Here is a 139,358-nt window from a genome sequence, read left to right as displayed (position 1 = left end):
AGAAGCAGGCTCCCAAGGAGCAGGGAGCCCGATGTGGGACTCGATCCCAGGACCCTGGGATCATGACCTGAGCCGAAGGCAGACGCTTAACCATCTGAGCCACTCAGGCGCCCGAGCATCAGGATTTTTAGATGATCCTCAAGTGATTCGAATTTATAGCCAAGCTGGAGAACCACCGTTCTAGATAACTGCTTCCTGACCACAGTCACATCATGACACCCCTAGAACGAGATAGTATTTGAATAGTACCCTGTTTTTTGTTTTTGTTTTTTTAAGATTTTATTTATTTGACAGAAAGAGAGAGAGAGAGAGAGAGGAGAGCGCGTGCACGAGTGGGGGGGAGGGGCAGAGGGAGAAGCAGGCTCCCCGCTGAGCAAGGAGCCCCACTCAGGGCTTGATCCCAGGACCCCGGGATCATGACCTGAGCCGAAGGCAGACGCATCCCTGCCTGTATTTTTCTCATTGATTTGTAGAAGATGTCTTACTAAATACCAAGACCATGGGATGCCTGGGTTAAGTGTTTGCCTTCAGCTCAGGTCCTGATCTCAGGCCCCTGGGATCCAGGCAGGTGTTGGTGTCATCGGGCTCCCTGTTCAGCGGGGAGTCTGCTTCTCTCTCTCCCTCTGCCCCTCCCCACACTCATGCTCTCTCTTCCGTGCACGCTCTCTCTCTCTCATAAGTATAATTCTTTAAAAAAAACCTTAACATATATATTTAAAGGTAAAAGATCAGGTATCAAAAGATTTGACCATCGTGTCAGGAGGCATGGACCTGCACATGGAGAGAGGGTCATACCCCCTGACTTGGATGACCGTTTGAAAAAAACACCGGAGAAGCCCTGAGTCAGTCTGTGCATCGGCACATGGACCAGAGGCAAGGAGAGGCCTTAACTCCTGTCAGTTCAGGAAGGCTTTTTGGAGGAGTGAAGCATTTCAGGGAGGTTCCTGGGCAAAGGGAGGGAAGAAGGGAACCCGGGGGGAGAAGGACATGTGCAGGGGCTCTAATGGAGCCTGCAACAGGAATACACACTCAGACAATGTCCTTCTTGTCCTTGGCCTATGAATTGGAGAAAGCCCCCAGAGATCACTCTAACACACATGCCTACGCTAGTCCACACCCTTCAGGCTGACCTGGCCCTCAGCCCACCTGCCTAGAGCAGTTGCTGCATAATGGCCTCTCCCTTGCCCTGCCCTTATCTGCCCACCACTGAGTGACTGTCGCAGAGGTCGCTGCTGACCATCCAGGCGGGAGAGCAGTCCAGTTGCCCCAGTGTCCTGGGGGCAAGGTCTGGTCCCCAACCTCGAGAGAGGCCCCCTGAATTAAAGTGTCAGGAGCAGCCTGCGGGGAGGAGGAATGGAGTCACCCCTGTTTCCTCTGTGAAGCCTGCCTAGCAAACTGCTCTTTGCCTGTCTCACTCCCTTCTCCTCTCCAGTGGCATCTAAGACAGTGGGTACAGCCCAAAGAGACCGTTGGACGGGCACTCTTCCCAGTGGTGAGGGCACCACAGGGCCTAAGCCTTGGGTCCTCTGTCTAGTAGCATCGCCATCAGATAGAGGTCATGGGCCCGAGAGCCCACCAGCTTCTCAGCAGAGTGGCTACTCTTTTTCTTTTGTAACTGAGCCAATAATGCCCTGGGGTACTGAACTTCCTCTCCAACCGTGAGGACGACCCTTGCTTCTGTTCACGCAACCTCGGGGAGGTAGCGCAGCATAGTTGTTGACTACGTGGCGTATTTGTGAATTTACTACTTATCCACTATTGTATAATAAGTGTTTAGACAGTGCCTGGCACACAGTAGATATTCAGTAAGTATTTATGGAATAACCAAAAAGAGCCAGACTCTGGGTTTGAATTCTGCATGGTAGACAGCATGGGAACTTTCTTTGCTCTACTTGCTTTGTTCTGCAACATGGGGACAGTGAATAGAACCTACTTCATAGGATTAATATGTATGAGGCCTTGAGACAGTGCCTAGCATATGCTAAGCACTCCATAAATGGTTTGCTGCCATTTTAAATCTCTAACCTTATTTTCTGGCCCCGCCTCCCCCGTGAAAGGCTCTCTCTTGCTCTCTTCTCTTGCTCCCCTGCTGGGGTTACAGCTCATACTAGTGGGGGCTAGCTGGATCCAGCATTGCACATCTTTGGGGCCTAGGGCAGTGTCTGGACCAGCCATGCAGGAGGTCATCACCACTTCCCTTCCCTTAACATGTAAACATGGTTCAAACACATGTAGACAGGGTCCTGTTTGGTATGAAGGGCAGGAGGGGCTTGCAGACCATGACGTTGACCGACAAGGCCCAGAGTTCTCTCCTTCAGATCCTTCTTTGCCCTGCCAGCATGGTCTTTCTAGGCCAGAAAGAAGACCACGTCACTCTCTTGCTTACTATGCCTCTGTGCTTCTCTGGCCCCTGCAGCGTGACCCTGGGGCCTGGCAGGGGCCTGCGTGGTGCCCAGCCTTCTGTCTCCCTCCTCTCTCCATCTCTCAACCACGGCTGTACCTCTTGGACTTCACATGCCAGTCAGCGCAGATGACCGCCCCTCCCCAGCTGGCCTGCAGTCTCCCACAACAGGAAATAATTCTATCCCGGGAGAGGTGGGCTCCGGCCGAGGCCTGGAAAGCTCATGCCTGCCCCTGCCTCCCTGCCCTCATTCAGTTTTCTGTTAAGGTTCTGCACAAACGTTGCCTCTTTTAAGAATCCTTTGCTGACTCCTGCATCAACTGGGCGCATGGATTATTTAATTATTGTGCTTCCTCATTCAGGTGCTGCTTTTCTCCACCAGAAGGGTAACTGCTAAGTGGGCCTGCATCTCTGGTGCCCGGCATGGGGCTTGCGGCTTCGTAAGCTCAGTGAAAGTTTGTGAGATGAGGAATGGATAGATGGATGGATTTGCTGGCCCATGGACTCACTGGTACCTTGTACATGCACAGCTGAGGGTTGTTGCACCCTCAGGGGATGTGGGGGCACCTATGCTTGGGCCAGGACTTCTGTGTGCACACACTTGGGAGCACGGGCAGTGGGGAAGGGGGCTGGGCCCCTTTGGGGTTGGCCCTTTGGGACCTGGAAAGGCCCCGCCTTTTTATGCCCTTTGCCTGCTTCCTGGTAGCCTCACCGGGGGTCTCTGACGGCTAAGCAGGGACCTGGGGTCAGATCAATATTTGTCTTTCTTCAGGAGCTGCCCTGCTCCCTACCTTGAACCTCTGGCATTGGCAGCGGCTCCATGCTGGACCCAGTGAGGGACGCCACACGTAGACTTCTGCTGTTAGGGCTCTTGGCGTAGGTGAGAGCCAGAAGACGGTGAAAATCTTGGAAGGTGATTTGTCCAACTTACTGCTTCCAGGCAGGCCTGGACTGAGAGCAGTCTGCCCTTTCCTTTGAAAGTCTCTGGAGGGGTGCCTTGGGTGGCACAGGCGATTAAGCATCTGACAATTGATTTCATGATCTCAGGGTTGTGAGATGGAGCCCCGAGTTGGGCTCCACACGGCGGGGAGTCTGCTTGAGATTCTCTCTCTGCCTCCCTCTCTTTGCCCCTGCCTCTGTGCTGTCTCTAAAACAAATAAATAAAATCTTAAAAAAAAGTCTCTGGGGGTGTGTGGGTGGTGCAGGCGATTAAGCGTCTGCCTTTGGCTCAGGTCATGATCCCAGCGTCCTGGGATCAAGCCCCTCATGGGGCTCCCTGCTCAGCCAGGAGCCTGCTTCTCCCTCTCCCTCTCCCTCTTGCTGCTCCCCGCCCCGCTTGTGCTCTCTCACTCTTGCTCTCTCTCAAATAAATAAATAAATAAAATCTTAAAAAAAAAGTCTCTGGAGAGGGAGACTCCATAAGGCCTTCCCCCACTTCTCATCCCAAGCTCTGGCTGGGCTCCACCCCCACCCCCCATCTCATTTGTGCAGTGGCTGGGCTGGTTAGTGTGGCTTATACTGTGGCCACGTCAGACAATTTGAATAATTGGGAGCATATATTCTGGGCTCAGACTGGGTTCAAATGTTAGCTGTGATGTCGGGCAAGTCCCTCAATCTTCTGTGTCTCAGTTTTCTTGTCTATACAATGGGAATGATAGTAGGGCTGTCGTTGCGAAGATTGAAGGAGTTAATGCACGAAAAGCGTGTAGAGGAGTACCCAGCACGTAGTAAAATGCTCAAAAAATGTGAGCTGTTCTTATTCCACAGCAGCTGTCTTCCCGGAGATGTGATGTGGTGTGCACGCAAGCACCTGTGATTTGGGGGTTAAGGGTGAACGAGACAGGTGCCTGCCCTCCAGAAACTCACAGTCCAGATGGGAGGCTGGTGCCAAAAGAGATCCGGCAAAGAAACGAAAGGGCTGTTTAATGCAGAAGTGGCTGCTGTTCTTTCTGCTTTCTAGAAACGTGCTATGTTTCATGTTAAGGAAGTGATTCTTTTGTGGGGAACACACAGCAATGGGCCCCTTGGGTGAGAAAGGCATGGCCTGAGTGGGTGAAGATGAGGTGAAGGCAGAGTGAAAGTTTCGCATGACCTGAGGTGTTCAGAGAACTGTCACGTCTGGGGCAGCTGGGAGGAGAGCGCTGGGGATAGGGTCCTCCAAAGAGGCCAGTGCGTGAGGACCAGCAAAGAAATCTCCAGGGAGAAGTCTCATCTCAATTTTTAAAAAACTGTTTTTTGTTAGTAGGGAATATGTTTGCATATTTCAAAAAGTTAAGTGCCCAGGGGCGCCTGGGTGGCTCAGTCGGTTAAGCATCTGCCTTCGGCTCAGGCCATGATCTCAGGGTCCTGGGATGGAGCCCTGGTCTTCCTGCTCAGCGGGGGGTCTGCTTCTCCCTCTGCCCCTCACCCTGCTTGTGTTCTCTCTCTCAAATAAATAAATAAAATCTTAAAAAAAAAAAAAGTTAAGCACACAGAGGTGTATACGTACAATGAAAGGTCTCCCTCCACCCCTGCCCCTGGGCCACTAAGCTTACCGCCAGTTTCTCATGTGGCTTCCGGGAGATCTTCTATGTATATAGGGCAACTGTATGTAAACATATTTTCCTTCCTGCTTTTCCCCCTTTCTTTTGCAAATATGTCATTCACAGGACCCTGCACCTCGCTCTGTATTTACTCAGCATTTGCTTAGCTTTGCATTTCCTTAGTGATCAGCCCGGGAGCAGCAGGGCTTTCTGGTTTTCTGACAGCTGTGCTGTGTTCCACTGGGTTTGTGTACAGAGGTTTATTTATCCAGAATCCTACTGTCCCACCTCCACGGTCAAGTCACTTCCTGCTCTGTGCTGTAATTTCCCCATGTACCCTTGAATCTTCAGGAAAGTCAGCCACACAGACGTGGGCCTGGTGAGGCTTAGGAGCAGATCACCACACGGCAGAGGGCTTCACGAGGAAAGGTGTGAGAGAACGCCCCATTCCCAGCCCTCAAAGATGCTAGGAAGGGCTCTGACTTCCCACAATGTGTGGATGGGGGCTCGAGGCTTCCTCCAGGATGTCATAGGAAAAGGTAAATCAAGGAGGCCCAAGGTCAAGCAAGCATTCGGATTTGAGATGCCTGGGGTACTCAAATAACGGTCACATAATTAGAAACGTAGCGAAATACGATAGTACAGGTTGAATCCCGGAGCTAGAAGGGCCCTTGGAGACCACTGAGCACTCCTCCCTCATGGTCATAATAACACAAATACCTAACATTTATTGAGCCCTTACTCTGTGCCAGGCAGCCTTCCAAATATTTGTGCTGATTAACCCATTAAATCCTCACACTAACCTTTGAGGTGGATGCTACCACTATCCCAGCTTTAGATAAAGGACGTGAGACACAAAGAGATACATAACAGTCCCAGGTTCACCAAGCTAGTAAATGAAGAGCTGGAAATCAAGACCCGGGGGTCTGGTGGGGAGCCCAGGCTCTGAAGCTTCACACATTCTACCTCTTACACAGGTGAGGAGACTGAGCCCAGAGCAGGTGCTACATAGCAAGTTGAGGGCAGAACCTGGGGGTTTAGAATCCACGACCCCTTTTAAGACCCTCTCTCCAGCACACTGCCTCAGTTTGCCTGATGTACTGGGGAGCAGGGTGGTGTAGGGAGAGGGTCAGCAGGGGTGTGGCTCTGTGGGGATGAAGAGAAAGGCTGTGATTAGTTCTGGGTGGTGGTCAGGAGGACGTCCTGGTGCTTGGGGTCATGTTGAATACCTGACATTACAGGTGGGTCCAGGGTGTGTCCCGAAGACCCTTACTGTTGATTCAAGAGATATATCTGACTCTCAGTGCTCTTCCAACTGTGGTTTGTCCATTTGGTGGCTTCTCTGTGGCCCAAACTAGCTCCTTGCCCTGTCTCCAAACCTACCAGGTCCCTCTCTCTGCACCTATCATCACTTTACCACATGAGCAGCCCCTACGGTGGTTTTGGGGGGTGGGAGGCATTCACTCAAGGAAATAAAGAAACCATGTGCAGGTTAGAACAGTGTACACCATGAAGACTCCTGATGTTCTCAGCGCCCCGCCCCCCCATCGAGGTCTAATGGAAGTGACTTGGGGGTTGGAGATGATAGTTTCAGGACTCTCTGACCTCTTCCACAATGGGGCACTTCCAACAACTCTCCCAGTTAGGCTATGGAGCTCCCCACCTTGCTGATCCCTGCTCCCCAGTCACAGCCCAAGCATCTGTCTGTCTGCTGCAGCTCTGAGCTCACCTGCGAGTCTATCTGTGATTGAGAAATCAAGCCCATTCTGGTTGGTGAAGACTGTGATGATAGCAGGTTAGCAGGGCGACTGTCCCGTCTCTGCTTCCGCCTGTTCTTCCTGCTCCCAGCACACTCCGTGTGCCCTTCCATAGCTCTGCTCATGTTGGACTTGCCCAAGCATTGTGAGCACTGAGTCTCCTAGCCCCCACCACAGCGCTTGGCACTTAGAAGGCACTCATTAAGGCCCATGCAAGTGATGAGTGAGTCCTCCAGCCTGCCACTGGGTTTTGGAGGAACCCTGCATCCCCTCTGTTCTCTGAGTCTGTCCCCTGCTGTGCACCCCTCTTCCTGACTCCCAAAGGAGCTCGTGGTTCTATCCATCCTGCCTTCTTCTTTTTTTTAAAGGTCTATTGAGATGTAATTCACATGCCATACAGTTCACCCACTGAAAGTGACAATCCAGTGGTTTTAGTCTAGTTGCAGAGTTGTGCAACCATCTCCACAATCAGTTCTAGAGCATTTTCATCACCAGCCAGCCTGTCTTTTGGCAGCACCCGCCCTCTCAGCTTTCAAACACCCACAGGTCTTCCTCAGCTTAAAAAAAAAAAAAAGGCTCTCTTGACCCTGCTCTGCACTCTGTGGCCATTGTGCAATATGTTTCCCTCTTTTCATGACTAAACTTCTTGAATGAGTGGTTCACACCCACTGCCTTAATTTTCTCAGATTCAATAAACATTTTTAAAAAGCATCTACAAAGTGCTAGGCCAGAGGTTTTCATATATATCATCTCATTTAATCTTCAAATTCTGCATGACCTGGGAATTATCTTATTTTAGAGGTAAGAAATCCAAGACAGTGGGCGCCTGGGTGGCTCAGTTGGTTAAGCAACTGCCTTCGGCTCAGGTCATATCCTGGAGTCCCGGGATCGAGTCCCGCATCGGGCTCCCTGCTCAGCAGGGAGTCTGCTTCTCCCTCTGACCCTCTTCCCTCTCATGCTCTCTCTCATGCTCTCTCTCTCTCAAATAAATAAATAAAATCTTAAAAAAAAAAAAAAAGAAATCCAAGACAGAAAAGTGACTTCTCCAAGGGGCGTGGTCAGGATTTGAACCCAGGTCTGCATGAATGCAGAGTTGGTGCTTTGTCCAGCTCCATACCATCCGTGCTACAAATCCAGCTGCACAGTTGACCTGCTGACCTTCCCATTCATCATTTGGGCGAGGTGCTCCTTGAATCCCACCACCCCTCAAATGACCTTGCTGGTGCAACCAGATTCATGCCCTTTATGCCAGGCTCATTCTTTTCTCTAAGCCTTTGTTCAAGCTGTGCCTTTCACTGGGCATCTTTTCCTTCCTCCCTTCGGTGTTGGAATATCTGAAAATCCTTTTTAAAAAGATCTGGCTCAGATCTACTTTCTCCATGAGAACTTGCTGTATCTTTGATCAAGCCTACCTGCTCTGGGGGGCTATAGCTTGTCCTGTTCCTTATCTAACAGCTTGGTCTTGTTGAAATTGTTGTGGGTGCAGTTCTAAATCTCCTGGGATTCTGGAACCACATGGGCAGCCTACCACCCTACCTTGCTGTGTTATGGAAGGAGCAGGTGCCAAGGAAGTGTTCTGGAAGAAAGGAAAGAGAGAAGGCAGGCAGGCAGGCAAGCAAGATGGAAGGAAGAATGTGGGGGTGATATGGTAGTAGTGATAGTGAGGATCCCAGGAGATATGGATGCAAAGATGTTTTCAATTGTGAAATGTATTTTAAGGGCAAAGTAAAACTTGTTTAAGCCACACAACTGTATGTTGTGTGCTCAATGATTACTATTTGCATTAAGTTGAATGACTGCCCTTCCCCCTGCAACAGCCCATTACTAGATATAGTGGAGGTATACTTGTATCCTCTTCTGGGTAAAGAGTCTCCAGAGCAGGGATTACATCTGTCCTTGATCACTTTCCTAGACTTACTTAGCACAGGACCTGACACATGGCAGCCCTCCAAAAGCATTGACCAAAAGAATCTCCTAAGATGTGCTGTGCCAAAGGTGTCTTGAGGATATATATATATATCAGCTCAGTTGTCTCATTCATTCAAGAAATATTTATTAAGCACCTACTATGTGCCAATCATAGTTCTAGGTACTTGGGATGCAGCAGTGAACAAAACAGATTTGCCTGCCTGCATGGAGCTGACATTCTAGTGGGCAAGAGAGACAATAAAGAAGAAAATATAAAAATAAGTAAATCATAGGGTATATTAGAAAACAATAAAGTCTTTGGACATCAAGTTGAATAGGATAAGAGGAGAAGATTGAGAGTATTGAGGGAGGAGTGGTTACAGAAAAAAATAGCTTGGTCAGAGTTGGCCTAATTGAGGTGAGATTTATGATTAAAGGAGGGAGCCATGGGGAAATTTGGGGGAAGGAAAACAGTTGAAGCAAAGGCCCTGAGGCAGGAGTGTATCCAGAGTGTTTGAGGCCAGTGGGGCTGGAGCGGAGGGAAGAGTTGGGGGGAGAGGGCAGAGGTCAGATGGGGTGGGTCCTGGAACCCATTGTGAGGCCCTGGCTTTTGCTCTGAGTGGGAAATAACACTGGAATGTGTTGAGCAGAGGGATGATGTTGGCTTTAAAAGGTCAACTCTAACTCTGGTTACTGTGTAGACAGTAGGGCCCAATGGCAGAAGAAGGGCGACCTGTGAGAGGCCATTGAAGTAATCCAAGGGGGGATGGCAGGTTGGTGTGAGCAGAGTTTGGGAGTGATGGGGTCTGAATATATTTTGAAGGTAAAGCCAACAAGGCTTTCAGATGATTGAAGGTGAGATCTTGGGGACATGTGTCAGTGGTGGCTCCAAGATTTCTGGCCCAGGGGGTTGGGAGGATGGAGTTGCTATTTGTTGTGGTGGGGGAGCTGTGAGTGAAGGGCCACTGGAGGGCAAGGTCAGAGGTTTGGTTTTGGACCTGTGGGATCTGGGCCGTCCAGTGGGCACCTGGTGGTGCTGATGCATAGGCAGTTGATTATTCAGGCCTAGAATCCTTTGCTATGAATGGACTTGAGTCTGTCCTTCAGCACCTGTGCAGGCCTGCTGCCAGGCACGGAGGGTGCTGTTCCCACAGACTGAGACCCCACAGCAGATGGGGTGGCCCTCTTTCTAAGGCTTGGTTTCCTCCTTGGCAAGATTGGTGCAATAACACTCATTTTGGGGGTTGTTGTGGGGGGTTGGATGAGATAGTAGCCATAAAGCATTTAGCTCTCAGATGGTAGCGAAAATATACTGAAGAACCAACTTGGATCAGCTCCTGCACACCAGTCATCAGATGGGTTGGGGGGGGTGCAGACTGGGGAGCTGGGAGAGGAAAGGCGAAGGAGGAGACTGCAGCCGGGGGCATGGTGTGTGATTTCATTGTCCCAGGGAATTGGAGCTTGTGGGGCAACAGGAAGGGGAACCACTCTGGAAGGGGGTATAGGGTCCATCCAACTGCAGCTGACAACAGCTCCTTGGGTTGGGGACTGAGTGACCGTTCTCTGAGTGTCCCAGCCAGGATGATGAGCGGCAGGCTGTCCGGCTGCCTGGGGGCACTGCCCCTTTGCAGTTTTACCCGTAGGAGCTATTAACCAGTCCTCGGCTTTTGAAGACACATATGTTCTAAGGGGAGGCTGTAGGATTTCCTCGGCTTTTCTTTCAGGCTCAGCACGTGGCCTGGTGTGCAGCAAGCCTTCGATGAATGCTATATCTGTCCTTCCTTCCACATCTGTAAGAGAGTGGTGGCTGAGAAACCTGTCTTCCAGAATTGCTGTGAAGATGGCATGCAAAAGCGTATAAGGAGGCATCTTTGCAGCAGTGATGATATTTAACGCCTGGGATATAGTCTCAGAGAGATGTTCAATAGCTTCCCTAAGGCCACAGGTGCTAGGGGGTAGAGGCAGTCTCCTTTCAGGGGGGCATCTTCCACGAGTTTAGGAAGCGAGGAGGGCAGAGCTGAGCAGAGAGGAGGGAGGGTCAGACTCCACCTGGGGAGGGCGTGTCTTCCAGAGCAGGTCCAGGTGTGGGGTGGAGGCACTAGAGAGTGAGACTTGAGAAAGTGGGGCGGGGAGCGGAGCGAGGGGAAGGTGTCCCGAGCAGCTTACGGCAGCTCTTAGAGAGGTGGGAGGGAGTGCTTGTAAGTGCAGACCAGACCACCGAACTGAACCCTTCTGCCTGCCCGGGAGGTGCCATCCCTCCCTTGCATAGCTGAGGCTGCTCAGGCCTGGAGAGAATAAGGACCTTGCTCAAGATCACATAGACCAACAGTGATGTAGCTGGGCTTGTGACCCAGCTCTGCTCAACCACAAAGGCTGCCTTCTCTCCACCACACCACGTGGACGTCGCGAACCCCAGGCAGCAGGGGGGATGGACACTATCAGATGACCCTTTGGCAATCTCTTCCGGCAGAAACATTCTTGCAGTCTCCGCTCCCTGGTCTCCCTCCACACTTGCCCCTGCCTCCTCCCCGTCTTTCCCTCCTCATTACTCAACCCCTAGTAACCCTACCAGCTGTCCTGCAGGGCCAGGGGAGGAGGAGACCGGCTCTTCTGGGTGACTCACATGAACCCTCTGCGGCCTGCCCACCTCCCTCTCACCCACCAAAACAGTGGTGAGGACCCCCCCTCCTCCCACCCTGTCCTCTACAAGCATCTGCGACCGAGGGGTACTTCCCGGAATTAGCCATCAAGAACAGCTGGAGCAGGGAGGGGGAAGTGGGAGAAGGGATGGGAGCTAACAGCTTCCAGATGTGCCAGGGCATGTGAGCCAAGGGAGCCTCCAGTCCAATGGTCTCCTGCTGTGGCTGGGAGGCTGGGATGGGCTGGCCTCCACGGCCAGGACTTCAGAGTTGCCAAGGCAGCTGGGCAGATCCCCTCCTGGAAAACGGCACGCACACCCATGTGTGCAGCATGAGGGAGCCCTCCGTGCTGCACCTGCAGGGGCCCGTGGGAAAGCCCCTGCGGCCGGCTGCTCCCTGTGGCCTGGTGGTTTTTTTTTGTTTTTGTTTTTTTTTTTTTTAAACATCCAACTATTATTTTATTTATACTGCTATGCTTAAGTTACATGGAAAAGACAACTGAAGCAGCTCTGCCCCATTTCAGGAAAAGTTTCCAATCAACACCAATTAAGCGGTAACAAAGAACCAGGAACGGTGACATCTCTGGGTCCAGACAGACAGGGCAGGGATGCGCTCTGATGTCACGGTTCATCTCCAACGAGACCACAGCACCACGGCCAGCACCAGCCATGCCAACACCGAAACTTCAGCACTCGTCGAACATTCAGATCTCTTCTCTGAAGCTAGCAAATCGAGGGAAATAATTGGGTTAAAAGGTTATTTTTTTTTAATGAAGCCCAAATAAGTGTAAAACGAAGCCCAAATAAGTATAAAACTTCTTGCAGTTGCCATCCGAAACGTACACAAAACACACCTTTTCCCTAACAGTGTTAGTACTAACCCTGTCCACCTTGGCTACCCTGCCCATGGTGGAAGCACAGAGCTCAGCGGCTTGCGGGGCAGTGTCCCTGCTCAGCCACTCACCAATTCTGACTCTCAAGGTAAACCACCCAGCTCCCTTAGCCATGCAGTGGTTCCTACTTCTTGAAGTTATTATTAGGGGTGAAATGTCACAATCTATGCAAAACATGTAAGGCGTTGCCTGGCATGCCGTCCCTTCTTACCGTTTAGAGGACACCTTCCTTGTTTTAGAAGCTATGCCATTTTAGCCTTGCACCTTGCAAGTTAGCTGTGAGTACCCCCGTTTTTATGAGAGGAAATCAAGGCTCAGCGAGGCTAAATTACCTGTCCAGGGTCACGCAGGTGTTAAGTGGCAGGGCTGCGACATCAAGCCTGGCCAGTTAGACCCTAAAACCCAGTCTCAGTGTACTGCGTCCCTCCCTGCCTGTTTCTTTACTATTTTTCCATCAGTGGTTAAAAAAAAAAGGTTGTAGGACCCGCTAGGGGTCGGGGTGGGGGGGGCATCATTTTCGTTCTCGCTTATCTGAAGAGAGGACTGATTTGGAAACATTGGCAAGAGTTTGGGGGTTCAGAGGGGCCCTGGAAGGAGAAAGCAAGTGCCCTAGAAGGGGGCACTAAGAACAGATTTCAGGAACGTGGAAGAAGCAGGGGACAGGGTGTCCCAAGGTTGGAAGGCATCCAGGTTGTCCTAGGGTGGCCTCAAAGAGGACCCGGAGCCCCCCTGAGCAAAGCCCCAGGGTCCATGATTGCTCTTTCCCTGTGTGTGTGTTTCTAGCCTTGCCAGTTGTTGCTTCCCTTCAGCACGTCTTCTCCTTGGCTGGGGCGGGCTGTGGAGGGTCTCCAGAATTCCCCTTTGTCAGATGGGGAGGACTGGAGAGCAGGGAGGAGGAGAACCAGGAGCGAGGGGGCTGGAGCTGGCCAGCAGGGAGGCCCGCGATTGGCCCAGCTCCCAGGGCCTGCCTTCCCCTCACCATTCCCTCCCCCTGCCCCCCAGGACTCCTTGGCTGCACAGCCTGCCAGTTGGGACCCCGCCAAGCCAAACAGCTGCCAGGGGGAGAGGAAGAAGCATTTCCGAGCAGTGAGGCCCCTGCGGACTCCGACTCAAGCCTAGAATCCCCCTTTGTCACCGCCAAGTGAGAAAGAGAGTCTGTAGACATGCATACAGGCATGCACGCGTGGCACCAGGGAGCCCGGGGCACAGGACCTGAGGACCTGGGCCGCTACGGGGGTGGGGGTGGGGCAGGGGTGTCCAGGAGCAGGCTTGGGGAGGGAGAGAGGGACAGGGGCCATGACTGCGCCAGGTGGTAGCAGGGGTGGGGGAATTAGGTTTGGCTCACTCAGAGGTGAGGGGCGTGTGTAGTGGGTTGAATAGTCCCCGCCCCCCGCAAAGTTATATCCACCCGAAACCTTAGAGTCTGATCTTACTTGGAAATAGGGTCTTTGCAGATGTAATGAAGGTAAGGATTGAGGTGAGATCATGCTGGGTTAGGGCGGGCCCTCAATCTGGTGCAAGAATCCTCATAAGAAACAGGAAAAGAGGGGCGCCTGGGTGGCTCAGCTGGTTAAGCGGCTGCCTTCGGCTCAGGTCATGATCCCAGGGTCCTGGGATCGAGCCCCGCATCGGGCTCCCTGCTCCGTGGGGAGCCTGCTTCTCCCTCTCCCTCTGCCTGCCTCTCTGCCTACTTGTTCTCTCTCTCTCTCTCTGTCAAATAAATAAATAAAATCTTTAAAAAAAAAAAAAAAAAGAAACAGGAAAAGAACATACAGAAACCCAGGGGAGAAGGCCATGTGAAGAAGAGCCACATGAAGACAGGCGCTGAGGTTGGAGCTCCAAGCCAGGGAACGCCTTGAGCCACTGGAAGCTGGAAGAGACAAGGAAGGATTCTCCCTCTAGAGCCTTCAGAGGGAGCACCACAGTGTTGACACCTTGATTTCAGACTTCTGGCTTCCAGAAGTACAAGCAGATGGGCGCCTGGGTGGCTCAGTTGGTTAAGCGACTGTCTTCGGCTCAGGTCATGATCCTGGAGTCCCGGGATCGAGTCCCACATGGGGCTCCCTGCTCAGCAGGGTGTCTGCTTCTCCCTTGGACCCTCCCCCCTCTCATGCTCTCTCTTCTCTATCTCATTCTCTCTCTCAAATAAATAAATAAAATCTTTAAAAAAAAAAAGAAGTACAAGCGGATACATTTCTGTTGTTTCAAGCCCCGAGATTTGTGGCAATTTGCTATAGCAGTTCCAGAAAACTAGTATGGCGGGGTGCATAGGGGGAAAAGGGTTGGGGGTGGGTGGGTATACCAGAGCTCTATAAGAAAGACCTGGAAAACAGAATGAAAAAGATTTATTATTTATTGTGCTACTATTCTGTGCCAGGCACTTTTAAAGATGCTTATCTCAGACCTTACAATGATCCTGCCAAGAAGAATTATGATTCCCATTCTTTGGTGAGGTTCAGACCCAAGTTTGTTTTCTAACAGCTGGGATTCCAGCACTGCATCCTCTGTCTCGCAAGCCTGGCCTCGTCCCACTTTCTCTCGGGGGGGGCCTCCGCCGTTTCTGGGTCAGATGATACGTGCTTCAGGTGGCAGGGGATGGCCTCCAGAGGTCCAGGAGGGGAACATAGTAGACCTTACTGTGGAACAGGGCAAAGGGTCATTACCCCATTGTCCTGGGGCCTTCGGTGACCAGACAATCTCTATTCACCGCTGCTGCTATAACCCTCAGGGACACTCATGAGGGTCTGTTCACATCCCTGAGCCTTAGGAAGGGGAGGGAGACACCGGCCCCTACTTGCCTCATTCTCGTTGCTACAACCACCAGCACCATCCCTGCTCCTGCTGCCATCGCCAACCCCTCCATCACCACCACCTCCCCCACCATCATCACTGGTACCATCACCACCATCACCACTACCTCCATCCCCATCACGAACACCGAAACTTCTAGAACCACTGTCAGAGGCAGCACTGTCGCTTCCGGGTCATCACCTCGGTTACTTCCGCTCTACCCTGCCACCACCACCAAGACTGCCTCTGCCGCGTGAAGTAATGGAGAGGCTAGAGGTGGGTCAGGGAACTCCTTGGGGATGTCCTGTGATGGAGCAGCTTGAGCAGCAGTTAGCAGTGGAGCGAAGTCAGAGTCAGGATGTGTCTGGCTGACAGATGTGATCGGGAGTGAAGGACTGCTCTGAGTCCAGGCTTGTTGAGAGAGGAGGAGAGCCTGCCTGGCTGGAGTAAACACTTAGCAGGACAGGCTGTCTTCAGAGGCGTGGGTTCAGCGGGTGGAGGTTGTCTGAGTGACATATCTAGGCCCTGCCTGGCTCATGCGTGTCTCTGGGGACGTGGATTTTGGCGGGTCCCCCGGCTCCTGGCCACCTGCCTGGCCTGGTCATGGCAGTGAGGTCATGCGAGTGGCTGTACTGGGAGCGCGGGGGAGCAGGGTCAGGAGAAGGGGGCCCGCCCTGGCTGGGAAGGGAAGAAGGCCTCTCTCCCCAGGCTGACCCTATCAAAAATGATGAAGTAAGCACGTCTTGATGCTCCTTCCCCCAGATTCCCCTCTCCTCTGCCTGCCTCCTCCTCACAGGCCCCTATGGGCTCTGAGTTTCTCTCTCCAGAGACACCTGGCTATTCAGTTCAGTCACCTGAGGGAGTACCTGGACCAGACAGCTCTGAGCTGGGGGCAGGGAGAGAATGGACTGTGGGAGAGGGATGTCCCATTTCTCTACTCAGCTGTGCAGCCCTTCCTTCCACCTTAGGACAAGTGTGTGTGTGTGTGTGTGTGTGTGTGTGTGTGTGTGTTGGGGGTGTGGCAGAATATTCCAGAAGCTCAGGCCACAGCTGCTCCCCTTGCCCCTTCCCTGCATGCTTAGCCACTTCCACCACCTTTAAGGATGGGAGTGACCGGCTCTGGGAACAGCCTCTCTCCATCCTTCCAAACCCCTGAACTGTCCAAATGCCTGGCTAATCCCACCCTCTAGGATTGCACTTGAGAGCTTCTGGAAGTGAGAAACAATGCTATCGTGGGATGCATTTATCTCTGCATCAGGCGTGAGAGCCCGGCAGACAGGCTGGCGACTGGAGGGGCTGAGGGGCCACTGAGTCCCAGAGACGGGATTGGAGAGTGGGGTCAGTGAACACTGGGGAGGGGCCACGGCTTGCCCCAACCCTGGGTAGTGGGTGTGGCTGAACCACCGCCCGCTTGCCACTGCAAATCACTCCTCAGGGGAAGGCTTTTTGCTGGGTTAGGAAAGACCTTGGCAGATCAGGAGGACCTTTTGAGGTCCACACAATAGTGACAGCAGGTGTTTATTGGGCACTTACTACATATCAGTTCCTCTCCAAGTGCATTTTGACTCATTTAGTCACCCCAATATCTCTGTGAGGTTAGTATAATTCCTGTTATCTGTATTTTACAGTAGAGGAAACTGAGGCACAGATAGGGTCCAATGTTTTCTGAAGTTATAGTGTTGAGAAGTGAGCCTGGGATTTGTGCCTAGTCTGTCTGAACTCCAGAGCTTATGCTCTTCTCTACTCCAGGGTGGGGAGAAGACAATGGCCTGGAAGACCTGTGTGTCTGGACAGCTCTTGTGTGCCCGTGTGGCAGCCGCCTCTTTAATTCTTCTCTGTCAAGAGGGGCAGCAGTGTCTCAGATCAGACAATGGTCAAATTTGCTCACTTATCCAGACCGCATCTGGGTGTGGGGTGGGGGCAGGAAGAGGGTCTGCTGTCTTCCAGTTCCTACCAGCCCTGGACTCCCTCTGGCCTTCCCTGCCTGTGCTCAGCCCCACAAAGGCAGTGCGCGCGATAGGGTCAGACCCTTAGTTCTCACTACCCTTCCATCCCCTCTCCTCCAGTCCTCAGAGCACCTTGTGAACAGCACCTCAAATTGTCCTCCTCATGGACTAAGCCCTTTCTTCCCTTCCAAACCCCACCCTGGAGAGCCTTTATCTATTTATCCAGTAGATGTTCGCTAAGTGTCCGCTATGGGCCAGGTACCTTGCCAGGTGTAAGAAGACAGGGATGGATACAGCCCGAGTTCTGCCCTAAGGAGCTCAAACCAGTTCTTCATTCCTTACTCTCTATACTTTATCACTTAGACGCACCTTCATGCCTTGGGAGGATCACCAAAGGTGGAGAAAAGGACTCTTCGGGGGTCTGGAGATCAGAGAAGATCTGGGGGCACCAGAGCAAGCAGCAAGAGTGGGAGCTGGAGACAGCAGGCCCCACAACAGATGTACCAGGCCCTGGAACCCCTTTCTTTAGACAGCTACTTGGGCCGGTGCCTGAGTGGAAGGAGGATGGTGGGTGCTATCTTCCTCCTCGCTGGAGGAGACCTCTTGCAAGACAATAACCTGTTTGCCAAGCTGGAATCCTGAGACCTGTTAGGGCCAACTTGAACAGATGCTCCCAGATGATCACCTCTTTAAGGGAAAGAGAAGTAGAGTCACAGAGGCTGGGATGGAGGCAAGGGAGGGCAAATTTCTACGTAGGGGAGTAGACTTCATTAGGGAAGCTGGTGAGCCTGAGGAGTTGGATCTGGTTGGGTTAATCTGTTATGGCAAGCAACTCCAGAGACTTGTGAAATGGGTAATAATCTTGTTTATAATATTAAGGTCATTCATCCATTCATTTCATCAGTGACTGCCTTATTCCAGGCATTGTATTAGGAACCAAGGATTTAGTGATAAAAAGATTCAGTTCAGGCCCCCTTGGAAATTGTGTTCAAGTAGAGAGCAAGACAATATACTGATTACTATACAAACAGTTGACTTCGATATAAATTTGGAAAGTATTAGAAAGAACTACAGGATGCTATGCTATGAGAATTTATAACAGTTCATCCTATCTGAGTCTTTGTGACTGGAGAAAACTTCCCTGAGGAATGACATTTAAGCTGAGACTTGTAGAATGAGAATAGTGTGTTAGGGTCAGGTTCAGCTGTGAGTGACAGAAGAATTCCACAGATAATGGTGGGGTAAACAAGATAAAAGTTTATTTATCTCTCACATAAATGAAGCCAGAGCTAGGTACTCCAGGGCTGGTAGGGCATCTCCATAACCATCAGGAACGCAGGTTTCTTCTATCTAACGATGTCACTCTGCCATTCTCAAATACACAGCTTCCATCTCATGGTCCAAAATGGCTGCTCCAACTCCAGTCATTATGCCCACAGTCCAGTCAGTGGGGAGGAGAAAAGAAGAGGGAGAAGGCTGCTCCTTCTTTTAAGGCCATATCTTTGTCAGTAGCACACATCACTTCTACTTATATACCACTGTCCAGAGCTTGGTTATATACTTAGCTAGAAAGGAAGCTGGGGAATTTGTCTTTATGGGCAGCCATGGATCTAGCTACAGATCATCAGTTCTATTAGTAAAGAAGAAGAGGAGTTGATGGATAAAAGTCTATGCCACAAGAAATTAGCTGGGTGAAATATGGGGGTGATAAAGACGAGAGTGTCAGAAAAAGCGTTGCCATGTTAGAAGCCTGTTAAGCAGGTAGGGCATTGAGAATGACTCAGTGACTCCCTGTTCCTAGTGTGGTCAGCTGACCGGTGATTGCATTTGCTGAGCTAAGGGACCTTGAAGAAGGAGCAGATTTGGCGATCAGGACAAGTTCCAGGTTAGACCCATCGAGTTGAAGCTCCTGTGAGCCATCCATGAAGGAAGCTCATCATTACACAGGAGACAGGTCTATATTGGGAATGGTCGGCATATCAGTGGCAACTGCAGCCAATATGCGAGGGAATGAGAAGGCCCAGGGAGCAGTGTAGAGAAGAGAAAACACCTAAGGCACAATCCCAAGAACCCAGGGAAGATGTTCACCCTCATTTTGTGGTCTTCTGGTCTCTGGTTCCCTTTTGGAGCATTGTCTTCCCACCATCTTGTGGAGTGATAAATCAGATGATCTGTTCTCCCACTCCAGAGTTTGGAAGGATCCCTAGAGACCTGTTCCACCAGACCGTCCCTCTCACCTCCATGGGATGGCCCAGGGGAAGCCATGTGACCTAAGCTCAGCTGGACAGACTCTCTCCTGGGAGCGGGCATCTGAGCAACTGATGCTAGCTTGGAAGATGCCTTTGGAGTTCAGCCAAGTAGTTTCTGTCCCATTTCCAAGCGAGGTATTCTAGCCTTCCAGCCAATTCCCTAGCTAGTTCCTCAATATTTTTCCAATAAATTCTTTAAAAATTTTTTTGGCTTGTAAATGCCAGGGGTTGGTTTCTGTTACTTGAAAACAAAGAGGAGCCAGCAAAGGAAAATGAGCCGGACGGGACTTCAGAGGGGCCCGAGAAAAGCCAGGAGAGGGAGGTTTCACAAAAATAAGCAAAAGAGTCTATCTTGAAGGAAGGAGTAGCCAGTGGTGTCAATTTTTATTTAAAAAATGTCCAGTATGTCTAAATAAGCATAGGAGGAAAAGGCAAGAAGGAGACACAGTTGTTACCAATGATTAACAATGGTGGGGAGGTTTTGCTAGATCTCTGTTTCAAAGGAAGGAACCCAACTCATATGTGCTTAAGACAAGAACAACACAAAAGTAATTTATTGGCTCATGATCACTGAAAAGTCCGGGGGTGGACCTGTTTTTGGCACAGTGCGAATAATGTCATCAGGTCTGGTCTCTGCTCTCCTGGTCTCTAAGCTGTCTTCTCAGGCATCACCTCCTTGGGCAGCACTCCCGGGAGATCCTGCTAGACCCATACCCAGTTAGCAACTCCGAGTGGAAAACCAGTGACTCCCCCAGTGAACTCCCAGGATTAGCTCTATTGGCCTGGTTTGGGTCATATGTCCTTCTCGAACCACCCTGTAGCCAGGGCGATTCGGTGCTCTGAGTGGCCGGGCTTGAATCATGTGATTCCCCCTAGAGCTAGGGGGCGGATTCATCTCCCTCTGCGCCACTTTTACTGAAGGCATGTGCTTCGCCTGAAATAAATTGAGACTCAATGATCAGAGGCTCAACAACCAAATTTGCAGTCCAGGTTACCAGGGGGAAGGTTACAGATGGCCATGTTTGGGTCACAGGGTCATACCTGGAGGGCATGGGGCAAGGCCCATTGAGGCACACTTCCTCAAGGCAGTGGGTACTGGGCAGACACTTGCATGCACAGGTAGTCTTGGTGGGCAGATGCAGGAATAGTAAAATAAGCATAGTTGATACGTGGATGGGCTCCGAAGTCAGTGACTGCATTTGAATCCACCTGGATTTGCCACTTACTATTTTATTTCCGAGTCTCGGTTCTTATCTGAAAACTGGGTTAATACAGGAATAATGCCAACCTCTTAAAATTCTTATGAGAATTAAATGGAATAATCTACATAAAGGGTTTAGCTGTGTTCCTAGAAGATAGTAAGTGTTCAATGAATGTTCACTATTTAAAAAAATTTTTTTCAAGTAGTCTCTACACCCAACGTGGGAGTCAAACCTACAACCCAGAGATCAAGAGTCGCATGCTCCACCGACTGAGCCAGTCAGGCGCCCCAGGATATTTGCTAGTATTATAGTGGCCTTGGGGTTTTGTTCTATGCCCTTGGTAGGGGAGCAGGGAGTCCTTGGAGCCCCCCATTCCTCATGCCATCAGAGTTCCCTGGTTCAGGGCCCAGAATTCACTAGTGGGCTCTATCAGTCCAGCCAGATTCCAATTCCAGGGATGAGGAAGAGAGTGGGGACCTGGGTGGGGGGGAAGGGTGTGGTCAGGGTAGATCCCAGTAGGACTGAGTCAAGGCTAGTGGGAAGATGCTGGAAGGCCAGGGATTGAGGAGGAGGGTGAGGAGGATGAGGGAGGCCAGGAAGGTGAGGACTAAAGGGAGGGGCGATTTTGGGCAGAGCCAGCAGGGGTCACTGCAGATCTAAGTAACCTCAGGGAGGCTTCAGGCCACCCAAGGGCCCTCTCACACACTACTCTCTGCCTCTGTCACTGCCATCCCTGGGAGGCAGGGCTCAGGCCAGTTCTGGGCAGTGGGGTTGGGATTTGGCTCATGCGGTTGGAGGTGGCCGCCTAGGGCCGCTGCTCTGTGTCCTCCAGGGCTTGGGCTGTCGTGCCTCAGTGGAGGCCCTCATATCGGGTGTGTGCCTGGATTTCTGCCTCCCTGGGACTTGACTTCTGGCAGCACCTAGAACGTGTCTCTGGAGATGCTTCCCTATAAAGAGCTCTGAGACCAAATGAGTTTCCTCATCTCATCCTCTTCTCAGAGGGTCGTGGCCCCGATTAGCGTGTTGGAGGCTCCGAGGAGTCCCGCAGGCGAGAAAGCCTGTCAGACTTTGTTCGGCCCAGGCTTCCTGGGCTCCTGTGAGCCCTTCCACCACAGGTTGAGGGAAACAGCGGTTTAAGGTGTCGTCGTGGGCAGAGGGCATGTGCCCCGGGAGGTTAATGTGTCAAGCCCGGCCCCCTCCCCCCACCTTTTATTGCAAAGTAATACGTAACACATGTCTGTCGTGGAGAATCGGAAGAAATCAAAAGCGCAAAGAAGAAAATTGCTTCCGCCACCTGCTGTTCCTTAGAGCTACCCCTGAAAGCTCTGGCCGCTGTCCTCCATCTTCCCAGGGAGGAGGAGGGGACCATGGGGTTCCCCTCAAGGCACACCCACTTCTGCTGCAGGGAAGCCCTGTCAGAAGAGGGCCCTTTGAGAGGTCATCCTAGCAAACCCTCTGTCTCCACCCTGTGCCTTTCTTGCCTCCCTTTCTTGGGAACATTCCCAGGGTGCAAGAGGATGGTGGCGGTGGTTTAGCGGCTGTTGAGTGGCGTGGAGGAGAAGCGGGTGTTCGGACCATCCGCGTGGAAGGGGATCTTCCTCTCTAGGTGGGGCAACCTGCCCTGAGAGGGGCCATGGCTTACCGGGGTTTCACAATGAGGCAGTGATAGAGCCAGCAGAATCCTGGGTCCTGGCCAGGGCCCCCCCCCCACCTCTCCCGCAGCTCTCATGCCAGGAGGCTGTACAGAGGGGCCCGTGCCCTCAGAGCGAGGCTGCGGTTTCCTCTGTGGGCCGGCCGGGCCACCCGGGGTGTGTGGGTGCCGGGCGCGCGCCCCACAGTTGTGTAATCAGCTCTGGAGTGTGTGCACGCGCTCGGTAACCTGATGCAACAGGGAAGTTGCGGTCCCGTGAGCTGGGGTGTGGGCGCTTGGCTGGGGCCCAGACCACAAGGAGGATTTGGCTTGTGGCTGCGGAGGCCGGGCACGGGGGTCGCAGAGTTGTCTGCGTCAAGGCTTGTCCATTCCTGGGTGCCCACATCCTGGTCCCTGTGGGCGCAGGGCTTGAAACGGGGCTGCCTGGCCAGCTGATGCTGGAAGGGGGGCGCTGGTGCAGAGAGGGGGGACTTGCCCCACCCTCATCCTGTTTGCCTGGGTGCCTGTTGTCATGGGGGTGGGGGCCGGCCAGGCTTTCTCCCTGTGGGTCCATCTCTTCCATTTCTCCCTAGTTGTAAAATTGACACCAGCCCCGCTTCACCCCCCCCCCCCCCCCCCCCCCCCCCCCGCCAATCCTGGAGCCCTCACCTCAGTTCCAGGTCATTTTGCCTAACAACATTTGTCTTTTGCTCCCTCCATCTTCCTGAATTCCCCAGCCCTCTCCCTGCCATGGCCTTTCCTGCACACTCCCCCTTGAGGAGAAGCAAAACGGAAGAGGCTGAGAAGCAGCCACATTGCAGCCAGGTCAGATTCCCACAGCCTGCCGCTATTTCTGAACAGAGTGAGAATGATCTGTGTTCTTTCCCAGCCTCCATGTGCTTGTCTGAGAGATGGGGCAATGATACATCTGCCACAGGGACCCTAGGATCTCTAAGGAGGGATCCTGTGAATGAGAGTTGCCCTTTCGTTCAATCCCACAAGGATCGAGCATCTCCATCATCAGATGGGGGCAATGGGCACTTTAAAGAGCCAGGGGCCCTGGAAGGTGATGAGCAGTAAGAGCAGGCCCTATCCTGCCTGCCCTGTGCTTGGTGAGGGTCTCAGTGGCCAGCTGTGAACCCTCCCTTGTCCTTGAGGGAGGTGAGGTATGTTTGTTTCTTCTGCTCCCTTCCACCTGCTCCCGTCTCTCAGAGAGGGAACATGCTTCAGGGTCACCAGTGGCTAGGAAAGGGGAAGAAGGGCATCTGTGACCTGCATCCTCACCTCCTTCCCTGGCTGGGCTGCACCTGGCCCCCTGGGGCTCCTCCTCAGTGCTCCCAGAATGCCTCGTGTCTCAATCACTTTATTCTGCACTGACTGCCTGCTGTTTTGATGATCTGTTTACGTATCTACTTAAAAATAATGGTAGAGGGGCGCCTGGGTGGCTCAGTCGTTAAGCATCTGCCTTCGGCTCAGGTCATGATCCCAGGGTCCTGGGATTGAGCCCTGCGTTGGGCTCTCTGCTCCGCAGGAAGCCTGCTTCTCCCTCTCCCACTCCCCCTGCTTGTGTTCCCTCTCTTGCTGTGTCTCTCTCTGTCAAATAAATAAATAAAATCTTAAAAAAAAAATAATGGTAGATACCATAGAGTGCTTGCTGTGTGCTAGGCTTCACATATTAACTCATTTCCTCCTCACAGCAGAGGGACGCACAATTATCTGTGAGGAAGCTGACGCTCAGGGAAGGGAAGTGTCCTGCTTAAAATCAAAAGCTTGTGCTGTCTAACCTCATCACTATCTTATCACCCTGGTTATTTTCTTTAGAACTTTGATCATAGATAGTTGTCTTCTGTTCACATGTTTGTTTGCCCATTTGTTTGTCTCTCTGTCTACACAGCAAGCCCCGTGAGGTCAGGGGCTTTGTCCTTCCTCATTCACATTCCAGAATCTTTCCTTGTGGATGGTTGATGCTCAGTAAATATTTGTGGAAAGAATGAGCCACTGAGCCACTCAGCGGAGACTCCTTGAGGGTATGCTCTGTAGCTCTTCACCATGTTAGCGCCGACTGCCCAGCACAGGTCCTGGCCTAGCACGGGGCTCAGTCAGCACTTTGCTAGATGAATACAAGAGTGCAGGAGAGTCTAGAGAACTCAGTTGTTGCTGTTCTACCTTTCAGACTCCAGGAACTAGGGGAAGATGTTCAGCTACAGGAAATATGGGGGAAGGATTTATTCTTCCTGGGTCTCTGTTTTGGTTTCTCTGTGTGATTTTGTGTGTGGGCACAGAGTGGGCGCACAGGGGGGAAAGTATGAGAAGATTGGAAACATAACAACCCCTGGGAAAAACTCTAATTGCTTCATATCTACAGGCAGGAGATATAAACAGAGCATATGTGTGTGGCCCAGAGGAGGCTTCTAGTAAGTGATGAATACATGAATGAGAGAGGGAGCGAGGGAGTGAGGGAGTGAGTTGAGGCAGCAGCACTGTGAGCTCCTTGAAGACAGGCACATGCCTTACTTTTCTTTGTAGCCCCAGCCACGAGCATAGGCCCACACCAGGGCTTGGCACATGATTGCTGAATGAATGAATAAATGAGTGACTAAAGGAACAAGTTGGTACCAAGGAGCATGGAAAGGAATAGAAAAGAAATGAATAGGGCCCTCTTGCAAAGGACCCTACAGCCCTAGTGAACAAGACCGAGGATGCAAATGCCAGCCTCTGGGTCTTTTCCACTGGAGGTAGGGTCTGGGAAGTAAGGAAGGGGCCTGGTGACTGGCAGGAACATGGTTTCCTCCTATTCATTCCTTCCAGGTGCTCTATGTGGGGTGCTGTGTAGATACTAACACAAAAAATAAGACCACATAATTCCTGAGCGCTCACTATGTGCCAGGCCCTAAGCTCTTTACATGTGTTAAGGAATTCAATCCTTTCAGCAACCATATGAGGTAACTTGTACTACTTTCTCCATTTTAGAAAGGGGAAACTGAGGCACAGGGAGGTCATGCAAAGTGTGCGACCAGAAAGTGTCACACAGTCATTCCTCAGGCTCTGCTGGGAAAAGCAGTGGCTGCCCATGCACGTGCCTAGTAAATGATGTTCTCTGGGTCTTGCTTTGGCTGCATCACCACTCCAGGCCTTTCTTCATCTGTAGAATGGGAACACACATTGTCTTGGGCTGGGAGACCAAAGTCAGAGGGCTTTGCCAGCTGGGACTTTCCTCTTCCTCCCCAGGAATCACCATTATCTTCATCATGATCATGATCATGCTCATCTTTAGATCTGGCCTCCTGCCATTAATATGCCAGCACTGGAGACTCTGGAGACAGACAAATCTACTTCCCATTCAGGGATAATTGCTGTCTGATTTGGCCTCCACTTCTCTCATATTTTCATTTTTATTCTCCACCCTCCAAGCCCTGACTCAGTTTCCGCCCCAACTTCTCTATCCTCAATGATTGCAACAGCCTTCCCCACTGGCCTCTCAGCCCCTGGGCTCTTTCTCACCCCCATTAACTAATTTGCTTAATATGTAAATCAAAACCTGTCACTTTCTTGCCCTCATGCCAAGAACTGACTAAACTTTTTTTTATGGAACGGGAAGCCTTTGGTAATGTGGCCCCTGGAAACACCTTTTTTCCAGCCGCACCCCCACCGCCACCCAGTGCCCGCCAGCCATGCCATATACTGCCAGGTCCTATAATAGAGCATGATTTTCATGCCTCTTTGCCTTTGCTTGTTCTGTTCCCTCTGCCTAGCAGGTCTTTCCCGACTTTGTCTCTACGGTGAATGTCCATTCATTCATTTTACCCTTCAGAACAAAGAAGGCACCGTTGCCTTTTCTGGTTATAAAAGTGACACATGTTTCTTGTAAACAACTCAAGCAATCTAGAATACACTAGGAAAAATAAAAGGAAATGTTGCCTCTTCCCACAGTTCCAACAATTGGAGATAACCACTGTTAAAGTACTATGAGTATAATCATGAATTTTTTTTCTGTGCATATATATACACATATATCTTTAAATGTATATAAATACATACATACTTACAAAAATGAGATCATTTGTGCTATTTGGTAACCTACTTTGTGCCCTAAGTGAAATATTTTGGACATCTTTTCCTGTGAATAAGCAGTTTTACATAGTAATTTTTTTGTTCTTCAAAAGTCAATTTCAATGGGCACCTGGGTGGCACAGCTGGTTAAGCGTCTGACTCTTGATTTTTGCTTAGGTCATAATCTCAGGGTCATGAGATTGAGCACAGTGTGGGGCTCCATGCTCAGCGTGAGGTCTGCTTGAGATTCTCTCCCCCCCTGCTCATGCTCTCTCTCTCTCAAATAAATATTAAAAAGAAACCCACGTCAACTCCAATTCAAATATCTACCGTCTTGGAAGGCTCTCCTGGTTCTTCCCTTCTCCCCTAGCCCCCATCCACAGTGCCCCTTCTTCGAGGACTCATCATACCTTGTACCTCTTTCTTTGAAATCTTTCCTGCTTGTAGGTCATCATATGATATAAAAAGCAAATGCACAAAACAGTAATTATGAATCTATGGTAATGGGCACACAATATACAAAGATATCATCTGAGACAATAACATAAAGGGGGAGAGATGGAGATGTAAAGGAGCAGAGTGTTTGTATATTGAAACTAAGTTGGTATTACTAAAACTAGGTTGTTATAGGGGCGCCTGGGTGGCTCAGTCAGTTGAGCACCTAACTTGTGATTTCAGTTCAGGTCATGATCTCATGGATCATGGGGTTGGGTCCTACATCAGGCTTTGTGCTCAGTGAGGAGTCTGCTTGAGATTCTCTCCCTCTGCCCCTCCCACCCACTCACACATTCTCTCTCCCTCTCTTGCTCTCTCTAAAATAAATAAATAAAACTTAAAAAAAAAAACCTAGGTTGTTGTGAGTTTAAGATGTTAATTGTAGGGTAGGGGCACCTGGGTGGCTCAGTGGGTTAAGCATCTAACTCTTGATTTTGGTTCAGGTCATGATCTCAGGGTCCTGGGATCAAGCCCCACTTTGGGCTCTGCATTCAATGGAGAATCTGCTTCTCTCTCTCTCTCCCTCTGCCCCTCCCCCTGCTTGCACTTTCTCTCTCTCTCTCTCAGATAAATAAATCTTAAAAAATAGATGTTAATCGTAATTCCCAGGTAACCACTAAGTAAATAATAAAACAAAATTAAAAAGGAGAAAAGAAGTGTATCAAAATAGTACACTACAAAAAATCAACTAAGTGAAAGAAAAAGGCAGTAATGAATGACTTGGGGAACAAAAGACACGTAAGATATGCAGAAAACAGCTCAATGGCAAAATAAGTCACTATCAGTATTCACAGTAAATGCAGATGAATTAAACTCTCCTATTAAAAGACAGAGATTAGATTAAAAACATCTTATGATGTCTATAAGAAGCTCAAAGGCACAAAGAGATTGAAAGTGAAAGGATAAAAAAAGATATCCCATGCAAATAGTAACCAAAAGAGAGATGGGGTGGCCTAATATGGTCATATCAAAGAGACTATCAGTCAAAAAAATACTTTAAGACAGAGGGACATCATATATTAATAAAAGGTTCATTTCAGCAGAAGATATAACAATCATAAACCTCTACACACCTAAAAACAGAGGCCCTGAAGCAAAAATTGACACAGTTGAAGGGAGAAAGAAACATTTCTACAATAATAGTTGGAGACTTCAATAACCCACCTTCAACAGCATGTGGAACAATTGGACAGAAAGTCAATAGAGAAATAGTAGTGGACTTGAACAACACTATGAACCAATTAGGCCTAACAGATATACATAGAACACTCCATCTGATAGTAGCAGAGTTCACGTTCTTATCAAGTGCACATGGAATATTCTCTAGCATAGATCATAGATTAGCCACAAAATAAGTCTTAACAGTTTTTTAAAGATTGAAATCATACAAAGTAACTCTTCTGATCACAATGAGATGAGACTAGAAACTAGTATCAGAAAGAAAATGGAAAAATCCACAAATATGTGGAAATCAAACAACACACTCTTGAACAACCATTGGGTCAAAGAAGAAGTGGCAAGGAAAATTAGAAAATACACTGAAATTAATGAAAACGAAAACATAACATACCAAAACTTTATGGGATGCAGAGAAAGCAGTGATGAGAGAGGAATTTAGAGTTATAAATGCCTACATTAAAAGAAAAGAGAAAGATCTCAAATCAATAACCTAAGTGTACACCTTAAGGAACTAGAAAAAGAAGAGCAAAGTAACCTTAAAGCTAACAGAAGAAGGAACAAATAAATATTAGAGATAAATGAAATAGAGAATAGAAAAATAATAACGAAAATAAACAAAACCAAAAATTCTTTGTAAACATCAACAACATTAACTAGACTGACTAAGAAAGAAAGAGAGAAGACTTAAAACTACTAAAATCAGAATGAAAGTGGGGATATTACTACTGACCTTATAGAAATAAAAAGGATTATAAGAGAATACTATGGGGGTGCCTGGCTGGCTCAGTCAGAGGACCATGTGACTCTTGATGTCAGGGTCATGAGTTTGAGCCCCATGTTGGGTGTAGAGATTACTTAAATAAATAAAACTAAAAAAAAAAAAAAGAATACTATGAACTATTCTTTGCCACAAATTGGACAACCTAGATGAAATGGCAAATTTCTAGAAACATATGAACTTCCAAAATTGACTTAAACAGAAATAGAAAGTATAAGAAAAAGGTTGAATCAAGAATCAAACCCCATCCAACCAACCAAAAAAAAAAAAAAAAAAAGTCCAGGACCCGATGGTTTTACTGGTGAATTCTACCAACCATATAAAGGATTAACACCAATCCTTCTCAAACTCTTCCAAAACATTGAAGAGGAGGGAACATTTCCGACTCATTCTATGAGGCCAGCATTACCCCGATACCAAAACCAGACAAAAACAATACAAAAAAAAAAAAAAAAAAAGGAAACTACAGGCCAGTATTCCTTATGCATATAGATGTAAAAATCCTCAATAAAATACTACCAAACTGAATTCAGCAGCATTTTACAAAAAGTTGGACTATAAGTCCAACTAGGACTTATCCCTATAAGGCAAGGATGGCTCAATATAAAAAAACAAACAAACCAGGGGTGCCCGAGTGGCTCAGTTGGTTAAGCATTCAACCCTTGGTTTCAGCTCAGGTCATGATCTCAGGGTCCTGGAATCAAGCCCCGTGTTGGGCTCTGTGCTCAGTGGGGAGTCTGCTTGAGATTCTCTCTCTCCCTTCCCCTCTGCCCACCCCCCCACTTGTGCACACATGCTCTCTTTCTCTCTCTAAAATAAATAAATAAATCTTTTAAAAAAATCAGTCAATGTAATACACCATGTTAATAGAATGAAGGGAAAAAAGACACATGAATATCTCATTTGATGGGGGAAAATGCATTTGACCAAACACAAAAACTTTCATGATTAAAGACACTCAATAAACTAGGAATAGAAGGAAAATTTCTCAACATGACAGAGGCCATGTATGAAGAACGCACAGTTAACATGATACTTAATGGTGAAAGATGGAAAGCTTTTCCCCTGCAGTCCGAAACAAGATGGGGCAAGTGCTTTTTGTCACTTCTTTTCTATACAGTAATGGAAATTCCAGCTAGAGCAATTAGGCAAGAAAAAGAAATAAAAGACATCCAGTTGGAATGGAAGAAGTAAAATTATCTGTTTGCTGATGACCTTACCTTCCTATATATAAAAATCACCTCAAAATGGTAATTAGTCACCCATGTTTAAGAGCTAAAACTTTAAAACTCTTAGAAAACCAAGGGAAAAATTTTAAGACCTTGGATTTGGTAATGATTTCTTTAGTATGATGTCAAAAACACAGGCAACAAAAGAAAAAGATTAATTAGACTTCATCAAAATTAAAAGCTGCCACCAAATTATATACTTAAAATGGTTAAAATGGTAAATTGCATGTTTTGTATATTTTACTATAAAAAAATTTTAAAAAAGTAACTGACCTAGAGAAAACCCTTCAATTCCACTTCAAATGTTTACTGTCCTGGAAGCTCTCCTGGTTCTCCCCTTTCCCTCCTCCCCTCACCCACAGTGCCCCTCCTCTGAGGACTCATTGTACCTTGTGCATCTCTATTTAAAACCTTTCCCAATTATAAGCTCATTATTTGTTTACAAGCTGGTTACAAGTTGGCCCTGTCTCCCCCGCCCCACCATGATTTCCCTGTGGGCAGTGTAGCACTCGGACCCCAAGCCTTGGAGACTGAGTTCACGTCTCCACTCTGCCTCTGACCACTGTGTGACTACTGGCAAGTTCCTTAACCACTCTGGGCCTCTACATCTTCATCTATAACATGGGGGTGATGAGAACACTTACCTCATAGGGCTGTGCACCAAAAGGTCTTACAAGGATACCAGGCACACAAGACCTGCTCAATCAACATTGTTTAGCAAAACACAGATGGCTAGGCTATAAAATGCATGCACCGTAACAATCCTTGCTCTCTTCCCAGCCATCTCCGGAGGACAGATGGATAGGATCTATCTCTCTGTGTGAGCATTTGAATGTATGTGGATACACCCCAGGATGGGGAGAGGAGGGGGCAAGTCCTTTGCCCCTCTTCCCTGGCCCCGTCCTCCTGGGGCCCCAGGGTCCGGCCCCAACTTCCCACCACTGCTGGGCTGGGGCAGGGAAAATGATACCATCCCCCCTCCCTGTCTTTGGGGTATTGTCCCCAGTGGCAGCAGAAGCCCTACTCTTCTTTTCTCCCTGGCTTTTACCTGTCCTTAAAGTGGGCCCCCGGGCGTGCCCAGGTCCAAGAGGATGGGAAGGGCTTAGATTTGGGGGTGATCATCAGTCACTGCTGCCATATCAATCAGGGCCCTTTCATCAGCCGAAACAGCTGCACCCAGTTGCCCCGACAAGTCCAGACGGGGGTTCCCTGCCCCTCCCAGCCTGCCCCTCTTGCCCCCCTTCCCCAGCTGACAGTCACTCTTACCCTTCCCCGGATGCAAGGGACAGGCTGGGGCAAGCCAGGGACACACTCAGTTTCCCTTCCCTTGCTGCCCCTCCCTGGGGTGACACCACCTCCTCCCCTCCCCCACCCCACCTGCCCTAAGTCCCCAGGGCCTGGCTGGGGTGGGAGCTGGAGGGGTTGTGTGGAGAGGGGTCCATGGGAGACTGACAGCAGCAGTCAGGCCTGAGCTCTTTAGGCAAGGTGCTTTAACTGGAACTCTGGAACAGCAAGGTGGTGGGGAGACCCCAGAGCGCAGAGTGGGGAAGGCATGCGCCCAGGGTCATACAATAGCTGAGCTAATGCTAGAACCCATAGCTTCAGAGGCGACTTTTCTGTCCCTTTTCCAGCAGCCAAGGGGTCTCCCGACTCCCTTCTAGCTCTGATATTGTGGACCTGCTCAGACTCACTCCTCTTTCCCTCCTTGTTTTTCCCTGCTGAGGTGCCCAGGTTTGCTGGTGGAGGTGGCTAGGGGTGGGGTGAGGGAAAAGGACCTTTCCAGCAGGTTTAGCCTCTGTTTTCAACAACATAACCACTCCCCCACGCCTCCAATCCTCCTACTCCCCATCCCCCCATCCCTCGCTGTGCACTAAGAGACCAGAGGCAATTGTGTGGGAAGTGCCTGGTTTGGGCAGTGGCCAGATTGGTTCTGTTGGGTTCACAGCTCAGTGCTCTGCCCGCTGGACAATCCAACCTGGAGTCTGACAGATGCCTGATATATTTGATTTCTGCCAGCATACGATTGTTTAAGGCAACCCCAAGGTGTGGGGAGGGTGCGTACAGCTATGGAGGCAGCGACGGGGGCAGGACCCACCGGGCTCAGAAGTCAGGATCCCAACTGGAGCGGGTAGGGGAGCGCTGGCTAAGCCAAACTCAGAACCAGATGTCTGGGGGTCCAGACTGGGGTGTTGCCCGGCCCCAGCCCCCTCTGAGGGTCAGAACCGAGGCTAGAGGGTAGAGGGGTCCCTAAGGTCAGAGAAATGCTTCTCTTCCCGCTCTGACTTCTGTTGTCCTGCTGGGACGAGTGCAGGACCCTCACTACAGTAACAGCCAGTATCTTCCCTTTTGGTCAGCATCACCAGACAGCCGCTGGGGAGTTGTGGGGAGGGAGGCTGTAGGAGCCCTGGGGTGTGCTCCAGGACCCCGGGCTCTTCTCTGGGCTCCACACAGCCCCCCACCCCAGCCTGCATGACTTTAAGTGAGTCACCGGGACTTTTTTTTAAAGATTGATTTATGTATTTGGGGAGGGGGAGGAGAGGGGCAGAGGGAGAGAATCTTCAAGCAGACTGACTCCCTGCTGAGCGCGGAGCCCAATGCGATGCGGGGCTCCATTTCATGACCCCAAGATCATGACCTGAGCTGAAATTGAGAGTCAGACACCTAATGACTGAGCCGCCCAGGCGTCCAGAGTTCCTGGGACTTTGCCTCTCCTTCTGCACCACAGGTCCTTGCCCTGCCTTCTCTCTACCACGGGTGGGCGTGGAAATCTTTAGGAAGGAGAGGGTGGGTCTCTGGGACAAGATGGTTCTTTGGCATTTACCTACCCCTCACCCCAAGGCCTGAGGCGGCTCCTGCCAAAGAAATTGGCCATCAATCCTGAGTCAGAACAGCTCCATCTCCAGAGAACATCTGACACAGCGGTGGGCAGGCTGTGGCCCTGCCTTCTGAGAGTTTACTGTCAGCGCCAGTCAGAAGGTACAGGCTGGGGCAGAGGCCCAGTTTAGAGCTGAGGAGGAGGGAGGAGAAGCCCCCACTGCTACAGCCTGGACACCGTGGCTGGCCAGATAAATCTGCTTCCTAAACCCACAGAAGGCCTTCTGGACCAGCCCCAAAGGTGGCCATGTCCTCTGGCCTGCTCTCATCTCTCTCTGCCCCTTCCTCACGGCCAGGTGAATGTCCTCTGTCCCCCTGCAGGCTGTGAGCACTGTGAGCACCTTGACCACTGCTGTCCTGGGGCCTAGGGCCGTGTCTGCACAAGAGATGCTCATTTGGTGCAGGCAGGGATGGCTGGTGGCACCTGGTCCCTGTCTGCTTCCCTGTACCCTGGACACAGCTCCTGGCCTGGGCTCCAATACTTCAGTAAAGGGGAATAGTACAAGATCATGGGCAAGTCTGTTTTGGGAGGGATGTGGGGTCCAGAAGAAGAGAGGGTAAGAGAAATACTGTTTCAACCAGAGGTGGAGATGGGTAGAAACTCAGAAGAAGGTGTGGAAGGTGGGGTGTTGAAGAGGTCCCCTAGGAGATCCCCTGGAACTGTGGACCTTCCTCCTTCCCACAATTCTTCTAGCTTGAAGCTGAATGCTGTGAAGGTGAGGTGTCCTTAGACATAAACAGTCACTCCCAGGAAACTACACCCCACATCCTTGCTGGCTCCCTGTCTGGCATGGGGGGTTGAGGTCCCAGGACTTTCTCTTTGGGAGAAAGAACCTGGTGCTGGGGACTTAGAAGGTCTGAGAGAGGCCTTGAGGCCAAAAGGAGCACAGTAAGGTCTAGCAGGGGTGCATGTGAGGGGGCGGGGGTGGGGAAGGTCTTGGACAATGGGTGGGCCTGACTGGTTTGGAGTGCCTTGGGTATTCCCTGTCCTCACCCCTGCCCCTCACGAAGAGTTGCCAGATGAAATTCAGTTATATTTGAATTTCAGAATCCTTGGCTCTGGGCCTCACGGGGGCGGTGGGGGAGGTTGCCTTTCCGCATAAAGAAGGAGAGGATAAATAACAAATCATTTTTAGTATATCTCAAACACTGCACGGGACATTAGGTGTCCTGAATTTTTATTCGCTAAGCCTGGCAATCCTACCCCTACACCCACCGGGGCCTTTGTCAGGGACACCTGTCTCCCTAAGGCTGTCTGGAAGTGGGGAAGGCCCAGGTTCCCGTGGGCTGGCCGCAGTGCTCCCAGCCAGGCTGAGAAGGCCCCTCACCGGCTCTGGGGCTGTTGCTGCAGGTACAGACCGTGGCTGTGGTAAGCGGCAAGGCGCGGTGTGTGTGGAATGGGGGAGGGGAACTGGGCAGTGGCCGGGCCAGAGAGACAAGGGAAAATTTTTCTGTGGGTTCCTGTCTTGTCCCCTCCCCAGACTCACCACCACTGGGGCCCTGAGTCACCAGGGCAGGGGCAAAGGGATGCGACAGACCAAATTTTTCCACTCAGCCCCCAGCCCTGTAACAAGGCTCACCTGATCGGCCCCGCCCACACGGAGGGAAATTCCAGTCCTAAATCCTGTCCGGAATTCTCACCCTGGCCAGCCAGCTCTGCACTGGGGGGTGGGGAACTACAGGCCCCGGAGACACCTATGGGACTCCCTTCTGCTTCTAGAAAAGAGCAGCTTGCTTAAGGAGGGCTGGTGCGGGCACAGCTGGACAACTCTTGGGATGGGGGATGCTGGGCATGGGGGCAGCAGGGATGTGAGATCTGAGGCCGAGGCCAGGACAATGTGTATAGAGGCACAGTGAGGCCACTCTGGTTCAGCTGACACCAATTTAGACCGTCCTCAGTCCCAGTCTGTGCGTGTGTGCGTGCGTGCATGCATGCCCTTCTCACCCAGTTGCTGGAGGGGCTGTAATTACAGAGCTGTTGCCAACATAAAGCCCATATTCTTTAGCCTGATGCTCAAGGCCCTTTGTGTTCAGACCTCAAGACACCTTCCCATGGTTGGTTATCCTCTGCTGCTCCTTTCGGTGCCCTGGGCGCTCATCCAGGTGCTCAAACTCAGATGCCTTACAGGGGCCAGACAGGTAACTGGGGACAAGGGAAGTGGACTGGACTGAGGGGGGAGGTGTGCTACTCAGCTTCTCAATGGTTGTTGCGTTTCTGGAATTTAAGACTCCAAAGCCTGTCCTCTCCCACCCCCAGCCTCATTGTTTACCTTCTGGCTTTGGAGATGGACTGCACCTTTTTCAAGGACGCTGTGCAGGCCAGCGCGGGTGGGCCAGACAGAACACGTCTGAGGGCCGGATGTGGTCCACAGGCGCCAGTTGGCAGCCTCTCCTCCGGCCAAATGGCACCTTTCCTGTTTCTTGTATACGCCCCTCCCATTCCTGCCTCTGTGCCTTTGCTTAAGCTGTTCCCTTGGCCTGGAATGCCCTCTGCCATCTCTGGGTGTCTGAATCCCTATCCATCCTTCAAAGTCCAGCTCCTAGGCCACCTCCCCCGTGAAGCCTCTATGGCTCTCGCCTTGCGTTCCCTCCATCCTCTGTACATCTTTTATGACCCAAATCGCTTCCTGCTTTGCATTAAGGTTATTTATATTCCTGTTGAATTACCTGTTGGGGTTGGTTCTGTGGTCAGTTAACTTCTGACTGCCTGGCACAGAGCAGCATTCAGGAAATAATCATTGAATGAATGTCAAATGGGCAAATGGAACCATTCCCCACCCCCCCTCACAACCCGTTTGAGTCAGAATTGGGCTCAAATCATGGCTCTCTGCTCATTTATTATAGCTATGTGACTTAGGGCAACTTACTTTATCTGAGCCTTAATTTCCTCATTTGTAAAATGGGTGTATTAACAGTATGTGCATCTGGTTAGATAGTCTGAAGAATAAATGTGCTAATGTACGGGAAGCACTGAGAAGTGTACCAAACACATCCCTTAGTATAAGCCATTGTCATCATCATCATCATCATCAGTCTTATTATTACAAAGCTCAAATGTTAAAAAAAAAAAACCCAACCCCCCCCTCCAAAAAAACAAAGCTCAAATGCTGCCTCCTCCACAAAGCCTTCCTCAGTCCTGCAGTCAGAATGAGCCCCCCATCCACTGGGTTCCGACTGTACTTTCTCTGCCTTGTGTTATAACTAACAATCTGTATCTGACTCTCCCATCAGACTGTCACCTCTTGGAGGGCAGGTCTATGCCTCACTGATCTTTGTGTTTCTCAGTCATTCATGCGGCACTTACTGAGTGCCTTCAAAAGCCAGCACTGTGCCAGGGGCCTGGAGATACGCTGCTGAAAGATATATCCCTTATATACTACTCAGCCATCAAAAAAAAAAAAAAAAAAAAAAGAAAAGAAATCTTGCCATTTGCAACGACGTGGATGGAACTAGAGGGTATTATGCTAAGTGGAGTAGGTCAATCAGAGAAAGACAATTATCATATGGTCTCACTCATACGTGGAATTTAAGAAACAAAACAAAGGATCAGAGGCGCCTGGGTGGCTCAGTCAGTTAAGCGTCCGCCTTGGCTCAGGTCATGGTCCTGGGATAGATTCAGGCTCTCCGCCCAGCAGGGAGCCTGCTTCTCCCTCTCCCTCTGCCCCTCCCCCTGCTCCTTCTCTCTCTCTCTCTCTCTCTCCCTCTCTCTCAAATAAATAAATAAAATCTAAAAAAAAACTAACCCAACCCAAAACCAAACCAAAACAAAACAAAGGATCATAGGTGAAGAGAGGAAAAAATAAAACAAGATGAAATCAGAGAGGGTGACAAACCATAAGAGACTCTTAATCATAGGAAACAAACTGGGCGTTGCTGGAGGGGAGGGGTTCGGGGGATGGGGTAACTGGGTGATGGGCATTAAGGAGGGCACGTGATGTAATGAGCACTGGGTGTTATATAAGACCGATGAATCACTGACCTCTACCTCGGAAACCGATAATACACTATATGCTAATTAATTGAATTAAAATTAAAAAAAGAAAAAAAAAGAAAGTTATATCCCTTATAGCACTTGGCTCTGTGTCTGGGTTAGTGTTCGCAGTCCCTTCTTCCTGCTACGTGGTGTCTGCTTGCATCGCTGAAAGTGGGGTGGGCTGGAATGGGGTGGGGGTTCAGGGCCCAGCAAAGCCCAGGATCCGCTGACCACGGAGGGACAGCTCTATCCCCAGTGTGGCCCTTCTGTGCTAGGGGAGCAAGGATGAGCTGGTGCTCCGGAAGCAGTGAGCAGGTTGGATCTGGGGTGCCAGGTCTCCCTGCCTGCCTTGGGTCCTCTTGGTGAGGATTGGGATGGTCCTGGCCGGTCTGGTGCTCAAGTTGGCTGGAAACCCCCCAACTCCTGGGTCAGCCCCCAGTTCCTGCACCTCCGCCTCCCCAGGGACATTCAGCTTTGACTTTTGGATTCACTACTTATACCCATGGTGCAACCTGGAGAGGTCATTGTGAACCCAGATATTTACAAGTTTTAGAGCCAGGCTCCTGAGTGTGACTTCAGCAAGATATTTGGCCTCTCTGGGCCTCAATTTTCTCATAAGAGGAATTATGTGAGTTAATAACTATATAGTTGTTTGCATTATTATGGGTTACTTGCACTAGGCTGGGAGTTAGGAGCCCCAGGTTGATTCCTGCCCCATTCCTAATAACCTGTGGGACCTCGGACAAGCCCTTTTCTCTCTCTGGGCCTGAGTCTCCCAGGCTGTGAGATGGGCAGTGTTATATACTCATCTCCCACGCTCCTTCTGCCTCTGAGAGCCTTTGAGCTTAAGATTCTCTTCCTGGGGTCCAGCCCCTGTAAGTGGGGATGGCCCTCTCCCTTCCTAGGAACCAGTTTCTCCCTGACAAATGGGGAGTCATGATCCACTCACATCCCAGGCACTGCAGCCCCAGTTCCCCCGTTCCAGTCATGGGACTTGAGTCCCCAGTCCCTGCCCTTAACCCTGAGCTCCTCTTTCCCCACCTCCATTCGCACATGGGACTAAGCTCAATGTCAACAGAGGCAGCAGTCAGTCCCTGTGCCTGCACACCTCACCCTCCCACCTCTTTGCCAGGGCCACAGCCAGGAGGCAAGGAGAGAAGGGAAGGTACGTCTGAGGCTCACCTGCAGGCATACGAGGTGTGAGATGGGCAGGAGGGACAGCTTTGGCTTCAAGGACCACAGCTGGGAGCGGGGATTCTGAGTGTGTGGCTCTGGCAGGCTCTGTCTGCATCCTGGCAGGCCAGGGACAAGAGGGGCAGCCATTATTCCCCCCACCCCGCTGGCCCCGTACCTCAGCAGGATCAGTCAGTGGGCCTCCACAGACAGGGGAGAGGGGCAGGGATGCTGAGAGAGTGGGCGCCCCTCCCCCACCCAGGCCAGACCGCGAGCTCCCTTCCCTAACCCCATAAGTCCTTGGTCCTCATTAAAGACCCTAATCCTCCCGCCCTCCCCCTGGCTGATTCAGAGGCCTCCACCCCCAGGTGTAGTGGGGAGGGGACAGACATCTACGGATTTGGTCGTTGTCCCTTCCCCCACCCCCACCCCCAAGACTGGGCTTGGGCACCTGATTGAGCGGTCAATGGGCATGTGGGGGTCACTGGCACTCCAGGGTGGCGCTTCTGGGAAGTAGAGGCAGGAGAAGACAGGCCTCTGAGGGGAGGAGTCCTAGGAAAGGAGAGAAAAGACGAGAGGTGGTGGAAATGTTCTGAACAAGTGGGAGAGTCCCTGGCAAACAACACTTCTCCCTTCCCCTCACCCCTCGCCACCCCGGAGATCCCCCACTGAGGCATGCCCCTAGGGCAGTTCACAAGCACCCAGCTCCGCACCTCTGCGACAGCGGAGCAGTGAAGGCCCTGGGGAAGCCAGGCCAGGGGCCCTCGGGCCTCCTTTTCCTTGGGTTACTCCAATGGGGCTGATCACTGCCTTACTTGCTCTTGCCTCCCTTCCTGGGGCCAGGCGTGAGGGCAGAGGGAAAGGCCGAGGGGAACACACGCTCTGGCAGGTAAGCATAGTGGGTGCTGAGCAAGGCTAGGGCCAGCATTTGCAACGGGCTCCCGGTCCTCTGGCCAAGTGCCGGCCTGTACCTACCATTTCCATTGGCCTAGAGCTTCCTGGTGGAGTGTGGAGCAATCTCGCTCCTTCCCTTTTACCTCCATTCCTCCCAGGCTGCTGAGACCAGCTTCCCGGGGCTCTTCTTTCAATAATGCCTCAAACGGGCCTCAAACGGAGGCCCAGGGTTCTCAGCGCCCACCCATCCCCCATGCCTACCGGTTGCTGGGCTAGCTGCTGGGCTAGGGGCTGCTGGGGGCTCCGGGGAGAGAAGACAGCCTATCCTGAGGCAGCTCCCAGGCCGATGGGCTGAGACAAGGGGTTGCAAACAGACACCTGCTCTGTGTGTCATCCACTGTTGACTCAAAGGGGCAGTGGTCAGTTATGTAGACCAAGGACATAATCAACTGTATCTCATCAGAAACAAAACTCATGATTAATTTACGTCCCACCATAAAGAAAGAACACCGCTCATTAAACTTTGACACAGTGCCTTCTTGTTGCTGATTGCAAGGCGCATCCTGATTTCAGTGATGTTAAAATGTCAAAAATGTGTGTCAGAGAACAAAAATAAAAGTTAAAAACATTTCTCTTGGACTCACATCTTTTTCCTGCATCTAATAGTGTTTACTCGGAAGGCTCGTTCTGGGGTTTAGGAGGTTAGGCCTGTACATCAGCGCCTTGCCTGGCACGTAGAAAACAATCACTAGATGTTCACTATTATTGCTATTGCTGTTCTATGTACATGAAGGTCCCTTTTGCTAATTTTGTACTGTTCAGAGGCCAGGATCTCCGAGGATACTGAGTCAGGAAAGCCAAGGAGGCAGCATGGAGGGGGCCCTATTCCATGGGTGAGACCTACAGTGTAGGTTTCTATAACCCCCATCAGAAGGGCTCAGCCCCTGGGCGCCTGGGTGGCTCAGTCGTTGAGCGTCTGCCTTCGGCTCAGTCATGATCCCGGGGGGTCCTGGAATCGAGCCCCGCGTCTGGCTCCCTGCTCCGCAGGAAGCCTGCTTCTCCCTCTCCCACTCCCCCTGCTTGTGTTCCGTCTCTCGCTGTGTCTCTCTCTGTCAAAATAAAATAAAATAAAATAAAATAATAAAATAAAATCTTAAAAAAAACAAAAGGGCTCAGCCCCCTTCTGATGAGCCCAAAGGCCTAAGTTGCCAGCCTCTCTGAAAAGTGCCACCCTGACTCATGACCCCTGTCAATCAATCAACCATTGGGTCAATTCATTCATTAAGACATTTCTTGAGCACCTGTGCCTTGGCCATCATGGCTGGATCCCCCACGTGGCCCCAGCCTGGCCTCTGCCTGTTAGAGGCATCCAGGCCTCAGCTATTTGAACTGGCACATCAAAGGCAGAATGGCCCTGACTCCTCATTAGGGGCTTTTTTTTCCCATGGATCAGCTGAGGAGGTCACTCCTCGCCTCTCTCACCATCCGTAATCTCACCCCCCACCGGGGAGGACATCTTCATTTCCCAGACACTCCTGCGCCTCTGTAGATGCTGCTTTCTCTGCCAAGACACCCTCAGCCCTGTTCTGTGCAAAGCCTCTCCTTGGTTACAAAGAGGTTTTTAAAAAAATTTTTTTAAATTTAAATTCAATTTAATTAATATATACTGCATTATTAGCAAAGAGGGTTTAAGCCCTTTCTTCAGGAAGCTTCTCTGAGAATGCCTGGCCCCCACTCAGCTATTTCTTAGTGCACCCTATTTCTTAGTGCTCTCAGGACCGAGTCTGAACCCTCCTGAGGTGTGGGCTTCTCTTCTGCCTCAGATGGCCGGATGCCGGTGGTGCAAGGCTAGGTTACTGCCACCCCTGACTTGAATCCTGAATTTTTACCCCTCCATGGTGTGCGCATGGGAACTGGGCATTGTGACAGGCAGGGGTGGTCCTGCCCTCAGAGCCCTCTCTACCTACTGGGCAATAATGTCCTCCCCTGTCGTACTATGCTCTTCAAGCCCTGAATCATAGGATCCCAGCCTCGTCTGGTAGGGGCCCATCCTGTGCCCCCCATCAGATTGGGGTATTCCTCTTGAGGGAGAGAGGCTATGTGCCAAGCTCTTCGGGGGACCCTTGACTCCCCCCAGCCAGCCACCAGAACGCTGGCTAAAATCTGTCCCCACTCTCCCTCCCTACCCAAGCAAGCCCTCCTCTGTTGTTTATTGTACAAGCGCAGACCTCAGGGGCCGAAGGCTTTCTCATACTCAGGACTGAGCTGTCCTGTTCTCAGCTTTCCAAGAACAGTCTCCATTGAGTGCGTACAGTTGTGAAATGATCTTGCTGGGCCCTCCAAGAGATGAGGCCATTTGTGGGCTGAGTGGCCCATTGCAGGCTGCCAAGGGTCAGGCTGGGGACCTGTGGGACCCAGGGCTCAGGCCTCAGGCTTACGGAGGGCCCACCTCCTCCCTGCATGCAGCCTCTAGGAGCTCTAAGAGCAGGGAGCCCTGGCGGAGTGGGGAGCCAAGCCTCTCAGGCCTCCTCCCTCCTGCTTTCCTCCCCACTAGGGCTTCTCCAGAGGATAAGACATGGGGAGAAAAATAGACCTTCCTAGCTGGGGGGGCAAGACCGGCCCCCGTGGACCCAGTGCAAAATGAAAATGCAGGTCTCTTGTTCAACTGCGGAACACTAAGCTGAGCAGGGGGGCCCCCCGTCACGCACCCTAGGAGTCCTGTGGCCAAGCCGCTGTGGCCTTGTGCCAAGGAAATGTCTGTGGGCCCGAGAGAGGTAGGGTCTTGGCCATGTCACCTGGGAATGGAGCCTTGGACTCCTGCTCCCTGTCCAGTGCTCCTTCCTGGGCCCCACTGCCCTAGAAGGGCTTCTTTCCACCCTGGGTCTTCCCATTTGCCCTGTCCTCCTCCCTCGCTTCTGAGCCTCCGGAAACGTCCTTTCTCTCCCAGGATCTCCTCCTTCAGGGAGCCTTCCTTTCCTGTTTAGACCAGTTTTACCTTCTGATTATTCCCATGATTCTTGCCCCTTCCAGGTTCATTCACACAGCTTTGCACTTGAACTTCTGACTCTTTGTTTATTTATGTGTTAGTCCATGCGGATGAGAGAGAACAGCCTCCTTCCTCCCTTGTCCAACAGCCTTTCTAGGTCTTTCTCCTCAAGACTAGGAGCCCTCTGAAGACAGGGCAGACCCTTCATTCAGACTGGGGGCTCCCTTGGGGTTGGCTGTTCTGGGCCTCCCTCTAGGCTTGTCTCTGTTTGCCTAACAGAAAAACCTCTTCTTCTTCTTCTTCTTCTTTTTTTTTTTTTTTAAGATTTCATTTATTTGTTTGACAGAGAGAGACACAGCGAGAGAGAGGGAACACAAGCAGGGGGAGTGGGAGAGGGAGCAGCAGGCCTCCCGCCGAGCAGGGAGCCCGATGTGGGGCTCGATGCGGGGCTCGATCCCAGGACCGCAGGATCATGACCTGAGCCGAAGGCAGACGCCTAACAACTGAGCCACCCAGGCGCCCCATGACAGAGAAACTTCTGATGTTGCACTAAGGGGTGACTGTGCCCCCATGTTGGTGCCCCGTTGTCTGTGTGTGTTGTGGGATTCTGCTCCTGGTTGCCTGCCACCTTCTCTGTCCTTTCCCAATCAGGGGCAGCAGACTCTGTGAGGGAGGCCTGTTGGGGGGAGATGGAGCCAGGAGTGAGGGAAGGACGTGGGGGTAGCAGGAGACAGTGTGGCCACATGCCCCCCCCCTAGCAGGGCCCCAAAGGAGAGGGGGCCTCCCCCTCAGGGTGTGAGGGAGGAGGGCTGCTCAAGGGCTGGGGTTAGGGTCGAGGGAGCAGAGGCAGGGTTTGTGGCATTTGGGCCGGCAGGGGAGAAGGGAGGGAATGTGAGGAATATCCTGACTCAGCAATCACACCCGCGGCCCCCCCCCCCCCCCCAGGCTCAGGGATGGGTGCTGGGGAGGACTGATTGCTGAGAACATGCAGATGGCAGAGGCCCGGCTGTCCCTCCCTCCCTTCATTCCCATTCTGCGTCTGCGGGGCTGTGTTTGGGGAGGAGGCTGGGGACAGAAGTCAGAAACACTGGTGTCCCCCCAAAGATACTGGGGAGGCGAGGAAGGAAGCTGAGGGAGGGAGATCTGGATGTGTGTGTGTGTCTGTGTCTTTTGACATTATCATGGCTGTGAATATCAGTGACACGCAAAGGAATATCCTTCTTCCCAAATGAAGAGGATTACTTCTCTGTGGGGACAAGGTGGGGGACAGTATGAAGGAAGGGATTGGCTAGGGAGTAATGTGGGGAAGGGAGGGACATTAAGAGGGAAAAACAGTGGCCCGGACCCTGGGCCCAGCTGAGTGGGAGGTAGATGGAAGCCTGCTTTAGCGCATCCAGATCTCCCTTCCGCAACTTGAATATAAGCTTGGTTAAGGCAGGGACCGTCTCATAACCTCTCTTTAATTATCTGACAACCCCTCCACAGCGCTGGGTGCAGAGTAGGCATTCTGCCCAAGCCTGATTTTGAGTACGCTTAAACTATTTTTAAAGCAGTCTTGCAATATCAGGTACCCCAAATTAAACTCACACCCATAATCCCGGCTATTGACATTTCTCCTTGTACCTTCCAATGTCTTTATAGGTATACGCTTACGCAAGGCTGACTTATGTAAACTCAGCCTGAGTCAAGCTTTTCCAGCAGCCTTGGCGAAGAGAGCGCGCTGGCTGACAGGGTGTAAGCTCGCATGTCACGCTCCTCGCTCCTTCGCTCTGAAGTAACCCTTGTTCATGGGCAAGGAGAGCTGGTGGCACCCTCACTAGGCAGGTTTCTGTCCTCACCCCCCCATGTTTACATTGCTGCCAAGCAGATACCTGCCTTCGATTATCTCCTGATTTGAAAGGATTCTGACTTATGTAAAATGGCCTTACATAAGATTTGCCGGAACAGAATACTAACTTGATTTGGGCACCACATGTGTATAGCACGGTCGGTTGCCTTCGTGTACAGATACCTACGGTACCTGTAACCAGAAAACCTTATTTTAACACTAAAAATTTAACTCCCAAACGTCACAGAGCTCCAGAGGGCAGGTGTTGTCATGACAAGTGTCTATCATTTGGGAAAGTCTGTGAAGGCAGCCAGCTTATGGGGAAGTGAGGAATAATTTGAGATGAAGTCACGTGTCATTAATCTCCCCAGAATCTACGCAAGTTCGAAACAACAGCAAATGTATTGAAGACTGATGTTCATTCCACTATGTGAGCAAAGACATTCATGGTATTATTTCCAGTGGAGGGACTAGGATCCGCAGGGGGAGGTTGTCCCTCCTGAGGCCACATTTAACTGTCCCCGTGGAGAACTGTGGGGGGTGGTGCATGTGAGAAACGCAATGGGGTGATGTTAGAATTTTGCTGGGGAGAATTCAGTGGTTCTTGGGGAAGGAGGGGAGGGGTGGGTGCCCGAGAGGTGCTGCCGGAAAGTCCATTCTTAGAACAAGTACGTTGGTGTCTGGCCTTGAGTTTGGGATGGGGGTGGGGAGAGGAGGCAGGCAGGGGCCAGATCATGCAGACTCCCGCGGTGATGGCTAAGCCAGGCTCCTCATCCTTAGAGAGGAGACTGCTTCTCTGGGTGCGGGTGTGGAGCGAGAGACGGCTGGGGAGGTCTATCCTGTGCTAACCGAGATCCTTCTTGCTGTAGTTTCTGACCCATCCCATCTTCGTTTCTCTCCATTTTATATAATTGCTCACTGTGCCCAGGGCAGCTGAATGTAGATCTTCAATCTGCACTTCTAGGGACCCTATTCCCAAACCCCACATCTGGGCCCGAGGTCTGACAAGCCCCACATGAGCTGTGGGGATTCTGAGGCAGGATATATAAAATAGTCAGGGCAGGTCCGAAACCCAGAGCCCAGAGCAGAGCAGAGTGGAGAAGCTGGGGCCCACTCCCACCTCCCTTCCCTGCTGTGGCCATCAGGGGCCCGGAAGCCGTCAGCTCAGGCGACCGTGTCTCTACAGGATCCTCCGCTGGGTGCTTCTCCGAGGAGCAACGTGCTGAGAGAGCACTTGTGAGGCGTGGGGGCAGGGGTGGGGGCAGGGGTCAGGGTGCTTTTTAATTTCTTGTTAGCGACGACAGCTGTAGAACTCAAGCAATTAAGGAGGAAGACTCCCCCAGGATGCCAGAGGGCCAGCCCCCCAGCTGCGCACATCTTCCTCCCTTCCTCCTTTTCCATTACACTCCCCCACCCCTCCCCACTTGCGCGCGCACACGTGCACACGCACACACACAGGCTTCCCCTCTCTGAGCCCGGGGAGCAGTGGGCTACAGTTATAGGGAGGAAAGCATTGCAAAGGGATCCCTTCCTCTGGGCTTCAGTCGGGTGAACGGGGTAGACAGAGTAGGGAGAGGCTGCTGGATCTAGAAGATGCCTTCTCCATCATCCAGTAGGGGGTGGAAAGTTGGTATTGAGGTGAGGGGCATAAAAAATGACCAAAGCCACAGTAGCCTTCCCTGTGCTTCTAGACTGAGTGACACTCCCCTCCCCACCGTGGGGGTGTAGGAGAAGGGTCTCAGCTGGGGAAGGCAGGTAGGAGCTTTGCTTTTATTCCATTAAGTTCTCCAGGGCACTGGGCATCTCCTTCTCCATCATTTCACTGGGGATTCCTTCCAGCAGCCTACTCAGGATCCTGCCCATTTTGGGGATTCTTGTTCTGTTCCCAGCTGTAGCGGGAGGTACATGTGTTCGAAGCCATTCTTTTATTAACATCAGTCCTGCCACATGGGCGGGGGTGTGTTTTTGGATGCAGGAACAAAGCTCTATATCCCTGTCTAAACATCGCACTCCACCCACCAGCTGATACTTGAAACTCCATCAGTTAACATTTGCTTTCTTTAAGACCGTCTTCTTGTTAAGTTGCAAATACCCTTGGGAAGGGAACCCCTTTAAAAGATCTGATAGCTGATATTGATAAACGGGTAACTGGGATGCGGGGACTGGCTCACCAGAATTCTCAGGTGGTATCAGGTTTATAGAAAAGAATAGATTCGCTTCACAGCTTTCCCTTGCTTCTGCTTAAGTCTTTTTTTTTTAAGATTTTATTTATTTATTTGACAGTGAGATAGAGAGAGCCAGAGAGCACAAACGGGTGTGTGTGTGTGTTGGGGGGGAATGGCAGAGGGAGAGAGAGAAGCAGGCTCCCCGCTGAGCAGGGAGACTGATGCGGAACTTGATTACAGGCCCCTGGGATCATGATCTGAGCCAAAGGCAGACGCTTACCCGACTGAGCTACCCAGGACCCCTGATTAAGTCTTTAGAGTTGGGGAGAATGACAATTCAGGCTGGTCCTCTCTGATCGAAAAAAAAGGAAGCCTCTGAATTCTCATGGTCATGACCATTATCATCGATAGCCTCATACAGGCACGGAACGCCGGTCATTCTACAAAGATGCCCAACATATGGCCCTTGCTCTCAATAGGCTCACAGCCTGGTGTGGGACACCCAGCTCACCTGAGCGACAAATGAGGAGCCTATGGAGGTTTCAGAAAAAGGGCTTACATGTACTAAGGATTCTCTTATGGAGATTAGCCAAGTTGGCAGTGACCAAGGAGGATTTGAGGCAGGAAAGAGGTGATGGTGCAGGTGAGAGTTGAAGAGGCCTCAGTTAGGCTGATAGTGGTGAGACCAAGCTTGGACTTAAGGAGAGGCATTTTGGAAAATGAATCTCCAGGACTCCAGCTATGCAGGAGATGGGAGAGGGAGGAATTGGGTATGAGTCTTGAGGACCTGGGTGATGGTGGTGTTACTGGCAATGGAAGGGAAAGTCTGTTGGAACTCTGTTTGGATAGAAGGTGTGCTCTATTTCAGCATGTTGCATTTGAAGATAAGTCATTTCCCCCAGAAGAGGGCAAGACTGAAGGCAAGCCACGCAGATACAGAGCATGATTTTTTCTTAAAGAACTTCTATAAATATCAGCAGTTCTTCAAAGTGGCCAGTACAAGGGGCTAGACAATTTTCCCAAATAGCTTGCCTTTGATCAAAATGTTTTAGCCATTCGTGGAATAGTTCCTGGGTGTCCACTAGGCACCTGGCCCAATCTTATGTAAGGACATGTAGACTGTTGGGTTTATGCCTTCAGGAAATTTACTCTCTAATTGGGGTGACATTAAAGTAAAACTCATGAAAGAGGCTACATATGCCTATGGCTTCCCACGACACTGGGTATACTAGTTGTCTGTTGTACAACAAATGGCCACACACTTAGCACCTCAAAACAACATGCATTTAGGGGTGCCTGGGTGGCTCAGTCGTTAAACCTCTGCCTTCGGCTCAGGTCATGATCCCAGGGTTCTGGGATGGAGCCCCGTATTGGGCTCCCTGCTCAGTGGGAAGCCTGCTTCTCCCTCTCCCACTCCCCCTGCTTGTGTTTCCTCTCTTGCTGTCTGTCTCTGTCAAATAAATAAATAAAATCTTAAATAAAAACCAACATGCATTTATTAGTCACAGTTCTGAAGGTCAGAAGTCTGTCATGGTAGAGCTGGGTTCTCTGCTTAGGGTATCACAAGGCTGAAACCGAATTGTTGGCTGGACTGATTTTTTATCTGGAGGTTCTGGGGGGGAAAAACCCACTTCTATACTCATTCTTATTATTGGCAGAATTCTGTTCTTTGTGACTGAGGATGGAGCCTTCATTTCCCTGCTGGCTGTCGGCTAGGGCTCCTCATAGCTCCTGAAGGCTGCCTGTACTCCTCGCCACATGGCCCACTCCTTGTTGCAGCAGCAACAGCATGTCAACCCCTTCTCATGCTTTAAATCCTTGACGTCCTCCTCTTTGACCAGCCAAAGAAAACTCTGCTTTTTTTTTATTCTTTTTCAACTTTTTAAATTGTGGTAAAATATACCTAACATAAAATTTGCTATCTTAATCATTTTAAGCGTACAGTTCAGCTGTATTAAATACATTCATCACGTTGTGCAACTGTCACCACCATCCATTCCCAGAACGCTTTTCATCTTGTAGAACTGAAACTCTGTTCCCATTAAACACTAACTCTCCATTGTCCCCTCCCCTGACCCCTGGTAACCACCATAGTACTTTCTGTCTCTATGATTTTGACTACTCTAAGTACTTGTTATAAGTGGAATCACACAGCATTTATCTTTGTGTGCCTGGCTTATTTCATTTAGTACAATGTCCTCAAGTTTCATCTGTATTGTGGCATATTACAGAATTTCCTCTCTTTTTAAGGCTGAATGGTATTTCATTGTATGTGTGGACCACATTTTACTTATCCATTCATCTATTGATTGATTCTTGGGTTGCTTTTATGTTTTAACTACTATGAATAATGCTGCTATGAACATGAGTGTACAAATATCTTTTTGAGACCCTGCTTTCAATTATTTCGCGTATATACCCAGGAATGGGATTGCTGGATCATATGATAATTATTTTTAATTTTTTGAGGAACCTCCATATCATTTTCCACAGCGGCTGCCCATTTTTCATTCCCACCAGCAATGCACACAGGTTCCAATTTCTCTACATCCTTGCCAACACTTATTTTTTGTCACAGAAAAATTTCTTTTTGATAATAGCCATCCTGATGGAAGTGAAGTGGTATCTCATTGTAATTTTGATTTGCATGCCCCTAATAATTAGTGATGTAAAGCATCTTTTCATGTCTTCTTTGGAGAAATGTCTCTTCAAGTCTCTTGCCCATTTTTGAATTGGGTTACTTGTTTTTTCTTGAGAGTTTTCTTGAGAAAACTCTCTAGGGTTCACGTGATTAGGTCAGGCCCATTGGCGTAAACTCCCGTTTCTAGAGTCAACTGTGCCGTATAACATAAGCTAAACACAGGAGTGCAAGCTATCATATTCACAGTCCAGGGATTATACAGAGAGTAGGGGATTGTGGGGAGGCCATCTTAGAATTCTCCCTAGCACACTCAGAATTAAAAAGGAAGCTTCTACAGCAGCCCTATAAGACTAGGTTCTGACTCCTAGCTACCTCTCTCCCCTGCCATTTAGACATTCTTACTTTCCCTTAAAAGGCAAGCATGTTCTAATGACAGGGAGTTTTGCACTTATTGTTCACTCAGTCTAGAGTGCTCTTACTCTGACATTTCCATGGCCTTCTCCCTTATTTCCTTTGAGTTCTGTACAGAGAGGCTTTTGCTGACTCCATCTCAGTCTCTATTTCTTCACCTTGCTTTATTTTTCTGCATAGCATTTATTACCACCTGATGTATTATATATGTCTATTTATTTATTGCCTGTGTCCTCTCATTAGAAGTAACCTCAGTGAGGGCATTAACTTCATTTTAATCACTCTTCTATACACAGTGCCTAGAACAGTGCCCAACACATAGTAGGTGCTCAATAAATATTTGATGAATGACTAATTGGATGTGTTTTTATACCTACTGAGGTCTTTTAAATGGAAAAGCTCTTCCAGAGCACAAAATAGATGAAAAATTGTTCCTGTATTATTTTTGGTTCACAGTTTAAAACTTTTAATACATTTGAAAATCTTTAACTAGAGCAAATTAAGCACAAAGTAAGCAGAAGAAAGATAAAATTAATGAAGCAGAGAGCAGAAAAACATTAATCAGTGAAACTAAAAGCTGTTTTTTTTTCAAGAAGATCAATAAATGGATAAACCTCTAGCTAGACTGATCAGAAAAAAAAAGAAAACACACAGATTACCAATATCAAGAATGAAAATGGTGTCTTCACTATAGATTATACAGATACTGAAAAGATTATAAGGGAATACTACGAACAATTTTACTCCAGTAATTTCCATAACTTAGATAAAATAAACAAATTCCTTAAAAGACACAAACTACAGAAGTTTACTCAAGAAGAAATAGATAACTGGAATAGACCTATATGTATTTTTAAAACTGGATTTGTAGTTAAAGCTTTTCCACAAAGAAAACTCCAGGCCCAGATGGCTTAACTGATGAGCATTGCCAAACATTTAAGGAAGAAATAATAACCAATTCTACACAAACTTTTCTAGAAAATTATGGAGAAGGGAATACTTCCCAATTCATCCTATGAGGCCAACATTACTCTGATACCCAAATTAGAGAAAGATATTACAAGAAAAGAAAACCATAGATCAATATCTCTCATGAGGGGTGCTGGCTGGCTCGTTGGTAGAGCATGCAACTCCTGATCTCAGGGTCATGAGTTCAAGCCCACATTGGGCGTGGAGCCTACTTAAAAAAAACAAAACAAAACAAAACAAAACAACAACAAAAACTCCCATAAACATTGATACAAAAATTCTCAACAAAATATTGTAAACTGAATCTCACTCTTTCCCTCCCTCCATGATAATACACCACGACTAAATGGGATTTATCCTAAGAATGCAAGGTTGGTACCATTAAGAAAAATCAAGCAATGTAATTCATCATATTTAGAAAGAAAAAAAACGATCATCTTAGTAGATGTAGAAAAAGCATTTGACAAAATTCAATATCCATTCCTCATAAAAGAATTTCAGAAGTCAGGAATAGAAAGGATCTTCCACAACCTGAATGAACCTCTACAAAAGAAAACTGATGGTGGTGAAAGATAAGAATGTTTCCCCTCGGGTGCCTGGGTGGCTCAGTCATTAAGCGTCTGCCTTCAGCTCAGGTCATGGTCCCAGGGTCCTGGGATCGAGCCCCACATCAGGCTCCCTGCTCCTTGGGAAGCCTGCTTCTCCCTCTCCTACTCCCCCTGCTTGTGTTCCCTCTCTCACTGTCTCTCTCTCTCTCTCTGTTGAAAAATAAATAAAATCATTAAAAAAAAAAAAAAGAATGTTTCCCCTCTAAGATCAGGGATAAGATAGGGATGCTTATTCTTACTGTGTCTCTTCAACATTGTACCAGAAACTCTAACCCGTGCAGTAAGGCAAGAAAAAGAAATACAGGGCATTCATATAGGAAAGGAAGAAGTAAAATTGTCATTATTTGCTGCTGACATGACCATCTGTGTAGAAAATCTGGTGGAATATACAAAGAAGCTACTAGAACTAATAAACGGATTTAGTAAGTTTGCAAGATACAAGATAGGTATACAAAAACCAATTGTATTTGTATATATTAGTATTGAACAACTGGAAACTGAAATTTAAAAATAATACTTTTAAAAGTGATTATTCATTGCCCTGGGCTCCCAGTTCTTCAGTTCTGGGAAATTTTCTTAGATTATGTCATTAATGATTTCTTTCCCTTAGTTTTTCTGATTCTCCTACTATTTGGATATTTTCCTGGTTACTTGGATATTATTGCCTGAACTGGTTCTCTAATTTTATTGTACATTCATTCATATTTTTACACCCTTTTGTTATTTTCCTTCTATTTAATGGACATTTCCTCAGCTTTCTCTTCCAAACTTCTTATTTTTTTTAAAGATTTTATTTATTTATTTGTTAGAGAGAGAGAGCACAAGCAGAGGGAGAAGCAGACTCTCTGCTGAGTAGGGAGCCCGATGCTAGACTCAGTCCCAGGACCCTGGGATCATGACCTGAGCCGAAGGCAGACGCTTAACTAATTGAGCCACCCAGGGACTCCTCTGGAGTCCCTCCAGTCCCTGAGCCACCCTGTCCCTCTCTTCCAAACTTCTACTGAATTTTTTATTTCTGCTATCACGTTTGATTTTTCAAGATTTCTCTCTTGTTTCCTTTTAGAAAAAGCTATGCTGCTTTTGTTTCATTTTTGCCATATTTTCCCTTATTCTCATAACGATAATCTGTTGTTATTTTTTAAGTTTCTTCCTGCTATGTAGTCTTAACTTCCTCCAAGTCACTTTTTGTTTTATTTTGTTTTGGTCTGTCTTTTGTGTTAAAAGCTTTTCTCAGATGTCTCATAATCCTTGGTTGTTTGGTTGTTTTTAAGTGTGAAGATCTGAAAAGCTGGGTTGGGAGCTCTAAGTGTGTGTGTGTGTGTGTGTGTGTGTGTGTGTGTGTGTGTGTTCTTAGTTTATCATCTGTGAGCCTCACACTCAGATATTCATTTTAAAGCTTCTGATGTTAGTATCTTGGGTCTTTTCTTCCTTTCAGGTGAGTCAGATTCCACAGAGATGCACCTTCCAGTTTCCTGCCAGTTTCCTGGGATTCCCGGGGTACCTGGGTCTCAGAATCCACCATGTGATCATTTTCTGCTCTCAGTGTTTGGTGGGGGGGGGGTGCAAGTGTTCAGGCTGCTACCTTTTCCTGGAAGTCCCTTAATCCATTATTAGAGGCTTTTATTATTGCCAATTCTTTTTTTAAAGATTTTATTTGTTTATTTGAGAGAGAGAGAGTGAGCACAAGCAGGGGGTGGGACAGAGGGAGAGGGAGAAGCAGGGAGCCTGATGTGGGGCTCAATCTCAGGACCCTGAGATCATAACCTGGGCTGAAGGCAGACGCTTAACTGACTGAGCCCCCCAGGCGCCCCCCAATTCTATGTAATCATACTAAAAGAATGGACCAGGTGTGCTTTGCTCAGGAGCTAACCTGTATGTTCCAAGAGGGCAGAACTGTGTCAGTCTGCTTTACTGTGGCATTTCATGCCCCTGCACAGGGCCTGGTATATAAGAAAGTATCAATACATATTTTTAATTAATTAATTAATTTGAGAGAGAGAGTGAGTGAGTGAGAGGGACAGGTAGAAAGAATCTGAAGCAGACTCCGCACTGAGCACAGAGACCGATGTGGGGCTCAATCCCACAACCCTGAGATCATGACCTGAACCCAAAACCAAGAGCTGAACTCTTAGCCCACTGAGCCACCCAGGCACCCCTAAAAGTATCAAGAAATATTTACTAAATGCATGAATCAACAAATAAACAAATGAGCTGCCTTCAGAGCCTTTATTACATTAAAAAATTCCCTCAAGGATGTCAAGACTTTACCTTTGGGAACTGAATAGTATGTGGAAATAGCCAGAGGTTGTTTAGTGCCAAGATGTGTGAAGAGAGTGAGCAAAGTTAAGCAGGTAAAAACAACACCTTTTTTTTTGGGTCCCAAACAAGGTGTGGCACCAAGTTATGAGATTGATTTCCTTGTTTGGTGTACAATGAAATCTGAGGTCAATTCACAAAAGGAAGCAAATGGTGTATGATTTTAGGGCAAGCCATTTAGGTTGCAGAAGATTCTGCCTTCCCTTTCACACACAAAAAAACCCAAAACTAAAGCTGAACCAGATGAGGTATCACTACCTTTTTGGCCATGGGGTTTGATGATTTTACATCTCTGGGGGCTGAGGTATGACTGGAGGGGCAAGAGAAAGCAGAAGGCTGATTCTCTGGGATGTGCATCCTAGTAGGCAAGAAGGAAGGGGTGTTGGGAGAAGCAGCTTCTCTGAAACCAAAGTGGGGTCAGGAATCTGGGCACCTCTCCCCGGCTGGAAATGACACCACCAACAGCCCTAACTGTGTATTATGCACTCACTCCATGCCGGCCCTGAGCTTTAAACACGTTGCCTCATTAGGTCCTTGCCATAGCCCTGTGGGGTCGGTCGTCTTATTATCCTCATTTTCCGGGTAAGGAAATTAAGTCACAGGGAGAGGAATGTAATGTAGACACTTCAAGTCAATTTAGCCCCAGAATGACTAAAGGAAGATGGCAAAGGAGGATGGAGGCTTGAAGGGAATATATTCCCTGTGGCCAGATTTTATTATAAGAGCTGGGGATTGATGAAGCATATGTGAAAACCAGCCAGTGAGTGGTCTTCTGGTGGTTACTCCATGTGATCTTTGCTGACCGACCAGCAAATACTGATAATTAAATATTGTTCATGTTTCACCTATGAACAGTTGAAAGAGCTAGAATCAACTGGAACATTCCAGTGATTGAACAATCAATCAAGGTAAGCAATTTTTCTGACTCACTCTGGGATGAATTGTGTGTGTTTTTTTTTTAGATTTTATTTATTTATTTGAGAGAGAGAGCATGGGCCGGGAGGAGGGGCAGAAAGAGAGAGAGAAGCAGACTCCCTGCTGAGCAGGGAGCCCCAGGTGGGACTCAATCCCAGGACCCTGGGATCATGACCTGACCTGAAGGCTGACACTCAGCTGCCTGAGCTACCCAGGTGCCCTGGGATAGGTTTTATTTTAACCTTATGGGTGCCTCTTTCTGTGATGACTGGGACTCTCTGGCTTCACTCTGAACAGTGTGTGATGGGCCCTGGGCCCAGTGGACTCTGATTTGAAATCCTGAAAGCATTTGATTGAAGTTCTGGTATCACCTTGCTTTCTTGTTATTTCCATCTTTGATCACAGAAAGGAAATTCTGGTTTTTGGTGCATTCTTCTATTGAAACTGTAGTGATTAAAAGTGTAGGCTCTGGAACCAGATAGACCTGAGTTTAAATCCCAGCTTTCTTGTTTATTTGTTGGATGACCTTGGGCAAGTTATTTACATTCTCTAAGCTGTAATTTTACAAGTATAATCTACTCCATGGGGTGAATGTGGGGTTAATGAGGAAATGTAAGGTGCACAGTGGGAATGCAACCAAAGGCAGCATTTACTATTAGTACCATCCATCACCATTCAGAGAAAGTCTACATATGGATGTCTATACCTGCAGGCCTGTGTTAGTCCTTAGGCTGGGGTGTGAGGTGTACAGATCATGGAAAAATATAGTTCTTCCTATACAAGTGCATTTGGAGGAGATAACACACACACACACACACACACACACACACACACACACACCCCACACTCCCTTGCAAAGTTAAATGTATTGATTGGTCAACAATTTGAAGCTGGATTGTGAGGCATAGACAGCAAATGCTATAGGAGTTTTGGGGAGACCACTGAACAGAAGTGGTCCAGGGAGTCTTATGTTAAGAGGTGAAATTTCATGGCTGGTGATACCTAGGTGAGTATGAAGAAATAATTGTGCTTGGGGCTGTCCAGAACCCTCTCTGGCTAGCGTGGGATGGGTGTGTAGGGAGGCAGCAGGAATAAGCCTGCAAAGCTGGGGCCACACACAATAATATTATTGATACCAATGGGAATAGAAATCCACATTTATTTAGTTTTTCCTCTGTGCAGACAATGTGCTCATGCTACACCCTTCCCATATATTACCTCATTTAATCTTTACTCCAACCCTAATGGGTATCATTATAGGTGTAGGTATTATTATCACAAGTTTTCAAGAAAGTGAAGGCTCAGAGAGGTTGGGTAACTCGCCCAAGGACACAGAGCTAGAAATCGGCAGACCCACAGTTTGGGTGCACAAATACACACAGACACTGACACAGACAGACACACACAGGGGCCCAGGCTCAGGTGACAGACAGTTGTCTCTCTCCTCATTCTTTGCTCCCCTCCCCTCTAGCTGAGTTAGGGGCTAGTTCTTTCCTTTGAGGGGTCCCGGGGGAGAAAGTAACCCCTCTGCTCACCTATACCACCTCTGCCTCCAATATTCCTGCAGTTTTAGTCCCCAGCACGGCTCAGAGGGCAGGGCTGGGACGGAGATGAGGGAAGTGGGGCGATGGGCTACGGTGGCTAAGGTCAGGGCTGACTGTGCACTTTGTGTCCTCACTTGCCTTACCCTAGTTCTGACCCTGCCAGGGGTTGGGGGGCTCTGCAGCTTTGCTGTATGGGCCAAGAGGCCCCTCTTTATTCCAAGGTCAGGCAGGAAATCCTAGGGCTCAGGGCACTGCTCTCTTTTCTGTCCCCACATTCGAAAGCAGGATAATCTCAGATTGGTCTCCGATCATCTTTCCACTGTTTCCACTGAACCCACCCTTGTTCAGAGTGCCCCACAGGCCAGCTGGGCCCTGCATCCTCCAAGGAGCCGCCCTCCCAGGCCCGGCCCATACTCTCCCGTGCCAGGCTGTAGTCTCAGGGCAGGGTGCCGCTCCCCCCAGGGGCAGCGGGTAGGGGCAGCTGGTGATCCCAGAGGCCTGTTCAGAGAGCCACTGTGGTCTGCCCCAGGGGCTAGGAAGTCCAGCACTGCTCTCCCACGCCCTCTAGAGGCTTGGGGTGGCACTAGGTGAGGTACCTAGGAGGGGTCCTGATTGAGGAGGGGGCCCTGGGCTTCCAAGAATGTCTGGAAAGCGTCCACAGTCAGACAACAGCTTCATTTGAAGCCCACGGCTGGAAGGGGCCCAGCGAGTTTGTGCTGTCAGCTCAGGAGAAAGGGGTTCAAAGCCCCCCACCTCTCTCTGGGTGTGGAGGGTCCTTCCTTCTATAGGCCAGAGAAGAAGCTCCCTAGTCTCTGCCCAGCCAGCCCAGCAGGATGGCCCCTCTCTACCTCTCACCTTCCCCTTGGGAAGCAGCAAAGGGGCTGGAAGCTAGCCCTGCCAGCCCCAGGAAAGCCGGAAGACCACTCCTCAGATAGCCAGGGGTGACCCGAGGAGTTTTAGGTCAGGAGGGGCAGAGGAATGAGGAGTGTGTCCCAAGGTGGCTTTACGAAGACAGAAAAATGGTGGGAGGAAACTTCAGCTCTTGGTTGGGTAGGACAGACAGGGAAGGGGGAGAGCAGTGACGTGGGGAGAGCCTGGGAGGATGGGAGCCTTTCCAGCCTGGAAGACTGGGTGCTGGGGACCTGGGCCTCCAGAGCGAATGGGGCAGGGCTGGCCCAGCTTCCTTGTAACACACATGCATAAAGCATTTGCAGAGCAGTGCATCTCCTCACCTGGCCCCCCATCAGCGTACCCCAGGCTCACCTCAAGTTGTCCATTATGTGGCTGAGGTCTTTGGAGGGCTTGGCCCTACCCACTGGCTCATCCTTCCCCTTTCCCCAGTCCTCACTGCAGTAAAGAGGAAGGGTCCTCCTTCCTGGGTGGTTTTTCAGCTTCCGTTCCCTTAGGAGACCAAGAGACACCTGGGTGTGGGACAGAGGAGGAATGAGTCACAGAATTGTCCCATCTGCCCAAGTGCCAGGCCAGGAGTAGAGCAAGGGAAGACCCTTTCGGACTTTTCCAGCTGGCCCTAGGTGAGGGGTGGGGGTGACACCCAGAGGAAAAGCAGGCCTGGTCTGAGCATCCCAGCAGGCTTGCGGGGAGGAAGGGCCCTTGTCCTCATAGTCTGCCTTGTGGACACCCCAGTGCCTGCCTGGGCCCAAGCTAAGAGTGTGTCATCTCTACTTCTCAAACTAGGGCTCTGGGTTCCTCTAGCTAAGCTGACATCACAGCAGAGGTGCAGGACCTTCCCCACTGAGGTGGTATGGTGCCTGGATTGGGGCTGGGGGTGCCTAGGGCTCAGAGCCCCGGGGCTGAGGCTCCCTCTCCTCCCCTCCCACCAGGGAAGGGTCTTTCCCATCATTTCCCACAAACACTCTCTTTGCCACTTGACAGCCTTCTCATTCCATTCCCTCACTGCCCTACTCCCGGCCCCACCACACCCCTGACAAATTCCTTCCCCCACTTCAGCTCTCAGATTGGAGGCACAGGTACCCCACCCCTTCCCAAAGGGGGGGCCTAGGAGCTGACACCCTGTCTCTCCTCCTCTCTCTCCCACTCCCCAACATTTCGTCCCAGCTAGGAATGGGCCTAGAAGTCTCAAGATAAACATACCACTGCTAGCATCCCATAAATCCCCCAGAGAAGATGAGCTTGGTGGGCCTCTGCTTAGGTAACTTAAATCCTTCGTGTGGTAATCCCAGAGCTGTTCTGGTTGATGGCAATAGGCAAACGGGGGCTGGTGATGAGACAATGGACTGAAGAGATGGCTGTCTGCCTCCCTGCCCACCTCTGTTCCAGTAATCTTTATAACATCTCTAGAAGGTGGTTCCAGGCGGAGCTCCCTGGTGCTCCCTCCATACCTTTCAGCAGGCCGAGTCCACACCTCTCAGCCTTACTGCTTCCTCCCCATCCTCCTCAGCCATGGTCTGGGAGCCCTATCAGGGCTTCAGAAATCAGTCACCCCTTCACTCTATAAAGAGGACATTGAGACCAGGGATGGGCAGTGCCTTGCTTCAGGTCACACAGCAAAGGCAGTGACACTCCCTGGTTTTGAACTCAGGTGCCCCGACCCCTAACCACAGCCCCACACGTGGATATCCGAGGAGCTACTCAGGGAGCAGCAGTGCTTAACGGCAGGGCTTTGGAGACACTATTTGTATGAGGGGCTTTCAAGGTAACTTGCGGTGGTGTTGGGGGAGGGTGTTCAGGGGGCACCCAGCCTCTGTAGCCCTCAGTGAGGAGGGTGCCATGACCCAGGTCAGCTTGCCTCGAACCACTGGGTTTCTGGGAACACTCCTTTCTTCTCTGTGGGGCCCTGTCACAGGTGGTAGGAGCAGTGGTGGTGGTGGGGTGTGGTTGTGTGTGTGTGTGTGTGTGTGTGTGTGTGTGTGTGTGTGTGTGTGTGTGTTTGTGTGGTTTCTCAGTCCCTGCGGCCTTCAGCCTGGAGAACTGAGGAGCTCTGGAGAAGAGGAGGTCTTGATGGATAAGTGGCGGGGAGAGGGTCACACCATGGGGGAGGAGTAGTTCCCCTGAGTGTAAAACTCACTGTGCCTACCTCTGTCCTCTTTCAAGCCCCAGGTCATGCCGGGGGTTTGGGGGAGGGGGTGTGGCCCCCCTCACTGTAGAGTTGCCGCCTCAACCTCCTGGCACCCAGATGGGCAGAAGTGTGTCCCACCTCCTAAGAAATCTCCCTTTTGCAGGTTCTCCCTTAGTCCTTGGAGGACCAGTAGGAATTGAGGAGATGTGAAGACCATCTTTGCCCCTAGCTTTGCCGTTTTTTATTTAAAGATTTAATTAGTTTATTTGTCAGAGAGAGAGAGAGCACAAGCATGGGGAGTGGCAGGCAGAGGGAGAAGCAGGCTCTCTGCTGAGCAGGGAGCCCAATGCTGGACTTGATCCCAGGACCCTGGGATCATGACCTGAGCCGAAGGCAGACCCTTAACCGACTGAGCCACCCAGGCGTCCCATGTGTCTGCCATTTTTTCAACAGTGGCTGGAACCCATGAGCAGTGAAGCCCCAGCTACATTGGGTGGACTACATTTATATATGGAGATGTGGGGAGTCCTGGCTTGGTCTTCCCAGGAGCGGAGGAGACATGGAGGCATGAAGACCAGGGCCCCAGACAGGCCTCCTTCTCAACTGGGAACTGTAAATTCCAGCCTAGAGCAGAAAGCCAACTGGGGCAGGGCAGACATTCAGCTGGTGCGCCCCAGCAAGGCCACCTGATTCGTAAATAGCTACCGTTCCAGCACCTGGTCCCTCCTACCCCCCAGCCCTCTGTGTGCCTCTCTGGCCACCCCAGTCCCTTCCTGGGTCCCCTGGACCTCCCCATGTTACAGAACCTGTGGGGTTTATGTGTGGCCTGGCCTCTGCCCCCAGCTCTATTGGAACCATAATGGGTGTTCAATATTCTGGCCATCGCTCTCAGCTGGGTGGTGGGGACTGGTCCCCATGGAGTTGACGGGGGCCAGGTCCTGGGACTTGGGGAAGCAGGCAGTAGACGCAGCAGCCCGGAGCGTGCCCTACCTCACCTCTCCTGACGCTTCCAGCTGTGTTTCGGAAGGATAGGGGTTCAGAGGAATGGGCTGACATCCAGGGAGATGTAGGCGGGAGAATCTTTCCAGGGGACCCCAGGGGGCATGGGTCACACCAGCTGTGCCCTCTGCAGGGCACTGCCTGGAATGAGGGATTGCTGAGACTCTCCACATGGGAAGGAGAAGCAAACGACGAAGCCCTGGGCCCAGCAGCTGACCTGCTTCAGATGGACGCGACACCTCATGCCAGCACCCCTCCCTGGCACTGCCGGGCTCCCCAGTGAGCCAGTCAACCCTTGGGGGCAGAAGCCCTACTTTCCCCAAAGGTGTTTGGCTCAGTGCTGTGCCCCAGTGAAGTGATTAAATAGCTCTTGGAGAAACAGAAGGGGCACCAAGTTGCGAGTCAAGAGATCTGAGTTTAGGTCTTGCCTCCAGGTAGCTGCATGCTTCCGGCAGCTCTGGGCCTCATTCTGCTCATCCGGCCTGTGAAGGGATTTTCAAACTTCTTTAGTCGTGGAACCTTTTCTTCAAATGAAATCTCAAGTGAAACTCCAATAAATACAGCCGATAAAATTGGCTGTGCGGTGCCTGCCCATTCCCACAGCCTCCCCCCACCTGCCCCGCCTCTTAGGACCTCCCTAGGCTCCCAGGAACCAGGTCTGATGTTCTCCTGACATGGATACCTCTTGACTAATTGCCTGCTTCACTGATTTTCTTGAGGATATTAGGCCAGGCTGCTCCTGGGAGCTGAGAGGAAGTCTCCCCCACTCCTTGTGGCTGGCCCTGCACTTCTAGGTCTGGGAAGGCAGGCAGGATGGTGGGGGTGACTCCTCTCAGGGGGCCAATCATTAACAGGCTTTATCTTTGTGGACCGTCCTGGGGGGCCTGGGTCATGGGCCAAGCTTCCGGCCCAGGCCCAGGGGGTCCCTGGGGGAGGAGGGAAGGGACACTTCTTGCTAAGAGGCAGGGACACTTTGGGTACCTGCCTCTTTTATTTCCCCCTAGGATTTTCCTGAAGGAACCCATAGTGTAGCCAACTCAGTGACAGCCTGGTGATGCAGTCACTCTGAAGAAAGGCTAAAGAAGGAACCAAGCCAACATATCCCCCACCCCTAGTCATCTCTGGCAAGCACTGTGTGATTTCTTCTTCCTTCCTTCCTTCCCTCCTTCCCTCCTTCCCTCCTTCCTTCCTTCCTTCCTTCCTTCCTTCCTTCCTTCCTTCCTTCTTCCCTCCCTCCCTCCCTCCCTCCTTCCTTCCTTCCTTCCTTTTGTTTTTATTTTTTTTTTTTTTTAATCAGAGAGAGAGAGTGAGCACAAGCAGGGGGAGTGGCAGGCAGAGGGAGATGCGGGACTCGATTCCAGAACCTTAGGATCATGACCTGAGCTGAAGGAAGACGCTTAACCCTTAACCTGCTGAGCCACCCAGGCATCCCTTGTTTTTGTATTTGTTTTTGTTTTTACAGGGGGATGGGATAAACCCATTTCCCTAATCCTTTCTGTTTGACTTTAGCCGGATGCTAGCAGGTTTCTATTCTCTGAGAGTTTGCTCACTCCTGGGGTAGGGACAGAGAAAGGGAAGGGAAGTAACATGCATATGATACTCTAGACCAGAGCTTCACCTGTATTCATAGCCTCCATTTATCTTACAACCACAACTCCCATTTTACAGATGAGGAAATCAAGGACCAGGCAGATGATGTGACTTGTCCAAAGTCTCCCGGGTTGGAAGTGGTGAACCAAGATGGAATCCAGCCTGTCTGGCTTTTTCCATCACACCATAGGGGTACAGGGATGGGGCAGGGTAGCTGGTGAGGGCTTTTCACAATGAGGATTCACCAAGCCAGTGTCTTTTTAAAAAGGACAGAGGTTCTGGTCTCCTAGGTAAGACAGGAAGCTGTTCTGACCTGCTGGGATTTGAGGGGTTCCCTGGAACCACACCTCCCCTCCACCACTTGGTACTGTGCCCCAGATTTCACGCATCTTTGAGTCAAGCATTGTCCTCTCCAGAAGTCTTTTGAGATACACAGACCCCTGGAAGATGTGACATTTTATATCAGTGATCTCAGTTGGAGTGTTTGATGGAGTGTTACAGAGTCTTAAAGCTTAGGGGGTGTAACCTCCCGCTCTTATCTAGGAGGATTCTGAGGTCCAGAAAGGGGACAGACTTGGCCAAGGTCACATGGCATGCGGCAGACTTGACTCCCCCCGCCCCCGGCCTCCCAGTGCTGTTTCCAGGTGTCCACCTGTCTGTGACAGGCAGATGGGAGACCAGACCTCTGGGCACCTGTTGGGGGCTAGAAAACCTCTTTTTGCTTTGTAGCCTGCCAAAGCTGAGTGGCCCTGTGCTTGTCATAGGCTGGTGTCCTCTGCCCTCTGCTTCTTGCTCCCGGGCGAACAATAGTAGGGCTCACCATGCAAGCTGGGACCTACCTCTAGTGTCTGCTTGTTTGTTTAAATTCTCTGGCAGAGACATGCTGTCCCAGAGGGCGGGGAAACCCGTGTGGGGCTCACCCCCTGAGGGACAGCATTGTCCCTGTGGGTTTTGGCTGGGTATGTTTCTGAAGAAGCCCTAATCCCCTGCCCTACCTAGCCTCAGAGTCTCTATCACCCCCAGAGAAGCACTGGGAGAACTGTGTGAGCCATCAGAATCCTCCAGACCTCACTTCCCCTGCCTATTCTTTATTCTTGTCCACGCTGCAGGCAAAATGCCGCTCTTCCCTCTATCCTCAAGCACCACCTCCTCCAGGAAGCCTTCCTCTACCCACAGCAATCATGTGGCCCCTTCAGAGTTCCTATTTTCAGTTTACTGTTTGGTTCCTCTGGACAGAAAGCCCCTTCCATGTTGTTGCAGCCCCCAGGCCGAGCCAACACAGGGCTTACGGGCTGAGTTTAATACTTGCTTATGGAATAAATGTCTCATGCTACCTCCTGCAGAAAACCCTTCTTGAGGCTCAGCCCAGCCAGTTTGACGGCTCTGGAACCTTGGGCCTCTTTTAGGGCCACTTTCCCACCTCACCTTCCGGTGGAGCTATATGCATACCTGTCCATGGGCAGCAATGTTCCAAGGCAGGCATTTTCACTTGTGTCTTACAACATGAGGGGAACTGGGGGGTCAGAGAGGTTGAGTAACTTGCCCAAGGTCACTCAGCTAAAGAGTGGCAGACAGGAGTATCACTTGTGTCCATTTGGATCCAAAGCCCCCGTGCTCTCCACTGCCCTGTATCTCCTATAGCATCAGCACCATGCCTGATGCCTGGTAGACCTTGGGAAGGATCCACGGCTGGAACGAGGCTCAGTTCCCAGGCAAGGCCCAAGTCTGAAGGGAGAATACAGCTTTAGGACCTTAGCTGTCACCTCGTGCTACCCCTCTTCCCAGGAGAGGGACTCCCTCCGAGACTGGGTGGGGGTGCGTGAGCAGGGGCAGCAATGGGCAGGACGTGGGGGTCAGACTTTGAGGGGTAGCACAGACTGGGGGTGTCAAGAAGTGAGCATGTCTGGGGCTGTCAGGGAGAAGCAATCCAGGGAGACAGCCTGGCATTCGGGGATTAAACCGAGGTCTGTAAGGGACAGGCAGAGACTTGGCTGATAGGGACTAGGGGTGGCTCCCCCAGACAGTGACCCTGCCCTGTCCGGCTGCCCCTTCTCCTGCTTGCTCGCCATCCCTTTTCCCTCCCCTTTTCCTGACGGGCTTCTCTGGGGGAGTTAGCCTCTCAGGCTTTCTCTGCTCCAGTCTCATTACCAATCAGCATCAATGCCTATCATTACCCCAAGTCAAACCTCCAGATCCAGATGGGGACAGGAAGCTGGCACGAGGAAAAAGAGGCCCTTCTTCCTTGAGGGAGAGACCGGGGGTGCGTGTGTGTGTGTGGGGGGGGGGAGAGACAGAGACAGAGAGAGGGAGAGATTGACCCGCAGCCAGAGACAGCGAATTGAGGGGAGCCAACCCAATTCTCTCTCCTTCAATTCAACAGGTTTGTGTCCCTGCCTTTCCAGTGGATCAGATCTGTGTCTGGCTAGGTGCCCGGGGAGTCAGGGGATGGCGTGAGGGAGGGGACTTCTCTTCCCATCACGGCGAAACCACCTGGAGAAATGCTGAGACAACAGCAAGAATGAGCCACTCTGTCCTCACCCTCCTTCCCCACTTCAGAGGGGCTCTGTCCCTTCATTCGTGGGCTTGGAGGTTGACCGCCCGCACTCACACAGGCGAGAGCTTCCCTGAACACCAGAGTGACAGGACGTCAGGACAAAGTACAATTACGGTGCCTTGGGTCTGATCGCTACTTCCTTTGTCTGGGGCCACGGCTGGCTCCTGGCTACCTTTCACACTCTTCTCTACCTCCACCCCCACCCTCTCCCCACATCCCCCTCACCTGGAACAGCTTCCCCTTCCTCCTTGGCTCCTGCGGAACTGCTTCAGAGCCATAAGCTGAGGTGGCCCCAGTCCTGAGGCCTCTGAATGGGGCTGAGGATGCCCTTGGAGGGGACCCAGCATGACCTCTGTCTGGGCCGCTCTCCGCTCCATGCCCCACCCTCCTTGCTGCTAGGTGACCTCGGGTCCTTCTGTACGCTTGGGCTTCTTTGGGTGTTCAGTCGGTCCGGATGCTCCCTGCCCTGCAGCAGCCTGTGGAGGGAGGGTGGTGGAATCAAGTTTGCCGGTGGGGATTAAGTCCGTGGGAGGAGAGGGGGCTAGAGAGACACGATGTGGTCTTATGACATTTGATTTGTGTTCCTGATTCCATGGGCTTTTTGTCCTCTTTCTGGAAGACCCAGGTGTGTTGGGCTCTCAGTTCGATGGTAATGTGGGCAGCGGCTGGGTGTTGTACATCAGGATAGTGTATTGTTGGCAAAGCTGGTGACACCACACTGGGGGATAGCATCCAGAGGCAACCCTCCTTGGAGTCACCACTACTTGTCTCTGAAATGAGGCGTAGGGGTGGGAGACCCCTCCCCACCCTAGAGAAGGGTGCTCCAAAGCCCCTCAGGCCAGGATGCAATTCTGCTCCCTCATTCCCTTGGTTCTCTGGGCCAAGTGCACAGAAGGAGCCTCGAATATGTAGCTGAGACACACCTTACTTAATACTACCAAGGGGACATTTGGCTCAGGTTGGGGAAAGCCCTGGGGTTATTGTGACAAGTGACAGCCACCCCTCCTTGGAATCCCTCCATTCTCCTCTCAACTTCAGGGTATTTTACTAAGACCTCCTCTTCTGACCTCTTTAGGGCCAAGGAAGGCTGAGTTGAGGAGGGATGCGGTGGAGGGGGCCAGCATGAGTGTCGGCTCATGGTGCTGGAAGCCTTGGTCCTGACTCTGCCTGCTCCAGGGCAGGGATGAGGGAGGGGGGCTCTGCCAAAGCACCCACATCTTGGGCTCTGGCGGTGCTAGATGTGGACCAGGTTGGAAGGAGGAACTTTAATTGCTTCCTTTCCGTATCCCATGCAGCAGCTTGGAGCATGGAGCCTAGGTAAGGAGGCTTGCCTGGGAGGGAGGGCCCTCCCTCCCCCCTAAGCCAGCAAATAAACATTTACTAACCCTTCTCCCTGCTGCTGGGGAGCTTGCCAGGTGGTGCAGGCAGGACTGGAGGCATGAATGATGCAAAGGGTAGGATGGGGTGGGGGTGGGCAGCCCCTCTGCTCATAGGGGCCTCAGGACAGTACTCCCGTGGAACTGGGCTGCTAAAGAGGTAACCTAGCACCCTCACTAAACCACAGTACCATGTGCCAAGGCAGGGGGTTGGCTGAGTAACCTCCCTGGATCGTTTGGGTCAATTTGGGGGAAGTTGCGGCATTCCCGCTCTCAGCCCAGACACTCACAGAGGCTACCTCAGCCCTGGGCCAGGCCCTGCCCGGATCTGGATGAAAAATGAGACTGGTTGGTCCCTCTCTTCCCTCAGGTATCAGAGCCCCCTCTTTGTTCCCTGGGGAAACCTGGGAGCTGCTGGGTCAAAGCCCAACCAGGAATTTTTCCAGGCTGGTTCCTATAGGAAAGGGTGGGCTGGGGGGGGGGGGGGCGCTCAGGGAGCACTTAGGGAAGACCAGGGGAGTTGGAGAAAAGGGGGCTTTGAAGGGAGCGGGTGTGGAGTGGGGGGACTGGGGGAAAGAGGAGAGAGGCTCCCAGTCAGTAGAAGTAGGCAAGAGATCCTAGGGGTCTGGGGTTCCTGAGGAGAAACCCCAATTCTGTTCAGAAGATGAGCTGAGAGACTGGGCTGGGGCTGATAGAAGCTTTGGCCCCCAGCCTGGTGGGAGCTCCGGGCAGCTGGCCTACAGACGTTCCTTAGTGTTGGTGAGTAGGTTTGAATCATCACTCAGGCCCTGGCCTCCATCCGCCCCCACCAGCCCCCTGGCCTCAGTTCCCTGGCAACATCTGGGGGGGGGAGCAGGAACAAGGGCTTCTGTCTGCCCAGCTGCCTCTCCCTTTGGGCTCTGCCAGACTCCACAGTGCATACGTGGGCTCCAACAGGTCCTCTTCCCTCTGGGCCACTGACTAACCCAAGAACCACACGGCTTCCCATTTTCAGCCCTACAAACCTGGTGCCAAATAATTTTCCCCAAGGAAGCTTCCCTGGACACTTCCCAAAGGACCCCAGTCACCCCAGTCCGTTGCTGTAGCTCACTCTGATGTCAGCAGGCCCGAAGTCTCCAGATGGGCACACTGTCCACATGGATATGCCATGCCTCCTGTGCCCAGCATTGGGCTCTCTGCACGTGGGTCCATTCGAGTCCCAAACGTGCCACTGTTTGGGGGGTCAGAAACGGGATCAGGGGGAGCCTCCCTCCACCCTCTTCCTGAAGCCCATTCCCTCTTGAGCCAGAGCTGGGGTGTGCAGGCAGTAGTCACTAGGGGGCGCTCGGCCACCACAGGGAAGCTGGGTGAACTTGGAAGAGCAGCGTCTGCGTGAGAGTGAGGACGCGTGTGTCAGTGTGAGTGAGTGTGTGGGGGGGGCGGGCTGAGAGTGCTGGAGTGCGGAGAAGGCCAGGGGTCACGCCAGGATTCCAATAGATCTGTATGTCCTCCTCCCCACACCCGTCCCTGTCCGACTCCCTGCCCTCCCAGACAACCCCCCTCCCTCCAATATTCCCAGTAAAGAAGGAATAGCTCTCGAGCCCTGACCGCACATAACCTCACTTTCCTGTACCCTTCCCCCCAGTACCGCGCGGGCGTGTGTGTGTCTGGGCAAAGGGGGGGGGGGCGGATGGGCAATTTTCAGGCTGTGAACCTAGGTGGGGGTCGAGCTCCCCCTTCACTGGGGAGGGGGGCAGGCTTTGCTACACGTCCCAGGGGAAGGCCCGAGGGGCGTGCGGGGCAGTCGGAGAGGCGCAGACACTGGGCCTGTCTCCGCCCCCAGGGCGTGCCAAAGGGCGGGGCCTACCTTATTTTAAGCGGCCGCTAGTGGTAAGGAGCGCAGAGGCTTGGGGCAGCCGGGCTGCGAGGAGGCCGCGGTGCAGGGGGCGAGTGGAACCGGCGGCAGCGGCGCTGGGTCGGGAGGCGCAGCGGCGAGGCGGACGAACCGGCGGGGTCACCAGCCAGGGGGCTCCGCACTGGAATTTGATATTCATTTACCCAGGGTTTACCCTCCTTTTTTTCTTCAGCAATTTTAAAATCCACATTCTTTCTCGTTTTAATTTATTTTTTGCTTCCCACTCCCCGCTTAAATCGGGCCGACTGTTTGGGGAGATTGCTCCTTTACTTCCCCAAATCACTTCGGATTTTGGAAACCAGTAGAGAGAAGAAAGAGGTAGCAAGAGCTCCAGAGAGAAGTCGAGGAAGAGAGAGAGACGGGGTCAGAGAGCGCGCGCGGGCGAGCGAGCAACGACAGGGACAGGGGCAAAGTGAGTGACCTGCTTTTGGGGGTGACCGCCAGAGCGCGGCGCGAGCCCTCCCCCTCGGGATCCCGCATCGGACCAGCAGCGCTGACGGACAGACAGACAGACACCGCCCCCCGCCCCAGCTCCCACCTCCTCCCCGGCCGGCGGCCGAGGGTGGACGCGGCGGCGAGCCGCGGGCAAGAGCCGGAGCCCGCGCCTGGAGGCGGGGTGGAGGGGGTCGGGGCTCGCGGCGTTGCAGTGAAACTTTTCGTCCAACTTCTGGGTTGTTCCCGCTCCGGAGGAGCCGTGGTCCGCGCCGGGGCAGCCGAGCCGAGCGGAACCGGGAGAAGTGCTAGCTCGGGCCGGGAGGAGCCGCAGTCCGAGGAGGGGGAGGAGGAAGAAGAGAAGGAAGAGGAGAGGGGGCCGCGGTGGCGACTCGGCGCTCGGAAGCCGGGCTCATGGACGGGTGAGGCGGCTGTGTGCGCAGACAGTGCTCCAGCCGCGCGCGCGCCCCAGGCCCTGGCCCGGGCCTCCGCTCGGGGAGGAAGAGGAGACCGCCTAGGCGCCGAAGAGAGCGGGCCGCCCCGCAGCCCGAGCCGGAGAGGGAGCGCGAGCCGCGCCGGCTCCGGCCGGGCCTCCGAAACCATGAACTTTCTGCTCTCTTGGGTGCATTGGAGCCTTGCCTTGCTGCTCTACCTCCACCATGCCAAGGTAAGCGGCCGTGCCCACCAGGCGTCGCGGGCCTCTGCGAGCGCCTCTCCCGGCTGGGGACGTGCGTGCGAGCGCGCGCGTGGGGGCTCCGTACCCCACGCGGGTCCTTGGGCACCGGGCGCGCGGCTTCCCCCTCAATCCTTGTACATGTAGGGGGAGGGGGCGCGCGCTAGGTGGGAGGGCACCCGGATAGAATCTCACCGCCCACGCGGGCCCTGCCCACCCACCAGAGTCACCGCACGTACGATCTGGGCCGACCAGCGGAGGGCGGGAGCCGGAGGAGGAGGCCGAGGGGGTTGGGTTTGCGCTGCCGCGGGCGGCTGAAGTTTGCTCCTGGCCGCTGGTCCCAGACGAACTGGAAGTCCGGGTAGCGGGGGCGGGAGCCGGAGCCCAGTGGGCAGGGGGGGTGCCCGGACCTTGGACCGAGGGAGGGCAGAGAGCGTGGAGGGGGCAGGGCGCGGGCGAGAGAGAGGGGGCTTGCTGTCACTGCCGCTCGATCTCTTAGGCCCTCGCCACGAGTTTGAGAAAAGTTTCGGGGTGGATTGCCGAGGGGACCCCGGGTCTCCGCCGGGCCACCTGCGCGGAGGCACCCCCGCCCGTCCCCGCTCGCGTCCCGCTCGGTGCCCGCCCTCCCCCGCCCGGCCGGGCGCGCGCGGCGCGGAGCCGATTACATCAGCCCGGGCCTGGCCGGCCGCGTGTTCCCGGAGCCTCGGCGGCCCCGAGCGGGGAGCCCCGGGCGGCGAGCGGCGCCCCTCCCCCCGCCGGCCCTCCGCGGGAAGGTGACCTCTCGAGGTATCCCTACCCGGAGAACCACCCCACGCCTCTCCCCACTGTCCCCAGCCCCTAGCCCCTTCCTGTGCTAGGAGGGATTTCTTGACGCCCCTTCCCCATTTCTCCCTGACGTGGAGAGAAGCCCCTGCCACCTTTCTATTTTTTACTCCCCTCTGCTGAGAAGACCCGTGTAACCCCTCTCCGACCCCAGAGGCCAGGGAAAGGATGATCGCTGTCAGAGGTCAGGGTGCAGGGGCACACTCTGGTGCTTTGTCAGACTACCTAAAATCCCCACTTGGTGACAGTCTGCTTTGCTCCCCTCCCCCACACTTCCGAGCTGTGCTTTAGTTTTTATGGGGGTGGGCTAGGGGAGGAATGAAAAGAGTCATTACTCCACTTTATACTTTTTGGAAAAATGGCTTAAAATTTGCTGTGACGTCTGCATTGTGGGACCAGCTCCCCCCACCCCCACCTTTGGAGGGAGCTCCTGCCAGCCTTGCAAACACACTTTGTCCTGGTGAAAAGGGGTGTTGGAGCAGGAGCAGGTGGTTTTTTGGAACTCTAAAACTTGCCCACCCAACTTGCTTCTCAAAGCCATCTAAGGGGCCCTTTACACTCTTCCCTTACACCTTCTCTCAGCCGCAGAGTCTCCCCTTGGAGAGAGGCAGAAGGAAAAAAATGGGCTGGGGTCCCTGCTGCCACGCCGGGTGCCTTAGACCCTGGCACAAAGGCCTTGGCTCCAGGCCTCCAAGGGGGGGTGAGGGGGAGGAGTGGCCGCCTGGCCACAGCATGACCTTCAGAGGCCCCCAGAGAAGGGCACCTGGCCCCTCCCTGCCCAGAACAGCCCCTCCCAAGTGCCCCCTGGCCTTGGAGGGGGTTAAATTTCTGTCCCCCCTTCCTTGTTGGGGCCCAGGTGAAGTGGAGGGCATAGGAAGAACGTTGGCAGAAGGAAGCCCCGGGGGTATCATGGAGATGGGCCAGGGGCTAAGGTGGAGACCCTGGAGGGTCCCTGAGGTTGCTGCTGTGGGAGGCTGCCCAGGTGGGATCCTGGAAGCTGTTATCTGACCTTGGCCCTAGGGGCAAGGCTCGGGAATCCGGGGTGCATTGGGGGTGTGTGGGAAGGAGACAGACAGACTTTGTCAGTGGGGTCTGCAGTTCCACAGCTCTGCTGCTTAGGATGTGCCTGCAAGGAAGGGCAGGTGGGGTGGGCAGCTGGTGAGAACTGAAGGCTGGAAGAAGCCTTTGCCTGCTCGGAGCTGTCAGGTCCACATGGTTGGGCATGTTGACCTTCACAGCTTCTGGGGAGGGGAGGAATGATCTGGTGGGGGTGGGGAGGGATGGCGAGGCCTAGGGGAGGCCTCAGGCCTGGGTAGTGCAGGGGGCCCCCTAGGGGCTGGGCAGTGCTAAGGCATAAAGGCTTTCCTGGTTGCATTTGAGGAAACCGTGCCCAGCTGGGTGAGAGGGACTTGGGACCCCCCTCAGGCCGGGAGGGAGAAGAAACTAGCGAACAAGGTGCGAGTGTGAGGCTCTGAGCTTTGGAGATACATTCAGGCTTCTGGAGGGTCTGTGTGCTGGGAGAAATGGGGCTCTCCCCTCCCCCCAGGGTTTCCTCCTTGGTTTTCCCTTCTAGGCAACCTGTGGGTTTGCTGAGTATTCCCAGGAACAGAGGAGTTTGGAAGGGGGAGGGTGGTTGGCGCCCTTCGTTCCTCTGCACTCTCCTTCCCCACCACCAGCTCACCCTGGTATTTGTCATGTCAGCAGGAGAAGGTCACCATGTTGTTTTTCTCGCCCCCAGTCCTTCCTTCCTGCCCCAGTCCAAATTTGTCCTCCTATTTGACCTTACTACTTACCCGTGGCTTTGGACCAGGGAGTTGGGGGGCTGAGAAAATTCCCTGAACTCAGCAATGGGCCAGTGAGGGGTGGGGAGGGAAATGTGGGGAAGGGGCGGGGACCCAGACAGCACAGTGTTCTGGTATTTTCCTCCTGTGTTTTCCGTTCTCCACCCCCCCCCCCCCCCCCCCCGCAATATCTGGTCATTCTTTCTCTTCCTTCACAATTGGAGCAGCACAGGGGCTGTGGGCATGCTCTCTGCTGTGCAGAGCCGGGCAGGTGCCTTGTTCCACTCAGAAGCCTCGGAGAAGCCAGAGGCTGCCGGCTGGGCGGGTGGCTGGGCCTCTGCATCCCTGCTCATGCCTATGCCTTGCTCTTTGTTTTGTTCTCAGTGGTCCCAGGCTGCACCCATGGCAGAAGGAGAGCACAAACCCCACGAAGGTGAGTCCCTCTGGCCCTTGGATGGGTATCCTGTCTCCTCAGGGGATGGGTGGGGAGGCTCCGATTCCTTTCTTTCAGGTCTGTGGCGGTGGGGGAGCGGGGAAGGGGTGCAGGAATGGGGAATTAAGAAGGGAAGAGGGGAGCACCGTGAGAGTCACCATTCTGGAGGTCTCTCTTTCCTACTCAGGCCTCTGCTGGAAATAGAACTTGTTGCTTTCTCCAGTAAAATTTTATTTGGAGAGGGAGCCATGAGTACAGGCCAGGAAAGACAGTGTTCAAAGATCCCAGTTGTCGAGGGAGGGGTCCCTTGTCCCACCTGCCCCCAGGGGAGAATGGATAGTCTGTGTCACATCCAGCCCAGCCGTGTCACCCCCGTGGGCTCTGTGTGGAGGGGGCTGTGCCCCTGGCTGTCCAGCAAACTGGCTGTGTGTGAGCTGGAGGTGCAGAGGGCCCAACCTCCTGAGACCCCCTCCCCACAGCCTGTATTCCTTTGGGGGTGGAGAGAAGGCCCAGCAGTCTCCCTCTGCCCTCCGGGTGGGATAGGTTTGGGTGCTGTGAACTTCCCTCCTGGGCCAGCAGAGGGCTGGCTGTAGCTCCCAGGTGCCCCGCCCCCTGCCCAATTCAGAGTCAGCCTGCCTTTTGTTCCTCTGTGGTTTGGAGTAGGGATCCTCCCATTTCTCTAGGGGAGCCCTGCCTGCCCCCCCTCCACAATGTGGCCTCTACTCCAGCCTTGGGGAGGAGTGCCGGATGCCATTCCCCCAGTGCCCCACCTCTGAGTAAGGAAGGCCCTGGGGTCTTCCTCCAGGCGAGTGTTCCAGACCTCAGCCCCCTGTGGCCCAGGGTGGTGGCCAGGGGTGGTGTTTGCACTCCCTGGGCCAGTGGTGATGCCCAGCCGGTTCTGCCTCCCTCTTCACTCAGGAGCTCTTTCCTTGGCCCGGGGCCTGGCTTCCCAGCCACCCCACAGCCTATGCCGCTCAGAGGCTCCTGGGTCCCAGTGTGCACCACCACCCCCATCAGCCTCCCGGTGGTCTCTGTGGTCTGGGAGAGGCAAGACAAATGGTCTTTGTTTGCTGGGGACAAGGTTGTCTTCAAGAAATAAGGAAAAGCAAGAAAGCTTGTTGTGGGAGTCGGTGTATGTCTGTGGCCTGGGCAAAAGCAGGCCAGCTTTCCTTGGGGGCAGTGGCTAGAATATGAGGGGTATGGGTGAAGTTGCCCCCCTCGACCTCCCTCCTGCGGCCCTTGGGGATTCCAGGGAGCTTTTCCAAGGAATTCCTAGCCTGGGTCTTTGTACGCTCAGCTACCAACTGCCAATGGCCCAGACCAGACCTTCCTGCTTTCCTGTCCTGGTTGGGGCCTTGTGGCCCCAAAGCCTGGGCCACCTCTGTCCCCAACCATGACAAAGTGTCAGGTCAAGAATTCTTGACAAGTCATCTTCTTCGAGATAGACTTGACTTAGAAAAGTGCTTCTTCCGCTCTCTGCTCTCATCTGTACTCTTTGACAGTGCTTTACCTTAACCCTTTTGAGGGTGGAGGAGAATTCTATGCCTGTTGTCTGCATAGGGGAAGTAGATCTCAGACAAGGCCAGGGACTGGTTGGGAGCCCCCACTGCTCCCTTGCTGTTTTCACACCTATGGCCTTCCCCTCCCTTCCTCTCAGCTCCCCAAATCCTCCTCAACCTACTTAGTGTATAGATACCCCCAGGCTCATCTTCCTTTACCCTCCGGAGGGAAGAGGAGGCTCAGCCACAGTCTCTGGGGAGAGGCAGGCTAGGGGGTTGCACTTCAGATGCCTGGGTGAGGTTCCAAACCTTGTGTTACCTGGGCTGAGAAAGAGCGCTTGTTTGGGGGCTGGAAACGGGAGACAAAAACCCCACATTTCAGTCTCAGTTTCGGTGTCTTTAGAAATCCGCCCAACCACTTATACAGATGTGCAGTCTGAGGCCCAGAGAGGGGAGGGACTGGCCCAAGGTCACACCAAGTCATGGACAGAACCCGGACCTCTTCACGGGCTGGATGCTACTTTTTCCTCCTGTGAGGGCGAGTGACATTTCAGGGAGAGCATTACTTTGTGGTACTGGGGTGTGTGTGTGTGAGATGGAGAGTGGCAGGCTGGGCCACAATTTGGAGTCATCATTCCAGGTCCTGAGTGTGTCTGTTCTCAAGGGCCCCGCCCCTGTGGCCTAGAATTACCCCTTCATGCTCCAGTGCACCTTGAGCTCCACGGCCAGCCTGGGAAGCTGTCTTTACCCTGCTCTCCCTCCAGATCAGCTTCTAGAAATGCTCTGTGGCTGCGGTGGCGGCACCGTTTTTTCCATGATGCAAGCAGTTTGCCCTCTTGGGCGGGGTTATCGGTGGCTGGCAGGGCCTGCATAGTGTGCCCACCCACTGCCACCTGCTGATTCTAGGCAGGCCTGGCCGCTGTGCTGATGTTCACCACCTCCCCAGCCCGTGTCTGGGGAGGGGTCTGGCAGGTGGCAAAGTGCCCCCCTCCCCACCACATAACTCCTACATGATTTGCCTTGGGAAGGCTTTGATGTCAGAGCTGATTGGAAGTGTGGGCCCGGGGCAAGTTCCTCAGCCTCGCTGAACCTCCAGTTCCCGCTTTGTAAAATGGGGTTCCTAGTGGAACCTCATAGTGTCATGTGGGGAGAATTATTGGCCATGGAAGCCATGGACGATGGTGCACAATGCCCGGCATATAATAAGTCCTCATCCAATGGTTGTTGGTATGGTGGATGGTGTGACAGAGATTGTAGGGAAATGCGGAGTAGGTTTGCCAAGCTGGCTCTTCCTCCTTTCATGGGAAACTTAGATCCCTCCCCCCTCCGCCCCGCTGACAAGTATACTCATCCTCAAACTGTGCCCTGGTATCAAGGTTGACCCAGGAGGTGGCTCAGCGGTCATGGCGAGGTGGTGGGGTCAGATGTAGCAGACCATCTCCCTCAGAACCCAACAGCCTCGTGTGATCTTTGGAATAAAACCAGACCTTCCATCAGTGCCCGTGGTGGAAAGCTTAGGGAAGGATGTCAACCACAGCTGGAGGGACTTAAGCTAGAGTTTGGGAAAGATTGGCCCAGTAGGGGGTACCTCTCCCAGAAACCCTGAGGGGTTGCCCTATAAAGCTCGGTGGAGACGGGGGCCGGCCATCTCTTGTGTGACCAGCTGGGCTCATGTGTCACTCCATCCCATGTAGTGGTGAAGTTCATGGACGTGTACCAGCGCAGCTACTGCCGTCCCATTGAGACCCTGGTGGACATCTTCCAGGAGTATCCTGACGAGATTGAGTACATCTTCAAGCCATCCTGCGTGCCCCTGATGCGGTGTGGGGGCTGTTGTAATGACGAGGGCCTGGAGTGCGTGCCCACCGAGGAGTTCAACATCACCATGCAGGTGGGCATCTGCGGGGAGTGGGGGGTGGGGGGGCGGGAGCGGGATTAGACTTTGGGAACAGGTGCTCCCCCGCCCTTTCCTGGGCAACCCTTGAGAGGAAAAGCCAGACTTCCCTTGCTCAGCTCCTGCCCCTGAGTCAGTCAGGAGGCAGTGTGGGGAGTCTTACCCCCTTTGGAGAAAAAGATACCCTGCATTTCCTGGTCTGGGATTCCCCGCAAGTCCCTACTGCTTCCTCCTCCTCCCTGACCTTTGCCCCTGGGCTCAGGAGGGGCTGACACTTGTGACAGGAGCCCCCTCTTCCTCTCTTGGAGGAAGAGGGCCCTTCCTCCTGGGGGGCTCTGTTCGGGGTGCTGGACGAGCCTGGTGCATGGAGAGTGTTAGAAGGTAGTCGTTTGGTGCTGCCTGGTGACAGGGCACATCTCAGCCTGGACAGGGTGGGAGGGAGCTCTGAGACCCCAGGGAAGGTGGCTCTTGGGTAGCGACTAGGGGTCAAGGTGAGGCCTAGAGGGGATAACAGGAGGGGAGGGACGGGCACAGGCAAGAACCCAGGACCTGAATTCCCAGCCTGGCCAACCCGTGCAGCCACGCCTGCCCTCAAGAAGAGCCAGGGGCTCCTTGAGGTCAGTAGGGTCGGGGGAGTTGGGGTGGGCCTGAGGCTCTTTCTGGTAGAGCCCATGGTCCCTCCTCCCTCTACCCCCCACCCCTGCTCTGTAGAACCCCTGGGTGCTGAGTGGCAAGAGCCACGGGATGTCCCATCTGGGTATGGCTGGCTGGGTCACTAACTTCTGTGATCTGCTTCCTTTCCCTCTAGATTATGCGGATCAAACCTCATCAAGGCCAGCACATAGGGGAGATGAGCTTCCTACAGCACAGCAAATGTGAATGCAGGTGAGGACGCAGTCACGCATTCGGATTCGTTTGTTCAGCAGATGGTGGGAGGGTTAAGCATGTTTCACTTGTTAGCCGTTTCTACCTTGCAGGTGTGGCACCTTGGGCATTTTCATTTTACTTCTCTGTGCCTCAGTTTTTATGTCTGTCAAATGGGCACAATAATAGGATGTCTCTCATGGCATTGTTAGAAGGTTTAAGTGAGTTCTTTTACGTAAAGGGATTAAAACTGCATTGATATGTCATAAATAGTACGTTACTGCTCTTGTTGTTAGCATCACCAACTGAACCCCTCTCTGTTTTGTTCTTTTCTCTTCCTCTGCCTGCTGCAGACCAAAGAAAGATAGAGCAAGGCAAGAAAAGTAAGTGGCCATGACTTTAGCTCCTCTCCCTCTCCTTGGCCGGTTATCTTGGTTTGGGGCTCTTGGCTTCCTCTGTCAGGGGGGTCTCATGGCTTCACCGAGTCCGGGAGTTGGCCTCACGAAGACTTGTGGTGGCAGTAGGGGGTTGGAGCAAACCCGAGGATTCTGGCTCTAGGATTAGGGGCAAAACCCCAGCCTGGAGCCTGGAGCTTCTGTGGAAGGAGACCACACGTTCCAGGTCTCCAGGTCATTCCTGGCCGGGACTTGCAGTTTTGGTGTGTGGGGTGCGTGTGGACAGCAGCTCCCTGGCCTGCTCTAGTCTCCTGTCCCCCCAGAGCAGGGAGAGGGAGGGGGTGGCAGAGAGGCCAGCTTTTGTGTGTCAGAGGAAACGGTCTCTCACCGTGGTTGCTGTGATGGTGCGATTGGACTTGGGGGCCGGCTGAGAGATTTTCTTGGTGATGCCCTCCTGTAGGAGTGAGGCGGGCCTGAGCCACTCAGCCCTCCCTGGCCAGGGAGAAATGAGTTGACTGTTGGTCATTTTCTGAGGCTTCTAGTTGCTCCGTGTGGAGTGTTGGGTCAGGATGGAGCAGGGGGCATCGTCTGGGGGCAGTGAGCCTTCAAGACCCGGTGAGCAAAGGGGACAAGCCTGCAGGGAAAGAGAATGAGAGAGAGCACCTGTGTCCCTCCCTCCCCTCCCCTCCCTCACCATCCCGTCTGCCCCCAAAGCTCTGGGGGCCCAGAAGCTCCGAGACCTCAACTCCTTGCCTCTTCCCTAAGTCCCCAACTTCCAGGGCGGCTGTGGCTCCCAGAGCAGTGATTTGGGAGAGTAGTCTCAGAGAGAGAGAGAGAGAGAGTGTGTATTTGTGTGTAGACCTTCCTCCTTCCCAGTGCTTTCTCCTAGGGGAGCAGTCTTGCCCCTCTCCTCAGTCCCTTCCCCTCATTTCTTCCCCTGTAGCAGACGTTCTGGGCATCCTCTGGCCTGGCAGGTGTGGAGAGTGCTGGTTCCCTTGAGGGGAACAGGCTTCAGCCCGCCCCCCCTTGCCCGTTTCCCAAATGTCTGCATTGCCCACAGGGAGAGCGGGGGGCTCGCCTGGGCTCGGAAGAGAGTCTGGTGAGATGGTGTAGCAGGCTTTGACAGGCTGGGGAGAGAACCTCCTGCCAAGTAACGCCCAGGCCCCTCCTCCCATGCCTCCCTAACTCCCACCCCACCCTACCGCCTGCCTGGGGCTCTGAGGACACCCGTCCCCGCCTCTCGGCCCAGGTTATGGCTGGGCAGGCTGGCGCCTTTCATGTGCCGCCCCTGGGTCTGTGCCAGCTCCCAGTGTAGCTGCTCTCCCACACCGGGATCTGCAGAGGCAGGGCCCCTGAGGACCCCTTTGCCCTTGCACTTGGAAATGAAGGCGGAAGGTGCCCAAAGCACAGCCTGGGCCCCGACCCCCACCCCCATCAAGTCAGGTCTCTCCAAACTGTGGCCTGCCTTTTATAGCCCCCCTCCCCTGACCTTCAGGGTCAGACTTGTCCAGGGTTGCTGCCCACAGGGCTTTGCCCCCTGCCTGGGACCAGGAGCTGCCACGAGCACTCAGGCCTTTAGGTCCTGTGTCCTGCACCCAGCCTCTGCTCCCCACGCAGAGCATTGCCGGAGGCCAGGTTGGCCACCCCAGGGTGGCCGAAGGGAGAAGGAGGAGCCATTGAGCTCCTTTTGCCCCAGCCTTGCTGTGCGTGTGCGTGTGCGTGTGCGTGTGCACGGGCAGGCCCTTTCCCGGAGCCCGCTGGCCTCCTGATGCTCGTTCCAGGGAGTTTGTCCTGAACCTTGCCCTCCTCGTTGCTTCTTTTCCTTTCCCCTTCCCCCTTGCTCTCTCTTTGTCTGTCTCTGTTTTTTTATTTTCCAGAAAATCAATTCGAGGAAAGGGAAAGGGGCAAAAAAGAAAGCGCAAGAAAGCCCGGTATAAACCCTGGAGCGTGTACGTGGTGCCTCCGCTGTCTCATTGCCTGGAGCCTCCCCGGCCCCCAGTCAGACCCCCGCCGGCGGGACCCCCTAACACTTCCCCTCCCGGCCCCCCCCCCCCGGCTCTCCTCCCCCTCTCCCCCCCAGTGTCTCTCTCTCACTCTCACTCCACTAATTGGCACCAGCGGCTAGATGGCGGTGGTGGCATGGCCGGTCCAGGCTCGGGCTGGCCGGGTGGGCAGAGTGGGCCTGGAGGATTCAGGGAGGGGACTCCGGCTTGGCTGGGCACCGCCTTTCTCTCACCCACTGGGCACTGGTGGCGGGCCCATCTGGCGCGGGTGCCAGGCACCGGTGCCTGCTCACCCGACTGGTTTCCACTGCTCTGGGCTTCTGCACTTGTCTGGAAGCTGAGGGTGGTGGGGCGGGCAGACGTGGCGTGAGGAAGGGGTGCAAGTGACGCGAGGCAGCCTGTTGTCAGCTGCAGGAGGAGGCTGAGTGGGGTCAGGCACCGTATGGCAGCCCCTCCTCGTGGACCTGGGGCCTCCGGAGGGGAGCCCTCTACTCTAGTCCGACGCACGGCACCCACAGAAACCTCCCTGTAGGTTTGGAGGCTCTTCCTCTGGGTTGGAGGCTGTGGTGGGCACTTTGGACACCAGTGGCCTGGCTGTGGACGCTGCCTCTGGGCTTGGCCTGCCGTGGTGCCCTCCTTCAGCCCGCCTTTGGTGGAGGGGCCCGGGCCTGAGCAGTGGCCCGGATTGTTGTCCCCAGCAGGTGAAGAGTCAAGGTGTGCTCTTTCGGGGGCGGTAGCCGTTGGGGCCCTGTGGCCCAAGACTTGAATTTGTCCCTATGGGACACCACTCCCCCCTTACAGTGTCCTCTCCTTGCACTCTCTGCCCACCTGTGTCTGCCTCTTCCTGCAGGCAGGCTTCCTAGCCAGTGCTGCCTCTTTCCGCCGCTCTGTCTGTCTTCCGCTGCAGCACTCGGATCCTTCCAGGGCTTGGAAGGGGCAGGGGGGCCGATGAGCTGGGTGGGGGTGCAGCTGCGGACTGTTAGGGGGTGTTGCATGGTTTTTTTTTTTTTTTCTCTTTCTCTGCTGACGCTCTAGCTTAGATGTCTTTCCTTTTGCCTTTTTGCAGTCCCTGTGGGCCTTGCTCAGAGCGGAGAAAGCATTTGTTTGTACAAGATCCGCAGACGTGTAAATGTTCCTGCAAAAACACAGACTCGCGTTGCAAGGCGAGGCAGCTTGAGTTAAACGAACGTACTTGCAGGTTGGTTCCCAGAGGGCGAGCGAGTCAGAGAGGGGCTTCACACAGAGATGGGGAGAGAGAGAGAGAGAGAGAGAGAGAGAGAGAGCGAGCTTGCGCGCACGCGCACCCGAGAGGGGCCAGCTGCTTGCTCGGCTTCTAGCTGCCTGCCTGGTGACTGACCGCCGCCTTCTCTGCTTGCGGGGCCCCTGCGGTGGGACGCAGGCGCTGGCCTGGACTGCTGGGGCCTGTTCCGAGGTTGCCCTGGTTGCCTGAGGGGGTAGCCTGGTGTGGCTTCAGGTGACGGTGTGGACGCAGGCTGAGTGTCGTGTCCTGTGGTCCCGCGGTGTCCTGTGGTGGCTGTCGGTCCTGATGTTGTTATTACTACTATTGCTACTAATACAGAGGGCCCTTCTTGGTGTGGGGGTTCTGCCATCTCCAAAGCTCAAATGCTCTTGGGGGCCTTGCCACCACCCTGTGAAGTCTGCACCGCTGAGCTTCTCATCCCTTCAGTGTCCCTCACGGGGGCAGGGGGCGAGTCCCTCCGAGACTGGGGTCCCCAAGGGCACGGGCTCCTGCTGTTGGTTGGGGGTGGGTTGGAGATTTAACGTTTGGGGGACACTGGATACCTTTAATACTCCAGTTACTCATGGTCACAACCCCAAACAGCCCACATATTTCCAAATGCCTCCAGGATGGGGGGGTCGGGAACTCCTCACAGGAGGGCCTGGCTTTTATTCACCTGGGTGACCCTCCAGGCATCTGTACCTCTGTCCTCTGACCACAGTGGGGACCTAGAAAGTGTCAAGTATGTAAGCGAATACATGACTGAGTTCAGGGGGTAAGGTCAGGAGCACAGAGCCGTGACAGGTTGGCTGGCAATCTTTCGATGCCTTCGGTGGTGTTTATACAAGTCTGGCCTTTGCTCAAAGGCCTGGAGCCCTCTGGGCCAGCCTGAGTTTCACCCAGGGAGGGGGGCTTATATGCCAGGATTCCCTGGCAGGGTCAGGGTACCCACAGCTAGTCCAGATGCTCCATTAACAAAGTCCTTGGAATGTGGCTGCCTTCCCCACCCCCATGTTCTTGTGGCTGTGGCTGTCCGAGGGATGCCGGGGACCAGGCCCTGGGGTGTTGGTGCAGGCTTCTCTCTGTCTCAGTGGTATGTGAGGATAGGAAGTGTATGTGAGTGCGGGCTTGGGGCTCTGCCTAACTCCAGGGCCCAGTGAGGGGTCTCCACATGCCCCGGGGGCTTCAGGGAAGGTGAGGGCTTTATCATTTTCACGATTTCTGTGGGGATTATTCTGCAGAGAGACTCTCTGGGATGGGGTGTGTGAAGTCATCTGGGGGCTAACAGAAGTTACCCCAGCCTCCAGAGACCTCCCCCTCAATGGGGGAGTTTCAGGACCCCCCCCAAACTGGGGGCTTAGGATGCCCATTGGCAGGCTCTCAGAAGGGCGGGGCCTGCTCTGACCTCTCATGGGAGAGAAGGGAAAAGGCAATAAGTCCCAGGGGCAGGGGCATGACACGAAAGCTCTTGGTGTCCCCTCTGCTTGGACAGGAGCTGCGCAGCGAACGATCACCTCTCCCCACCCAGCAGCCTGGTGCCGGTGGCCCGCTGCGGCCAGCATGCTGAAGAAACGAGGCCTGGAGGGAGGGCATGGTGAAGGGAGATGTGTCCCTCACGGCCTCGCCGGAGCAGCCCCTCCCTTTCAGCTGGCCCTAGCCCTGGGTCAGGGTGCTCTCCCCACTGTCTTCCGCAAGCCAGCCCCATAGAGGCAGAGCTGAAGCCCCTCTCGCTGCGGGCACTCTTTGCTGACTAACTCGGTCCACCTCTGGTCACCATCAGCTCTTAAATGCCAAGTAGGGACTGTTCTTGAGTATGTGTTCATTTGTCGCCTCTGATGGCATGTCCCCATGTCCTTGTCTTGTCTCAACTAGATTGTAAGCTCTAGAGGGCAGAGGGGAGCCCTGGACTCAGCTCCTGCTCTGGCGGGGGCGTGGGAGGGGGGGCGTGGGCAGGGGCTGGCTCTCCCCTCACGCTGGGCTCCTCGAGGCAGCGCCGTGCTTTCGCCATCCTCTCTGCCGCAGGGACTCGGGGCTCCCGGGAAGGGAAGGCTGCCTGCCTCGCTACCACGTCCCCGCGCCCGGCCCTAACCCCCGGCCTCTGTTTCCCATCTGCCGCAGATGTGACAAGCCCAGGCGGTGAGCCGGGCTGGAAGAAGGAGCCTCCCTCAGGGTTTCGGGAACCAGACCTCTCACCAGGAAAGCCTGATTCAGAACGCTACAGAAACCACACCGCCGCCACCACCACCACACCAACCATCGCCATCACCAGAACAATCCTTAATCCAGAAACCTGAAATGAAGGAAGAGGAGACTCTGCGCAGAGCACTTTGGGTCCGGAGGGTGCGACTCCGGCAGAAGCATTCCCGGGCAGGTGACCAAGCACGGTCCCTCTTGGAATTGGATCGCCATTTTATTTTTCTTGCTGCTAAATCACCGAGCCCGGAAGATTAGAGAGTTTTATTTCTGGGATTCCTGTAGACACACGCACCCACATACGTACATTTATATATATATATATATATTATATATATAAAAATAAATATATATATTTTATATATATATAAAATATATATATTCTTTTTTTTAAATTAACATTGCTAATGTTATTGGTGTCTTCACTGGATGTATTTGACTGCTGTGGACTTGAGTTGGGAGGAGAATGTCCCTACCCAGATCCCAACAGGGAGGAGGATGGCAGGGGAGACTCTGGCATGATCTTTCGGTCCCTCTTAGGAAAGCCAGGGTCACCTTCCCTGCCCAGGAACGTGCATGGCCAGGGCATGGGGGCAAATTTGGCCTGCTTTTGGGAACACCGACAAACCCAGCCCTGGCCCCAAGCCTCTACCCCGAGTCACATGGACAGACGGCAGGTACAGGGACGAGGGCACTGGCTCTGACCAGGAGTTTTGGGAGCCTCAGGACACTGCTGTACTTTGGGGATCCTCTCTGCAGGCTGCACGGGCATCCTGCCCTCAGGGGCACTGCCTGGAAGATTCACGAGACCGGGCAGCCTTCACCTACTCTTCACTGGCTCCCAAGATGCCCAGGGCACCGCTGCCAACAGATGTCTTGGCAAAAAGAAGAGAGACATTGGTGGAGGAAGGGCCGCCTGGCGGCAGCTTGTCCTCCAAGGAAAAGGCCTCCTGCCTTGGCCTTCTCCCAGTTCCCCTTCCTGGGTGCAGCCCAGGAGGGCCTGATGTCCTCAGACCATTGAAACCACTAGTTCTGTCCCCCCAGGAGACCTGGCTGTGTGTGTGTGAGTGGTTAACCCTCCTCTGTCCCCAGACCCAACCCTTCCCGCGGCACAGAGAGACAGGGCAGGATCCACGTGCCCACCACGGAGGCAGAGAAAGTGTTTTATATATGGTACTTATTTAATATCCCTTTTTAATTAGAAATTAAAACAGTTAATTTAATTAAAGAGTAGGGTTTTTTTCAGTATTCTTGGTTAATATTTAATTTCAACTATTTATGAGATGTATCTCTCTCTTGCGCTCTTCTTGCTCTCTCTTATTTGTACTGGTCTGTGTGTGTTAAGATTCATGTTTCCAATCTCTTATCTCCCCGATCGGTGACAGTCACTAGCTTGTCCTGAACCAGATATTTAATTTTGCTAACACTCAGCTCTGCCCTCCCCTTTCCCCTGGCTCCCCACCACACATTCCTTTGAATTAAGGTTTCAATATACATCTACATACTATATATATATTTGGCAACTTGCGTTTGTGTGTGTGTGTATATATATATATATATATATATGTTTATGTATATATGTGATTCTGATAAAATAGACATTGCTATTCTGTTTTTTATATGTAAAAACAAAACAAGAAAAAATAGAGAATTCTACATACTAAATCTCTCTCCTTTTTTAATTTTAATATTTGTTATCATTTATTTATTGGTGCTACTGTTTATCCGTAATAATTGTGGGGGAAAAGATATTAACATCACATCTTTGTCTCTAGTACAGTTTTTCGAGATATTCCGTAGTACATATTTATTTTTAAACAGCAACAAAGAAATACAGATATATCTTAAAAAAAAGCATTTTGTATTAAAGAATTTAATTCTGATCTCAAAGCTCCTCCTGATTTCTCCTTCTCCCTTGGGTCCTTGTTCCAGACTCCCTTCTGCCCCCTTTCCCTCCTCCCTTGGGGAAAATGGCATTTGTCTTAGGTCTGGGAAAGGGGGGGGTCCCAGGTATGCAGGTGATGGGTGGCCCACCTTCTTGTGCTGGGGGCCACAGCGCTCCCGTTCTGGCTGAGCAGGTCCTGGAGGACCCCGTCCACCCTCTGCCATGATGTGGGGGGGAGGAGCTCTGCAATGGGGGAGGGAGAAACAGCACCTTAGAGAGGAGCCAGGGCCTGCAGTGAGCAGTGCTGCCTTCAGGAATCACATGATCCAGGCCCTCTCCCTTGGTTGGGGAAGGAACTGGCCATGTGTCTGAGCGTGCTGCCCAGGGGATAGGAGAGGGCTGAGGTTGGCTATGGGGTGTTCATGGGGCCCCAGGGTGTAATTAAATTTTACAGAGTGGGTCCTGGATCCTCGATCCTCTGGAAGATGGACCCGCAGCTCTGGTGGCCCTTAAGAGGATGCCCTGCCTTGCCTTGTGTAGGCCCTGCTCTCCCGTGGTCCTGGCCAGGGTAGATGCTGTCTAGGTCTTTGGCATTTATGAGCAAGGCTTCCAGATCCACTTCCTCTTGCCTCTCTTTTATCCCCTCAAGCCATATTTATTGGGCCAGCCCCCATGCTAGGGCAGAGGATGCTCTTATAAATAAGACAACTGCAGTCCTTATAAAGTTCTGGTGAGGGTGGCCGAGGAGTCACAGAAACTATAAATCCATGAATAGAAAGATACATAACATATGAGGGGGCGTCTGCTCAGCTTGGGATGTATTGGGGGTGGCAGAGTCTGGGGGTCTTCTCCTGACATTACCTCTCAGTAGCCCCTTAAAGAATGGGTAGGAGGAGATAGAACAGGGAGGGGAGGGGGGACAGTTGAAGCAGATATCCCAGGCAGAAGGCGTGGTATGAGCAAAGGATTGAGGGGGGACTCCGGCGGGCAGTGGTGAGGCATGGAGGCAGGAGAGAGGCAGGGTTAGCTCGCAGGGAGCCTCTGGCCTGTCAGGGATGAGCAGCGACTGAGGGGTTTTAAAAGCACCCCAGCAGTATGGTAGGCCGGAGGCAGGGAAGCCAAAGGAGGCTGTTGCATCCCTCCAAGGGGAGGGGCGGAGGGGGTAGTAGCAACTTCTGCCTCTCCTGGCTATACTGTGAGGAAGATGGGAGGCCAGGTCCCTGACCCACAGAGCTTTTGGTCTAGTAGGCGCTTTGCACCTACCGGGTCTTCCATGGGTTAACACGGAATCCACACCACAGCCCTGTGCGGTAGGGGCTCTCGTCATCCCAAGTGGCTATTTGCTGGAGCCTCTGAACGGCCCCCTAATTCTTTCACCCCCACCCCCTTTAAGCTGATTCTCACACCACAGCCAGAGTGAGCCTGTGAAAACTGTGAGCCAACTCATGTCACCGTTCGGCTCAAAACTCTGCAGACTCTATTTCACTCAGAGAAAAAAAATAACAGTCCACACGTTGGCCTGAAGAGGCCCTGCACCAAAGGAAGTAGAGGCCTGAAGAGGCCTCTTCTTCCCTGACTCTATGACTTCTGACCCCCCTTGGTTACTCAGCAACAGCTACTATGGCCTCTCTCTTCCTCAGACTGTGGGTGCTCTCCCACCCCAGGGCCTTTGCACTGGCTGTCCTCACTTCCTGGAGTGAGGAACTCTTCTCCTAGTTGTGGCAACGTGGGGCTCCCCTACCGTCAAGTCTTGTTACCTTCTCAGGGAGGCCACCTTGACCACTTCTTTTACAATTGACACCCCTTCCTCACTCTGCACTTGGGTCCTCCTTTTTACCACCCCATCTTTCCCCCCATAACGTGTGCCATCTTCTCAACCACTCTAGAATAGTGGTGTCTAGTGGAACTGCCACAGGAGCCACACATGTAATTTGGAATTTTCTAGGAGCCAGACTTAAAAAGGTAAAAAGAAACAGGGGAAATTAACTTTAATACTATATTTTACTTAACCCCGATGTATCTCAAAATATCATTTCGCCATCTAATCAATGTAAAAATTGTTAAGGAGAGATTTCCCTTTTCTTTTGTGTGAAATCTTCAAATCTGACGTGTGCTTTCTTCTTACCGAGCACCTCGGTTTGGAGCAGCCACGTTTCAAGGGCCCAATATACACATGTGGCTAGTGGCTACTGTTTTGGACCACAATAGCTCTAAAATGTACTTTCCCTTTTGTCTGTCTCTCCCCACCCCCACCCTCGCCCCCACCCCTGCCCCCACTAGAAGGCAGGCAGCGCGTGAGGGCAGAGATCGTTGTCTGTTTTGTTCATTGCTATACCTCCAGCTCCTAGAACAGTGCCTGGAACATAGTACATGCTTAATTAACGTTTGTTGAATGACACATTGCGAAACCGCGGCTGAGGTGACCGAGGGGTTCATCCCAAGGCTGCGGTGCGGTGGGTGAGGCCGGCAGCGGTGGTTGGTGGAGGGGCTCGCTGACAGGTGGAGACACTTGAATGGGGGCTGGGCAAGGAGGGAACTTGGAGTCCGATGTTGGGATTAGCGACAGAAGCCTCCTGGTCAGTGCCAGGCACAGTTTCCTCCTTTTAGCCACCCTGGAGATGGGGCTCATGATTTCTGCTTGGCTGATGAGAAGCAGGAGTCTCAGAGAGGGTGAATAACGTGCCCGAATTTACGCACAGCCGGTAAATGGCCAAGCCAGAATTTAAGCCAGCTTTCCCGACTCCAGCTCTAGGGCTTGGTCCACCACACCGTGGTTGCCCTGGGCTAGGGCAGAACATCAACAAATGAAAATGAATCGTCTAGACTGAATACAAACAGCCAGAAGAAAAGTGGGACAGGGGGAGGATGCGGTGGTGGCCAAACCCAGGGCTGAAATCCAGAGTCCCCAAGTGTGGTAAGGCAAGGCAAGGCAAGGCAAGAGATGTCTCCAGGGGCTGGGGCTTGTCAGTGGAAGATCCGAAACCTAAGCATGAAAAGAATTGCAACATGCAGCCTTGGAGGAGAGAAACAGTCTTTAAATAGACTATGGGGAAAAGAAGGATAAAATGAAAATGTTGCATCCTTCAGTTGTATAAGACCTGCTCATCCCCCACCCCGGAGCAAGGCCCAGTGCCAAGCTGTCCCAGCTCATCTCCCCTCTGTGGGACTCACACCCTCCCCTCTGGCCTGGCCGCTTTTTTCCCTAGAGATACACAGTGCTCCTTCTCAACTCTGATCTGCCCAGCCTGAGTCCCTTTCCCTTTTCCCTAAACAGTGACAGACCCTGGCCATACCCCCAAAGGGAGTATTTGCTTCTCCAAGGACACTGCCAACCTACTCTCTTCCCCCTCGGCAAGGAGGCTGGGTAGATCCATACAGATCTGGGTGATTCTGGATCGGTTTTATATGTGAGGACCATCATGGCGGCCTGTGTGCGACTATGGCTGCCAACCGTTCTTCCCATCCCTGTGCACACATGCTGCTCCTCCCATCAAGAAGTAGAGTCTATTTTTCCTCCTTTGAATCTGGGCTGGCCGTAGGACTTGCTTTGACTAAGAGAATGTGGCAGAAGAGCTGTTCTGGGGCTTCTCGGCCTAGACCTTAAGGGACAATGCAGTTTTCCATCTTGCCCTACTGGAAGGCAGCTGCCATGTTGTGAGGAAGTCCAACTGCCCTGCTGGGGAGAGAGCCATGCAGAGCTCCCAGCTGTTCCAACCACCCCAGGTTGAGACAGCAGACATGTGAGCTGAGGTCATTTTGGATTTTCTGGGCCCAGGGGAGCAGCTCTTGCCGACAACACATAGAGTGAGAAGCCACCCGTTGCCCAGATGGACACAGTTATGAGCAAATACATGGACTGTTGCTGTTTCAAGCTGTGAAGTTTTGGGGTGGGTGTTACCTAGCAATCATAACTAAATCATCCAACGATGCGGTCACGTCCTTGGGGCTAGACCTTTGTCCCCTCCCACCCATAGTGTTTTATTGGTATGTGTGATGGTCTCAGGGGGTAGAATGAGGCTCAAGGAAGGAAGGACATACGTGTAACAGACTCAGAGTCTGGGGGGTCTGTCTTGGTGGGAAGTCTGGTGGGAAGACTCAGGACAAGGGCTGTCCCAGGCAGGACAAAGTATTGTCCAAAGTTTTGGAGTGAGGAGAGCAAGTCATTTCCATCAAGGCTCACCAGGAGGAAGTGGGCCTCATCTACAGCATGAGGGGAGAGGATAGAGATTAAGAAGAACTGGCAGAGAGAGAAGGTCAAGGAATTTGGAGGAAAAGCTAATGGAATATTTTCCCTCCCTTCTCCCTCCCATCCTCCAGCACTTATGGAATACCAGCCATATGTGTTGTGCCCTGGTATAGAATGACCTCTCTTTTATAGGGGTGGCTTTAGCACACCCCAGCCTAGAGATGGGGGGTATGGAGGAAGTGATCCTTGAGAGGCTCTGCTGGGTTGGCCTCAGAATTTTTGGGAGAGAGACAGTTCAGCCACATCCACAGGCCATCATCCATCAGGACTCATGGAATAGGGGAGGGGAGGGAAGGAATCAGTAAATATTTATAATCTGCTTGGAAAGGGAAAAATGAAAAGCAAAGATAGGTCCTGGCCGAGCATCCGCAGAGGAGGGGATGGAAGCCATTCAGAAGGGGGAAGAGCTAGAATGGAGGGGAGCAGTAGTTCATAGGGAAAGGACTCATCAGGCTGAGGCACCGAGGGGAGGAGGGCTGGGCCTGGGTCTCCTCAGGACGAGTGGCTTGAGATCTGAAACAGCTTTTAAAAGGTTGCATTTGGCGTTGGTGGCGGTAGGATGGAGGGGTGATAGTCTGTTAGTGAAAGAAGTAAAGTTCTGCCCTCAGGTAGCTCCCAGGCTGAGGGGGTGACATGGCCCTTGCCCTCAGGTTGTGCCCTGTCCTCACAGAGGTTCTAGTCTGAGGGAGGAGACAGAAGCCCCGCCAACAGACACTTCTTTGTTGACTAAGATGGAAACCACTCTCAAGAAGGTGCTCCCTTGTCTTCATTTGGCTATGGTAGGTGTTTGGAATCACAGAGTATGGGTGCCTGATGAGCCCTTCCAGGACCTGCACCCCCATCCTTCCCTCTTCTCCCAACACACATTTACAGGTCCTGCAGGTCTTCTCTCTCCATTTGTTAAGAGCTGAGCAGAGCTTACCAGTCTGGGCCCTGACACACATCCCCTCACAGTCTCTGGGTCTGGCTCCACATGGGACAGAAGCCAACCTGTGTCCCCCACCTGAGGCCCTGCTTATCGGATAACCCTCTGCTGGGGAGGTCTGAGAACCTCATTCATCACCTCCTCAGGCTCCCTGCAAGGAGATCATGTCCCTGCTCTGCATCCTGTGTACAGCTGACACCATCATCCTGGGACTGGACGTCTCCCAGGCAACCGGGTGAAGGCCTGCCTGGTGCCTCTGCAGAGCCAGTCTGGGCTGCCCTGAGCCCCACCAAGCCTTCTGACAGATCTAGGTCAGAATCCTGGGTCTGCCACCGGCTAAATCATCTCTCTGGGCCTTAACTTTCTCTTCTCTGAAATGGGGACAGTCACACTGGCATCGTGAGCTTGAGGGGAAGAGGTGGTGTTGACATGTCAAAGTACCTAATACAGTGCCTGGTATGTAGGATGTGCTCAAAACCAGTCTTTATAATTATGTTGTTATGTCTAGTTCCCACGTCAATGTCTTTTTCTTCTCTGAGTTCCTCCTTTGGTATAATTGGGTTGGTTTTTCTCCTCCTCACTTAAAAAAATTTTTTTTTAAAGATTTCATCTATTTATTTGAGAGAGCGCCTGCGCGAGCACATGGAGGGGGAGGGGCAGAGGGGAAGGCAAAGGACAAGCAGACTCCGCACTGAGGGCAGAGCCCCACAGGGGCTCAATCCCACAACCCTGAGACCATGACCTGGGCTGAAATCAAGAGTCCGCTGCTTAACCCACTGAGCCACCCACGCGCCCCCTCACTTTTAAATTTTTAAAGTGGAATACCACAACTGGTTTTTATACCGATCTTTGCAGGTAGAGATCCTGCCTCTCTTGCTGAGAAGTGAGGCAAGGAAGTTCAGCCCTGGAGCCTGCGAGTGGGGAAGAGGGGTTAACCCGCACTGAGGTGAAGGGGTGTGGAGAGAGCCCTCCCAGTCAGGGATGATGCCCTGTGGCTCAGAAGCCGCCAGGCACAAGGCAGGCGTGCCATGAGTATTTGAGAAATTAATGAACAAATGAACAGGACCAGAACACAAGGCCATTCTTTTCTCCCTGTTTCCCCCAAACACACCAAGGGTCTCCAGTCTGAAAGAGGAGGCTTTGTGTCCACCCTTCTATACATAGCTGGGCTTTGGGCAGAAAACCTGGAGGCCTGAGGCAGGGCTGCCTGGGCCTGCTGCTCTCAGACTGTTCCCAGCATACATCTGAGGGGCCCCTAGTGGAGGAGGCTCTCAGGGGGCCCGCCTCAGAAGCCCCCCAAGACTAAAGTCCTATTATTCTAGGATCTTTGCGGGGGAAGGTTTGTGGTATAGGTACAGCCCTCTGGGACTGGGGCAGGGGGCAGGAGGCTTTCCCTGGGACTCTGAGAGCTGGAAGCTTCCATTTCCTGGGGAGGCAGCAGGATGATGTGTTCTGGGGAAATATTCAGGGAAGGTGTCTGCGTATAGTTTTGCTTCTGGCAAAATGGTTGGAATCTCCATCCCCATTCTAGGTCCCTCTGCTTCACTCTCCAAGGCTTTCCTCCCGGTCGATCCACCCTCAACTCCCTTCCATCCAGCTTGAGAAACAGAGAAGGTCGCTGGGCCCGCATCTAGGGCCTGCTGGCCTCCTGAAGCTGGGATCCCATGGGGGAGGGCCCGTCCCTAGCAGACACCCTTGAGACATCCTCTCTCCCGGGGCAAGACAGGTCTTCTTCCACACGAGCTCATCCAGAGGCTCGCACACATGAAAGTGTGACAGGGGTCATTGCTCCCAGTCACGGGGCGGCCGCCTGGTTGGGTAAGGGCTCCCAGGGCAGGGGCTGTGAGGCTCAGCTGAGGGATCCGGCTTCTCAGGATGAGCCCCCATGGGGCTGGGGGCGGGGGGGGGGGGGGGCTGACCTGACTGTCGTCCCATGACCCAGAGCTGCTCTCTGGGAGCTGCTGATTTTTCTGCAATAGCAACCTCCTGGGTATTAATAACCCTCTGTCTGGCAGCCACAGGATTGATAACGCCAGGTCACTTCTGGTCCAGCCTGGCCTGACTGCCTGGGTTCAAATCCCGGCTGCTAATTCTGGGTCCCCGAGGTCCAAAAACCAAACCTAAAACACAGCTCCAACCCTGGCCACTTCTAAACTGTGTCTTAGGGCAAAATTACCTTTTTGAGTCTTAGCCGTTGTCTGTTAAACAGGTGCCATGACCCCTGAGGATCTGGGAAATGTGGATGGGCCTGGGGTAGTGGCTGGCATGGAGTAGGTGCCCAGGAAAGGTCAGCAATTGTCACCGTTGTGACTGGGCACAGGGTGGTGGGAAGAGAGGATTTGGGATCCCACAGAGCTGGGCTCTACTTTTCACATCAGGAGAAATTTCTGGCTGTCTGACCCCGGGGCAAGTTACTTGACCTCTCTGGGCCTCGTTGTCTTTATCTGTGAAATGGGCATGATAACACCTATCTCCCAGGTGTTAATGTGGATTAAGTTCGTTAAAGAATATAAAAGTGATTGCCACTTAAGAGGGGCTCAATAAATACAGTACTCGTTGAGTGAAAGAGTGAACATTAGTCACATCACTCTGTCAGGGTCCCTAAGGACTGGGACAGAGTCTCTGTCATCAGGCTGGGTGCTCCCTGAGGATGGGGGTGCAACTCTGGGCTTGCTTCCTCGAGGCTGATCTACAGAACCCAACAAACGCTCAGTATCTCAGATGATTAATTCCCTTGGTCGGTAAGGAATGTGGAAACAGCCAGTGTAGAAACCCACAAGGGAAGACAGAAACAGCTTTTCCTTTCCTCTTAGTAATGGGGGCGGGGGGGTGGTAGGCAGGACCTGAGACCCAGCGCTTAGCCCTGCTCCTGGGTCTGGGAGAGGGGATGTTTGTGCCCACAGAAGTTATGAGAGCTCAGAGAATGCCCTCCCGGTGAGGCCGGTGGGCTTGCCCCCTTTCGTTTTGGCTGTGGCCTCCTCAGCCACACCCTTGGCCCTGCCCAACTCCAGCGGCCACACTGAAAGCCCAAACTGTGGGTTTGTGTGTTGGGGGGTGCAGGGAGGAAGGAGGGCAGAAGAGACATGAGTTGGGGGAAGAGCTCCACCTGATGCTGGTAAACCCTCCCCCAGGTCCCATGACTTCAGAGAAACTGCCCACAGGTGCCAGGCCCAGCTGTTGGTTTTGGCCTAAAAGGAAGTTTCCCTGAAGACTCTCTTATCTCAACCGGCCTGGTGTGGCTGCTGAGAAGGAGTGAAGGAAGCCATTCACTCCCTTGCCCACTACCACATGCCCACTCCAAAGGCTTTTCCTGGCCTTCTCCACCCCAGCCACGCTTCTGGGGGAGAGAGGGGAGGAGGCGGCTCAAGCTGGGGGTGTCTGTGGGTGTGAGGGAGTTCTAGGGACTCTCAGTTCTGTCCCTACCCCCCACAGTACTGGGCGCCGGGACATCTGAGCTTCTCCTGCTGTCTTAGTCCTATGTGCGCCTCCTGGCCTGACCCTGACAGGTATAGAGGCTTTGTCCTGGAGGTAAGGTTGCCAGACACAGCAAATAAAAATACAGGACAGCCAGTTAAATTTTCATTATTTGTCTGAAATTCAAATCTAGCTAAGCATCCTGTACTTAGTCTGGCAACCCTACCTGAAAGGAGTGGCTGGACCTTTCCTCCTAGGTGATTCCTTCAGGTCCGTTGAAGATTTATTTATTTATTTGGGTGGGGAGGGGCAGAGGGAGAGAGAGAGAGAGAGAGTCGCAAGCAGGCTCCTCACTGAGCACAGAGCTGGACTCGGGACTCGATCTCACCACCTTGAGTGGAAGTCAAGAGTTGGACGCTTAATCAACTGAGCCACGCAGGCGCCCCCCACCCCCTTCAGGGGCTTTGATGCTTCTCTCCTTCCTGCTCATCCTTCTTGCTGCTTTGCCAGCAAGCTTCCCAGTGTAGACATTGCATTTGGGCCCCTGTTCTGGGTATGTCCCTAATTTTTGCCTGCAGCGGAGATGTGAAGCAAATTAGGAGCTCTCTGAGAGCAGAGGCGGGGTCTCTCTCCTCAGACTGCGGGCTCCCTGAGGGGAGGGGCTTTGTGTCACCGCCCCTCCGACCGGGAACCTCCATTTCTCCTCCCCAACATATTAAGAGATTCTCCTCCCCATCATTTGCGGAGGAAATGAATCTGACCCCCAAGCCTGACCTTTTCCTTAGACTCAAAAGAGTCTTAACTGCTGGGACCTAGGGGAGCCCTAGCAGAGCCTGCTTCTCTCAGCAAACCACCTTCTCCTCCTTTCTGATGCTCGACCAGTGGTAATTCTCTCCCCCAGCCTTGTTTTTGCAGGCAATGGGCTCAAGAAGTCTCCAGGCTCTGGAAACTTACAGTGGAAATTCTGTGGTGGGAACCACCTAAGCTCTGGCTGGGGCTCAGTCCCTGATCAGCCCTGTGACCCTGGACAGTCTCTGGTTCCTCTCTGGGCCTCAGTGTCCCTATATGTACAGTGGCAATGTATCTAGCCTGCTGACCTTGGAGCAGTGTTTTCCAAACTGCAAACTGATCCGCCAGGGGGTCAGGAGGTCAGTTTAGGGGTTTGCAGCCAGCATTATGCTTTTTCTTAAATATGAAAGAGAACAGAAAATATTCAGAGAGGCTTGCGAGTAGAAAGGGTAAATATTATTTCTTGAAACTCTTGGGGTATGTGTGTTCATATGTGCTCAGGGGTCACAGTGCAGGATGTATTTTTTCATGTGGGTTATGGTAAAACAAAAATGTCAGGAAGACCCTATCTTAGAAGCTGTGACAGAAGGTGGCAGGGGCAGCTGGAGACCCTGAAGTGGGGGTCTGCTACTTCTTTACCTCATGGCTGCCAGGCCAGCAGGCAGCCCCCTCTCGGGGGCTCACTTTCACTCTCCTAGGTGGTAGTCTTGTCTTCCTGCCCTGCCTCTGTGGGTGCTGACCCACCCTCCCCAGACACCAGGTCCCTCCCCACTGAGAGCCCTGAGGGGCTGGGGCTGGTTCCCGGGCCAGTGCGACAGAGGAAGGTGCTGGGATCCTCAGCTTGGCAATGTCCAGCCTACCCGGCTGCCTGTCACTGGCCCACAGTAATACTGTATTGGGAAACCGAAGCTCTGGCCAAGTGGAGAAACACTGCTCCCTCCCTAGCTTTCCCAACTTTCCCAACTGCCCTCCACCCTGCCAGCACTAAAGCTCGTTAACCCCTTCCTGGGGGCTGGGGGAAGGGCCCTCTCCAGGCCTTGTGGGGTCTGGGTGGGTGGACATGACGGAGAGGGTGAGGGCCTGGGGACCCTCCGCTGTGTGACCTGACAAACCTCTGGCTTTCTGAAACTCACTGCCCTGTCTTTCCTCTGGGGAATGAGATCCAGGTGTGACCCACATTCTGGAGAGGATTTGAGGATAAGACGGGAGGAAGTTGGGAAAGACCTGGTAGAACTGCTAGATTGTTATATCACTGCTTGCCTCCATCTCCATGGGTGCTGTCATCTTGGGGTCTAACTCACATATTGTAAAACAGGCAGAAGGGGAATAGGCCCTGGAGCTGGGTCAGGCTCCCTCAGGGAGGGGAAGATTTGGTTTGGGAAAAAAAGATAAAACTGAAAGCTCTTGACCTGTGGGCTTTCAGTCTGAGGGAAAGAACAGCTTTGTGTCAGGGAGCCCCAGTCTGAGGGGGAGACACAGCCCAGCCCTCGGGGAGCCCCGGTCTGAGGGGAGACATGGTTCTGCTTCAGGGAGCCCTAGTCTGAGGGGGAGACACAGCCCAGCCCTCGGGGAGCCCCAGTCTGACGGGGGAGACACAGCCCTGCCCTCAGGGAGGCGCAGTTTAAGGGGCAGACACAGCCCTGTCCACAGGGAGCCCCAGTCTGAGGGGGAGGCATGTGGAAGTCTATCTCCTTGACCCTTCTCCTTGGGGTGGAGGCCCCTCTCCCTGGAGGCCCTGAGCTGGCTGGTTTGGGGAAGAGGCATTACCATCCCTTTCCCTGCAGTGTTTGCCTATAGCCTTAGGTGTCGTACGATCAGGAGAGTACCAGGGAAGAGTCCTTTACCTCAGCCATGCCCACTTTCACCCTGCTAGCTTTCTCCCTCACTGGCTGACCACAGGTCTGAAGTCACTTCTTAAAATCCCTCTTTAGATTTAGGGCTAGAAGGGATGTTGGAGGTCTGTGAGTCCCAGATCAGAGGAGGAAACCGAGGCCTAGAAAGGGGAAGAGTCCTTCCTGAGGTCATACAGGGAAGTTAAGTGTAGACCTTAACTCCCAGGCCTGTGGTCTGGGCTAAATGGAGACTTTGGGGGATGTGGGTCCACTCAACACATGTGTGAATGAGAAGGCCCTGTGAGGGAGGGTGCGCACGCGCGCATGTGTGCGTCTGTGTGCGTGGGAGGGTGGGAGGGCTCCGGCACAAGGAGCTCTGGCTCCTCTGTGAGCAGATGTGTGTTGACATGGGTGTCCTCCGTGAGGGGGTCTATTTCTGTCTCAGTGCACGGAGGACAGGGACAGGCCTGCCTAAACCAGGGACACTGGACAGGTCTTATCCCATTCCCATGCCAAGTCCACCTGGCCCAACCCTCTTGGGACCAAGGGCAGAGGGCGATGAGTCACAGATGACTCAGGTGCTGGAGGCCACAGTCACGCGTGGCACCTGATAGTCAAGAAGAACTGGGCCTGTTCCTGGACAGACAGGTGACCCGGGAGGCTGACCTGTGAGGTTCCTTTCCTAGAAGACAAGAGGGCTGTTGGCCTGAGCCATGTCCACTCCCCCAGAGGTATGGGATCAGGGTCACGTTAAATGGGAAAGAGTTTTCCCCGGCCCTTTGGGGACAGCAGCTAGTAGCCACTGCCCTGCCCTGCCCTTAGACTGTGTCTGACAGCCCTGTCTTCTTTGCCTGAGGCAGGAGCACCAAAGCCTTGACCTGCTGCTTGATCCGGAGGCCTGGGCCACAGGATGAGACCGGCTGGGATGTGGACAGCATCCTGGGTTTGAATCTGACTATGCGATCCAGAGCTGCGCTGTTGCCCTTGGGGCCCACCCTCTGCAGCATGAGGGGTTGTGTTGGAAAGCTTGGAAGTTTCTTTTAGCTTCTCCCCTGATCAAAGCTTGAAGGCTGGGCCGAGGGAAGGCCTGCAAGATGCCCCCTCGCTCTCCCCTCTGCTTGAGGTGGGGGACTGGGGAGCAGTGGACTGGGGATGGGAAGTCCCGGCCTGGCAGGGCATGCCCCAGGGTCCCTGTCCACCTGAGACACCCTGCTGATTACAGGGTGAGCAGCCGCAACCAGACACTGTAATCTGCCATCCTCCCTCCTGCCAAGGGCCTGCTGCTGCCTTTCCTAGTGCTTTTTATAATTGTTTCCTAGGAACCCCGGGAAGGGGGAAGCCCTCATCCCCATGGGGTGAGGCTGAAGCCAAAAAGAGGTGAGGAGAGGGAGGGAGATGAGAGAGGGAGGGTCGGCGAGGGGGTGGGAGGAGAGAGGGAGGGAGGGAGAGGCTGGGGGGCAGCAAGGAGCTGTGAGGGGAAAAGAGAGAGGTGTAGTTTGACAGCAGAAGGCTCTCCCTGGATGACAGACTGAGGAAGAGGAGGGGGAGGAGGGTGGGTGTCCAATCTCTGCCCCTCAGACCCCAGCTTAGATGCTCTTCCTCAGAGAGCCACTGACCCCATTACCTCAAGCAACAGCCTCCTCCTCCATCACTTTCTACAGTTTTGCCCTTTAGTGAGGAAAGGGTGGCTCAGATCATGTCCCTCTTGGGCTCAAATCCTTGCAGCAGCTCCTCATTTCCCTCAGAGTAAAAGCCAAAGCCCTCACATGGCCCTAAAGGACCTCCGTGATCCCTTCCCTGGCTGCCTCCCTGACTTCCATCTTCAGCTCCTTCCCTTCCACTGCTGGAACCCCACAGGCCTCCTTGCTGTCCTTCAAACATATGCAGTATGCTCCTGCACCAGGGCCTTTGCATGACCTTTCCCCCCCGGAATGTTCTTTCTCCAGCTATCTGCAGGACTCACTCCCTCACCTTCCTCAAGTTTTTCACTCAAATACCACCTGCAAAATGAGGCCTCCCCTGAGCTGCCTGTTTAAAATGGCAACATTTTCCCCACACTCTCATCTCTTACCTTACTCTTTTTCCTAAACGCTGATCAATTTCTAATGCCCTCACATTATAAAATGCACTTATTTGTTATGTGCACGATATAGTGTTGGTCTCCCCCCCTGCCCCAACTAGAATTTAACTTCCACAAGGGCAAGTATCTTTGTCTGTTTTGTTCACTGATGTATCTTACGTCCCTGGAATAGCATCCAACACGTAGTAGGTGCTCATTTTGCTGAGAGAGGGACTAGCACCTATCCCTGTGGGAGGGACCTGTTCTCTCTGCCTCGACTCTACTTACCCACCCCCCCCATCAATGCTTCTGTTTATAATCTGTCCCCCAACCTGGAACAGCAGTTCTGTGACAGCTGGGGCCTTGTCTTTCTCCTACCCTGGTGTTCTTCTGGCACTTCTCTGGCTCAGAGTAGGCACCCAGTAAATATTTTTTGGCTGGATGGAAGGGACCAGGGAGAGTAGGAAGGCAGGACAGTGACCAGGAATAGGCCCATATGGTGGGGGGGAGTTCCTGCAGAAGAGGAATGGGGGGTGTCCACTGGTCACTCTGAGGCCCCATAAGATCCCCCCATCTGAGTGGAAGACATGCTCATCCAGGCCTGTACACACACTCTCTCTCTCTCTCTCTCTCTCTCTCTCTCTCCAGGATGATCACACATCTGCATACAGACCAGAGAGGGAAAAAAAAAGGCCAGAAATTGTACTACCAGGTTGATGATGGCATCAGGCTTAATCACTGGGGGCTTCTTGGAGGAGGTGGACTAGTGCTAGAGCCCCACATGAGGAAGACCATCGGACACCTCTAGTCAGAAGTAGACAAGGACCAGGGCACCTGGGTGGCTCAGTCGGTGAAGTGTCTGCCTTCGGCTCAGGTCATGATCCCAGGGTCCTGGGATTGAGCCCCATGTCGCGTTGGGCTCCCTGCTCAGCGGGGAGTCCGTCCCTCCCTCTGCCTCTCCCTCCACCCCCCAGCTTGTGCTCTCTCTCTCACTCTCTTTCTCTCTCAGATAAATAAATAAAGTCTTAAAACAACCCACAAAGTAGACAAGGACCATGTGGAGGGCTGGGATGGAAGGGAAAGAGGAAGGAGGTGGCAGCGGTCAGCAGAGGCCCAGGTGAGGGGCAGGGCTGAGGCAAGGCTGAGACGGGCCCGTCAAGACCCCAAGGGCTTGTGGGCGGGCGTCCAGTGGGGCCTTACAAGATACAGGGGGGAAGAGGTTCGGTTTCCCACCCAGAATCCCTAGAGGAGGAATCTGTCGCCTTTGTCTGGGGTCTGCCCTAACAGGCATGGGGGAGACGGTCAGGAGGCCCCCAGTGGGGGCTCTAGCTGCAGGGTCTAATGCCCCTGTTTCCCTCAGAAGGTGGCACTGAGAGTGTGGTTTTGCATTTGATCCCAGCTGGTAGTTTTTTCCAATAAAAAGAAACTCTTGACTTAGGAAAAAGAACCATGCCCAAATCCGGTGATCGCATTTGCATAACATGAAAATGGGCTGAGAGAGTGAGCAAGAGTTAAAGAACCACGAACACCAGGCACGAGGCTGCCCTGCCAGCCCCGCTGTCCCTGGCCGCACGGCCTAGCTGCCTGCTGCATGGTGTAGAAAACCCAGAAGGAAAACGATTTTGAAATTCTCCTGTGATGGATAACACTTCTGGAGATTTTGACCATTTTCAGAGCTGGGCCTCTGCTTCCCCGTCCTCTGTCACAACCTCCTTTGAATTCTTGAAAAGGCTCTATCTTTTGTTGTCATGTGGACACTCTTATGTGCTAGACGTTAATGGAACAGGTTGTGAGCAAAGGACACTGAGCTTTTTTTCCTGAAACACAACTGGTAACCCTTGGCTTCTCTTGTAACTTGTTACTTTCCTGTACCTGGAAATGGTACCGCCAGCCCCATGGTTGCTCAGGCCCAAAGCCTGGCTTTCGTATTTGATCTCTGCTTTTGCTTGAGCCCCACATCCAAATCCATCAGCATCCTGGGGCCTGTTCTACTTCAAAAATATTTCCATCCCTTGCCCCACTCTTCCCCCATCTCTCCTGGGTTCTGCGGCTTCCTTGTTCCCTTCTGGTCCCTCCAATTTGTGCCCCTCCCAGCAGCCAGGATGAGCTTTGACACCACATGCGGGATCATGCTGCGTCTCTGCCTAAACCCTCCCCACTCACCGCATAAAGCCTGCCCTCCTTACCTGCCTCCTGACCAACTCTTCCACCTCCTGGAGGCCCCTCTCACCCCCTGTACACACTGATCTCTCTGTTACTTGAACATATCAGTTTCTTGTCTGCCTTAGGAACTTTGCACTTGCTGTTCCCTCCTTCTAGAACATTCCAGCTCCACACCTTTGCATGGATGCCTCCTCCTCACCTTTTAGGACTCAGCTCAGCTATTACCTCCTCCAAGAGGCCTCCCTTGAGCACCTCCCTTTGACAATATCAATCACATCAACAATGACATCATGTTTTATTTCTTCATAGTATTCCTCACTAGCTAAATTAATTTTGTTTACATGTTTATTGTCTTTCTCCCTCTCTAGGATTCCAGGAGAGCAGGCACCTTGTCTGGGTGAGTTACCACTGCATGCTCATGCCTAGTATTTGGGGTTTGATACATATTTGTTGAATGAAGGAACGAACGAATGAATGAATGGATAGATGGATGGACGTTCCAACTCTGCCTTTGCTAGTCTTGTAGAGATTTTGCAACCTCTCTTACACAATCAGGAGCTTGGTAACCTATTTGCTCTCTCATTCCAAGGATTTTAGGCTTGCTTGGCCAATCAAGTTGCAGCTCATCAATTCTTGGTGGCCCCACCCCTGCCAGCAGGGCCCAGAACACACAGTAGGTTCTTGACACACACTGGGGGACTGAGTTGCTTAGTTCAGCCAGGCTCCTATACTGATTATCCAGGTGACTTCAAGCAAGTCCGTCTATCTTTTGTTGTTGATATTCCTCGTCTGGAAAGATAAAGAGGTTTGCACAGATAGTCTCTCAGATTCTGTTTGACTTTCAAGGACCAGAATGGAATGAACTAGCTCAGGAGGTTTTTGTGGATTGGGAATGGGTGAGGGGTAGGGAGAGGGTGGTGAGCTATTTGGAGGGGGTCTCAGATAGGACTTCCTTCCCAGGGCCTTGAGGATTGGCTTTGGGGCACCCTTTGGCTGAGGTTTGCTGCCCGAAGTTTAGGATCTGCCCCTTGTCATTTCTTGCTTCCCCGGAACTTCGACTGTGAAAGCATGGCCTGAGGGCTGTGGCTGCTAGTCTGTCACAGAGCAAGCATCTCCAACCTGAGGCAAATGAACTGTCTGAAATTACTCACATGGACTTTGGGGGTATGCCAATGAATGTGTCTGGGGGAGAGAAAGTTCTTTGCTTTTGTGTTCTCCAAGGGCTCTGTGCCCCCTCAAGTTTAGGAAACCACATTTAGAAGGCCAGGCTGACTAAGATGAGTAATAGCAGGAGGAGGAAGAGAAAGTACCCTATTCCCCAATTTTTTCATGTCTTTTCTGGACCTATTTCCTCTTCAGTAAATTAGAAGTTTGGGTGATACTAGAATAGCATCCAGCATTTAGAATAATAATGCCTACTTTTATTTCATGTATATTATCTCATTTATTCTTCCCAAAAGCCCTGTGAAAGTATTCCCTTTTGACATCTCTGTTTTCCAGATGACAAAGCCAAGGTTTGGGGAGGTTGGGTGACTTGCCCGAGGTCACACAGCCTGTGGGTGACAGAGTGGGCCTGGGACCCAGCTGCTAGCTCTCGGGTTCTCCCGCTAGCACCCTGGGCCAGGGGGAGTAAGGAGAGGGGAGAGGAGGCGGTTGAGAGGGAGGAGGTCATGCCCAGACGGAAATCCTTAGCTCCTTCCATTGAATCCAGAAGGCCTCCCGGAGAAGGGGGAGCTTGGGGAGCTTGGGGAGCTGGGGAGCTGGGCTGTGGAGCTGGAGACGGGAGGAATTCCCAGGCAGCTGAAAGCATCCTTTCTGGTGGGTTCTCAGGTATTTATGGTCTCTTCGGATGGCTGGAATGCAGGTGTGGGTTCGCTATCGGACTTTGGGCTCTGCCGCAGGCCTCAGGCTGGGGAGACTTTTCGGAATGTGCCCCTTGCCTTCCAGAACCACCTTTGGCCTCACCTGCTGTTTACCCTCCTCTTCCTCCCCCTCTACCCCCCCCACCCCTTGGCAGCCTGAGCCAGTGCCAGGAAATTGTTGGTCAAAGGTGAGGTCACCAAGAACCTGGAGAAACAACAGGTCCTCATTAACCTTGTTTATCTGTCAGCTACCTGTTGCCTTATAAGGTTCCTCCTGCCCCTTCTCATTAACTGTGTCTCCTGCTCCCTTAGAAGCTCAGATTCTCCCGGAAGACTTCTGTATTTCTTTCAGGCTGACCCTTCTGAAATGCTCTTCCTGTTTCTGGCATGTGGTCTCTGTATCTATCAGGCCGCATCTCAGATTATGTGGTCAACTGAGTCGAGATGCCGGCTTCTTAGTGAGGCTGTAAGCTGCTGGAAGGAAGGACAGTGTTTGTTTACCATTGTGTCCTCAAAGGCTGGCGACAATGTCTGGTCCAACAGATGGGTGAATGGAGGGATGAGATTACTGTCCGGGGTCTACAGTTCAGAACTCACCTGCTCTAGGAACCCCCTGGGGTTACTTCCACCTTGCTCTTACGAACCTCTCATTCCTCCCTACGGTCTGCCTGTCTGTCCTGTCCTGCCTTCTGCTAGCTGTTGATCTTCTTTCAGGTGGGTGAGTTCAACCACAGGTGAACTCTGTGAAGGCAGAGACCGTGTCTTCTAATTCTCTCATGTGGCCCCCTGATCCCCACCCCACCCCAGTGCCCTGCACTCAGCAGACCCCTAACTGATGCTTACTAACTAACTGGCCCGTGGGATCTGGGCCAAAGTGGGCCCAGGAAGGTCAGATCATTTCTCAAGGTCACCCAACTTTGTAGCGAAAGAGCTTCGGCCTGTCCAGGCCTAACCTGCACATCCCTCCTCAGACCCGGGACTCCTTTTGCGTGCAGTGCTGATATTTTAAAACCATAAACGTTCACACATTTTTCACTCAAAAGACTTTTGGCCAGAGCCTTCCATGTGCCAGGCACTGTGCTCATTCTGGTTCTCAGAGTTGGAGGTGATACAGTTCCTGACCTCAAGGAGGTGAGATATTTACCAGAGCAGTCTTCAGCGTTGGAGCCAAATGTTGGGGCAGTCAGAGAAAGCTTCCCTGAGGAGGCGGCACATGAGGCCCTTAAAACATTCTTACACAACCATTCATTTGGTGCAAGGTGTTTAAGAGAGCCCTTGCGTATCTCCTTTAGTCCAAGATATGCCGGTGACCGGCCTGTGGGCCTGGTTCTTGGAGAAGGGGAGAATGTGGGCCATTCCCCAGCAAGCCCTGCTCCATCAGGAGCCAGAGACAGCAGCTAGCAATGAGAGGGCCTGTCGCCTGCCGGCAGACGTGCTGGCTCAGAGATGGGCAGAGATACTCCTGAGGCCCCGCGTTGACCCAGAACCCAAGGTCTGGTCAGGATGGGGCGATACGGCCAGAACCCCAAGGGGGGCTGACTCGCACCCCTGTGCTCTCTCCCCGAGATCGCCCACATCCCTTTGCCTTCATGAGGCCAGTGCCTTCGCTGGGCAGGGCTCTGGGCTGGATGTGGGGCGCGGAGAGAGAGGTCTTTACCAGGGCCTGCTCGTCGCCCAGTGGCAGATGGGCATTGAAAAGATGGCCCAGGCTGAGACACCTGTTGGAAGGAGGGCGGGTATGAAGGAAGCTTAGCACCTGGGGCAGAGAGGATGCCCATCAGAGAGAGTGTGCCTCCTGCAGACGTGCGTGCACAGCAGAGGTTCCATTTCTCACGAGCAGGGCAAACCTATCCGAGGAAGCAAGCAAGAAGGAAAGGGCCTTGTTGGCTGTGAGCCTGCTGAGCAGGCTGCCTGTAGCTCCCAGGCCTTGTTTCCCCCCCCAGCAGCCTCAGGGCACAAAGTCCAGTGGGGTGATTTTGTCATCTCTTCCCAGGGCAGCCTTAAAGGGCCAGCACCTTCACTCCCGGTTAATGGTTACCTGTTGGGTCACCAACAGCCCCGGATGTCAGTGTGTACGAGGATGGGTGGGAGCTGGTGACAGAGGGGTGGCCCTGGGGCGGTGCTGAGCAGACACTTGAAGAGGAGGACGGTGGCTCCTTTGAACACATCCTCTCAGGGGCTGCCTCCCCTCCTGGCTGGCCTTGGGCCACATGTGTCTTTAAGGGCAGACAGCCTGGGGAACTTGTGAGCCCAAAAGGGAGGGGTAAAGTCCAGGGTGCTTCTCCCCCCAGCTCTGACAGGAGAGCAGTTTGGGAGAGGAAAAAAACCTGCCAGGCTTAGGATTCCCACAGCAGGGGTTGGGGGGGTGTCTTCCAGTCAAATGAGAGGGAAGAGCAGGTCTTGGGCCCTCAGGAGGTCAGGGCTGGGCTAGGCAGGTCCCTGGGGTCCCTCACCCTCAACCACTAGACATACGCATGTCCTACACACTTGGAAGGTACGCCAGCATCATCCCATCCTGACCGGGCAACTCCCTGGTCCTTCCATTCTCCGTCTCTGTTCCATCCCCCAGCCTTGGGAAGCAGAATAATAAGTAAAAATATTGATAATAAGGGCCACCCTTTGTTAGGCCCGGGGATATACATAGATTCATTTGTAATTGTTTCAACAGCCCTGCGAGAGGGTACAGATCTCACCCCCACGTTTCCCAGAGTGTAGAAGGGAGCCTGGAGAGCTTATGTAACTGCCCAAGATCACACACAGAGCCAGGGGCAGAGCGGGAATCGACCCCTGGTCTGTGTTGCATCAAAGTTTCGTGCTTTTCACCATTGTGGGTGATGGGCTGCAGCCCTGCTATTTCTCCAGCAGACTGGCTTAGCCAAGCCTCCAGAAGGCTTTCATGATTTGCCCCAGCCAGCCTGGGAATGGATGAATGAATAAGCAAAATGCAGTCTGTACATACAATGGAATACTATTCAGCCCTCCAAAGGAAGGAAATTCTAACACACACCACAACATGGATCAAACTGGAGGACATTTTGCTAAGTGCACTACGCCAGTCACAAAAAGACAAATCCACAGGAAGAGCAGGATGGGGTCACAATAGTCCCAGATGTCAGTGTGTGCAAGCATGGGTGGGAAGTGGTAGGAATCCAGGGGCCTCGAGCTTGGCCGTGTTGGATTGCCTGTCAATGCCTTGGGCTCCGTGGCTCCAAATGGCTGTGGCCTCCCTGCACCCTGGGGGCCCCCAAAGGGCAGGGCCAGGGGCCCTGAGGGGGCTTGTCCAGTAGCCCAGGCCTGGAGGAGGCAGAGGGATGGACAGGATGACCCTCACAGGAAAGCCTGTCGTGGACAGGGCCATCCCTATTTCTGTGAAGACTTTATCTCAAGCTCCCCCTCCTTTCCTACTCGTGGTTCACAGAGCAGCAATTCAGGACTTTTGTCCTTTCTCAGGCATTGAAATCTAATTATTTCCACCAAATTCCTGCCTGTGGCTTTTAACTGTTATCATCTGGCTCAGAGACCACAGGCCGCAGCTTATCCTTTCTCAAGCCCTTTGTACACACAGTTTCTTAGGGGTTTAGCAGAGCAGGTTTTATTAATCCCACTAGACAGATGAGGACACCGAGCCCTGGAGCGAGGAAGTGCCACTACCAAAGCCTAGCGAGGCCTGGTGGCAGAGACCAGCCCCGCCCTCAGCCTGGGCCTCTCGCAGCTTCCCTCAGCCTGGGCCTTGCATAGCTTCTCCCGCCGGAGCTGCTTCTCCCGCCCTCCCTCAGGGAACTTTCTCATCTCAGGCTCGCTTGCTTTGGAGTTACACTTTGCCTCTAATTCTTTTACTTAATTTTTGTTTATTGTGGTAAAGCACACTTAACATAAAATTTACTGTCTCAACCACTTCAAAGTGTAGAGTTCGGTGGCATTAAGTACATTCCTATTGTTGTGCAACCGTCCCCACCATCTTTCTCTAGAGCTTTTTCATCATTTCCAACTGCAGCTCTGTACCCGTGAAGCACAGACTCCTTTTCCCTGGCTGACCCCAGCCCCTGGCGGCCGCCATTCTACTTCCTGTCTCTGTGAATTGGACTACTCTAGGTACCTCATGTAAGTGGAGTATTTGTTGTTTTGTGACTGGCTTATTGCACTTAGCAAAATGTCCTCAAGGCCCACCCATGTTGTAGAATAATGTTAGAATTTCCTCCCTTTTGAAAGCTGAATGATACTCCATCGTATGTATAGACCACATTTGGCTGATCCCTTCATCCATTGATAGGCCCTTGGGTTGCTTCCACTTTTTAGCTAGTGTGAATAATGTTCACCATGTCCACGCTATGAACTCGGGTGTATGAATATCTTTTTGAAACCCTGCTTTCAATTCTTTGGGGGTAATATACCCACAAGTGAAGTTGCTGGATCGTACATTTTTTTGAGGAGCCACCAAATTGTTTTCCACAAAGGGTGCACCATTTTCTGTTCCCACCAACAGTGCCAATTTCTCTACATCCTAGTCAGCACTTGTGATTTTCAGTTTGTTTGATAGTGGACAACCTGATGGGTGTGAGGTGGTACCTCATTCTAGTTTTGATTTGCATTTCCCTGATGATGAATGACATTGAGCATCTTTTCACGTGCTCATTGGCCATCTGTATGTCTTCTTTGGGAAAGTGTCTCTTCAAGTCTTTGTCTGTTTTCGAATTGGGTTATTTTGTTGTTGTTGAGTTTTGGGAGTTCTCTATGTATTCTGGGCACTAATTCCTTATTGGGTATCAGATATATGGTTTGTAAATATTTTCTCCCATTCTGGGGGTGGCCTTTTTACTCTGTTGATAGTGTTTTTTGATGCACAGAAGATTTTTTTAAGCCATCTCTACACCCAACATGGGGCTTGAACTCGCCATCCCGAGATCAAGAGCCCCATGCTCTACCGACTGAGCCCTCTAGGTGTCCAGATGCACAGAAGATTTTAAATTTCACGAATGATGCTTCTTCTTGATGCTGTCATGCTTGGCGCTGGCTACTTCACCTGGGGTTCCAGAGTCGCGTACCTATGTTACCTCTAGAGCTGTCTCCGTGCATTGACAGCAGGACCACCTGGCTGACCCCACCCACCAACCACAGAGCTCCCTAGGGGCCGGGCCCTGGCCTGGTTAAGGTCTGTATGACCAGCACCAACACAGGGCCTGCACGTAGCAGCTGCTCTGTGTGCGTTTGGTAGGATGAAGATGATCTTTAGTGACACATGATTTGGGCTGGGGGTAGCATGGTGGGAGAGATGGGGGGGCTTCCAGTGCTGTGGAAAATGGGTGCGAGATGGCCTCCTAGGAGGGGGTGGGCAAGATGGAGGGGAGCAGAGCCTTCGGAACCAGAGTGCCCAGTTCAATTCGGAACCAGAGCACCTAGTTTAGTCCGGAACCAGAGCACCTAGTTCAGTTCGGAACCAGAGCGCCCAGTTCAGTCCGGAACCAGAGCGCCCAGTTCAATCCGGAACCAGAGCGCCCAGTTCAGTCCGGAACCAGAGCGCCCAGTTCAGTTCGGAACCAAAGCACCCAGTTTAGATCCTCTTCTTGGCTATGTGGCCTTAGGCAGGTTACTTCACCCTTCTATGCCTCAATTTCTGTGCCATCTTTGAAACGGGAGTCATAACAATATCTAGCTTAGAATGTTGGTTATGAGAATCAGATGACTCATAAAACAGGGCTTAACATATCGTCAACATGATACAGGTCCTGGCTGTTATTATTATTACTTTATTATAGCCTCAGCTCTTTGAGGTCAGAGAACACGTTCCCTACGTCTTGGTGGATCTAGCACCTAGCACAGCACTCAGTGTAGACCTGGTACTCAGTAGCTATTTGTTAATTGGATTAAAGTGTCTTTTGTCAACCAGGCAGTCTTTCCTTACTCTGCCCTTTAGCTTCTCCTGTGGTGGTTCCCTGGTCTGTTTCGTCCTGTTCTCAGTCGTTCTGCTTCACGGTTGGGTCTTGGTCTCCCCCCAACCCCTGTGATGGGAGGTAAACTGCTGGTTCTCAGCCCTTAATAAAGGGATCCTGAGGCTGGGCTGGGATAGGGGCTGCGTGGCTGCAGTGGCAGCTCAGGAGAGGCTGGGGCTGGGGGAAGGCAGCCGCTCTCCATTTTCTTCCTCCTACACAGCCCCCTGCCCCAAGTCACAGAACCATGGAATCTCAGTGCTGGTTTCCTCCCCCAGCCTGGAAGGGCCTGGACCATTCTGTGCCTGTTTTCCTTCTAGTTTGTTGGCTGCCTGGTTCTCTCTTGGAGCCAGGGGATCAGAGAGAAGAGAAGAACCTTCGGCATTCTGAGAGGGTGCTGGCCATGTCTCCTTACAGACACTCTCTGATATGACTCTTTTGATGATCTCCTAGGCATTGTCGTTACTCCCAGAGGCCTCCTGGAGCCAAGTCTTGGAGGGAGGGTGGAGGATCACCCCTGATCCTTCCCTGGGTCCTTCCCTGGATCCCTCCTCTGTGGACGGCCCCACTACCCTCCATTCACTGATGTCATGACCAGACGTGCCCCAGGGATCCCAGGCACACAGGGACCCGGGCAGTCAGCTCTGCGCTCTGCCCAAGGTTCAACCCTCCCTGGGTTCTTGATGTCCCAAGTTCCCTGATGTCACCTCAGATCCTATGACTTGCCCTGCCCCACTCAGGAGGGACCTTGTCCCCGAAGACTTTGGTCTTTCTTTGGATATTCATGGGCAGTGTGGCAGCTAGGTCAGGTACCAGTGGACAGTGGGGAGACTTGGAGGTTGGCTTGGGGCTGGGGTGCAGGTACCACTTTGCCCTGCATGGCTGGCTCTGGGTGTAAGAGCAGTGAGTCACCCCTTTCAGGCAGTGGTGAGGAAAGAGAGCAGGGCATGGACACTGGGTATGTGTGGGTGTGGAGGGTGGGGAGCCCGGGTTGTTCCCATCTCCCGAGAAGCCTGGTGGCTGCCTTGCCTCTCTGTGCGTGTGAGATGGGCTTATATAGGAGTGTGTGATTTGTGAGTGTGAGTGCAGGGACACCAGGAGGGGGTTACGAGCGGTGTGGGTACAGTGTGTGCGTGTGTGTGCGCACGCGCGTGGGCAGTGAGTGAGGCGGGCTGTGTTGGTGACGGGGTGGGTACTGAGAGTGCTGCTGGGCTTGGGGGCGCTGCGTGGAGGCCGGAGTAGAGAGTGACCACAAAATTACAATGTACCTTGATCTCTCTTTATTTTAATTTAACCTCAGCCTCTGCCAGGGTCAGGTTGCTGGGTAACTATTGCGAATGGGGGCAGAATTTAGGGCCTCCTGTTGCCACCCCAGCTGCTGATTATCATCTAAATGATGATGTCTTAGGCGAAGAGGGACTTGCCACTCTCAGCAACCATACCTCCGGTGGGAGCACCAGCTTTTGTGGGGGGGGTGCTCACACCCTGACCCCGGTCTCTGTGTGTTTATCACTGTGTGCGTGTGTGTGTGATGTTAAGAGTCTGGTGTATTTTTGTGTATGTACACGTGTGAGTCCGTGACCTGTGATGGGCTCTGCATGTCGGTTTTGAGGTATTGTGTGTTCCTGTGTATATACACAGGAGCAGTGCCATCGTATTTGATTTTACTTGTTGAATGGGGGAACATACCACAGTCACCTTTTCAAAATTATGCCAACAGAAACAACATTCTAGAACTAAATTTTAACAGTCATTGTGATATTACTATATGCAAATATATGTATGTATATTTTATGCCATGTTTGTCCTATATCAAAATAAATGCCTTTGATATATTGTTGAAACTTAATTTTCTTAAACAAATACAGATTATAAATCATTTTTTTCTAACACTTGATTTCTTCTGACAATAAAACGAATCTTGTTTTGATCAGATGCCTTTATTACCACTGCCTGAAAATATTACTTGTCTAATTGTTTATTATCTTTCTTTCACACTAGAATATCATCTTCATGAGGGCAGGGATTTTTGTCCATCTTGCTCATGTTGTATTTTCAATGGTTAGAACAGTGCCTGGCACATAGAAGTTGCTGAATAAACATTTTTTGTATAAGTGAAAGAGAAAGTATTCCCAAGAATATGGCATGTAAGTAGAGGCCTGAACGGTGAGGAGGCATTTACCAGGTTGAGAAGGGGTAAGGACTGTTCTAGTGGCAGGCAGTATGTACAAAGGTCCTGAGGCAGGAGAGGGCAGAGTGCATTTCTGAGGAGCTGAGAGGTAGCTGGTGAGGCTGGAGTGCTCTGTGTGTGCTTGTGAGCGTGTGCGTACATGCATGCTTGCATGTGTGTGTGGAGGGTCTTCTCAGCCATTTGAAGGAGTCTGGAACGTTGCAAAAGGAGTGATGTGACCAGAGTTGTGTTTTAAAAACACCCCTCTTGAGGCGCCTGGGTGGCTCAGTCGTTAAGCGTCTGCCTTTGGCTCAGGGCATGATCCCAGGGTCCTGGGATGGAGTCCCGCATTGGGCTCCCTGCTCTCCCTCTCCCACTCCCCTGCTTGTTTTCCCTCTCTCGCTGTGTCTGTCTCTCTGTCAAATAAATAAAATCTTTAAAAAAAAAAAAGAGCTCTACATTTAAAAAATAAAAAAATAAAAACACCCCTTCTTGTTGCTGGAGGAGGCTGGAATCGGAGGTGGGGAGAATGAGAGCAGCAGGACTGGGTGGGGACCCGGTGCTGTCCTGCCAGTGAGAGATGGTGCGGACTCTGCCCCTCTGGTAGTTGCCGTGGGGAGGGAGCCCCTAGGAGGGGGGTTTTCAAGAGGTTTTCAGCAGCAGAGGGGTGGGGTTGCCAGGGTCGCCCCCGGTGGCAGTTGGGAGGGGTGGGGGAGGGAGCTGTCTGGAGTGGGTCTGAGATTTCTCGCTTGCTTAATTGGTTGGCTGGTGAGCTGAGGGCTTCCTATGTGCTGGGCGCTCAGCTAACCACTTCACTGACCCAGTTAATCTTCCTAGCCTTCTGAGGCGGGTCCGATATCATCCACGAGGAATCGGAGGCTCAGAGTGATTAAGTTCTCTGCTGTAGGGTTTACACTTGGCACCGTGAAGCCCTCCTAACACCTCTCGCCATCAAGGCTTGCAGTGGGTTGGTTAGCAAGGGGGTCATAGACATATACGGGGTGAATATTTCATTTTAACTGGAGACCTATGGTTGCGCTCCTATTTGCCAGCCTTTTGATGTGTGGCTGAGGCCTCCCCTGGGCACAGCTTCTCCTGCGCCCGGAATGTTCTCTCTTGTATAAACCATCCCATGACATGCTGTCTTCTCTGGGTTCCGGTTTTGGTTTACAGTAAAGTTTATTACACCTCTTAAGAACTAATCAAGGGCAGGATTCTTCCAGATTTTGAGCACCCCCAACCACCCGGCCTGCTGGCTCCATTCTTTACAGTCTGCCTTTTTCACCTCCAACCCAATGGCCATGTTTTCAGTGGTTTGCTGTTACCAGACTCTTCCAAACATTCAACTTGGACTTTTGAGAAAACAAGAACCCTTGTTCTTCTCACAGTCATATTTCATTGTGTTATCCCGGATTCAACTAAACTGTGTAATGACAGTAACAAGCGCCACTGACAAACAGGTTTGGGGACAAACACAGTGGCTCTGGGGGTCCCGGTGGTTGGGCTGTGGGAGCAGAAGTGGGCCGGCACGTTGTTGATTCCCCTGGGTGGGTGGTGGGGCATCGCTCTGCAGGCTTCTCAGAGAGAGTGGAGGGGTAACAAATGAAGCCCCGGGCCAGGTCAGTTACCCACTGAGAATGTGGGCAAGGGGGACAGCAGCCCTGTCATGTTTTACCAGAAGACGAAGTCTGTGTTCAGTACTTAGTACACATAGTTGGAGCCCTCGGGAATCAACATGAAATGCTATCAGTGGCTTAAGTGCTCAGCATCAGTCTTAAAGAGTATGCTTTGTACCTCAAATCATTGATTCCATTAATAATGAGCCAGAGTGGGGCACAGGGCTGGCAGTTCATTCTGGAACTTCGCATTCTCCTGAGCCAAGCACTGTGAGGGCAGCCGGGGGTGCAGTTGGGGGTGGTGGATGCAGTGCCCTCTTTGTGTGTCTGCACTTGTGGAGGCTGGGGTCCATCCTGGAAGCCAGGCTTCTGCCTTTGAAGAACTTCTGCTCTTAAAGAGAGTGAAGAGGAGATGCCCTGAAGCAGTCAGGATCTGGGTCCAGAGGCCTGGTCAGATCTGACAGGGTATGTCCTGTGCCTGACCCACAGGGGCAGAGGGAGGGCAGAGATGGTGCTTTCTTGACACATGGTGCCCCCCTGGCCCAGGGTAGGACACACTGGGTGGGCACCTCATCTGTGAAGACTTGCAGGCATCTGGCTCATTTCTGCCTGGTGCTGGCGACCATTTCATCTCTCAGAGGATTGGGGGAAATGAATGAAGGAAAAAGCATTGGTTGAAAGAATGGGTTAGCAGAGTGGCAGTGATCAGGGAAACGTGGGATAAAAGTGAACCTGTCCCCTTATTCAGAATCATCAGGGAAGCGAATTTGGTCCAGTTCAGTTGAACAGTCATTTCTTGAGTCATTGTGTTAGGTTCTGGGAATGCCAAGAGGAGTAAGACACCGTTCCTGTCCTCAAGAGCCTATCGTATGGCCATGGAGACAGACTCCAACAAGAGCATCTCCTATGACATGCTACGGCTCCAGGTTTGGTGAAAGAACTCAGTGATGTCATCAAAAACTCAGGCTTTTTCTATCTTTCTGCTCTGCTGTCCTGAACACATTAACTTACTGTCCACATGAGTGTTGCCTCAGGGTTGCAAGATGGCGGCTACGGAGCCTCCTACAATTATATTCAAGGCAGAAAACAAAAAGGCCGAGGAGAAAATGCGGCTGCATTTTTATCAGGGAAGAAAAGTGTTTCCCAGGAACCCTGTCAGAAAAGGACCTCTCGTGTCTCATTGGCCGGGACCGAAAGGCAACGCTGCAGGGGAGACGGGGAAAGTGAGGGTCAGGCGGTGGGGTGGGGCGGGGAGGCAGGATGCTCGTGATAGCTGAAGGAGCCTTGATTCAGCCCCGGGGCCTGGATACATTGCCACCTGAAACGTGGGGGTTCTGGAGGAAGGGCTGGGGCGGAATGGCCGTTAGGTAGAAGGAAGTGTTTCTCACATGCAGTAAGAGCTAAGGTCAGGCCCGGCATGCAGAGAGAAACCAGCTGGGCAGAGTTAGCCCTCCCTGGGTGGGTCAGAGAAGGTTTCCTGGAATAGGGGATCCCTGAGCGAGATCTGGAGCACCCCTATGAAGACCAGTTGGAAGGGGAACCTGGTAGAAGGAAAAGCAGGAGCAGAAGCCCAGGGATGTGAAATGGTATAGTGCGTCCAGGGATGTGTGCACAGAGGTTTAATTAAAGCAGGAAGTTCCAGAGGTAGAGGTGGAGAAGTGACGAGAAACCAGACCGTGGTGGGCTTTGCAAGTCCTGCTGCTAACTTGGATTCTACCCTGTAGGGTCTTGAATGGCTTTCGGCAGAAGAGGGGCCCGATGAGCTGGGATTTTTAGGAAGGAGCTGGTGCCGAGAGTGGATGGGAGAGGCTGGGAAGGTTCTTGCACCATCCAGACGAGAGCTGCTGAGGGCCTGTAGTAAGATTTTCCAAATCTGCCTGCCAATATTTCAGCGACAAGATAGGAAGGATTCCATGGCACGAATCTCTGGAGGGACAGATGTCTCAAGAGGGCTGGGAAGCTCCCAAAAATGTACATCAGATTGTGCAATCACACACCGGGTAGTCTATGTCCCAGTGCTGAAGAAAGAGGAGCTGTGGCTAAGGAGATGAGCGGGCGGCGTGGCAGCTCGCGGCGTTGCTGTTTTAGGAAGGCTTGAGCAGAGAAGGGAAGGGCAAATCTGAGACAGGGCCATGAGCCTGTGAACACGGTGCCTGGAAGACAAAAATAGGCAGAACTTCGTGAAAGATACTAGGGGCAACCGAGCCTTGTGTAGCCAGATTGGAGCCCGTGGAGACCGGGGAAGGAGGAGGCTGTGGCTGGGCCTAGGCGATGGGGACTGGAGGAAGGGGGTGTTCCTGGGGCTGTGTTGTTGCTGCCCCTCTGCCAGAGACCAGAGATGGGGCCACACTGGGAGAGGAAAGAGAAGCCCCTCCCCAGCAGCTGCTCCCAGGGTTTGCAAGGGGGCCTCTCCCTGTAAAACAACATTTCAGGCAAAACGGAAGCTTCTGGACAAGACCGCTGGGTCTTCTCGGTCCCCTCTGAGGAAGCTCGGAGCACGGGGCTGGGTGCAGGGAAAATGTGGCTCTGAATTTCAAAAAGAGGAGGGGTTTGGAATCTGTAACTTCACAGCTCAGGGCAGTCCTGGACCAGGATCCTTGCAGACTGGGAAAAGGATGGCTCACCCGCACTTAGAAAGGCGGGGGAGGGCGGTCCGGGAGCCAGCAAGGGCTCGCCATGACTAGCGCGTCAGGCCAATTAAAAACAAGAGTGTTGTGAAATAGATAAGAAACACCCCTGGGATAAAACTCAAAAAACACCAAAGAGTATCCAGTGAAAAGTGCTCCTCTCACCCCTGCCTTCTAGCCCCCCAGTTGCACTCCTCAAAGGCACCCAGTGTTACCGCTGCTCATGTATATGATCCACCTATCTGTCTACCCTTTAAAAAAGGCAAATGTGTTGGGGCGCCTGGGTGGCTCAGTCGTTAAGCGTCTGCCTTCGGCTCAGGTCATGGTCCCAGGGTCCTGGGATCGAGTCCCACCTCGGGCTCCCTGCTCGGCGGGAAGCCTGCTTCTCCCTCTCCTGCTCCCCCTCCTTGTGTTCCCTCTCTCGCTGTGTCCCTCTCTGTCAAATAATTAAAGTCCTTAAAAAAAAAAAAGGCAAATGGAGCATATTTCACTTGCCACGTTTTACCTAACTTTCTTTTCCTCTAACAGTAGGTTTTGGAGATTTTTACTCAACAGTGCACGTGGGGCTGCCTCATTCTTTCGATGTCCAGGGAATACTGTAGTACGATGCCCTGTCATTTATTCTACTGGCCCCCCACAGTCGCCAGGCTTTCTCTCTCATTGTCTTATCTGCAATGAATAACTTTGCATACACATCACTTTCTGCGTGTTTGACATATGTGACATGTATGCGTTTCTATAGAATAAATACTCAGAGATGGAGTTGTTGAGCAAAGAATTTGCTCACGTTTAATTTTGATAGATACCGTCAAATTGTCCAACTCCATAGAAGCTGTGTGGATTCATGTCCCCATCCATCTATATAGGAGGGTCTGTTTCCCTGTATTTGGGCTAACCGTGTTTTCCGACTTTCAGGTCTTACTGGTGCTGGGCGGTCAGAGAGAAGGAATCTCCAGTTTTAATATGTGTTTCTCTCATTAAGATTTCTGACTAATGGATTTTCTGACTCCCAAGAGGATTGGAGACTGGTAGATGCAGAAGTTGTGGGAGGTGCGGGAACTCCGCAAAGTTCTTGATAACGTCTCTCAGGTGCTTTGATGGTCAAGATGGAGAAATAGAGCTGCGACCCTGAAGTAGTTTTATGGATCAGTAGCTGGAAAAATGGTCATCCATTCATTCAACAAACATCCATGGAGCTTACGTTCTACAGGAGGATACAGGCAATGAATGAAAACCAGAATAAATAAGTAAATTATGTGGTATATTAGAAGGCCATATGCCAAGGGTATTGCTTAATAAATCCACATTGGTCTAGAAAAGGACAATAGATGCCACGGGGGCTCTGTCATTAGTCTCGTCTTGTCCATTCAACACATAGTTGTTGAATATCCACTACATGTCAGGTGTTACTTTAGGAACTAGGGATAGAGCTGTGAACAAATCAGACAGAAATCCCTGCCCTCCTGGAGCTGACACTCCATTGGTAGGAGATTGATGATAACAAATTAAATAAGAAAAATAGGGCCACCTGGGTGGCTCAGTTGGTTAAGCGTCTGTCTGCCTTCGGCTCAGGTCGTGATCCCAGGGCCCTGGGATCGAGCCCCACATTGCATCAGGCTCCCTGCTCAGTGGGGAGTCTGCTTCTGGGTCTCCCTCCTCCTGTTCGTGAGAGCACGCGCGCTCTCTCCCCCCCCCCCCGCTCACTCAAATAAATAATCGAAGAAAAAAAGAAAAAAGAAATGTATATAGCGTATTAGAAAGAAAAAAAAGTGCTATGGAGGCAAATTAGGTGGGGAAGGCTGATAAAGAGTACCAGAGAGTGGGGTCACCATTCCAAATGGGACTGCCAGGAAGGGCCTCACTCAGAAGGTGGCATTTGAGCAAAGACCTGAAGGAGGAAGGGAGCCATGAGGCTTTCTGGAGAGGGAAGGCTGTTGCAAAGCCCGGGAGGCTGAAGCAATGCTTGGGGTGTTGGAGGAGCAAAGAGCAAGGGGGAGTGTGGAGAAGGGACACAGCGGGGAAGGGGGGCTGGATCCTGCAGGGTGTGGCAGCCCCTGTGAAGCCTGCAGCTTTTACTCTGAGTGAGGCAGGAACCATTGGAGAGTCAGCACAGAGGAAGGGTGGCATCTGGATTGGTTTTTAATAGGCTGATTCTGGTCGCTGTGCTGAGGGTAGACAGAGAAGGCAGAGCAGGGAAACTGTAGTGATCCAAAGAGCAAGGGCAAAAGTCATGAAGTTCTTGCAAAAATCCAAGCGGGAAATGACAGTGGCTTGAACCTGACTGGAAGTGACAGAGAAATGGATGGAGTCTGCTATGTTCTGAAGATAGAGCCAACAGGATTTGTTGACACATTGGCTAGGAGATGTCAAAGAAAGGCATGTGTGAAACGGGATGGCAAAGGCATTTGGTCTGAGCAAATGACGGATGGAGTTGACCTGACCGGAGATCCTGAGATGGTGAATGGGATGGCTGGATGGGGCCGACGGGAAGGCCGGGTTTGGAATGCTGAGTCTGAGATGCCCAGGAGACACCCAGGTGGCCATGAGAGGGGGACAATAGGGCATGCGGGCCCGGGAATCAGAGGGGACGGCTGGGCTGGAGACGGACGTCTGGGAGCCAGCAATTTATAAATCATATTTAAAGCCTCTCATCTGGATTAGATCGCCCAGGGAGCGAGCGAAGACAAGGACGAGAAGGGGTCCAAGCCCTAGCCATGGGGCATTCCGATGTTACAGAGTTGGGGCACAGAAAATCGCCAGCAAAGCAGGCTGAGAAGGAGTGGCCAGAAGGTGGTGGTGGTGGGGGGTGGGGGGGGTACCAGGAGAGTGTGAGAGCTTGAAAATAAAGTGAAAAACAAGTTTCAATGAAGCAGTTGTTGCCGAGGGGTGAACTGGGGGGAGGACCTTGGGAGGGACCGGAGCACCATGCGGGGGTGGTGGGGGTGACATCCCGCCTCCCACTAGCTAGGACTTGGAGGAGGGCCTGGATGTTATGGTAATCCCCTTGGGAGGAAAAGTGAACCACCAGGAAAGGAGTGGGGACCCAGAAGGGCCACGACAGGTGGCCGTGAGGGACGTGGTGATACAAGGTGGCATTTGCCAGGTTCAGCACAGGGGTCCCACACACCAACCGTCCAAGTACAAAAGACTTGAGGCTTGTTGACAGCTCCTGGTGTGTCAGCAGTGACGTGTAGTGATCCGAAGAGCATGGCAATTACAAGCTGGGTTAATGGACATATCGTATCCGGAACGAGGGAGGTGACTGACCTGCTGGGCTCAGCAGAGCAAGGCGCACCGGGGAACTGGGTTCGGCTGGGGGAGGGGAGGTGGGAGTAGACCCAGCAGGTGCGTGCAGGGAGTGCCCAGAGGGCCAAGCGCCTGCAAAGGAGTGAGCTTGGGGAGGGAGGATGTGTGTCTACCGTTCCGAGAAGAGCTCTCCTATGAAGGTATGTCTCAAAGTGGTGGCACAAGGCTGAGTGAGTGGAAGCTGAAATGTGACCAGACTCGGTGCTGTGACTTTTTCTATATTTACTGTGGATTCTCCATGAAATTTTATAATTTGTGATCATTTCAAACCCCTTCTGACCCAGGAGTGACCCACAACTTGCTGAATGCCTGAATCTCAAGTCTTGGGAAAACAATGCTTCCTCTCAAGATCAGCTGAATGAAAGGAGCAACTTCTAATCTGATCATCAACCGAGGCAGAGGAGGTTTATAATGGGTAGGCCACAGGGCTCGGGGCTTGGTCTTCCCGGGAACATGCTGTCGCTGCCCCGGCAGACAGCATGGGCAAGCAGCTCCCACAGTGCAGCCCCTCTCCCCTCCCGAGTGTCTGGGCGCGGGAGTGAAACCAGGAGAGAGCAGAGAGCCAGCTCTTGTCCTCACAGGGCCCGTCTGTGATGGGGGTGGGGGTGGAAGGGGCTCCAGGGGCTGGAGGCGTTGGTGTGACCATACCCCTCGTCTGGCAGGAGGGGAAGGGTGCAGCCTCCAAGATAGAATTCCTATAGCCTTCCTGGTCATGGCTGTCCCAAAGAACTGTAATGTGAGCCACATCTGTATTTTCTCGATTTTCTAGTAAGCCACATTAAGGAAGCAAAATGAACAGGTGCAATACATTTTGACATATTTTATGTATTTATGTATATATTTATTTAACCTAAAAAATCCAAAAATATTCTCCTTTCAACAGGTAATCAAGGTATGAAGACGTCATGGGATAATTTACATGATTTTTTCATGCTCAGTCTTCACAAGCTGTGTGCACCCTCTGCTTACTCACAGCCCATCTCGATTCGGACCAGCCTCGGGCGCTGGGCAGCGAGGGCTCGGTTTTCTGTCTCATGTTCTTCCCTGTGCTGGAAGGAGCCAGGGTTGCCTGTGGGCGTGCAGGGACTCGGTGCTGGCGCCTGCCTGGCGGTGGAAGGGGCTCACGGGGACCCTTGGACGCAATCTGCTGCGTGCGGGGTTCGCCCGCCCCCGTATGCATTACTGGGTGGTAGGTAGCCTGTGCCAGGGTGCCGGCTGTTTTCCAGTGGCGGTAAATATTAACGAAGCGGTGGGAGGCAGGCCCTCTGGGAGGCCTGGGCTCTCCCCAAGGGAGGAATGGAGAGAATGCTGTGTACCTTAGATAGGGCTTTCGGTCTGGCCTCTGACGCTGCTGGGCCCCGAGCTGCCGGGGATACGCAGGCTGGCCTTCTCTTCCCAGGACCAGGATGCTTTGCTGGGAGAGTCCCAGAACCCGCAGACCTCAGAAGTGCCACTTGCCTCTACGTGTGCATCAGCCTCACCCCACTCCCCAGTCTCTCTCCCAAGCCACCTCTTCACTTGAAGACCTCTTCTCTCCAAATCCACTTGCCAACAAGCCCAGCTAAGCCCGACTTAAGGGCAGAGGGAACGCATGGAGTTCAGATATTTTCTTTAAAAAAAACAACAACAAACCAATCAGCACTCCCTTATTGAGCACTTGCTGTATGCTGGGCCATTAGAGAAGCTGCATCCTTCCGCAAGGCCCACAGGACCTCAGGCTGTCATCCCCCACCCAGGAGAGGGGCCTGAAAGTCAAACAGGTCAACGTCACAACTGGGCTACAAACCTGGGCTTTTGATTGGACTAGTTCTAGCTGCCAGAACGTTCTCTCTGGGGAGAAGACGGCAGGAGTATTTACTTGCATTTGCATAAACAAACACTGGAAGACCACATAGGAGCGAATGTGGTTACATACGGGAGGGAGTGAGGAGGAATGGAGGCGCTGGGGGTGAGAATGCTCAAGGTATAGCCCTGTGTATTACCTTGATGTTAGAACCGTTTAGATATATTATCTAATTGTAAAAATAAATGGGATGGAATTTTAACTTCGTTTTTTTTCCCTCCTGGTAGATAGAGGAAGATACGTTTCTCAGAGTAGATGAGCTTGATGGGCAAGCTGAACATTTTTTTTAAAGAAGATTTTATTTATTTATTTGTCAGAGAGAGAGAGAGAGAGCACAAGCAGGGGGAGCGGCAGGCAGAGGGAGAAGCAGGCTCCCCACTGAGACCGATGGGGGGACTCGATCCCAGGACCCTGGGATTATGACCTGAGCCGAAGGCAGTCGCTTAACTGACTCAGCCACCCAGGCATCCCTGAGCTGAACATTTTTTGGTATCTAGAATGTGTGTGGGCCTTATTTTCCATAAAGATCAATTAATTAATTTAGATGACAAAAAAAGAAAAAAGTGACTTCTTTCTGATCATGACTTGGAATTGGTCTTCTTTAACTTATACCCTTGGCTCCTATTTCCTTACACCCTTGGCTCCTTCCAGTCTGATGAGGAAAACAACCAATTTCTACCTCTCAACCCCAGTCAGAGGGAGAGACATAACCCTGCCCTCAGGGAGCCCCAGTCTGAGAGGGAAGACATAGAATCTGAGATTCCTAGCACCTCAGAGGTACAGAGGAAGGGTCTTGGCATGATTTGCCCTCAGGGAGCCCCAGTCTGAGGGCAGACACAGCCCTGCCTGAGGGAGCCCCAGTCTGAGGAGGGGAGACACAGCCCTGCCTCAGGGAGTCCCAGTCTGAGGGGGAGACACAGCCCTGCCCTCAGGGAGCCCCAGTCTGAGGGGGGGCACAAACCTGCCTCAGGGAACCCCAGTCTAATGGGGGGAGACAGCCCTGTGTTCACAGAGTTCCCAAGCCCAGCTCCTCTGGATCATGTGAGAGAAATGAAGGGGTTCCTCTGTGTTCTGAAGCACCCACTTCTGCCCTGGGCCTGGCTCCTCCTTCCCATCCGAGGAAACCTCCTTCATTCTTAGCCTGCTCAGTGTGTCAATCATTTCCCCTGAGTGCTTGTCCCTGGTTCCCAGAAGGTGTCTGTGTGTCCTTCGTCGCTTCCAGTCTCTCCTGGAACCAGGGAATGCATGTCCTGAGGGCATGTGGGAGGTGGGTGCCTCCTTGAGAATCTCCCTTGCAAGACACAGACTCTATACTGTCACTCAGACTGAGCTGGGCGGAGCCAGGGTGGGCCAGAGTGCGGGTCTGTATGGGGAACTGGGGGCTGCCCTGCCCTTTCCCCAAGAAGCACGTGGGCAGTGAGAGCTGAGGAGAGGGCCCAGGAGGTTTCTCTTTACTTGTGGCTCTCATTCAGTGAGTCTGACCTGGAACCAGGCAAAAGGATGGGAGGCCCTGAGTGTTCTTGGAGTTCCAGGGGTCATTGACCTGGGAAGGAAAGGGCAAGCCTGGGGCTGGGCAGGCTGGGGCATGTGCACACATGCACACACACACAGGCTGTGTTTCCTTCTAAGCAGAAGGTGCTGCCCTTGGCAGAACTGGAGGGGCCCACCCCATTCCCAGCCAGGGTTCCTCAGCATCCTTGAGGGGAGGCCAGGTTGTGAGGCCAGTGGGCTACAGCCAACCGTACCCTGTCCTGGGAAGGTGCTCACTCCACCCCACCCCAGCCTACATTCCCTTTTCCTCCCCTACTGGCAGAGGGGTCCTGGGGTCTGGACCAGGCCTTGGAGGCTGGAACAGTGTGTGGGGATGGAGTGGTGGAAATCTGGATGGGAGACTGAGGGGTGGCAATGGAGCGAACCCCTTGAATACCCTGCCTGTCTCCCTGTCTCCAGTCTTGGCCTCCCCCTCCCAGCCTGGCTGTGAAACTGAGAGGGAGGTGGCAGTGCAGGTTCCCATCAGTCCTAGGTGGGGACAGCAGACACTCTTGTCAAGTATAGATATAGAGTCTGAGAGTCCTAGCACCTCCGAGTACAGAGCAAGGGTCTTGGCATGATCCGGCCCAAATGTCCTCATTGGACAGCTCGGGTAACTGACATCCATAAAGGTTTTGGGAAAACATCTTGGAGAAGCCACAGAAGAGAGGGCTCTGGGACTGGGCCCTGGAAAGTAGTCTGTGGGGCTGATGTGGGGAAAATGTCAGGGTTAGGGTGAATAAGATGGGAAAGGAGAAAGATATCCAATGGGGAGTGAGGCTGGGCATGTCTGCCCAGGGTATCCGGCCTGCAGGGAAAGAAAACAAAGCATTTGGGATCTTGGAAGACAAGACCTCAGGTAACCCTAAGGCTCTGCAGTCAGCTCCCTAGGAATGTCTGCCAGCCAGCAGCACCTTTGACTCAGCGCCTTTGCTCTGCAGCCTAGGGTGACCTTGTGCAGGCCATCCCTGATCAGGACCTCAGTGTCCCCTTCTGTAAAAGGAGACTGGTACCCAGCCTTCTTAAAGGACCCCCCTCCAATCTCCATGTTTTACACGATACCTTTGAGAGGCTTTTCTCCATCTGGCACTTCTCACTCTCCCTGTGAGTCAGTTTCTGCATCTGTAAAATGGGGATAAAAAATAATACTTATCTCCCAAGTTTGTTGTGAGGATTAAATGGGTAAATACACATAAAGCATCTAGTGCCTGGCACACAAAAAAATAATTAGGAGGCCTGTAGTGGGTTTCTTTTTCATCGAATGACCTGGGCAGAAGGCCTTATTTTTTTTTTTTCTTAAAGATTTTATTTATTTATTTGACAGAGAGAGACACAGCGAGAGAGGGAACACAAGCAGGGGGAGTGGGAGAGGGAGAAGCAGGCTTCCGGCTGAGCAGGGAGCCCGATGCGGGGCTCGATCCCAGGACCCCGGGATCATGACCTGAGCCGAAGGCAGACGCTTAACAACTGAGCCACCCAGGCACCCCCTCCATGGGGCATTTTAAAGGCAGCCTGGCTCCAGGGAGGCCCACATCCTAATCCCACATCCAGGCCACCCATGTCCAGGCTGGAGACCCCAGAGGATAGTGGGACCCAGGCCTGGAATCCCCTGGAACCTCATGCCAGGACCACTGAGGTGACGTAGGGTTTCTGGGCCTTGGGCCCCAGAGGGAGAGTCAGCACCCTCCTCCCGCACCCCCACCCCGGCTGGAGACACCCTGCTGTGAGGCTGGCGGGAGATAGGGGAACACCGAGAGGCATCCCATGGAGGGCTTTCAAGAGGCTGCCCTGCTCAGGTTCAATATTTGTTCAGCTCTTGGGCTGGCATGGTCCCTCACTGCCTCTGGTCTCACATTCCAACCATCGCACCCCTATCTCAGGAACGCGCTCCCATCGACTTGGGGGACCGCGCCCGACATCGGCAGTGGTCCGCCCTGGTCTGCTGCCGCCGCCACCACCCCCATTTCCAGGCAGGCGCATGGAGGACTCAGGCCAGGTGTGGGCGCTGGGCCCCGCCGCATCTGCTTCCCCACCATGAAGCTCTGACTTCCCTGCCACGGCAATCGGGGAGGGAGGCGGACAGGGCTTCGTCTGCTTGGGGCTGAGATTCCTACTTCAGTCAGATCATTACTTCGACCTACATTTCCTAAGCACTTACTCTGTTCCTGAGAAGATAGCCCCCCTTCCACCTCTACCCCCAAAAGAAGAAAAGACTTCTTCTAGGCCCTTGAGAAGCTTGTAATCAAACAGATTTTTCTCAACCATCAATAACATCTAGGATCTCATTTCAAGGACAAATATTCTCATGGGACCCCAGTATTAACTCAAATCAGGTTTGCTTAGATATATGCAGACATACAACTAGATATAAAATACCTTTCACTTTCAGCTTATGCACAACTCAAAAACGAAAATCAATCTGCAGTTGAAGTACAAAGAAAACAATATGAGCAGTCGATTTCAAAGGGAGGACATACACTTTAGTACTGAAACCAAATCATCACTTGCAGTGTGAACAGCTGGGACACCAGAATACAGGGTTTTGTTTCTTTGAAAGGGGACCTGGGAGTGGCGGGTGCCCACTGGACCTAATACCTCATTTACATATTAAGCCCCACCCCTGCTCTTTCCTCATTGGCCAAGGACAATTGGTCCTAATGATGAGGTTAGCTTGTCAGTGCAAAGACCCTGAGGAGTAAGGGGCAGGTCTGAGGACAGGATTAATTGCAGCCAGGTTCTAGCCTGGCTTTTTCCTGGTCCCTGACTGTCTCCAGAGCTCCTAACTTTCACCCATGAACTCATTTGCTTCTTATTTCAAGGTGGAGAGGTGGGCAGGGCAAGTTCCTTCCAAGTCTCTTGAATTTTTGCCCTGTCTCTGTGAGGGAAGACATGACTTTTTAAAATTCCTATTCTTATTTTGTCCCCTTTCTCCACAAAAGGTGGCATTCGTTACACACGGTTCTGTATCTTACTTCTTCAGTTTACTCCATCTTGGAGGGCTCTTGATAATGGTATGTAAAGAATGCTTTGAGCCTTTTTTTTTTTTTACAGCTGCATAATATTCCATTGTATGGCCGATCTGTCATTTATTCAACCAGTCCTTTGTTGAGTTACGTCATTTCCTTCTTTAGTTTTTACAAACAATGCTGCAGTGAATAATCTTGTACATGCGTCATTTCGCACGTACTAGGTATATCTGTAGCATCAATTCTCAGACCTGGAATTGTTGGTCAATGGGTATATGTGTTTGTAATCTTGATACATATTGCCAAATTGTTCTCCGCAGAGATTTAACAATTAAACTCCCACCAGCAATGGTTGAGTGTGATTATTTACCCACAGCCTGGCCAACGAAGTGTGCTATAAAAAAAAAAATTAGTTTTGCCAATCTGATAGGTGAAAAATTGTATCTTACTATAGTTCTAATTGTGGACATGCTTTTATTTACAAGGTGTGTGGCTGGGAGGTGAAGGATGCAGTGTTCTGTTGGGGAGTGAAGGATTTTCCAGGGCTCAAGCACCTGACCTTATTTGCTTTAATCTGTGGAAACCTGGCCCAGGGAGAGACTCTTAACTGCAACAGGAGCCACCCAAGTCATCTCCAGATCTGAAGGAGCCTGGAAAAGCCACATCAGCTTATCCTTGCAGTATGGATAGGTTGGGTGGGGCCTTGGGTATATCAGCTTAGAGCCTTAGAGCCTTCCCCCGCCAGGTTGCTGGGACCTCACACTAGTGGGGAAGTTACCCAAAGACCATGCCATTTTTCTAGGCTGCTTCTCTATGGTATGGGAGAATCACAGGATGAGAGGCTCCCGTGAATGACTAGAAGCCAAGCCCCTTTTAGTCTTCCTAGATTCACAATATTCGTGGTGTCCCTCAGGACTAGAGACCCTATAGAAGGAGAAAACAAGGTTAACTTCATGATTTGTTCTATGTGAATCCACTCTTGCTCCAGGTGATCAGCACACTTTCCTGAGATTCATTCCTCAAGGAGAGGTCAGATACAACCTCACCCGAAATATGTGGGCCTGGCATTGCTGGGGCGTGGGAGGTTCAGAGAAGGGCCGGTGTAAGATCTTCTTCCCCTGGAACGTGTTTGAGTGTTCAGATGCTAGGCTGCCTTCCGTCTGAATGCCACAGTGTTTACAACAGCACCTGGGCCCCAGCCTGGGCCCCCAGAGCCGCTTGAGTGTGATTTGTGGGTCAGCACTCTGCAATCTCTGGACTGAGGAATCTTGGACACAAAGCAGTTCAGACTTAGAATATAAAACACCAGAGTTGAAGTGACCCTAGATAGCACCCAGTTCCTTTATGGTACAGGTAGGGGAAACTAAGTCACATGTAAGGTAAGGGACTCACCCAAGGTCTCCCAACTAGCGGATGGCAGAGCCAGGCGGGGCACAAGTATCTGGACTCCAGGCCAGCCCTCTCTGAGCTCAATTCTAAGGGGTGGGGGCTGAGCCTGTTGCCTCAGGACAAGCTCTTTCTGACTGAGTGTGGGTGCCCAGGATGGTGGGTGCCACTGCTTGGAAGGCTGCCAGCTAAGGCAGGACCCCCAGAAGCCAGAGTGGATGAGGGTATTTACAGGGCCCAGTGTCAGCATGCTCAGATTTGTTTCTCCGCCTCTTTTAATCGTACCTAATGATCAGCAGAGGAACCCAGAGAATCCCTGGCTCTTTCCTTTGGCTTCCCTCCCTTCTGCAGACATGGGGAGAGGGGCAGGTGGAGGCAGCAGCCTTCCCAGAAGTCAGCCTAATCCCTTTGCCTGTCTTGGGAAAGCTCTTAATGAGGGTTGTTCGAAAGGGTGGGGGCAGGGAGGGGGCTTGCTTCTCTGCCAGTGCACGGAATTTCTGAGAAGCCCCTCCCCCAAGATGCCAAGCCCCAAGTTTAGCTGCCAAGGCTCTGAATTCAAGGAAAGAGGAAACTGTGAACGAGGAATGGAAAAGGGAAAAGCCCTCTTGTTTGGTTGCCCTTTGCCAGCCTCCTTCGCTCCTGTCCTTCCTTCTGGGAATTCCATCTCCACTGCTGTCTGTCTGTTCCACCCTGCCCCCCAGAATGGCCCAGTTCCATCTACCTCCTCAGGAACGCTTCTACTACTGCTCTAGCCTGGTGAGCTTTCTGCTCTTTGAACCCTCATGGCTGGGACATAGAAGTTGCTCAATAGACCTTCTTTAATTAGAATGTGTCAAGCACCTAACTCTAGGTCGGTATCTTGGGCTGGTTCCCCATCGAGATGAGGATTCGAGCACCAGTAGCTCATTTGGGAGGTGATCCCATGAACCGGCGGTCAGGGAGTGAGAAAGTGAGGCAGGGAAAGGAAGGAAGCCAATAGAATATGTGTGATTGGGCATGTGCCCGCTGTGGGCACCTGCCCCCCCCCACGCTGGGGACACCCTGGAGACTGGGTAGAATAGTCACCTCAAAGTTACCACCCAAGGGAATGTGAGCTCGGGTATCATCCCCCCATCCTGTGGTTGTTAGTTGAGAGATCCTGGGGTTTGGTGTCAGGTCCCTGGCCTTCCTGGTCTGCTCTGCACGTGAAGCCAAGAGGGCTAAAAACATCAGAATGGTGGAGCGCCTGGGTGACTCAGTCATTAAGTGTCTGCCTTGGGCCCAGGTCATGATCCCAGGGTCCTGGGATTGAGCCCCGCATCGGGCTCCCTGCTCTGCGGGAAGCCTGCTTCTCCCTCTCCCACTCCCCCTGCTTGTGTTCCCTCTCTCGCTGTGTCTCTCTCTCTGTCAAATAAATAAATAAAATCTTAAAAAAAAAACAAAAAAAACAAAAAACCCCATCAGAATGGGGAGTGCTGTGGAGGTCTGAGTGGGTATGTTCGTGTCTGTGTGCACTGGCTGCTGGGGAGACAAAGGTGAGCAGAGCCGCCCCTGCCCTATAGGACTTCATAGTCTAGCGAGGGAGCAGAGGGTTAAACACATCATTCCAGCACAACGCAGTAAATACCAGAATAGAGGTATCCATCTCAGGCCGCGGGAACGTAGAGGTGGGACCCTTGACCAGTCTGAGACTTAGGGAAGATGTCCCGGAGAGGAGAAGAGAGCAGAGCTGGAGTTTGGAGGGCTGACTTGCTGTCGGGGGCAGAGAAAGCGGCAGGGCGGTCCACACAGAGGGAAGGACACAGCACAGTCACAATGAGGGCTGGGGGGGCACTCTGAGCCCGTTGTCAGCTGATGTTGCCAGCGCTGCCACCATCTCTAGCCCAGCATTAGGGTCAGCTCAAGTTCAAACCAATTTTGAGATAGCCACTAATCTTAACCTTAACCTGGAAGGACTGGCTGATGTTGAATTTGCAAACACAGAAACATTTGCTCATTTAAGGAGCTTAGCAATGTGTCACCCACACTCTTGAAGTGCATCAGCGGTCTCCAAAACAGGGTGTGCCAGACTGGCCCATCAATATTTGGGAAGGCACTGGAAGTTCCTATTTATTTTTTCTTTCATCCTCTAAAAATGTCTATTTAGGGGTGTATTTTTCAATAATGTACATAATTTATTAGTATGGTAGCACATGTAAATTTAAACAAATAAATATACACATGTTGGGGCATATATCACAGACTTTTTTTTTGACTTTTCATTTTTTCTGTATTTATTTATTCATTTATTTTTAACATTTTAAATTTTATTATGTTATGTTAGTCACCATACAATACATCATTAGTTTTTGATGTGGTGATCCACGATCCATTGTTTTCGTATAACACCCAGTGCTCCATGCAGTACGTGCCCTCCTTAATACCCATCACCGGGCTAAACCATCCCCCCATGCCCTCCCCTCTAGAACCCTCAGTTTGTTACTCAGCGTCCATAGTCTCTCATGGTTCATCTCCCCCTCCGATTTCCACCCCCTTCATTTTTCCCTTCCTTCTCCTGATGTCCTCCATGCTGTTCCTCATGTTCCACAAATAAGTGAAACCATATGATAATTGACTTTCTCTGCTTGACTTATTTCACTTAGCATCATCTCCTCCAGTCCCATCCATGTTGATGTAAAAGTTGGGTATTCGTCCTTTCTGATGGCTGAGTAATATTCCGTTGTATATATGGACCACATCTTCTTTGTCCATTCATCTGTTGAAGGGCATCTCGGCTCTTTCCACAGTTTGGCTATTGCAGACATTGCTGCTATGAACACTGGGGTGCATATGGCCCTTCTTTTCACTATATCTGTGTCTTTGGGGTAAATACCCAGTAGTGCAATTGCTGGGTCATAGGGTAGCTCTATTTTTAAATTTTTGAGGAACCTCCACACTGTTTTCCAAAGTGGCTGTACCAACTTGCATTCCCACCAACAGTGTAAGAGGGTTCCCCTTTCTCCACGACCTCCCCAACATTTGTTGTTTCTTTCCCTGTCCATTTTTGCCATTCTAACTGGTGTAAGGTGGTATCTCAATGTGGTGTTGATTTGAATTTCCCTGATGGCTAATGATGATGAACATCTTTTCATGTGTCTGTTAGCCATTTGTATGTCTTCTTCAGAGAAGTGTCTGTTCACGTCTTCTGCCCATTTTTTGACTTGATTATTTGTTTTTTGGGTGTTGAGTTTGAGAAGTTCTTTATAGACCTTGGATACCAGCCCTTTATCTGTAGTGTCATTTGCAAATATCTTCTCCCATTCTGTGGGTTGCCTCTTTGTTTTGTTGACTGTCTCCTTTGCAGTGCAGAAGATTTTATCTTGATGAAGTCCCAAAAGTTCATTTTTGCTTTTGTTTCACTAGCTTTTGGAGATGTATCTTGAAAGAAGTTGCTGTGGGCGATGTCAAAGAGGTTACTGCCTATGTTCTCCTCTAGGATTTTGATGGATTCCTGTCTCACACTGAGGTCTTTCATCCACTTTGAGTTTATCTTTGTGCATGGTGTTAGAGAATGGTCGAGTGTCATTCTTCTACATGTGGCTGTCCAATTTTCCCAGCACCATTTATTGAAGAGACTGTCTTTTTTCCATTGCATGTTTTTTCCTGCTTTGTCAAAGATTATTTGACCATAGAGTTGAGGGTCCATATCTCGGTTCTCTATTCTGTTCCATTGGTCTATATTCACAGACTTTTTATTAATAGAGGCATATGATCAAAAGAATCAGCCTATTGAAGTGGATGATGGCTGGGGCCTGCTTGGAATGTACCACAGGAAGAAGTTCCTAAGAACCTGCTTTTCTCCATCCATCCGCAAGAGGTTTGGGCTGGGCTCTCCAGTGGCATTCCCCAGTCCTTTGTCAATAACCCTGTGCCCATTGACCCATCAGGGCCTTGCACCCTCTTTGGTAGCAGGAGCCTCTGTTTGGAGCTGTTTCCATGGTAACGAGGCTGAAGCCATCATTTGCTGTCTCTGTTCCTGGGCCCCCTTCCCTTGGGCCTGAGTTTCCCAGGCCCGGCACAGGCCCCGTGTGCTCCTGCTTTCTGGATGACTCACAGCCTCCCCAGCCCCACTCCAGCCCCTGCACCCCATCCTGGCCTGCCCCTCGGTCCCTGACTGATGGCTACAGTCACTAATTACCTTAGTCATCTTTCCATCCATGCTTGTTGAGCTAATGGGGAAGGCAAACAGAAATCTCAGCACATGTGGAAAATTCCTGCTGACATGGCTAGAGGCTGTGCCCAGATTTGGGGGGATTAGACCTTCCCCTTTGAGGCTGCAGGGATGGATCCCCAATGCAGAACGGTCTCCATGGTTTCATGGGGAGGTGGTAGGCAGCTCTGCTTGTCAGCGCCCTGTCCCCCAGCTGGAGGTTCGTCTTATCAAACATGAAGCAAGGTTGGCTCAGTGTGGGGGGCTGGGGGGTAGGACTCAGGCCTGGGGCTGTCTCCAGGTGGGACTCTCAGCTCTGGGCCCCCCAGGATGCCCAGCTGGCCCAGTTGGTGGAATTGGGAGGGTGGGGCCTCGGCTGCAGGCCCTCTCACACCTGAGGCCTGTTAATAATTATCCCTGGGGAGGGCAAGGCCCCAGAAGACATCGCTAATGAGCCTGCTAAGTGACAGCTGGACCCTTCCTCCTCACCTGCTCCGGAAAACAAGATCTGGCCAAGGAATTATTTAACCCTCTTTGGGCTGGGAGCTCCCTGAGGACAAGGGCTGTATCTCCCCCTCAAATGGGGCTCCCTGAGTCCTTGGAGACTTCTCCATTGTCAGTACCAGACTTCTGTTCCTGTTGTTGATGCCGGAATTTCTGCCTTGAGCGGGTCCCTCCTTGCCCATGGGAGGCTGCTCTGTCTAGTATAAGGAGAGTTGTCCAAAAGAATAGATGGTGGGAGTGTTCTAGATCTGCACTGTTGGATACAGGAGCCACTAGCCACATATGGCCACTGAGCACTTAAACTGTGCCTCTGAATGACTGAACTTGTAAAACCTAATTTTAATTCATTTAAAAGTAATTGGCCACATGTGGCTAGTGGCTACCATGTACAGGTCTATAAAGTTTCATAGGGGGGACCTGAATGGGTGGCCAGCAAATGTATGCCACACAACCCTCCCAACTCTCCATGCCCTGGAGTGAGAGCCCCTTTCATTGCCCTGGAAGGCTTGAAGGGGTCCAAGGTCATTTTCTTTGGAGGAGGCTCCGAGAAGCCTGGGGCGGTGTTCCTCTCCCACCCCCAAACCCCCCAGGCAGCTGAGGGGCCCAGAGGAGCAGGGAGCTAGCCAGAAAGCACCTGTTCTTAACGAGGGTCCCCAGGAACCGGGCAGCCCTCCCTCCACAGGGCACGGGGCTGTCGCCGCCTGAATGAGGGAGATTTATGGAAAATCCCCTCACACAACAGGCGGATTTTCCAAGCCTCATTGGTTGCTCTGGTTTGAGCCTTCATTAAGGAGAACGGGGGACAATGGAAGAGGTGGGGGTGAGGCCCTGGGTGCATTCAGCTCTCTATCATTTGGCACTGGGAACTCCATCAACCCCTGCCCCCCCTTCCTTGCTCGAAGAGGTCACACACTCTCTCTTTTTAATAGTAATAATAAAAGGGCCACATCCAGCAAAGTCAGACTCAGCTTCAAGGAGAATCTTTCTTGCATCTTAAAGATTTCCAGAAGAGACATCCTGTGGTTTTGCTCTACAAAGCCTTATAATGTACAATCTGGAAGTGCTCCCTTACAGCTAACTTAATTGTATCCTGCTTCAGGTTCAATTTACTAGGGTTTTTCTTCCCCTTTAAAGTTATTGTGACATTTCAAAGTGTCCAGGGCAAGTGTGTGATTTCCCAGTAAAAAATCTTGGTTGGAAGGAGAAGTCATTATCTACTGGAGCTGAGGGACCCTGGAGCTTTGCGAGCACCCCCCGCCAACACCTCGCTGTGCGTTGAGAGAGACCAAGATCCCTCCAAATGGGTAGTGACAGAGTTTGAGCCAGAATACGTGCTCCAAGCTGGTGCCTGCATACGTGCTGACTGCTTCTGATGGGGCATATCTACAATAAATACCCAGGGATCCTTTCTGAGGAGAGAACAATTCTTAAGCCAAAGGAATGGGTTTCTAAGAGTGAAATATTAGGTCTTATTCCACAGATGCTTTTTTTTTTTTTCCTTTTTGGTCCTAAAGCCCCTTCTGGGAAAGTATTTACTATGTGTGATGGAAATCAGTGGAGGTATCTTAGAGGAGGTAAGACTTAACATGAGCCTTTCGGGGTGGTCAGATTGCTTGGAAGAAGAGAGGGGTGAGGCATTCCCAGGGGTAGGAATAGCTGGGGCAAAGGCTCAGGAGGACCATGAGCAGGATCCTGGAAGGGAGCCCTTCTCCTGTGCTGGGGACAGGAGAGCAGGTATCATTCACTGAGCAGAAAGTGGATGGGTACGACCCGTTCCCTGAGATGGTGAGGTGTCCAAATCCTGGGGGGTGACTAGCCCTGTGGGAGGAACTGGCTGGAGCAGGAGGTGTTTATGGTTCTCCCTCTCCTGGGGGCAGCCAGAGCTAGCCAAGTTTACAGTTGCTCCGAACTCTATAAACACACTTGGTGAATGTGCGTATGTGAGTGCATGTGTAGGCAAGTGTCCCTGCTGCCATCTGACCTTCCCTTCCACGACTGTGTGGGCCCTGACCTCCTCACCTGGTGCAGGGGCTTCAGCTGTTTGCTCTCTTGGGCCTGGCGACACTTATTGAGGGTGTCAGTAAGCATGGACATCATGGGACCCTGTGGGCCTCATAGATTTCCTGGGGAGGCAAGGCCTTGGGGGGATGCTGGAGAATGTACTTGGCGAGGCAGAAGGGCATTCCAGCCTGGGGACAGCAGGAGCAAGGGGGTATGTATGACTGTGTGTGTGTGTGTGTGTGTGTGTGTGTGTGTGTGTGTGTGTGTGCGCGCGCGTGCATGTGCATGCAGGCATGTGCGTTTGATCAGACAATGGGGAAGTGTGAGCCTTGGGTACATGGAGAGAAGGTGGGAGGTGGGAGGATTGGCTTTGGGGAAGCCTTCATATCTGACCTGATGGTTAAGAGAGTCATATTCCAGATCCTTTTAAGAAATCATACATACAAAAATGCCTTCTGTCTGGTACATAGGCCATGTGTTGATTCTGTTATTATTATTTTTTAAAGATTTTATTTATTTTTATGAGAGAGAGCACAAGTGGGGAATAAGAGCAGAGGAGAGGGAGAAGCAGGCTTCCCGCTGAGCAGGGAGCCCGATGTGGGGCTCGATCCCAGGACCCCAGGATCATGACCAGAGCCAAGGGCAGATGCTTAACCGACTGAGCCACCCAGGCACCCCTGATTCTGTTATTGCCAGTGATTCTATGAGGCAGAGCTAGTTCCTGCCATTGCGACTGGCTTCCCCGAGCACTGCCCATTCTGACCCACGCTGAACATGAGTGGAACAGTGGCCAGTGTTATGACAGCCTGTGGTCTCAATTAGGGGTCAGTGGTGGTCAGGGTTAGGGGTCAAGCTGTGTCCAGGATGGAGTGAGCCCGTGGTTGAGATAAAGGGTCAGTGGTGGTTATGACTGGCTGTCGGTCAGTGGCCAGGGTGAGGGGTCAGATGCTGACTGGGAACTGTTTTCTTTGTGTTAAGCTAACAGCTCTGGAAGAAGCTGACCTTGCCTCAGAGGCATTATCCTCAGAGACCAGCGCCTCTGTTTAGAGAACTCCAGAGGGGCCCAGAATGTGAACTTTAGAGTTCGAGAACTCTAAACACTTGGGTTTTAGGCCTAGTTCTGCTAACTTAGGGGCCAAGTCCCGGGCAAGCGGCCTCACTTCTCTGAGCTTTGGTCCCACCTTGGTAGGAAAGTAACACTATCTGCCCGCCTAGAGGGTGAGGTCTTTTTTACTGAGCATCCTCTTGTAAAATAAAAGCTCAGTCATCACTAATTGCGCCACAGCCCACACTCCTCACTCCCACAGGCCTATGGGTAAATCCGCAGCGGTCAGGCAGTTGGCTGGGAGCGAGGTGGTTAAAGCAATACTCCCCAAACTTGGCTACTCATTGGATCCTCCTGGATATCTTTAAAATCATTCTGATGGCGGCTCTCAGTCCAGCAGCCCCCGCCCATTTTGAATTCATTGGTGTGGGGGCGACCTGGGCATCAGTTTTAAAAGCTCCCCAGGTGATTCTAATGTGCAACCAAGTTTGGAAAACACTGGGTAAAAGCCCATACTAATTAATGAGCTAAAGAGAATGTGTCTTTAAGCAGCCACCTGAGCTGTGGGTAAAACCCACCAGCTGGCCCCAGGCCCCATCCTGGTGGGGGTCTGACTGAGGGAGATGAAGTGAAAACAGCAAGAGACTCCAGGAAGAGTATTCTCGCTTAACCTTCTCCACACCTCTGTTCTCCATTTGTGAAATGGAGTTAAAACTCTATTAACCTTACAACCGTTGTTGGGTGGGGGGAGGGGCTGCGGTGGAATAAAGCACATTGTAAGTTGTTACAGTTGGCACCAGTCAACCAAGAGATGTCGACTGAATATTGGGGATGTGGGCGGAGAAACGCACCTCAAACCTCCCTTCAGAGCTCTCCTCACCAGAAATTCGTGACCAGTATATTGATAGTCTGAAGCCAGGGGGATGGACAACATAGCCCTGGTGAATCTAGAATCTCTTGGCCCTGAGTAGGGTCTCTGAGGGTATGTATCCTCTGTTTCGAGTATTGTCTCCCTAAATATACTCACATTAGTTTGACCCTGTGTCTTATTTTTGGTTTCAGGAAATACCATCCCCATAATAACCTGTAGGGCGGGTAGGGGACGAGGAGGCAGGGTTCTGCCCCTCTGGCTCTCTGCCCCTTCTGGGAGGGATGTTATGGAGGTCCTGGAAGCTTCAGCTCAGGCTTGGAGGCTGCTTCTGGCCGGGTTTCCAGCATCTGGGTCCTCAGGAGAAAGTGGTTTTCTCCTGTGGCCTGTGTGCCTTTAAGACTCCGAGACCGATGGGGGCACCTGACTGGGGAAAATTCCAACCAGTGGGTTCCTTTGAAATGGAAGTGACATCTAGTGGTTTGAAAAAGAACTGCCAAGCTGGCCCCCCAGGCCCAGGCTGGCCCTTGGGGTTCCTTTGCTGGCCACCAGGCCCCTCTCCTCCCGGGCCGCACCCTGCTGGAGGGATTTACAGCCCCAACAATGGGGCTTTCAATGGCAAGATGGCTCTCCTGGCCCGACACCAGGCTGGAACCCCTACCCAGACCTAGGTACATATACTCAGGCCCAGGGAGACCAGGAGGGGCCCAGAAAGTGTGTCCCCTTCCCAGCGTGTCAGGGCTACACTGTACAGTCCCAGGTGAGCCAGACTCCTTGGACCTTCTGTCCCTTGATTCTGAGGAGCCCTGTCCTGGGTCCAGCACCACAGAAGTCCTGTGCAGGCCATAGTGCTGAATCATCGGAAACCTGTGGCTGATGTTATGCAACGGCCCCACCACTGGCCCGCTGGTGTCAGCTACAGGCCTTTCAGGAAGGCAAAGGGCCTCAGGGAGTGCATGCACCCAGACTTGGAGGTGTGTGAAATGGGGGTCTGCACAGAGCCCTGGCTTTGGAAACAAAAGGGATGGACAGAGGAGGGGGACAGTGCCCAATCTATGGTTCTCCAAGGTCTCTGACTTGAAGAACCCTAGTCTGAGGGGGAGACACAGTCCTGCCCTCAGGGAGCCCCGGTCTGAGGGGGAGTCACAGCCCTGCCTCGGGGAGTCACAAGCCCTGCCCTCAGGGAGCCCCAGTCTGAGGGGAGACACAACCCTAACCTCAGGGAGTCCCAGTCTGAGAGGGAAGTAGCAGCCCTTGCCCTCAGGGAGCCCCAGTCTGAGGGGAGACACAACCCTAACCTCAGGGAGCCCCAGTCTGAGGGGGAAGTAGCAGCCCTGCCCTCAGGGAGCCCCAGTCTGAGGGATGACATAGCCCTGCCCTCAGGGAGCCCCAGTCCGAAGGGGAGACACAGCCTTGGTCTCAAGAATCCCAGTCTGAGGGGAAGATACAGACATGCCCTCAGGGAACCCCAGTCTGAACTGGAGACACGGCCATGGCTTTACAAAAATCCCAGGTGAGGGTGAGGGCAGGAAAGAATGACGCACACATGAAACAGGCTGATGACCCTTGAAAAGCTCTGGAAAAAATCAGGGCAGATGATTATAGGGTAGCAGAGCCCCAGTGGCTGGGCTGGGAAGGAGGCAAGTGATAGGCTCCTGGATTAAGTAGCAAGTTCTCAGGGGAGGCAAGGCCTTTAAAGGTGGCAGGAACTCACCCCTGCCTTCCCTGTGTTTAGACCTGGGTTTTCCCCCTGGTATCTGGCTCACAGGGTGAGGGACCTCAGTCCATCTCAGGCGCTGAATTCAGTGGCACCAGGGCCTGAGCAGATGATAAAAAGGACTAAGCAGGATTGGGGGGGGGGGCTCGCTGGCATGGCCCGGACACCTGGCATACCTTCATTTTGTCCCCACCTGCTGTGGTCCTGCCCTGCCCCTGCCCTGTCCTGCCCAATGCCCAGAACAAGGCGTAGCTGCTTCTGGCCTCAGCTCTAAACTTCTGGAAGCTTCCTTACACCCCTTCTCTACAACCCTAGGCTCAGGCACATTCTTCTGGGTGAGGAAGCATCTGTTTCAGAGGTTGAGTGTTTCAAGGTTGACTTCCTGAAAAAGCTATGCAGCTGGCTTCCTTCTGAGAGACTGAACACCTAGCATCTTATACTCTCTAAAATTTCTGAGGTAGGAAAAGCTTGTTTACTTGGTCTTGTTAATTTTTATTTCTAAGAGGTACTATATGGACATGGTAAAACAGAAAATTCAAGTACAGTAACAATTGGTGAATCTAGGTGAAGGGTATAGGCAGTTCTTTGCAACTCTTCTATAAATTTGAAATTACTTCAAAATAAAATAAAAAGCTAAAAACAAATTCAAAACAAATGTAAGTCTCTCTTCCATCTTTTCCTCTAGCCACTACTTAGTTCCCTTTCTTGGAGACCCCCCAAGTTATCAGTTTCCTGTACATCTTTCTAAAGATAGTCCACAATATATTTATAAACTCTTTTATTTTCTCCCATATAAATGGTGGCATTTCCCTACAGTGCTCTGCGTTTTGGCTCTTTCACTTAATATATCTGGAAACCACGTGATGTGAGTGCACATAGAGCTGTCTTGTCTTTTTTATGGCTCCAGGGTATTCCAATGAACTGGTGATTCAAATTTTCACTGGAAAGATACTGTATCACTAAGAGCATAAACTTTGGAGTTGAGATGCTTGCTCCACTACAAAGCAATTGTTTAGTGTCGAGCCAGTGAATCAGTCTCTTAGTGACTCAGTTTCCTCATTTGTGGCCCGGGGTTAATAATGGCGTCTACCTCAGAGCGTTTTGTGCAGATTCAGTGAGATACTACCTGCGCAGGGCATAGGTCACTGCCTCGCGCGCGGAGTAAGCACTCAATAAACGCTAGCTACCCCTCCCTCCTGAGATAATTTTGCCAGACCCCCTTTGAGAGACAGTGGAGCTGTTTCCGGGCTTTTATTATTATAAACAATGCCACCCACGAATATCCTGGTCCGTACCTCACTTGGTACTTGTGGGAATGTCTCTGTAGGGAAGGTGCCAGGGACTGGAGTCGCTGGGGCAGAGGCCACGTGCATTTTTAATTTGGAAAGACACTGCCAGGTTGTCCCCCACCCCCCACCCCGAGGGGGCCCTCGCCTCACTGCCACAAGCTGTGTTGGAGCCTGTTTCCCCACAGCCTTGCCAACACGACCGTGTTTGCTTGAACACGGCACTTCTCAAATTGACTGTTGTTGTAGAGCTTCTTGGGGGGAATCACCCAAGTCTATGAGGGTATTTGCTGGGAGAAGCCAAGCCCATGAGGCGGGCTAGAATGGTCTACAGCTTGCAAAAGTCTAAAGCTGGCTCTGCCAAGATCCACGCACGTGCACTCACTCTATGCATTTTTATTAAACGTATGGCATTCCACCACGAGTTTGCAATTGTTGGTGGCCGGTTTTTCTGGGCCTGTTAGCACATCACAACCGTTGGTTAAGTCTGATAATACTTCAGATTGTGTTTATTGTCACCATTTCATGTCCGAGCCAGGGACCTGCAATTTCTAATTACATTGTTAACATTTTATCACACCTATGAAGGCACACAGACAATACTAGTATGCAATTCTCTGTCATCGTGGGGAGGCCTGATTCTTCTACCTGGAGTTAGACTTCCTGCTGTGGATCACCTATCAACCAACCTCTCTCCCTTCTTTTCTTGGAAAATTGGAGCCCATTATTAAAAAAAGAAAAAAGAAAAAAGCAGACCCCGCATTGAGTAACCTGTCATCTGAACACCGAAACCTCACCAACACGAAATGTATCTGAAGGGTGAGTATTCCTTTACAAAAGAGTTTCTACTGAGTTAATTTTAGTAGATTTTTATCGAAGCCCTTTTAGAGGATTAATATAGGCGAAGGATTGTTTGAGGATGGTGGCTTGGGGCAGGAGAGCCGGTCCACTGTATCTCTTACTGATTCGAAAACGTTCTCACCCACAGTCTCCACGTGCCCAGATCTCGCACAGGCCCCAGGCTGGAGTGCTCCTTTATGATTCACTCTGATTGAGGCTGGTGTGCCAAACTTTCTAGGACTTTTGTGGGCTCCCTGGCCTAGTCAGGCATCAAAGCCTCCGATGCCTCCTTCCCCTCCGATGACCTTGCAGATCTGACAAATGCCAAGGACTTTGCCTGCGCTAGATCTGGTACGGAGTCCGTCCCAGGCTGCTCAGAGTGATGGAAACAAATTGGCTGCATCTCCAAAAGCCCCTGGAGGGGGGGGGGGGGGGAGGGTCAGGTTTAAGGTGAGGGTGCCCTTGAATGAAAGTCAAATAGGTTTCCTTTTCTCCAATTGTTTAATAAACTATTATTATCTAATTACAACACACATGCGGAAAGGTGCACAAATCCTGAGTACACAGCTTGCTGATTTTGTAACATGCATCTCATGAGTTTTACATGCAATTAATCATCCAGGTCAAGAAAGAGAGCACTGCCAGCTTCTCGTAACTCTTGCTCAATGCCCCTCCCTGATTGTCACCCCCATCAAAGGCAGGCACTCTTCTGTCTTCTATTCCTGACAGTTAGCATGGCCTGACTTTGGAACATGATATAAATGGAGTCACATCGCATGTACTCGATTGTGTCTGGTGCCCTTTGCTCAGCATTGGGAATTTACCATGTTGTGTGTCCATTTATTTATTCTCATGGCTCTGTAGTATCTTATAGTGTGAATATACAATGTTTAATCCATGCTAGGACAATCATTGTGTTGTTTCCAGTTCAGGGCTACGGTGAATAATGCTGCTGCTGTAAACATTCTTATCTATACCTTGTTCGGGCTTCTTAGGTACCGAGGGGAGGAATTACTGTGCCAGAGGGTAGATGGGGCCATTTTCGCAAGTGCTTTTCCAGTAGTGGTGTATGAGAGTCTAAACAGCTCCTCCACGTCCTCACCCCCACCACAGTCAGTGGTTTCCATTTACCGTTCTGGTGGTCAAAACGACCTTTCCAAACCACACATCTTTTGATCACCTTCCTGCTTTGCCCCAACATTTTATTGTGAAAACTTTCCGACATAACAGAAAAGCTGAAACAATTGTACATTGAGGACCCATATCCTCATGATCGCAAGATCTAATCATGTAGTCGACGTTCGGGATGATCTTTTTTTTTTTTTTTTTCCACGTGTCTAACCATCTATCCATCTTTCTGTCAACTGTCTTCTTTTCTTAATTGTCATGCTTCTTTAGGAAGGTAAAACTCAGGTATCCTCACATTTATGCATTTCAAGAATATATTCAATGGTTTCAGTAGATTTGGATAGTTGTGCAACCATCAGTAAATCCGGTTTTAGGATACTTCTATCACCTGACAGAGTTCCTGTGCCTTGTGTGGTCAGTCCCTACTCTGACTCCCAACCTCAGGCGACTGCTCATCTATCTGTTTTCTCTCTATGGAGTCTTACCTTTTCCAGAAATTTCATATAAATGGAATCATATAGTGTATGGTCTTTTCTGTCTGGCTTGTTTCATTAAGCATAACACTTTTGAGGGCATCCATGCTGTAGCATGGGCACTAGCTCCTTCTTATTGCTGAGCAGGATGCCAGTGTGTGGCTATGCCACAATTTGTCTATCCATCCTCCTGTTTATTGTCCCCATAGGGTTTTTTTTTTTTTTTAAAGATTTTATTTATTTATTTGACAGAGAGAGAGACAGCGAGAGAGGGAACACAAGCAGGGGGAGTGGGAGAGGGAGAAGCAGGCTCCCCGCAGAGCAGGGAGCCCGATGCAGGGCTCGATCCCAGGACCCCGGGATCATGACCTGAGCCGAAGGCAGATGCTTAACGACTGAGCCACCCAGGCACCCCAGTCCCCATAGGGTTTTAATGACAGGATCACAGTCTGTCCTAAAGAGACCTGGCCCATTTATGGAGTGGTCTATTTACGGGAAGAGGAAAAGGCAGAGAGAGACAGAGACAGAGAGGGTTAAAGACAGAGAGAGCAATATTGCTGTTGCCCCCACATGTCCTGTCCAAACCAGCACTGGGCCTCCTCCCTGTTCGGAAAATTCCCGACTGCCCTGTGCTGAGCTATCTCTCTGAACTCTGCATACCTGGCCGGCCGCCCTCCTCTAGTGTCCACAGTTCACTGCCCCGGACTGGTATCTCTTTCATGGCTGACTGTCTCATTAAGTCCTACAAAGTTCACAAAAAGCTCAGCACATCCTGGCACATGGTTTAGGACTTGGGATACAGTGGCCTTCAGTGCCGGGTGGGCTCTTTGAGGGCAGGAATCATGGCTTTTGTGTGCTTTTGCTGTAGTTCCAGGCCCGGTACGTCATCGGGCGCACAGGAAGGGAGAACACTGGACAGGGCAGCGGGTCGGGGGGCCTTATACAGTCAAGGCCTGAGCACCCCGAAGAACTCAAGCCCTCTGGTGAGCTCCTTATTAGGGAATGGCCCCGGGCCAGGTCTAAGGGTCGCCAGATTTGGGTGCCAAACCACAGCTGGGAATGCCAGCATCACTAACCAGGTCCTAGTGAGCCTAGGGAACAAGGAGCCTCCTGCCAACAGAAGCCCAGGCCACCAGGAGTGGTTGCTGGGACCCCCAGCTGGTGAGAGGCCCAAGCAGCAACCAGGTACACTGCTCCCCTCCCACCTCCGCCTCGGCCCATAATTCCCACGATGCCTAACTTCTCTGCAGACCCCAGGCTGCTCTCTCTGCATGCTTCTGGGAGTGCTGAGTGTGTGGGCTCCAAGGCCTGAGCCGGTGATGCCCCCTCCCTCCCTCCTTGGCCCCCCTAAAATGAGGGTCCCGGATCTGAATGTGCCTTAACAGCTGCACTATCCATGCGTGTTGTGCCTGAAGTTCTCAAAGGCAGTGGTTCTCATACTTGAGTGACGCACGCTCAGGTACAGAAATGAGTTCTTGATTCAGCAGATGAGGGTAGAGCCTGAGAATTAATTTTTTGCATGTCTAGCAAGTTCCCAGGTGATGCTCACACTGCTGGGCCAGGGACCAGTCTTTGAAAATTTCTGCTCTAGTGCCTGAGTGGCTCAGTAGGTTGAATGTCTGACTCTTGATTTCCACTCAGGTCATGATCTCAGGTTTGTGAGATCAAGCCCTGTATCGGGGTCCATGCTTGGTGGGCAGTCTGCTCGAGTATTCTCTCCCTCTCCTTCTGCCTCTCCCCTACTCTCACACACCCTCTCTCTCTCTAAAATAAATAAACAAATCTTAAAAAAAAAAAAAGAAAGATAAAGAAAATTCCTGCTCTAAAGCTTTGGGTCTCTCCTCCAGGGGCTCAACTTGAACCTTCCTCCTGCCTGGTGGGGGCTGGCGGAGGGCAGGGGAGAGGCATCCGTTTCTTTCTCTGCACGAGTCCCAAGAAACATTTGGATTTTGGTGACCGTGAGGGTAATGGTAGGAATTTCCCACTGGACTTGCCTCTGGCCACAGGGCATGGCCAGACTTCCACAGGAAGGGGCTGAGACAATGCCTTATGGCCAGTGTATCATAAAGACAAAAACAGATCAAAGCTGGAGTGTCTGAGTATAAAAATTAGTAAGTGGTTTCATAAAAGAGATAATCAGAA

The 139,358-nt window shown here is 52.0% G+C and overlaps 2 protein-coding genes and 2 long non-coding RNA genes across 6 annotated transcripts; 2 read left to right on the top strand and 2 right to left on the bottom strand.

The window, feature by feature from the left end:
* Nucleotides 1-11,678: 11,678 nt before the first annotated feature.
* On the bottom strand, nucleotides 11,679-15,373 carry LOC113927228. Its single transcript, XR_003521549.1, has 4 exons — nucleotides 15,037-15,373; nucleotides 14,524-14,755; nucleotides 13,893-13,989; nucleotides 11,679-11,949 (listed from the first exon to the last, which is right to left on the bottom strand). It is a non-coding gene; the product is annotated as an uncharacterized LOC113927228 (long non-coding RNA).
* A 4,113-nt stretch (nucleotides 15,374-19,486) lies between these two features.
* LOC113926439 lies at nucleotides 19,487-66,737 on the bottom strand. 2 transcript variants are annotated; one of them, XM_027601309.2, is made up of 5 exons: nucleotides 66,367-66,737; nucleotides 63,370-63,620; nucleotides 38,139-38,239; nucleotides 37,697-37,806; nucleotides 24,885-25,078 (listed from the first exon to the last, which is right to left on the bottom strand). In XM_027601309.2, the coding sequence occupies exons 2-5, from the start codon at nucleotides 63,519-63,521 to the stop codon at nucleotides 25,055-25,057; spliced, it is 387 nt and encodes a 128-aa protein (XP_027457110.2). In that variant the 5' UTR covers nucleotides 63,522-63,620; nucleotides 66,367-66,737; the 3' UTR covers nucleotides 24,885-25,054. The 2 variants fall into 2 exon arrangements, with proteins under 2 accessions (XP_027457111.1, XP_027457110.2); XM_027601310.1 differs by lacking the exons at nucleotides 24,885-25,078; nucleotides 63,370-63,620; nucleotides 66,367-66,737 and adding exons at nucleotides 19,487-19,803; nucleotides 38,503-38,622.
* Nucleotides 64,328-82,526, top strand: VEGFA (vascular endothelial growth factor A). The gene is made up of 9 exons (XM_027604069.1): nucleotides 64,328-64,393; nucleotides 66,737-67,513; nucleotides 70,507-70,555; nucleotides 73,749-73,945; nucleotides 74,757-74,833; nucleotides 75,166-75,195; nucleotides 77,085-77,156; nucleotides 78,277-78,408; nucleotides 80,569-82,526. Exons 1-9 carry the CDS (start codon nucleotides 64,328-64,330, stop codon nucleotides 80,588-80,590), a joined length of 1,422 nt encoding a protein of 473 aa, XP_027459870.1. The 3' UTR covers nucleotides 80,591-82,526.
* Nucleotides 82,527-114,555: 32,029 nt separating this feature from the next.
* LOC113927285 lies at nucleotides 114,556-117,818 on the top strand. 2 transcript variants are annotated; one of them, XR_003521572.1, is made up of 3 exons: nucleotides 114,556-114,691; nucleotides 115,746-115,876; nucleotides 116,345-117,818. It is a non-coding gene; the product is annotated as an uncharacterized LOC113927285 (long non-coding RNA). The 2 variants fall into 2 exon arrangements; XR_003521571.1 differs by lacking the exon at nucleotides 114,556-114,691 and adding an exon at nucleotides 115,496-115,601.
* Nucleotides 117,819-139,358: the final 21,540 nt, after the last annotated feature.

Source organism: Zalophus californianus, chromosome 7, assembly GCF_009762305.2.
Source record: "Zalophus californianus isolate mZalCal1 chromosome 7, mZalCal1.pri.v2, whole genome shotgun sequence".
NCBI lineage: Eukaryota > Metazoa > Chordata > Mammalia > Carnivora > Otariidae > Zalophus > Zalophus californianus.
The sequence above is the reverse complement of the archived record's forward strand: the minus strand, read 5'-3'. Positions and strand labels throughout refer to the sequence as shown.

Excerpts from the sequence above, each read along its gene's own strand:
- VEGFA (XM_027604069.1), top strand. The coding sequence starts at position 64,328 with ATGAGGGAGGGGGGCTCTGCCAAAGCACCCACATCTTGGGCTCTGGCG. Across the intron at positions 64,394-66,736 it reads CGGTGCTAGATGTGGACCAG|CAAGAGCTCCAGAGAGAAGT; the intron begins GTTGGAAGGAGG and ends AGAAAGAGGTAG. Across the intron at positions 75,196-77,084 it reads GATAGAGCAAGGCAAGAAAA|AAAATCAATTCGAGGAAAGG; the intron begins GTAAGTGGCCAT and ends TTTATTTTCCAG.
- LOC113926439 (XM_027601309.2), bottom strand. The coding sequence starts at position 63,521 with ATGGAGCGGAGAGCGGCCCAGACAGAGGTCATGCTGGGTCCCCTCCAA. Across the intron at positions 38,240-63,369 it reads GGAAGGGGAAGCTGTTCCAG|GACTCCTCCCCTCAGAGGCC; the intron begins GTGAGGGGGATG and ends CTCCTTTCCTAG. Across the intron at positions 37,807-38,138 it reads CCCATTGACCGCTCAATCAG|GATGCAGACAGAGCCTGCCA; the intron begins GTGCCCAAGCCC and ends CTGGCCTGCCAG.